This window comes from Rhinolophus sinicus, chromosome 3, assembly GCF_057876585.1.
Source record: "Rhinolophus sinicus isolate RSI-liver-muscle chromosome 3, RSI-T2T, whole genome shotgun sequence".
Taxonomy (NCBI): domain Eukaryota; kingdom Metazoa; phylum Chordata; class Mammalia; order Chiroptera; family Rhinolophidae; genus Rhinolophus; species Rhinolophus sinicus.
In genome coordinates, this window is record NC_142503.1 from 111,763,254 (window position 1) to 111,907,432 (window position 144,179).

At 34.0% G+C, this 144,179-nt stretch overlaps 2 pseudogenes; both read right to left on the reverse strand.

Moving 5' to 3' along the window:
- Nucleotides 1-18,513: 18,513 nt before the first annotated feature.
- LOC109458478 (rho GTPase-activating protein 17-like) lies at nucleotides 18,514-113,205 on the reverse strand (annotated as a pseudogene).
- A 19,341-nt stretch (nucleotides 113,206-132,546) lies between these two features.
- On the reverse strand, nucleotides 132,547-133,918 carry LOC109458481 (elongation factor 1-alpha 1 pseudogene; annotated as a pseudogene).
- Nucleotides 133,919-144,179: the final 10,261 nt, after the last annotated feature.

Consider the following 144,179-nt stretch of genomic DNA (forward strand, 5'->3'; position numbering starts at 1 on the left):
GCAGAAACTCAAGGACCCACAGTTACTTTTGCCTCTTAGGTTAGGACTGAAAATTATGTTTAAGACTAAACAATATGTCTTTTCTTTGTTAATTACCACTTTGGATATCATGAAAGCAGGCTCTTCTGCTTTCAATAACACAATTGAACTCAGATGAAAAATATATTTAAGTAAAATCTCAAATCCTATTCTTACTTTGCATAAGTCAAGAATTGCCTGAGCTACCTAATTTTCTAGATTTTATGCATACTTATGTACATATATACATGTGTAATTTTTTTTGCTAAGGAAATAGACTTGACTGTGTCAAGTAGAGCAATTACTCTAAAATAATCAAGGCTTATACTAATAATTTACAACCTTAAAATATTAATTAGTCTAGAGCTCTTTGGGGTTAGTTACTAGTTTCAGATAGACTTGAAACAGTACAAATGTATAATACCATTTCATCACTAGACACTTGCTTTGCTTAGAAATCTGAAAACATGGAATTTTAGATAATGAAAATTCCAGATGATAACTGGAACATTTTAGTATTCTTCTTGAAACTATATCAAAACAATTCTACAGCTGTACAGAGTGATAAAAGTAGTCAACCATGTTTAGAAGACATTCTGGAATGAAATTTCTGTGTTATACAAGAAAACACATTTAAAGCCCTGGTGCTCAGGTGTACCATCAAATTAAAGCAGAAGAAAATTATTAAACAATTATGATAATGTGAAATTAGCTCAACGATCTGCTTTCACCAAATATTATCCAATGTGAACATTTTATGACTAAGTAGACTTCCAAGTCTTCAGGATAATTACTAACTCATTAAATCCTTAGATGTGATGTAGTGTGTGTGTGTGTGTGTGTGTGTGTGTGTGTGTGTGTGTAAATTAAAATGAAGAGATGGTGTTTGAGTTCAGGTGTTGTGGAGTGCAATCAAGAGATATGCACAGAAAGAGGTGAGCAGAAGAACAAAGAATGAGAAGGTAAACAGAGAAGTTGTGGTTTGAGGTAAATTTACATAAATATTTCCAAACTGAGAGACCCCAGTTGAAGTCAGGATGCTTACTTTAACTCCCCATCTATTCATCATTCTATATATTTCTCTCTCTCTCTCTGTATTTGTTTGTGTTATAAGTGACAGAAATTGTGTTTGAATCAGTCCAAAGGAGTAATAGAAAAGAAGAATAAAGAACATTTTTGAAAGAATTAAAATGTACAGTATAGGATCCTATTCCCTGTTTTTATCAGCGAAAAAAATGTTAGTGACAATAAAGCAACAGAGATACTTAAAAATCGTGCATTAAGATAGAAAGTCTCAGTTTGGATAAAACATATGTTAACTCAAGTACAAAATCCAGCTGCTGTATATGCTCTTTACAAGAATAATTACAGGCAAACTCCCAGACAAACCTCCCCAGTTAGACAACTTTGGATAAAATAATGCAGAATTGGTATTAATTTCTATTTCTCAGAAACTAATGGAAGGGCAGATAATCAACAAAATGTAGAAGAATTGAACATTATTAAAAAGTCACATTTTATAAAGCACTTGTGAAAAATTAACTCACTATATACATCAGACAGAAAGATCCAAGGGGTCTGATCGAATATCTAAAACAAAGGAAGCATCGCTCTTAATCTTATTTTATAAAGAAAATAAATAATATTGATTTATAAGCCATTGTTAATTGGATTTTCTGATATTTCATTCAAACTATTTCTGAAATAAATGCACCAAATTCCGGATAAGACATATTCTTTTGTCACAGCACTCTAAGTCTTATAGCAATTCCTGTAGATATTTAATGTCTTTTTAAATATGTTAAATTACAGTAAGGCTGTTAATTTTTGCCTCTGTTTATAAAGATTTTGAGTAATTTCCCCTAAACACATTTTTTCCCATTGGTTTCTTTATTTATTGGAGATTGAAAAAAATAAATAGGCATGTGAGTGGAATTATACCGACAACATGTATATTATATGAAAAGGGAGGAAACTGAAAGGATAAAGAGGAGAGTTTTAACCTTTTAGGTTCCAGTTTTAGGGAACTGCTTTTTATTTAAAAGACATACTAAAATCTGTCAAAATGTTAGTGTTATTAAAACTATGACCATTCATGATATATTAACCTTTGAATCTTTTCTTGTTAGTAATTGAATAATTTTATGAAAATTTAAAAATAATTATTTAATGACTTCTGACATTATAATTGGAAAACATGAGAATTCCATCTGTTATGCTAAACCTATGGAATTTGTATATTCAAATCATTTGTGGAATTTCAGAGTCTCTAACCATGGGAGATAATTATCTAAACTGGAATATGGCATAATGATGTATCTTTTTTTTTCAAGCTCCTATCTCAGAAAAAAGAATGCTTCCCTCTACTTGCGTCATCTTTGAAATCAAATACTGCATTTGTAAGCATTCATCAAGAGTGGGGAAGTGGTGGTGTTAGGTGAGAAAGGAGTATTGTATAAAAATTAGTGAACATACCTACATAAGTAACAATATTTATTTATCAAACATTGTGCTAATTTTGCTTGCAATCTGTACTTGTAACTCTCTGGATAATTTAAGTTCATTAACTGAATGAACTTGGCCATCAGGTGAGTGCACTTCAGTGCATGGTGCATCTTCTAAAGAATAATGAGATGTCTTTCTTTGTTGAGGACTGTGTGACTTGATAATGTGAAGTTATTGACAGCTTCTTTAGGCTATGCATTATTTATTGAAACTTAGAAAATTATTTAATATGCTTGTCCTTTTTTCAACAGATTACATTTTGCCCTGGGGCTACAGAAAGCATAACACTTTTATTAGCTTACAAGATACGACTATGCTTAACTCCGGTATAAATGGCTTTATTTTATATAGTAAAATGCATTTTTTATATTATATAATATTGTGTGAATTATTTTGTTATTTATTGGTTTAATTTTTAAAATATATGGTAGCTCACTTTATAGTTTCACTTTTCTTTCTTTTAAATTTTGAAACATTGAAAAAAAATGAATAGAATACGAAACCCAGATCGCTTGAATGGAACTTCTTTGTTCGGTTCTTCGTCGGTGGTTCTCTTCATTGTCTTTTTAGTTGTAGAACAGCTCCACTACATTTTTTTGGTATTTCAGAACATGGCTGTTTGGAAGAGTACAGGATAAAGTGTTGTAGAATTAATTTCAGATTGTTTCCTCTGCATTGTTTTTAAAGTTAATCTTTTAGAGTCTTTTATTTATTTTATTTAAACTTTTAAAAAAATTTACATGAAAGAGACTTTGATATAGACCCAAATTTAAGAGGATATGCCCAGATATTTTTTCAAACACTGCTTTATTAAGATACAATTCACATCAAATATAATTTCACCTATCTGAAGTATATGATTCAGCAGTTTTTTTTGTTGTTGTTGTTGTTGTTTTTGTATATCCACAGAGTTATGCATCAACACCAGCTAATTTCAGAATATTTTCATCACCTCAATAAGCACCAGATTCATTGGTAATCATTCACATTCTTCCTATTCTTTTCTTCTGGCACCCACTAATCTATATTCTCTTTCTTTGAATTTTCATAATTGGGACATTTCATTTAAATTGAATCATACAATAATCATACAATACGTGGACTTTTGTGACTGGCTTCTTTCAAGTAACATAGTCTTCTAGATTTACCCATGATATATCAAGTATCAGTACTTCATTAGTCTTATTACCATAGTAGTTCCTTATATATTTCCACATTTTATTTAGCTATTTTGTTTAGTTGATGAGCAATTGGTTTACATTTTTCAACTCTTAAGAATAATGATTCTATAGACAATTATGTACAAGGTTTTTTTTTGGTTTTTTTTGTGAACGTATGCTTTCAATTTCCTTGAATATATATCTAAGAGTGGAATTCCTAGGTCATAAAGTAACTGTTTATTTAACATTTTGAAGTACTATGGAGCTGTTTTCCAAAATGACTGCATTATTTTATAACTTCACAACTAATTTCTCCACATCCTTGCTAATATTTGTTATTACTTATCTTTTAGTTTGTGTGAAGTAATATCTCATTGTGGTTTTGATTTGCATTGTCCAAATGACTAATGATGTTGAGCATTGTTCCATATGTTTATTGCTATTTACATATGTTCTTTGGATAAATGTTTATTTTAATTATTTCCACATTTTCATTTCTTTTTGTGCTCTTATTGTTGAATTGTAAGAGTTCTTTATGTATTTTGGAAACTATACCCCAGCAGATTTATCATTTGCAAAAAAATTATTTCATTTATATTTGTTTTTCAGTATGTGTTTAATTTTTTATTTAAATTTATTGAGGTGACATTGGATAATAATATTATATAAGTTTCAAATATACAATTCTTTAATACATCATCTGTGTATTGAATTGTCCGCTAACCACCTAAAGTCTAGTCTCCTTTCCATCACCATATATTTGACCCCTTTTGCCCTCTTCAACCTCCCCGATGCCCCGTTTCCCTCTAGTAACCACCATACTGTTGTCTGTGTCTATGAGTTCGCTTGTTTATTTATTGCTTTCTGTTTTGTATCCCACATATTAGTGAAATTGTATGATTTTTACCCTTTTCCATCTAACTTATTTCACTTAGCACGACACTCTCAAGATCCATCTGTGTTGTCGCAAATGGCAATATTTCATCATTTTTTATGGCTGAGTAATATTTCATTGTATATATGAAAATGTGAAATGTGGTGATGTATGTGGTGGAAAATGTGTATGTGGTGTTTCCCTGAAAATAAGACCTACCCTGAAAATAAGTCTCAGTTAAGATCGTCAGCCAGACGGTCACATTTGGTACTTCATGACGATGTTCCAGAAGAAGATGACATGACTGTATTTGAATTAATGTAGATTGTTGTACATGAAAAAGTAAGACATCCCCTGAAAGTATGCCCTACTTCATCTTTTGGAGCAAAAATTAATATAAGTCCCAGTCTTATTGTCAGAGAAATACAGTATAAGATCCAGTCTTATTTTTGGGGGAACAGTATATATATATGTATATGTATGTGCGTGTATATATATATATATGTATGTGTGTGTGTATTAATTGTATATATATATATACACACACACTACATTAATTGTATATATATATACACACACACACATACATATATATATACACATACATATATATATACATACACACATATATATGTGTGTGTATATATATATATATATATATATATATATATATATATATGTGTGTGTGTGTGTATATACATAATCATATGTTGAAGGACACTTAGGTTGATTCCGTGTGTTGACTTGTGAATAATGCTACAGTGAATGCAGTGGTACATACATCTTTATGAACAAGTGTTTTCAAATTTTTAGGGTGGATACCATGAAGAGGTATTGCTGAGTTATAATGTAGCTCTATTCTTAATTTTTTGAGGAAACTCTATACTGTTTTCTATAGAGGCCACACCAATTTACATTCCTCCCAACAGTGTATGAGAGTTCCTTTTACTCCATATCCTCTCCAACAATTGTTATTTCTCTAGATGAGGGCAGCAGGGGGAGAATAAAGAGGGTAAAAGGGGTCAAATATATGGTGATGGAAGAAGATTAGACTTTGGGTGGAGAGCACACAATAACTGCATATCATACATATGATGTATTATAGAATTTTACACCTGAAACTTATATAATATCATTAACCAATGTTACCCTGTTAAATGTAATTAAAAATAATGAAGTCGTTATAATGGAATTGCTTTCATAAATTTATTTTCAGATGGCTCATTGCTAGTCTATAGAAATACAATGGATTTTTGTCTAAGGACTTGTATTCTGCAACTTTGTTTAACTCTTTTTTAGTTTTCATGCTTTTTTGTGTGTGTGTGGATTCCTTAGAATTTTCTACATATAAGATTATGTCATTTGTAAATAGATATAATTTTCTTTTTTTCTTTTTACTCTTATTTTCTTTTATTTCACTTCCTTGCCTGATTGCCCAACCTAGAACCTTCAGGACATTGTTGAATAATAGTGGGGAGAGTGGACATCATTGTCTTGTCCTGACTTTAAGAGGAAAGCACTAGTAAATATAAGGTTAAGTAGGGATTTTTCCTAACTGCCTTTCATCATTTTGAGTGTTTTTACCATGACAGGGTTTTTTGATTTTTGTCAAATGCTTTTTTCTGTGTCTTTTGAGTTGACCATATGTTTTTCCATTTCTTCTCTACATGACATATTACAGTGATTGATTTTTGTATATTAAACCAACCCAGCATTCCTGAGATATACTTGGTTATAGGGTATTATCATACCATTAGGTTATGATGTATTATCCTTTATATATGTTGCTCAATTCAATTTGCTAGTCTTTTATTGAATGTTTAGATCTAATTTGTAAAGGACATTTGCTTGTAGTTTTCATTAATATCTGTCTGGATTTGATATTCCAATAATACTAATTTCACAGAATGAGTTGGGAAGAAGTTCTCCTAGTTTTGAATTGGTTTGTGAAAAATAAGTGCTAATTCTTTAAACATTTATTAAAACTCATTAGTAAAACCATCTGAGCCTGGATTTTTCTTTATGAAACATTTTTGATTACTAATTTATTTTGATGTATTTAACAATGATTTTATTATTTTCATGGAGAAGCTAATTTTGGAAGTCTTTATTGTGCCATCCTGGAACTGTATCTTTTTTTAATTTAATTTTAAAAGCAAAGTGTCTCACAAGAAATCTTCACTTTTAATAAACATTGGTAGTGTCAATCTGCATCCCCTTCAAGATTTTAGGTTCTTAGTAGTTTAGATTAAGCTTTAATCTAAGTTTTCGTAAACATTGAAGATATGTATGAATATTGCATAATAATATTTAGAAATAGTGGTGAAGTGCAAATTGAACACATCAATAGCTATTTGTTTGAAAGGTAGAAAGTATTTAATTAATCTATAAATATTGTGTTCTAATATATTTAAGTAGATATCATGGTGTTGAATAACTGCCTCATTTTTGTTAAATTTCTTGAGAGATAGTATTTTTGGTTTTCATTTAGACTTTTTTGTGAACAGAATATTTAAAGAAAAGAAATATATGATGTGGTCTCTCTAACAGATTCCAGAATAAAATTTAGCTCTACCTATGATGATTCTTATAAATATGTGGGGATATGCCCCTACTTGTCTGCCTATCCTGGGTCCTGAATTTTGATGTCAGGTTATAGTCATGTAGTTCTAATGTGGATAATGTAAAGTAAGAAATATTAATAGGTAATAATATCCTTGTTTTTCGGGGACATTTGAAAATTGATATGAAACTATTTTACTACAATATGAAGTCAGGATACTATATATGCAACTGGATGACTAATGGATTTACGTGTCATTTATACATGATAATCTGACAGAATAATATTTTCAGAGTGAAATGAATCTCAAAATGCACCTCCAGGAATTTTTTGAGGGAGAATTGGAGCAAGTTTACAAAACTGATGAAGTTGAAATTAACCAGATAGAATTCTATCTAAAGTAAAAATAGAAAGTACAAGTTACAATTTATGTATAAAATATATAGACATAGGATAAAATATGGAACAACTACTTATATTGTTATTTTCACAATTTATTTAGGATAAATCTATATTGTTTAAAAAGTTATATCACATTTGTACTTTAATTAAGTATACACTGTTTATATCATCCCCGATTTTTAACACCAAGTACCCATGTGTCTAACCTACAGCTTTCCAATAAATAGTTTATTTTACATTTTACATATCTGGATTTTGCACTTCTTCTTTCCAGGTTTCTTTCCTTTAAGTTTTAAACCATAAAGGAAAATCTGAACAAGTCATGAGTGACTCAGCCCCTCTCTTCCCAACAAAGTGGCTCAGGTAAAATAATCATGTACATCTGACCTTTAAATATACTACTGCAGTGATTGCCAAAAGGGCAGTTCGATGCTTTACTGCTCTGCTGCACTTTTACATGTAATACTCAGGAGTTGACATTTATAAAACTGCTGGTGAACTCTGGAGACATCCTGATAGCTGAGGTGTTATATAAATCTCTTTATCATTATAATAAATATGTGTGTTAGAGAATAGCACTGAGATCTTTTGAAAGAAAAGGGATGTTTTATCATTTAGTTGGATATCTGAAGGATAAATATAATTTCATAAAGTTATTTGCTGTGAATATGCAAATTCATATTCATCTTACTCAAAGTAACCATTTAAGTAAAAATGTCAAAAGCAAATGTAAAATATTTTATATAATCCCCATCTGTTATTGCTTTTTATTTGTTACTTTCCCCATATAATATCCCTGATACAATGTTTATTTGGCAATAATTTTCCTCATAGACAGTTAATGGGAGATATTTCATGTGCAGCAAAAACAAAACAAAAATCTTACTAAAATAATTTTGTGGGCTTCGTTGAGGCAAATTATTGCGAATTTGTTTCTATATTTTAATAAATTCAAATAAGAAAATGAGTGCATATTTAAAAAAATATAATGATGCTTTTAGCTATGATATCTAACTTTAGAACATTTTCAGTCATCAAATATATGTGCCATACATAGGTTTAACCATCCTGGTGAATTTCCTCAAGACTACAATTACACAGAATTTAATTTTGGGATAGGCATTTATTTCTATGCTAATGTGTTCTTCAAAAATTGAAATATAGTGTCCAATCATTTGCATTAAAAACATCACTACATTTGTCATGTTTAAACTTTGATACCCATATTTAATGGGAACCACATTTTCAGTTGATTCTTCCTGAATTCAACTACTTATATAATATTTATGTGTATAATTACATTTATTATTTTAATTTAAATATACTTTTAAAAAAACATGCAAGATCAAATTTCACTAAATTTAAAAATCAGTGAAATTTACTGATAATACCATAGAAAATTTTTGTTGCACATTATGGTGTTGTACAGCAAATTGACTAATGATACATTTCTGGATCGACACCCACATAAACACACTCACCAATAAATATATTTTTAAATTAATTCATATTGTATTGTAGACCTAAAGATAAGAGCTAAAGCTATAAAAATTTCTAGAAAAACTGTGGGAAATTTTGCATGACATTCATTTACTTAAAGCATGATTCATAAAAGTATACAATTGATAAGTTGGACTTCACTGAAATTAAAAATTTTAAGAAAATGCAAATTGAAACACAGAAAGGGAGAAAATATTTGTAAATGACCTATTTTATAAAGAACTTGTATACAGATTATATAAAGAATACTCAAAATGCAATAGAAAGTAAACAACTAACCCAATTGAAAAATTGATCAGATACTTTACCAGAGAAGAAATATACCTGGCAAGTAATCATATTAAAAGATACTCAACATCATTACTCGTTAATGAAATGCAAACTAAAATGCACTTATTAGAATGTCTTTAAAAATACAGGGAGTACTAATACTCGTAAAAGATACGGCACAATTAGAACTCTCATATTGCTGGGGGAATGCAAAATATTACATCCTTCTAGTAACAGTTCAGCAATTACTGATAGAATTAAACATACATTCATCAAATGACCCAATAACCACACTTCCAGAAATTTGACCAAGTAATATGAAAACCTATGTTTGCACAAACCTGTACATGAATGTGTATGGAGACTTTCTTTATTCACAATTACTTCAAACTGGAATCAGCCACATGTTCCTCAACTGTGAAATAAATTATGAAATATCCAAATCCCAATAATAGAACACTATCCTTCCACAATAAGGAACGAGCTATGGCTACAAGTGACAATACAGATGAATCTCAAATACATTTTGCTAAGTGAAGGAATCCAAACTCAAAAAGTCACAGGATTTCATTTATGTGTCTTTCATTCAAAGGCAAACTTTAGGAACAGATAACAGGTCAATGATTACCAGAGCCTGGAGGAAAGTGGAGGGGTTGACTACAAAAAGACCTAAGAAAATTTGGGGAATGATGTACTTTTCATATCCTGATTTTTAGCAGTAGCTATAAGACTGTATACATTTGTAAAGATTCACAGAACAAGGCAATTAATTGTGTGAATTATACAGTATGTTAATTATGGCTTAAATTTTAAAATGGAAAAAATCTATATTCAGCACTTCATACAAAGCTTGGATGTTATAATTGCTCAATCAATATAACCTAGTAATATAATTGTAATTGATTGCACAAAGATATATAAAAATGAATAAAGATGTAAAGATTCAAAAATAGAGAAACAATTTCAATGCAAGTTACTTTGTTGTCCTTCACATTTTCTCAAAAACCTCTTTTATGGACCCAGTCTCTAAAATTGAAAAAGATTATTTTTCCTCTGTGCATTTTAATTCACCATTTGAATAAAACAACATTATACCTTGCCCTAGGCATGTAATCTGTCATTAGCATAAAACTGATTTAAAATATATCAACATAGAATATGAACAGTAGTATTCAATGAATTGTTCATACAGCTTTTTTGAGTTTATTAGAAACAGGTTTCCTTTGCCTTTTCAAATTTCTTGTAATACAATCTTCATTGTTAAATCAAAATACCCCTAGAAGAATTAACCTGTGAGATAAATCTAAAAGTAATTTAATATTCCTTAAAACATCTTCTTAAGCAGTATTCAGTATCTTTTAATCTTTAAATGGAAGCTGAAGTAATTATTAAAGTAGTAAGTTTTTTCAAAGTATGACACAACTACTAAAAGTGATATTAACTGTCTTTAATCAGTTTCCAAAAATTTTAATAAAATGTACAAAAACCCAAGACAACTGTTCAATAGTAATAAAGTTACATAAATTTGCTATGTAGGAATTACGGTTTCAGAATGTGCATTCTATAACAATAATAGAGGACTTTTATTGTAACGTTAAAACTGAAAGTAAATATTAAATTCATTTTGAATAGGAAGGTACTTTGGTGTTATTTTTATAGTATTTTATGGTACTTCATGCTCTGCCCTTTGACTCATCTACCTGTTTAAATTTAAAATGGGTTTTTCTTTTGTAACATTAATTAGGTCTTATTTTATTTATTCATGTTGAAATCTGTTTTTCAATTGGTGTATTTAGAATATTCCTATTTGAAGATACTATAGTTGGAATAATATCTATTATATTTATGTCTGTGTTCTATGAATTGCATTTTTTGTTGTTTCTCCCTCTCCCTCTTTCTGCCTCCCCTTGTTTTAACTATTTAATATGATCCCATTTCTCTCCTCCCTTAGCATATCACTTATATCTCTTTTTGAAAATATTTAATGGTAGCACTAGAGTTTATATTGTATATTTCAAAACAATCTAAGTTTCTTTGAATGAGCCTCTACTGTTACATGTACCCTTACTGTGCTGCTACACATGTAGTGCCAAGTACCTTAGAGTATTTCCATCCTTCCCTCCCTCCCTCCCTTTTCTGTCATTGCTTTCACTCTGTTTACTTATCCACATGCCATAATCACCCAACACTTGTATACTATTATTATTTTAGAAAGGGTCATCTTTTAAAACATTTACAAATAAGATTTTTTCCCCTCTTTATTTATTCCTTTTCTGGTGCTCTTCCTTTATGTAGATCCAGTGTCAGAAATTTTCCTTCTCCTTGAAGAACTTCTTTTAACATATCTTGCAGGGCAGGTCTGCTAGTGATGAATTCTCTCAGTTTTTACTCATAAGAGTCTTTATTTCTCTTTCGCTTCTGAAGGATAATTTCCTGGAGATGAAGTTCTAGTTTGTTTCCTTTTTTTATGCAACACATTACGTACTTAACACTCGTTGCTTGGATAGTTTGTGCAAGAATTCCACTGTAATTTTCATCCTTTTCCTCTACAAGTAAGGTGTCATCATGTCTTCCCCTGGCCATCTCTTTGTATGTGTTTTTCTGCAGTTTGAGTATAATGTGTCTAGATATGAATTTTTTGGTATTTATCGTAAAAATTGATTTACTCTTATCTCCCTGGGTGGGTGGCTTGGCCATTATTTCTTTTAACATTTTCTGCTCTTCGCCATTATTTCTTTTTAACATTTTTCTGCTCCATTTTCTACTTCTTGTATTCTACTTAGATGTTGTTACATCTTTTGATATTGTTAAGCAGTTCTTGGATGTTCTTTTTTCTTTTGTTGTTATTTAAATCATTCTTTTCTCTCTCTCTCTCTCTCTCTCTCTCTCTCTCTCTCTCTCTTTTCATTTTGGTCTGTAAAGTTTTGATTGATCTTTCTTATTCTTCACAGATGCTTTTTGGCCATGTTGAGTCTACCAATGAGTTCATTAAAGTCATTCTTCATTTCTATTACTATTTGATTTCTAGCATTGCCTTTAAAAATATTATTTCATTGTGTGAACATTGCCTAATTTTTTTTATAGCTTTCCATCTTTCTCTTTACATTGCCCACCCATTCTTGCATGGTCTTCTCTCTTCAGTAGAGCCCTTACCATATTAATTATAGTTATTTTTAAATCCTTTTGTCACAATCCCAGTATCTATTTCATATCTAAATGTGGTTCTGATGCTTGCTTTGTCTTTTCAGACTGTATTTTTTGTTGCCTTTAGCACGCTTTTAAATGTTTTATTGAAAGCTGGACAATTTGTACTGTTGCAGTAGGCTAGGTGATGCCTCTGCCTCCCGCAGGCCCAGAGAAGGCGCCTCAACCAGTGAGTTCTTGGCAGCTCACAGGAAAAAATTCTAGCACCAGCTGAAATGCAAGTAAAGCAAGGACAAGTTTACTCAAGCATAGAAAAGACAAGAGGCAGGCTATTCCATAGACAGAGCAGCACTGCTCCTGCTGGGGTTTGAACCTTTATCATATGTCCTTTTAATTAGGGGCTGTACATTCTAATTTGTAGGAAGAATATTCAGGGTTTCTTGGGAAAGGGTGGAAAATTCACAGAAGGGATCCATCAGGCATTTTGTGTCCTTTTAAGGTCATTCTGTTTCTGATAATGGTGGTTTGGGGTGTGCCATTTAGCATGTTACTCTATTATAATGAGCATATAATGAGTTTTTGGGTCACTCTCAGGTGAAGTCTGCTGCCTTGTTGGATTTAACTGGTTTAAACCAGCTCACAAACTTCTAACTGTCCATCCCACCTTGTGGTCTGGTGCTACGTTTCAGTCTCAGTTTCTTGTTCCACAGCCAGCCCTGCCTTTCATCTACCTCAGTACCAAATAATAGAACCAAGGAACATAAATGTTTAGTAAGAACTTATGCTAATTTGGCTAGTGCTTGAATTGTGTTATTTAATGGTTAATATGTCTAATGTTTATTTTAGCTTTATGTACAAGAGGCTTTAACTTATTCCTCTAGCATATTTTGTTTTTGTTTCCTTTGGTGGCTTTGAGGCTTTCCTATACGCTGCTCTTGGGAGAGAGTCTTTGTCTTATAACTCTTTAGATATAATCTACTATAATTAAACTGGAGCCCTGTTGGAGTGGTAGTAAGGTGTTAAGAGGAACATTTCTGTAAAGTTTAAATTTAATATTCATCTTTTAACGGCCCTGCGTCTCAGATGGCTGTCACAGTGCTTCTAGTTCTTCTCTAATGCTTTCATTTTTTTTTCTCCTCATGCTCTACTCCTTTCTCTAACTGCAGAATTACCAATCTGTTTCTTTAAAGTTCTGTCCCCTGATGAAAAAAAAACTTTTTATTTTTTTCTTCCCTCCAGGAAGACTGGAGAGGCTGAAACAAGGAGAAATTCTCTTCCCCTAGATGGAATATAGTTTCAGAATTGCACTCTGGTGAAGTTCTTTCCCTTGGCATATAGGCCTTTGTTATTGTTAAGTCTCTGCTTGTTTCAGAGTGGTTACTTTTTCCCTTTGTCTTCTAATGCCATTAGAGATCTTTCTCAAATTCTCGCTTTGAGAATCTGATGGGATTCTCAAAGGAAAATTCACAAAAGACTGGAGTCCCCTTATAATAGAGTAGCACCCCTTAAGACTGAAACCTGTAGTTTCTCATTCTCACATTGTACCCTTTTCTGAAAAATCTCTGGAACTCTTAAGTCAGCCTCTTAGCAGTACCAGATGAGTTCTAATAAATATTAGAAATATTTCTCTATGAAAGTACTCATCATGGTATAGACAAATTGGTCATGTATCACCAGCAACAACTTAATTCTGGCACACTGTAAATGTGATACAGCCAGAAGCAAATCCTCCAGGAATGTTTGAGCAATGTGAAGTGGATTTTACCTGATTTGCATCCTCTGTGGGCTGTAACTATGTTTTAGCTATTACATATCTATTTTTAGAATGAATTGAAAATTCATTTTGCCAAAAACTTGCAGCCCTAATAGTCACTAGAATACTGTTTGATTTTATGTTCCAACTTGGGGCATTCCAATGTTTATATCATGTGATCAAAGCACACTCTTTCTGGAAAGAATTATAAAAGAACTCTGATAGCTGATACCCTTTACTCAAAAATCACACTGTCTTAACCACCCATAATTTTCTGTAAAGGTTGAAAGACACTACTGGCATCCTTAAATTAAAATGAGTAAAACTTTCAGAAAACCTTGAATTCCTTTGGCCAAAGTCACTCCGATTAACCCACAGGGCCATAGAGTTCGCTCATTCATAGACATTTGATTATTTTCCATGAATTGATAACTAAAATGTCTATGCATTTAGAGATTTTAAAATATTTTATGCTAGCCTGGGCCCTGCTACATGCCCATGAGGTAAAAATACTGCAAAGGACTCCTGTACTGTATCCTAACCCATCACTAATAAGTTGAGATTGCCTTCCCTCCTCATGATCTTGAACAAGGGCAATCCATTTATTAGAAGAAACATCACAGAAAAAACTACTCTTGAACCTTCTTGGAAGCAGTTTTACCAGGTCATTAACAACAATACCAGCAAGTTTCAGGGAGTCAATCCTTGGGTTTAAATTTCACAACTGAAGAAGTAATTCAGAATTACACATAATTGGAAGGATACCTCAATAGGGGACCTCAAAGTGAGGATTCTTAGATGTCATAAAGAAACAGCTCATCTTCCCAAGTACACAGGTGGTCCAAGACCTTCAGGATAAGCAGATGATGTCATATAGAGCAATGTTTCCACTCAAAACATCAAACCTGGACCCATGTCTAAGTTCTGTTTTGTTTCTTATTTTCTTGCTTATGATCATTCTTCTTATTTTTTTATAGACCCCTGGTTTTTGTGGGGTTTTTTTATTTGTTTGTTTTGTATTTAAAATGATCCTTTTTCCTCTTTCTTTTACCTTTACTGTGTTTTAAAAATCAAAACACAAAATGTGACACAACTTTTAGAATAGCCCAAACATAGTTACTACCCTCAATTTCACCTACTACTGCATATGCCATCCATCATCAGAAACCCCACTATAAGCATTTCTGGCCAATTCTCTCATTAAATTCCTTAGGGAATTACAACTGAATAGTATTTCCACTTGTAACTATATGGACACATGACCATAAATAAATTTGATTTTGCTAGTGTTACTCCCTTTTAGAAAAAGAAAAAAAAAATCGTTACAAATCTATTTATAGGCAATTCTAAATTTGAATTCAATAATCTTCACAGGGAAATAAGCCAAATAATTGCCACCTGAAGAGATTGATAGAGATCCAAATATGTAACCAAGCTAATGTAAGGCTTTGATTCTGACTTTGTATTTTGAACAACTTTTTTTTTTTTTTTTTTCCATGCACCTCTAAGTGCCCCTAGCAGATACTACTTTATTTGCAACCAGGGTTCCTGAACTTGTTTGCCTCCGAAAAATACCTCATGAAATTTAAGAATACATTTAAAGAGTTGTCTGTACACGGAGACCCTAATTCTATAAATAACCAAGTCTGGAAATTCTAACCCAGGCACAATGTCCAAAACAAGGCCACTCTTGATTATTCACACATTGTATTCTTCAAAATCACTGATTTTTTTTTTTTTTTTTTTTTTTTTTTAGTATGAACCAGTGTCCCCTCTGGTGCTAATCATGCAAACAGAAAAGATTGAAACACACATCTAGTATTTCTAACAGAAGTTGTCAAATCTATCACCTCTGTCCTAGGTGGCATATAGGTCAGTCTCAACTCGTTGACATGACTAGTGACATAGACATTTACACTGCTCCCAATTTCTTGTTGGCTAGTAGACATGGTGATGTCTGTGCCATTGCTGATACTTCTTGCTATATTTGCATGAATGAAGCAAGCAAAGCAGAACAGGCTATATATTGTCTTAAGGAAGAAGCTACTTGGATGTTTATGTGCGATCCTCATGGCCTGTGAAATTTGACCTGGGTTGGGAAGTTTGTGTTCCTGATTCCAAAGCATCTTGCATGGACTATTTACTATTGTTTTTGTTGTAGTAGTAATTATGCTGTTCCATTACACTCTAGCCAGAATCTTAAATGCTTCTGGGCAGCTGCTCTCTTGTCATGTTTATACATGACATGATTACCCTGATGACACAACAACAAAAAGGCTAAGAAGAGCTTGTCATATAGTTGCATAAGGACACCGCAGACAATTATCAAGCAGTGAAGATCTAGGTCTAGCCTTTTTTCAATTGGTCAACTTCTCACAAGTGACAGCATGATAAAAAAAAAAAAAAAAAAAAGAAACAAAACACACACACCTGAGAAACTGAATACACAAATGAACAATGGCCAGATCAGATATGATAATTAGAATTCTGACCCACAACCTCTGAAGGAAATGGCCCAGGAAGATAAACCACAATTTGTGCAGAAATTGACCCAGAAAAGTCTATAATTGCTGATTTGGCTGTTTTCCCTTGCTTCCAACTAATGACCAACAAATGAAGACCAAGTCAACACCAGTAGTTATGGTTTGAGGAGATTTGGGGAGAAATAGCCCATACTTGATACAAAATTGTTTTGCAGCAAGAGTGAAGGACAGGAAACTCCTTTCTAATGTATAAGAATAAAAGTCCAGGAGCTAGAAGTCGGGGATTTACAATGAATGTATTTCATTAAATAAATGTTTAACACATTCCTTCTTATTCATTTCAAATTGCTACTGGTACAACCTGCATTAACAGCCATGACTAAAGTTCCCTATAAACATCGCAGTAAAAATACTCTTTCCAGTCTAGATATTTTGTTTTGTTTTTGCTTTGACATGCTTTCTTTCCCATTTAAAGAAAATCACCTTTTTCAAGGCACAGGTCATTCAGTTTATGTGCTAGCTTCCACTTTCTCCTCCAGCTGGGCAAAAGGCAAAGTCTTGCACTGTAAGATGTTCTTTTTCCCACTTTTAATGAAAGCTTTTCACTGTTTGTTCTCTAAAGATAAATGGTTGACTGCCCTTTTGCCACTCATCCGGATGGAAGAGGTCAAGGGCTAGGAGGTGGCTTTCTCCATGAGGCTGTACTCTCTGGATCATTGTCCATTAACAGCAAAATACAGCCAGACAATCTGTGCTTGCTGCATATGAGTGCATTTCTGAAAGATGCTGCCAAGTGGGTCGGAAAACCTAGAATTGGTGTCACTATATATTATAACTTCAGTTCTTACATAATATGGCAAGTCATATATCCATTACTATCTTGAAAGCTGTCAGTGCAGTGTTGCTGAGATTGTCATCCCTGGCTGAAAAAGCACCAGGAAGATGAGGGGGTGGGGCATATTTGGTCAGTTTCTTGGCTTGGGTTCTGGTCTTAGTCCTCATAAAGTTCCACTATATAACTGCACAGTCTCCAGGTTATTCACATCTTGGGTCCAAGAAGCTAGCAGTCTGAGATTATCCTCTTTGGGTGGAGTATGGGGGCATTGGACTCTGGGGAGAAATGTGAGAAGTCCATGCTCACTGGGCAATGCCATGGGCTTGGGAGGCCCCTGGCTACCCAATTTGATATGTATTAGAGGCTAGCCTAGGTTGGGGCTGTGTCAGTGGGAGGGTGTGAATTCATATAGGAAAAAGGCTGCTGGAGTACCTCCAGGGTGCAGAGAGCTGGGAGGCAGTGGAGGGCAGGTCTAGAGCCTGTCCTGTGTGATGAGTGCAAGGAAGACCTCTGACAGATGTCTTTAGTGAGAGACTGGGTGAATGCTAAGATATTCTTGGACAACTCTGGTCCCCAAATGGCCAAGGGGAGGTTTTCCTGGTTTCAGGAGTACTGGAGCAGGATTTTTAAGAGTTCAGAGCAAAGTATGAATGCTAAGACCAAAGGAATTGTGAACCATGCCAACAGAAATCTAATAGGATCTAGCAGCTGCCTGAGCCTCGTTTTGACCAATAGTTATCTGACTCCAGTTTCTTCCTGGTCATATCAGCTACAGATACAAGTCTTTGGGTTTTGAAGGACTCGAAGGTTTACTGTAGCCTGGGCCCAGCACCTGCTCCATTGTGTCCACAATGTTTGGGATACTCTTATCCTCTGTCTTCCTTTCAGCCCTCGAGCACTGGGAGGGTGCTCTGGGAGGGTGCACTGAAACCAAGGTGATGTGATTGGGAGGTGGGAGTGGCAGCTGAAAATCTGAGGATATGTGGTTTTTTTTTAGAGTGCTACCCTATAAAACCATCAGCTTCACATTTAAAGTCTCCTTCTTAACCAAATCTCCTTCCATGACCACAGTATTGGCAGGCCACTTCTCCAGGGCCCTGAGTTAGAGCCATTTCCAGGGTGGGATGAGTGATTGGGATTTGGGTGGGGAGAGGTACAAATGCCACTGATACATCAAATTCACCTTTTTAAGGAAGAACCATTTGGCATGTTGGATGATCCATTCAATTACTAACCACATGAATGGATGTAGCTACAGTCATTTCAGCAAGCATTCATTCATTTTTGACCCATAAGGTGTTAGAAACTGAAATGATTGCAGTGTTTCTGGGAGCATTTTATTAATGCTGCTGGTATGAGCAAACTCCACAATAACGATTAAATACGCGTACATAAAATTAACAGACTTTTGTGGTGGTAACTTCTGACATATTTTCCATAAATCTTGAATATATTTTGTCTTAATCCTGCACACTTGCAACTTGTGTCCATTATTCACACAGATAAAAAGTCATCAAAATTTCAGGCAATTCCTTTAATTAGGACTTTAAAGTAACTGCTGTTACACAGGGGTCTGAATAAAACTTAGGCAGGTGAGAAGCAGGACGGTCTAAATCAGCTCTCAGTTTTTTGAAACTGGAGTCCCCAGCCCTGGCTAAAAAAAAAACATTCTTCTCCATGTTGGTCTCCAGGAACAGCACATCATAGGCTTCAACTGGAATGACCTCAAGGATTCTTTCAAAGGGGTCCCAAAGCTGATTCCCACCCACTTATCTTAATCAACTCACATTTCAGGGAGGGTCCTTCCTAAGGCAGCTAATGCTTTTCTTTGGTAATCTGCTTGGGCTTCTAGTAATGATCTGAAGAATGTGTTACACTGCCCTTCTTTGGCCGTATAGTTTCACATGACTGCTGCAAATTGATCTTTGTGCTGGTCTACTGTATTTCCAGCTTCACCCATTTCTTTCTTTATGGTATCTATTTTTGATTAAAGCCCCTGAAAGACGACTCCTGAAGCTCTGTGAGCTTAGTTCACAGTCCAAAACCATTAAATGAGTTCTTTCTTCTGTTTCTGGATGTTTGGCATCTCCACATGCATCCAGCATCTTCCCCAAGAGAAAGTCTTAGAGCTGAGCTGATGCTTCTTGCATATTCTGAGTGAGAAATGTCAAAGCTCTTACCCTGTGCTTCTTCTGGCATCGATGCCACGCTGCCCCTGGAAGCACATCATCAGGCTCTTGTGGGAATGGTGGCACATTGACTGCACTATGTTCATGAAGCTTGAGGGGTAACAGATCTTCTCAGAGGTTGTCTGTTTTCTCAGCTCTGCCCACGGTTGGTTGGCCAGCTGCTCGTGTGTGGTTGAACTTCTTTACTGCAGGAGAGCCAGCCTAACCGTAGGGGATCAGATCCGACAGGGCAGCAACAGCAGCAGCAGAAGTGGCTCCCTAGGCTGGCTAGTGGCCATGTCATTTGTCACTTCTAGGAGCACAACCCTACTTCCGTTTTTGTGTTTCCATTTCTGCCATCTGACTTCAATTTGCACTCTGGTAGTATCTCCAAGTTGAGTTTGGCTAAACTATCATACCATTTGCATGGATTCATGGAAGCATGATGCTTCTATCAGGTGAAATATAGAAGTATGAAAACATATGGAATGTATGTGATATCACTTTATTTTGAAATTGCATAATTCAAATATAAACATTTAATACCCATACAGTTTGAATCTTTGTAGGAGAAAATCTTCTTTCTAGGATGTATTGTTTTTTCTTTCAAGAAATAATTATAGAATTACTTTATTGCCATTTCTGAAAGAACATTTTAATTTTAACTTGGTTATTGCTGAAGTGTAACCTTGAAAGTGACTTATCTCTTTAACAATGGTGAAATATATGCTACCAAAATAAAAATTTGCTTTCTCCTCTGTTAAAGTCCTTTCTGAAAACATTCCATTCATACTCTTTACATACACTAAAAATTAAACATCAATATTAAAATGGAAGTTAAGAGATTTTGTTTCTGAGATATAACTAACTTCTATGCACTCTACCTGATATCCAGTTTTCAGTTAATACTGACTTTAGTAACTACTCTATTGTCGCCACCAATTCCATTATTTTGTGCATGAAACAAAGAGAACTTATGAGCATTAGTTTCAGTCTTCATATTATATGGAGCTGGAATGGTCAAGTACGTAGTAGAGTAGTAAAAAGGCTTTAGACAACCTGAATTTGTAAAGACAGCAATGCTGTGGATGTACATTTGAGAAAATATTTAGAGTTTGTTTATATTTTGCAAGTTCAGCATTGCTAAGTAATCAAGTTTACAGGAAGAACTTATCAGTCAGAATCCTTCAGGAATGACAAATGGACAGTTAAATTGTCAAAGTCTGCATTTCAAAAAGAAAAATTATTAATTCACACACAAAAGAACAGAGGCATTCTGGAAAATATTTTCTAGGCAGCATTTTTACTGGTTCTCTCACCAATCATGCTAATTGTTAATTCACATACCACATACCAATAACATAGATTTTTATTGAAAAATAACTCAATAACTGCATTATTTGTCACTTCTTACCTACATAACTGACATAGTTTCATAAAGTATTTTCTTTCAATTAAGTATCTTTTCTGAACACTTGTTAGCATTAATTTTCAAACAGTAAAGTCAGCTCAAAATTTTGTCTCTTTTTTTTTTTTTTTTTCAAATCATAAGCATTGGTGAATTTTATCACAGATAGGATGAACAACTACTTCCTTACATCCATTCCTCAGGGGGAAAAATATATATATATTACAGTTGTGTAAATAATGATTTGTTTTTGTTAAAAGTATAAATCGATTGGTATTCTCTGAAGAAAAGATAGTCATCCTTGATAAAAAGGAGTTATTGCTTGAGGAAAAAGTGTACATACTGATTTTGAATTTGATCTATAGTAGGAGATGCATGAGGAAAATTTCAAAGGAATAAGGAGATATTCAAGTATGCTTAATTTTTATAAAACCAAACAGAATCATAGAGTTGAATTTCATCACAAAGGACCCTATAGAATTTTTTATCCCAACTCCGCTTTGGTGTAGTGTGAACACCTTACCTAGACATTCCAAACATACTGCTATAATTATTGTAATGTAAGAACATTGTAACGTAAGTTCATCTTACATTATTAGCATTTTCTCTGTTAGCTATCACCTAGGTTTCTGAATGCTTTCCAAGGGTTTCTAAAAAAAAAAAAAAAAAAAAAATGTTGTTTGTGTTTTATTTTGTCTAGTCATTAAACTACATAATTGTTTGGCTTTTAACTGATAGCTTTAACTAAAAATGAACCTCTTCCACTAAAAGTGCAGAACTTCAGTTCATGCACATGTATACAAACTCTAGTCAACTTATTTTACTTGTGTTTCCTTGTTCTCCCAATTTAAATCATTTCAATTTGAAATATTGTGTGTGATAAATTACCTATTTAGAATGAAACAGGGGAAAAATGAACAACTAGAATAAAAAACACTAGATTGAGAGGACTGGCAGTTTACATAACTGTAGAGAAAAAGTACAGGAGCTTCTTAAGCAGTTTTCATTGTCAACTCAAATTTTATATTGTTGTTTTAAAATTTCCGTTATTTTTACCATGAGACATCTTGTATGGAAGGTAGCTTGGATCTTGCTGCGACTTTCCGCGAGGGTACTATATTTTATTTTTAAGTAGTTATTTATTCCTTCTATTGGGTTCAGTAGTTCTCCTTTATCAATCTACCATGGGCAGTAAACACAACTGTGTAACCAGTGTTTAATAATTATTATTTGCCATCATCACCATCTTCATGATAATCATGATTATGATCTTCATCATCTGAAACATCACTACTAGAGCAATTAAAAAATTGAAACGTTGCTCTATGCCAGTGGATGAATTGAAGATTTGCATATATTCTTCTTCCATTTATTTGTCACAATTCTAAGTACTATATTTTACTTAAGAAAACGTGACGGAACAGTTATGCAAAGAATGTAAGTAGCATCTGATTAAAAACATGATATCAAAAATACAAACCCTGGTTGTGGAGATGCTAAAAGGCAGTTTTGTGGCAGTGTGTCTGTTTTCTATAGTGGATGTACAGACATTCTCTTAAGAAAAGAGTCAATGTTCTATGGTAGCTATTCTTTGTTTTACCATCTGTATTATTTTTATGTACTCACCCTCAGATTCCTACTTCATCCTACATGCCCTTGTTTGCCCAAAATATTTGAATATTTCTGCCTTTAGAAAGGTAATCCTCAAAATAATATAGTTATAAATGGGTTTGAAGCAAAGTGGAAGAAAACATTCTCATTCTATAAAAGCAATTTATGTAAATTTTACAGTTAACAACATAGTGTTTATGCTCTTGTTGGTAAAAACATGAAAGCTTTTCTCATATGTTTGAGAATAAGGTAAGGACTTTTACTTTCATCCTTTCTGATTTAGCATTAAGTTTGAGATCCTAGCAAGTTCAACAGTGGAAAGAAAGAAAATAAAATGTATACAGTTTACAAAAGAAGAAATAAAACAGTTTTACTCACAGTGAAGATAATATTCTATACATGAAAGCCTAAGAGATATAAAAAAATACCACTGGAATTTATTTGGTAACTTCACTTGTTATAATATCACTATCTAAAATTCACTGTAAATCTGTATATTATAAACAAACAACTATAAAATGAAAATATTATTTACAAAAATACTGAAAAATATGAAACGTGTATGGACATATGCAACAAAATGTGTATAAGATCTCTATAGTAATACATACAAAACTGTGATGGAAGCCAAAGATGACGGACAAATTGAGATTTATATAATGTGTATGAATTCAATGATTCAATTTTGTTACAATATCAATTATCCCAGAAATTATTAAACATAAATCCTAATAAATTTCCAGAATAATTGTTTTTATAAGTTGACAAAATGATTCTAAAATTCACGTAGAAATTCAGAGAACCTAAAATACCCAAATACTTTTGAAGAAATATTTTAAACATTTTGAGAAAGCACACTAATTCATAATCCAGACTTATTGTGGTATTGACATGGTGATTGATTAGCAGATCAATTGAACCAAATAAAGTGTCCAGAAATAGACACACATTTATATAACCAAAGGTTTTTTTTTAAAATCATCAAATCCACTTAATGGAGAAAGGATGCGTTTTTAACAAATTGTTCTGATGCAGTGGGATATTCGTATGTAAAAGCAATGAACCACTATCTCATACTACACACAATTTGGGACTGATCTTTGACATTTACCTGAAAGCTGGAAGTATATATATTCTACAAGAACGCACCGTAAAATATCTTTACAAACTTGGCAGAGTTAAGATATCATAGAAAGGACCCAGGAAACATTAACAATAAATATTAACAATTATAAAAAAAAGTTATGCAACAAACACAGGTATAAAATGAGCAGGCAAGCCACAGCATGTGAAAAAAATAAACGTTATACCTATGTGTTTGGCCAAAGACTTGGTTCCAGAATATGTGAAAACTTCCCGTAAATCAATAGTGAGATGACAAAATAAGCAAAATGCTTTAATGAAGACTTCAAAGAGGAACTTATATATTTTACCAATGAATGAATATATAAAGAAGCAATCAGCATTATTAGTTATTAGGAGAATGCAAATTTAAATATAGCACTGGTGGGCAAGGAGTCCAAAACCCATGTGTGATTTTTTTTTAGGCCCAACTATAGGCAACTAGACAGGCTTTACCTGGCAGGCGTCTCAGGAGTAAACTACCCTCCCCACAGCTGAATTGATGCAGATAGCGAGTGCATTGCAGTCTCTGAAGGGAGTTTTCTCCCAGGACTCAGACCTCTCTGGTCATGCTCTTACATATATCTGCATTTCTAAACCAGGCTTACATTTCACAGATTATATAAATGCATAGGATCATCAAAAGGATTGCGCCTTGATTCAGATAACCTATTAGTCTTAATACAACTAAAAAAAATAAATTGTATTAATATTTTCAGTAAATATTCATTTATTCAACAGGTAATTATTAGCTACATCTCATTGTCCTGCACTATATAATGCAGGGCCATAGGGATGACAAAGTCTTCATGGAACTTACGGATCCTGAAGAAGACAGCTATAAAACAGGTTTGTCAAATACGCTGAGTTGTATGACAGAAAAGAGCAAATAGATTCATTTGCAAGAACACATTTTAAGAAAAACATAAATACTTCCTAAACAATTCTCTATTTTTGAATGAATAATTGAGAGTTCACAGAATAACAACAAAAAAGTATTTATGCTCTCTAGTGCTATGTCATATTGTAATAATCTGTATTCTCTTTTTAAGTTAATAGATGCCAAAGGCAATCCATCAATAGCCATTATAATCATTATAACAATTATAGAAAATGTTTAAAGATCACTAATTATATAGCTTACATTGTTTAAGTAATTTATATGGATGACCTCTACCCTTTCTCTATGGGATGGGTACTACTGCTATCCCCACTGCAGCAATTCTAGTTTCTATGTATAAGTTAACATAGTTTACAAGCTTAAAAAAAGTAAGTGTTGGCTCTTAATAATATAAAAATAATATAATTATTGAAGTTGTGCATTTTTAATCAATTTAGACTTTAGGAGGACATAAAGAGATTTTGAGAAATGATTACTTATTTGACCAATTTTTTAAGGAATTTCAGTAATATTGCATGTAATTAGATTATGAAATAATCAAGGGAGAAACTTCAGCATGATGAATGTTGTGATTCTTTATCGTAATTTTTATTTTCTTAAAGAGAAAAACATGACTCAGGAACCAAATTTTTAGAAGAATGCCCTTTTCTACATCAGTTATCAAGATGAGGTACTTTCTCTAAGCACAACTATGACATCTTTTAACTTCGTTATTCATTCCACAGTAGAATGATATAACTAGTTGTTAAATCTGCAAAAACAAATCACTGGACTTAATCTACAAAGCTGCTTCTTCATCTTTTCAATTTCTTATCTTGGGAAACCTGCCCTAATTGGTGCTGCCTGTAACTGGATGGCTGAGTCAGCTTGTTTCTGGAGTTCAGTATTCGAACTCCTACTGCATCTAACCAAAGATTTAGTATAAATAACACTAAATATGTTGATCTCCTTCTACCATTCCTTTGCATTGTTTCTAATTTTTTTCAGATCTGGTGTAGAAGAGATGCTATGTTCAAGTGTATAGTATCCTATTTAGTGTAGGGGTAGCTATTTCCTGCTTCTGTCCATAATACCACTCATGGTTCATATTCTTTTGCTTCTTTGTTTCAGGTCAAATAGCATCCTTCAGTATTTCTTATAGTGCAGTGTGGGGACAGAGCTGGGAGTGCAGTTTCCAGGCTCTCAGCCTCACATAGAAAGGTGCTGGCTCAGGTAGTAAATGGCCATCAACTGTGATTGGATGGCCAACAGCTGTGGCTAGTTGGCCATCAGCTGTAACCAATGAGCCACTGGCCACTAATATAACTGCTGTGGCTATGCTAACAGAAAATGAGGGCTAGCAAGAAGATGGTGGATGAGCTAGGAAGCGCATATTGCAGTTAACAAGTGGGGTTGGTTGGCACAGAGAAATGGACGGCATTTTGAGGATAGTGTGGCTCCTGCTTCCTGTGTCTCCAACCCACCCGCCAGCGAGAATATAGTGGTATGTCTCCCCTACCTATGGCTCCATGGGTGTTCCTTTTTGGCCTCACCATGTCCTGCGTTCTTATGTGGGGAGTGGGACCAGAGACCGCACATGACATCCCGCATGACATGCAGGTCATGTGTTAGAAAATTGCCTCAGCTTCTGTATATCTGGAAAGGTCTTTATTACTCCTTCATATCGAAAGGATATCTTTGCTGGATATATTATTTTTTAACATTTTTTATTAGTTTCAGATGCACAAAACAATGCAATAGTTAGACATTTATCATTTATATATCCTCACACAGTGACAAACCCCTTCCCCCATCCACTACCCCTCTGACATCACACACAGCCATTACCTAGCTCATAATTTTTCTTTCAATAGTTTGAATATTTTATTCCACTCCTGTATGGCTTGTAGAGTTTCTGCTGAAAAATCTGATGATAATCTAATGGACTTTCCTATGAGGGTTACCATCTTATTTTCCCTGGCTGCCTTGAGGATTCTTTCTCTGTTCTTCATTTTTGACAGCTTCAATACAATGTGCCTTGGAAAAGGCCTGTTGGGATTGAGGTAATTAGGTGTTCTATTTGCTTCTTGGATTTGACAATTCAGTTTTTTCCTCAAGTTTGGGAAGTTCTCATCGACTAATTTGTATATATTCTCTGTTTGAATATACACTCTGTTCTGTTCTCCCTTTCTTCTCCTTCTGGTATGCCCATTATTCTTATGTTGCTCTTTCTAATGGAGCCAGAAAGTTCTTGTAGAGTTCTTTTACTTCTTTTAAGTCTCAAGTCTCTCTCTTCTTCCATCTGTGTCATTTCCAGATTTGTATCTTCGATGTTAGTGATTCTTGCAGAATCATACACTTGAAACCTGTGTAACTTTATTAACCATTGTCACCCCAATAAACTTTAATTTAAAAAAAAAGAGATGCTATCCTTTAAATCTCATTGAAGAACTCAATATACACATTATTTTCACACAATTATCTCCTTTTGAAATCCATTTACTAAATAAAGTTTGAATTACTTATGATAATTGTACCTCTGAAGCACTTTAAGCTAATAAATTATCAAGATTACTTTAGTATATAGACCAGTGTGCATTGCTACTATGGTCTTAGTAGAGTGGCATATACTTTACATCTAATAATGATGGTATTAGTTAATTTTATGATATGAGAAAATGAAGGGTAAAATAAATATAAAATTTAAAATTTTAACTGACATCTTCATGTTCAAATGGATGATAAGTTAACAGCTAAGTCCTCAAATCTAAACAATTGAACTCAGGCATGAACACAAAAAGAGATGGGTAAATCCCAATAATTTACAAATTATAATCACTTTTTTATGTTTATTTTTTAAATTTTATATATATTTTACACTTTATTTTTACATTCAATATTATTTTATATTAATTTCAGGTGTGCAACTTAATAGTTAGACATTTATGTAATTTAAGAAGTGATCTCGCTGACTCGTTTGGTACCGACCCATGTGACATTATACATAGTTATTACTGTATTACTGACTATATTCTCTATGCTTTACATCCTCATGACTATTTTGCAACTAACGATTTGTACTTCTTAATCCCTCACCTTCTTCACCCCATCCCCCAAGCCTCTCTTATCTATTACTCCCATATATTTAGTATCCGTCTCACACCACACTTAGTTATTACAATATTATTTACTATTTTCCTTATGCTATACCCCACATTCCCATGACAACTGTATAATAACCAATTTATACTTCTTAATCCCTTCCCCTTTTCCAATTACCTCCAGTACCCCTATCATCTGGTAACCATCAAATATTCTTGGTATCTAGAAGTTTGTTTCTGTTTTGTTTGTATTATTTTGTTCTTTAGATTCCAAATATAAGCAAAATCCCATTGCATCTGTCTTTCACTGTCTGATATACACCACTCAGCACAACACCCTCCAGATCCATCCATTCCATAACGGATGGCAAAAACCCATTCCCATTCATGGCTAAGCAATAACCCATACTCTTTACCCATTCATCCATCCCAGTCTGCCTCCACATCTTGGCCATTGTAAACAATGCTGCAATGAACATATGAATGCACATGTCCCCTTAAAGTAGCGTTTTGGGTTTCCTCAGATAAATACCCTGAAGTGGGATTATTGGATCCTTCTTTGTCTCTTGTTATAGCTTTTATTTTAAAATCTATTCTGTCTAATATAAGTATTGCTACCTAAGATTTCTTTCTTTTTCTTTCTCTTTCTTTCTTTCTTTCTTTCTTTCTTTCTTTCTTTCTTTCTTTCTTTCTTTCTTTCTTTTTTTTTTTCTTTCTTTCTTTCTTTCTGTATTTATTTTCATGAAATATCTTTTTCCTATCACTGTACTTTCAGTCTGTGTGTGCCTTTTGATCTGAAGTAAGTCTCTTATAGGCAGCACATCTAAGGGTCTTATTTTCTTATCCATTTAGCCAACTTATATCTTTATTGCAGCATTTGATTCATTTATATTTAAAATAATTGTTGACAGATATGTAGTTATTACTATTTTATTATTCATATTTTTTATTTTATTTTTTTTTTCCATCTTAAAGAAGAAGTCCCTCTAAGATTCCTTGTAATACTGGTTTGGTGGTGAACTCTTTTAGCTTTTTCTTGTCTGGGAAGCTTTTTCTCTGTCCTTCAATTCTAAATGATAGCTTTGGTGGGTAGAGTAATATTGGTTGTAGGCCCTTGCTTTCAGCACTTTGAATATTTCCTGCCAATCACTTCTGGCATGTAAAGTTTCTGTTGAGCAATTAGCTGACAATCTTATGGGAGCTCCCTTGTAGGAAACTAACTGCTTTTCTCTTGCTGCTTTTAAGATTCTCTCTTTGTATTTAACCTTTGGCATTTTAATCATGATATGTCTTGGTGTGGGTCTCTTTGGTTTCATCTTGTTTGGGGCTCTTAGCACTTCCTGGGCTTGTATGTCTATTTCCTTCACCAGGTTAGGGAATTTTGCCATCATTATTTCTTTAAAAAGGCTTTCAATTCCTTTCTCTTTTTTTCCTTCTGGTATCCCTATGATGCAAATATTAGTACACTTGATGTTGTCGTAGAGGCCCCTTAAACTACCCTTACTTTTTTTTGGATTCTTTTTTCCTTTTGCTGTTCTGATTGGGTGTTTTCTACTACCGTATCTTTTAAATTGCTGATTTGATCTTTGGCTTCATCTACTCTACTGTTTATTCTCTCTAATGTAGTCTTCCTTTCCATTATTGCAGATTTTATTTCTGACTGGGTCTTTTTTATGTTTTCTGTCTCCTTTTTTGTGTTTTCTATCTCTTTATTGAAGTTCTCCCTAAGATCACTGAGCATCCTTGCGACCAATGTTCGGAACCCTGCATCTGATAGATTGCTTGTCTTCATTTTGTTTAGTTCTTTTTCTGGAGCTTTGTTCTTTTTATTTTATTTATTTATTTATTTATTTATTTATTTATTTATTTATTTATTATTTGGGACATGTTTCTTTGTCTCTCCATTTTGGTTGCCTCCTTGTGTTTGTTTCTCTGTATTAGATAGGGCTGCTATGCCTCCTGGTCTTAGTAGAGTGGCCTTATGTAGTAGGTGTCCTGTAAAACCCAGTGGTGCAGTTTTCCTGGTGTCCAGAGCCACATGCTCCAGGTGTGTCCTTTGTATGGGTTTTATATGCCCTCCTGTTGTAGTTGAACCTTGGTTTCTGTTTTCATGTAAATGGGAGGGATTGACCCTTGGGCTGATTGCTTGTGTAGAGTGGCAGTGATTACAGTGAAGATGTGGTTCAAGGGCTGATCCTACAGAATAAGGTTTGTAATAGTGGGTCTCTGGTTACTGCCCAGTCTGCCCTTTGGGTGTGTCATCCTTGGAGACAGATGGATGATGCTCCAGATTTGTCTGAAGCTGGCCACTAGGCATGCCACGTTTGACTGTAACATGTGCCCTGCCTGGGGCCACCTGGTATATGCCACAAAGCAATCCATAGATGGTCACCATCTACACAGGGCTTGGAAATCCCTGGAAGAGGCCAATCCATGAACCCAGGCTAGTTGTTGCTAGTGCCTGGCTTAGGACTGCTCAACCAGAGGTATGGGACATGCCGAAGGGTGATGCTGCTTGTTTGGGTTTTGTGACCCTTTAAGAGATTTTAGGAAAGTTTGCCACATGAGGTAAAACAGGTGGTTTGTACAGAAAATCACTGGAAGTGGCTTGCGTGTGCCCAAAAGTTGTGTGGGTCGTGGTCTCAGAGAATTTCTAGGTCAGGGCAGATGAAAGGTGATAGACAGTTTAATGGAGACTCAGATATGGTGTCTGCACATGTCTACACACAGGGGTGGGAGAGAGCTCAACAAAGAAACAATGGCTTTCACCAGTTTCTCCCTCCAGGAGAAAATGCCCCTGCAGCCCTCACCCTGAAGCTAGACAATACAGTTCCTGCCCATATGTCACTGGCACCTTTCAAGCTGCTGCCCCAGTGCTGAAGCTCAGAGTAAGTGAGTCTGTCAGTGAGTAAATCTATGCCTGGTCCCTTTAAGAGGAGAACCTGGGACTCTGGCTGCCCTCATCTCACTCAGCCACAATCTCCACTGTATTTCACAGCCAGAAGTTATGGGGACTTCTCTTCCTGGCACTGGAACCCTGGGCTGGGGGGCTTGGGTAGGGCTGGGACACTTTGCTCCTCGGGGGGACCGCCGTAGCCAAGATATTCCTCCTGATTTTTAATGGTCATACTCAGGTGTGGGACCAGCCTGCTGCACATCTCCACCCCTCCCATCAGTCTCAAGGTGGCTTCTTTTGTATGACCCTAGTTATAGTGCTTTGTTTCAGCTAGACTTCAGGTGATTCTCAATAATCGTTGTTCTGTAGTTTTGTTGGTATTGATGTGATCCTGAGAAGAGGTGAGCACAGGGTTCATCTACTCTGCCATCTTGACTGCAAAATCTCTCACAATAACAATTTGAGCTTTATGAGTTGGCTAAGAAAATAAATTATTCACTGACTAACTTCCATGGAAAACCCTTATGCATTAGATCCGGATGGAAGTTTTATTTTTTTTCCCCTCCTAAAGTGGATGAAAAAGCAGCTTGTATAAGAAATTCAATTAGCACTACTACTTTGTGATGCTAGTACACATATCATTTATGAAATCTTTGAGAATATTTTCATCTTAAGGTAGATCAAATTATCTCTCCATCAGAAGATATCAATTCAGATTTATTAGAAATTTCTTGTGTTGAATCAAATTAAGGATTTGTTGATATAAGCAAATAATTTATATATTAATTTACTTTGTATGACACATTGTTGCTTTTAGCAGTAGAGGATGGTTATTTGAGGAAACAACTTGCTCTGCAGGGTGTAGTTGGAGCAAGCCAATGAATGGCTCCAATCAAGTCACCCACATTCTGGTAGGATATCTGTGATTATGGCATTAAGGAGGCCATTACCCAAAATGTACTGCTAATTATAATTTCTATTCTAAATGCAAGAGAATTTAAATGACTTTTGACTGGTAAAGTCTTATAGCAGTGTTGAATCTCTATAATTTAACCACATCAAGGTATCCTTTTATTCTCATTAAGAGAGTATCACAAGAGAGATGACTATACTATATACATATGCACACACACAAGCACAAATATATCAGACATTGGGATTCAGACATGTTTCTTGCTATATCTGGGAGATGTGGGACTCAGACCCTTTGAGGTATGAAGACTGAGGTGACACATCGTTCTGAGAGAAGGATCCCGGCAAAACAGGTTTAACTCAATGTGAACCCTTACTCATTATTGGAAGCTATAATTTGACATAGAGCATATTGTCTGTCACACTAGTCATTTCCAGGGTCAGGACCTTAGGTGTCCATTTAGGTCTTAAGGCAAGAGAGTACTACACGTAATCCATAAAGAACTGGGGCACATGTTGATGTACTTTGGTAATCCTCTAATAAAGTACAAAGCTGAAGGTAAAAGGGTGTTCATACCATCCCCTCACACTGGCCTTTAGTGGACTGTCACCAACAGCCCAAGTGGGAAGTGTGCTGTACAACAGAGCAGGAGAGTGATTGTGCAGAGAAAAGTGTGAAGGAGACTAGGTGGCCCTGTGAAGCGAGGCAGTCTGCCAGCACTAAGGTGCATAGTGAAGAAGTGACACTAGCTTTATTTTATGCTCTACAGAGCTGTAACCACGCTCAATAGAAAAGTTGTAATAATAGGCACTTATGTCAAAGTCCACTCAAATGGGGCACATACACAAACACTTGTAGTGCACCCTCTACAAAGTCCCACACATGCTCTGAGTGGACTTCCTAGAAAGCCACGATCCTGCACTCTGCAGGTAGAGGTTCAAGCCAGTGGAAATTTCCCACTGTTTCTTTCTAGTGAGGAATGCAGAAGAAACTTTGAGATAAGCATATAAACACAACATAGTTTATTAACATTTAATGCCATGTTTCCCCGAATATAAGACCTAACTGGACAATCAGCTCTAATGTGTCTTTTGGAGCTAAAATTAAAATAAGACCAGGTCTATAATATAATATAATATAATATAATATAATATAATATAATATAATATAATATAATATAATAATACCAGGTCTTATATTAATTTTTGCTCCAAAAGACGCATTAGAGCTGATTGTCCGGCTAGGTCTTATTTTCGGGGAAACACAGTGGAAATGAAGACAAATACACCAGAAAATATGCCAAGCTTATTTTTATTTCTCATAACTGGTACAATAATATCTGTACATATGGCTTAATGTATGTAAGTTAATTATTTTTGAGGGGTCAGTAAAATCATGTTCCTGTCCTTATTTATCTTCTTAGTTCTCCTTCATTTTAGATATGTCTCCCTTTCTAGTTACATGAAGCTACCTGCAGTGATATGAACACACATGCAACACAACTTATAACAGTACATACAGACTTTCAAATGAGGCAAACCTCTGTTTGAATGCAAATTGTGTCATTAAGTTATTATATTATCATAATATACACTCCTTTCTTAGCCAGCTCACATCCAGTGACTGATTTCTGAGAGTATAATAATTGTTACCAGTTATCACTGTCAAAATTTCCCTTACTTAATTAAATGTTCTATGTATCTCTTTAAAAATAATTAATTCACATAATGTCTGTGAGAATTAAATGAAATAATATACATAGAGTGCTTTTAACAATGACTAGCATATATCAAGTGCTTGGTAAGTGTTAGTCTTACCACTTATAATTAGCTGTGAAATAGTTTTCTGGTTTATTTTGCAATTAGTCAACACAAATCCACATATATATTTGAAACCTAGTTCACATTTTGGAACTCATCTTGCCGTTTAGAGGTTTATTATATGAATGGCTCAGCATTAAACTTTTCCTTATTCAGTTCCAAATTTTGTCTTCTCTCTTACTGTCAATGAGTGAGGTGTATCTTTGTTTGTTTGTTTGTTTGTTTAATGGTTTGTTTGTTTTCCCTGTGCCTCACCCCATGGTTGAGGGTTGGGGTTTCTGCTTTACTTCACATGATTGCTGTGATGATAGTATTAATCACCTCTCCATTGACAAGGCTTGCGTATTAACTTTCGTGAAATCTTGCTGCAATCCAAATAAATTTACTAATGTCATTTTCAAGTCCATTTCACAGAAAAGCAAATTAATACCCAGAAAGTTTATATAAGTTGTTTGAGGTCACCAGACTGCATGTAGCAATACGGGATTGTTAGCAGTGGCTCTCTGGCTTCAGTGCCCTTACTCTTAACCGCTATGCTGCTCCTCATAAAACACTTAGCGTAGTCTCTAGCACTTAAGGCACTCGAAATGAATGCAGTTACCCATTTCCCCATTCCATATTTAGTGGTCAAGTTTCTCTGACACTCTCCATAGTCTTTCTAGGGTTGCTAATATACATTTGATCCTCTTATTGCTTGATTACCTAACCTGATTGGCCTTCCAGTCTTCACCTTATGCCAGACCCCTCCCCTTTGTTTTGAACTTCAGATTACCATTTCTTCTCAAATTATTATTTCCTAATCATCTGTCTAGCCATTAGGGATTTGCCTCCAGTTTGTTTGTATGAGTATATACCAAAAAACTAGTTATGTTTTTCCACGCCATTCACAAGGCTGGTTTTGGTGTTATTGGAAAAGTTTTTTCTTGACCTATCCAAAGCTTTTATTTTATCTGTATTTAGGATAAACAACCTCTCTTGCCTTTATAGAACCTAGCTACTGAAATTGTTGTTGGCAGACAGCCTTCAGCTGCTACTGTACCTTTAGTGACAGCCTCAGTTCCACTTTCCAGGCCAATAACTGATCAGTGCAGGAGTATGATGGCCTGACATTTTAGCCTAATTTGTGACCATTGTGAAAAGCCATTACAGATCTAGAGCTCCTGGTGAAGTTGCTTGAGGATGCTGTTGGGTTTGTATCATAGATGATGTTACCCTCTGCCCAATTTATCTCTCTTCCACAGCTGTCTATCCCATGGGTACTCCTTAATAAACCTCCTGCATGCCAAGTTTCATGTTAGAGGCTGCTTAATGGAGGAACCCATTTTATAACACAACTAATTCATTGTCTGTGTCTTTCCTGGGACTTTGAACTCTTCCTCTTTATAGGTTGCTTCTATCAGTATTTACACACAGTCAAATCAACTCTATATTCCAATGATAACAATGATAAAAAATATTTCTCAATTTTGTACCATAATAAACTCTCTCCTAATTTCAGCCAGACATAGCAGAATGCTTGAATGGTTGTTCACATTATCTATCTGCGTTATTTATTTTGTTCTCACCGTCTTCTTACTGAACTGCCATATGTTTGCAAATATTCCACTAAAATTGCTCTTGTCAAGATACAAAATACTGCCTTGCTTCTAAATCCTATACATCCTTTCCCATTCACACTACATTTGAATTAGCCTTTTAAGTGAAAATTTACTCCTTTAGTAACAATCTTATTTTTCAGTTTTACGAATACTACTCATTCTGATTTTCATCCTAATTCTTGAGCTATTGCTTTTGTCTTTTTATGAGCTCCCCTTTAATAATTTTGATCATCAGTTACAATTATGGGGGATGGATCCTCACACCACCAAGCAATTCTTTGACACCAGCTGGGTATCCTACAATTCAACTCAATTCTGACACTATGTACCTTGAGACAGCATCAGATCCCACTTGTTAAGGACTAAGTCCCACAGGACCGCCTCCCCTCCCCAATGCAGATACCAATCTCAAGTTCAAGTCATCATTGTCACCTGTGTTTCTGACCACCTGTCTTTGGAAGGGAGGTCACCATAACTTCCTTCTCAGGTACCATTAATTTGCTAGAGCAGCTCACAGAACTTAGAGAAACATTTTACTTACTAGATTACTGGTTTATTAATAAAAGTATATAGCTCAGCAACAGCCAGATGGAAGAGATGCATAGGGTAAGGGGAAAGGGCTAGGAGCTTCCATGCCCTCTTAGGCTTGCCTCTCTCCCTACATCTCCACATGTTCACACACCGGAATTTTTCTGAATCTTTTCCTACTGGATTTTTATGAAGGTTTCATTACATAGGCATGATTGATTAAATCATTGGCCATTGATGACTGAACTCAATCTCCAGCTCTTCTCCATCCCTAGAAGGTCTAGTCTTATCACAAAGTTGGCTCCCCTAGCAACCATCCCCATACTTAAGTTATGTGTCTTTCCAAAGGTCACGTCAATAACATAACAAAAAGACATATTTCATTTTTGCTTTCCTCACTTAGGAAATCCTAAGGGTTTTAGGAGCTCTGTGCCAGAAACTGGATGAAGATTGAATATATATTTCTGATTATGAATCACAATATCACACCCTTACTCTTCCCATTGTTAAATGTTGCTGCTCCTTCTTGTTTTGTCCTTGCTTTAACTCTCATTCTTCATATAATTTATGCATCATCCACTCATGTAACTTCAAAAACCTTACAGTGTGAATATTATGTTTCACAGGAAATAATACTTGCTGAAGTGAAAGCATAATAAACACACTTAAACCTCATGAGGAATAAAACAAATAGAGAAAGTTTGGGGGAATTGTTTTTCAAAGATATAATGGCATAACATATTCTAGAAATGACAAAAGAAAACAGTCTTCAGATATAAAACTTACACGTAGATAAATTATTTTGAAAATCCTAAATTACAAAAAGAAAATAAATCTTAAAAACTTAAAAGATACAAAAAGAAATTGAAACTACCTAGAAAAAAATGAGACTTACACTCACAGTATACTTCACATCAGTCACATACATGCAAAGAGTCAGTGGTGTAATATATTCAAATTGCCAAGGGATCAGCAGTAAACAACTGTCACCTAAACTTTGCCTGAAGAAAGAGAGATAAATAAAGAGTGTCATATAAGTACTTGAGTTTAGCTGTACCAGACCCTAGTCAATGGATTTCTGGAAGAATGGTCTTTAGCACATTATGCCTAGCCTAGAATCCAGAAATGAAATATGAAGAACAATAACATTCAAATATGAAGAACAATAACATTCAAATAACACAAATATGAAGATGTGGTATTTGTCTATGTGTTAACAATGAAAGCAAACTTTCCTTTAATATTGAAAAGTATGTTTTAGGAATTCCAATAACTATTGGATTTATATTTTTGTAACTAATATACCTGGTAAGTAAAAATAAACTTGTTAAAATATTGGCAAAACAAATATATTTGTACACTTAAAAATTGTAGACTGTGCTTGCCTACCTATAAATCTATAATTATCTGCATATAAGATTTAATGACCTAACATGGATTGTTAACTCATTTTGAGCCCCTATTATACTTCACTTAAATTCAACCTGTATGAAAGGACTGTTCAGAGTTTTCCAAAATTAGGAAACTGATTAAAATATGTTTTTAAAATTCTACACAGCAGAATTAAAGCAACTCTAAATGACTAATCTTAAAACCCAATTTAAATTCTCAATCTACACAGAAATAACATAAAAATGTATAGATATGTTTTTTACTTTGTTCCATATTGTCACACTTGTACTGGAGGGTAGAATTATTTTCATTCTTTTTTTTTTCCTGCTAAAAACATTGTGCAACAATCTTACAGATTTCATGGTGGTGAGGACTGTTTTCCCAACATTACTAATTGGTCTGAGGGCATCAGATAAATATAGAGCAGTAACAAATTGTAGAAAATTGACGTGGAATATAGATGGGAGGGAAGTGGAGAAGAAGATATAAATATGAATTAATTTGAGATTTCGTTGACTCACATAGTCCTGTTTTTGCCATTAAAATATATTATTAAATTTCAGCTAAACACTGTATTTAAAATATCCTAAAACATAGTGACACAAAAGATGTAAAAGCAAAGGGATGGAAAGGAGTAGGGAGAGGCTACCAGACTATTATAATGTTTAGAGAGAGAAGAATTCATCATGAAAAGAGGTATGTTGCCACCTAGCCAAGAAAGTTGAAGGATTTTAGTTGATATTTTAATGTGTTCCACTTCTAGGAAGATACGCCTGATTTTTTTTTTTTTCAGTAAATGTCTGATACTGTGCAGAATTTTCTCAACTTTTCTCTATTTCTTTCCCATCTACCTCATCCCATTTTTAAAATTATCACTAGTGTTTATGACTCTCACATTCAGTTCTGAAATCATCCAGGTCTCCAATTTGACAGTTACTTGATTCTAGATATTTGTCTTTTTAATTTATGTTAAAAAATTTTATTAAAATATATAGCTAACATACAACATTATATGAGTTTCAGGTATATACCATAGTTGTTCAACATTTATATACTTAAAGAAGTGATCACCATGATAAGTCCAGCAACCATCTGACACCGTACCACACTATCACAATATTATTGACTATATTCCCCATGCTGTACATTACATCCCCATGACTTATTTATTTCATACCTGGAAATTTGAATCTCTTATTCTCCTTCACAATTCCCCCCCCCTTTAAATTTTTCAATTGCAATTAACATTCAATATTACCTTATATTAATTTCAGGTAGTGGTTAGACATTTGTATAATTTAAGAAGTTATTCCCCTGACTAGTGTAGTACTCACCTAACACTATACATATCTATTACCATATTATTAACTATATTCCCTATGCTTTACTTTGCTAGATATTATGTCTTTACTAGCGGTGTTTACTGGTTATATTTATAAAAATCAGTCTTATCCATGGTATTATGTATTAATAGTATAATGGAACCAATAGAAAAATTAATGAATTAATGTAATTGACCCAGGTCTAATAAGAGGAAATGTTCAAAGAACAAGAAACCAATAGTTATATTAGCTACCAGTGTTTCTTTCTTCTGATATTTGCTGTTTTATGTTGTTACTTTGTGCAGTATTTCCTTAAATAATAGCTATTTTTTTAATATGAAGTGTGTAAGTGGCAAACTTTATATGTTCCTTTATATCCAAAATTAACATTTGAATGTTCACACAAATGTTCTTGTATAAAAACATGTGTACATTATTCTCCCTTAATCCTTATCCTTATAACTAACTGCCTATGTTATTTATTAAACCTATATTAATAAAATATTGTTAATATTAATAAAACATAGGTTTAATAAATAACATAAATAATAAATTAATATTAATGAAACTGTATTATTTAGTAAACCAATTTCATTTTGTAATTTAACCACATATATTTAATGTTAAAAAATCTTGTTTTTTCAGTTTGCTTATATCTCCTTTTTACCTTCAAATCAAACAATCTGCCTTTTATCTTGATCCTTTTCCCTAATGGCATAATATACTCAAAATTAATGTGAGGTTTGGTTGTTAGTTTTTATTTATAAATAAATAATTTGATGTATTCCTGCCAGTAACTACTGTGGGTTTCTGGCTATTATGTAATTATATTATTCTGATGTGAATGAGAATATTGTGACTCTTTGTCCATTTGTGTAGATCCATATTTTCATCTCATCATTTCCTTCTGCAGAATAATATCTTTTAACATTTCTTGTAGTGTGAGTCTATTAGTTATTAATCATTTTACTGTTTATATATTTGAAACAATCTTTTTTCTTTTTTGCTTTTGAAAACAATTTGTTTCTGTTTATAGTATATAGGTGTCAGTGTTTCTATTGTTTTAAAGATTTTGCTCCACTGTCTCTCATTTGCATTATTTCCAATGAGAAAACTGCTGTCACACTTATTTTAATCTTCTGTTTACAATATGCCCCCCAATCACTCAGCTATTGTTATGACACTGTCACTTGCTTTTATCAATATTATTCAATGTCTTGTTTCTTGTGCCTGAAATGTATTAATCTTATTGTACCCATCAGTTTATAAGTTTTATCACTTAGAAAGTTTCCAGTCAAAATTTCTACAAATATTATTTTAGTTCCTCCACCCCATCATGTTTGGGGATTCCTATTACACATATATTAGGTTGCTTCAAGTTTTCTGTCAGTGAATTGAAACTCTATTAATTCTTTCAGTCTTTTTCTTCTTGTGTTTTATGTTAGGGTCTCTATTTGTGTCCTAGCTACCATTAATACCATCTGGTGTGTTTTTAACACATACATTGTAGTTTTCATCTTACAACCTCAATTCGCTTCATATTTATATCTTCTATGCGCCAATTTTTTTTCAATATAAGAAATACCATCATATTAGCTGCTTTAAATCTCATTTGCTATCCTAACATCTATGATAATTCTTGGAGCATTTTGGTTAATTGTTTTTCTACTCATTATGGATAATATTCTCCTGCTTCTTTGCTAATCTGGTCATTTTATTTATTTATTTATTTATTTATTTATTTATTTATTTATTTATATCTACCACATGCTTTTTATTTATATATTTTTAAAATTTTTATTAAAAATATAGCTAACATACAATATTATGTTTCAGGGGTACACCATAGTTATTCAACATTTATATACCTAAAGAAGTGATCACCATAAGTCCAGCAACCATCTGACACTGAACCGTGCTATTACAATATTATTGACTATATTCCCCATGCTGTACATTACATCCCCATGACTTATTTGTTTTATACCTGGAAATTTGGACCTCTTATTCCCCTTCACCTGTTCCCCCCCTTTAAAATTTTTCAATTATAGTTGACATTCAATATTATTTTATACTGTCAGGTGTATAGCATAGTGAGTAGACATTTATATAATTTAAGAAGAGATCCCTCTGACTTGTCTAGTTTCCACCTTGCCCTATCCATAGTTATTACCATGTCGTTGACTATATCCCCTATGCTTTATTTTACATCCCTGTGACTATTTTGTAACTCCCAATTTGTACTTCTTAATCCATTTACCTTTTTCACCCTGCCCCCCGACCCCTTCCCATCTATCACTCCAACAAATCTTACACCATATTTAGTTGTTAAAATATTATTGGCAATATTTCTTATGCTGTGCCTACATCCCTATAACTTCTCTGTAACAACCAAATTGTACTTCATAATTCTTTACTCTTTTTTCACCCACTCCTCCAACCGCCCTCCCATCTGGCAACCATCAAAATGTTCTCTGTATCTAGGAGCTTGTTTCTCTGTTGTTGTTTTGTTGTTGTTGTTGTTGTTAATTTTATTCTTAGATTCCACATATAAATTAAATCACATTGCATCTGTCTTTGTCCATTTGACACTCCACTTTGCACAGTACCCTCCAGGTCCATTCATGATGCTGCAGATGGCAAGAACACATTCCCGTCCATGGCCAAGCAATATCCCATTGCACATATGTACCACTTCTTTAGCCATTGATGGACACCCAGGCTGCCTCCACATCTTGGCCACTGTAAACAATGCTGCAATGAACACATGTCCCTTTGAAGTGGCGTTTTGGGTCTTTGGATAAATACACAGAAGTGGGATTATTGGGTCCTTCTTTTTTTTTTTTTTTTTTGTAATAGCGTTTGTTTTAAAGTGTATTTTGTCTGGTAATAGTACTGCTACCTCAGCTTTTTTTTTCCATTTCTATTTTCATGAAATATCTTTTTCCATCCCTTTACTTTCTGTCTGTATATGTTTTTCAATCTGAAGTGAGTCTCTTGTAGGCATTATATATAAGAATTTTGTTTTCTTATCCATTCAGCCACTGTATGTCTTTTGATTTGAGCACTTAATCCATTTACACTGAAGTAATTATTGATAGATATATATGAGGATTGACAATTAAGTTCACGAACTCACCCTAGAAAAAGTGCTACATACCTCATTGCTGAATATCACTAAAGTTACCTTCAAAGTACTCCCCTTGGGATGCTATGCACTGATGTGAGCACCTAGTCCACCCTGCAAAGCAATTTTGGAACTCTTTTTCTGGAATGGCCATCAGAGCCATCATCGTATTACTCCTGATGTCCTGAATGTTATCAAAATGCCTTCTTTTCAATATTTCCTTTATCTTTGGGTAAATAAATAAGTCATTGGGGGTTAGGTCAGGTGATAGGGAAGGTGTTCCAATACAGTTATTTGTTTACTAGCTAAAAACTCCCTCACAGACAGTGCCTTGTGAGCTAGTGCATTGTCATGATGCAAGAACCATGAATTGTTGGTGAAAAGTTCAGGTTATCTAACTTTTTCATGCTGCCTTTTCAGTACTTCCAAATAGTAAACTTGGTTAACTCTTTGTCCAGTTGATACAAATTCATCATGAATAGTCCTCCTGATATCAAAAAAAGGTTAGCAACATCACTGCAACACGTTTGTGAAATTATATGTCAGACCTGGTAGCTATTGTCATTTTATTATTCATAATTTTTATTTTAATTTTTTAATTTTTTTTTTTTTTTTGGTCTTAAAAACGTCCCTCTAAGATTCCTTGTAATAATGGTTTGGTGGTAATGTACTCCTTTAGCTTTTTCTTGTCTGGGAAGCTCTTTATCTGTCCTTTGATTTTATTTATTATCATTATTTTTAAAAGATTTTATTGGGGAAGGGGAACAGGACTTCATTGGGGAACAGTGTGTACTTCCAGGACTTTTCCAAGTCAAGTTGTTGTTCTTTCGATTTTAGTTGTGGAGGGCACAGCTCAGCTCCAGGTCCAGTTGCCATTGTTAGTTGCAGGGGGCACAGCCCACCATCCCTTGCAAGAATCGAGGAGTCAAACCAGCAACATTGTGGTTGAGAGCCCGCGCTCCAACCAACTGTGCCATCTGGCCATCTGGCCACCCAAGAGCTGAGTGGCAGCTCATTGACTTCATTCTAGTTGCGGAGGGTGCAGCTCCCTGGCCTATGTGGGAATCGAACCAGCAGCCCCGTTGCCCAGAGCTCGTGCTCTAACCAACTGAGCCACCCATCTGCCCTTGTCCTTTTGTTTAAATGATAGCCTTGCTGGGTAGACTAGCCTTAGTTGTAGGTCCTTGCTTTTCATAACTTTGAATATTTTGTGACAATCACTTATGGCCTATTAAGTGTTTTTAGGGAAATCATCTAACAATCTTATGGAAGCTCCAAGAATGTTGGTTCTGAGGCCTCTTGAGAGGGGCTCTGGTGCAGGCTAGGGTTATCCACTGCCTGTGACTGTTTGGGGACCTCCTGGTAGGAGCTACAAAGTGATCCATGTTTGTTTACTGTCTGTGCTAAACCCGGAGGCTCGTGGGAGAGGCCACACTATGAACTAAGGACATCTACCACCAATACCAGGCCTGGGGTAGTTCCACAAAAAGCCAGGACACCCTGAGGCCTGCTGCCACCTGCCAGCTCCCTTAAGGTTCGGCTGTTGTTAGAGCCTCATTAAGTACGCAAGTTGGGTGAGGCAGGGTCTCAAGGAGTCACTAGAGTGGGAAGAGTTGTGGTCACCAATTTCATGTTAATTCTGGTTTGGTGTCAGTGTTGAGCCTGGAGCTACTCAGCAAAAGTCTCAGAGCACACTGAACCATTAGCTGCCCACCAAGGGCATGCCCAACTCTGATCGTTTTTCAAGAAAGAGTACAATGCAGGTGGGGCTGACTCTTTGCAGAGAGAGTGCCTCCAGTGTTGGGGGAGTTGGGTGGGGTGGGATCCCAGTAAGTCAGCAGGTTGGAGTCCTAGAGCTTACCTGACCAATTAGATTCAGATTCAGCCAACGTGGGGGAGGGCTCAACACATTAAAAATGGCAGCCACCTGCTGACTGCATGGAAGAAGGACTTCACATACAGATAATACTGACTGTCCTCTGCTCCTCCCCCTGAAGCCACACACACTCACTGTGCCCCACACCTATGTCTCTGATGCCACCCCAGTCACTATCCTCTGCTGGTGAGTGCCTATGAAGAAGTGAGTCTGTGTGTGAGGTGTTTAAAAGGATGTCTGGGTTTCTCATAGCCTTTCATCCCACCTGGAATATAGGAATCCCCACTGTTTTTCACAGCAAGATGATGTTGGAGCTATTCTTTCCTGTACCAGTACTCCAGGCTGGGGCACCTGGTGTGGGAGGTTTGGGTTCCTTGCAACTCTTGGTGGAAACTCTATGGCCAAGATATCCCTCCTGATTGTCAACCTTCACATGGAGGTTTGGGACCCATTCTGTGTCTTTGCCCTTCCTATCAATCTTGACGTGTCTTCTTTATATTTTTAGTCACAGGACTTCTGTTTGGCTAGACTACAGATGGTTCTCCAGGTTGATTGTCTATAATTTAGTTGTAATTTTAGTGTGTTCATGGAAGGACACAGGCAGAGTGTTTATCTACTCTCCCATATTGGATCACTCTCAGTAATCTGGTGATTTTATTATATATTACAGACAATGTTTCTTTTACCTTCTTGAATGCTGGATATTTTTGTAATCCTATAAATACTTTTGAGCTTTGTTCTCTGATACATTAGATATACTTGGAAGGAGTTAGATCCTTTTAAGATTTGTCAGGTAAAATAAAATTTGTGTTTAGTCTAAATCTTATTCTTCACAAATAAGTAAAACTCCTCTGAGTATTCTACCAAGTGTTCATTTGTAAGGTTTTCCAGTCAAGTCTACTGGGAATAGGCATTATTCTCAGCCTTTGTGAGTACTAGCTACTGTTACTTTTAATCCTTTCTGATAGTTCTTTCCCCAGTGTTGATTTTCCCAAGCCCATGTGCTGTTGAGTACTTGAGGGAGACCCTCTGCAGATCTCCAGAATTTTCTCTCTGGGAGGCTCTCTCCTTTCTGATACATTGTCCCACAAATTCTAGCTACCTTAATCTCCTGAAATTGCAACTCTATCTTCTTAATTGAGGAAGTCTGCTTCCTTAGTCTAGATCACCCCCACCCCCTGCATTGCCATTTGGAAACTCAAGGTAGTATGGCCAGGTAATCATAAAGCTCACCATGCCACTGCCTCTTAGGGATCGGTGTCCTTTGTTTCAATGTCTTGAAAATTGTTGTTTTACATATTCTGTCTGGATATTCAGTTATTTCTGGTAAGAGGTTTAATCTTTCCCATTTATTTCATATTGACTGACAATGGGCGTCCAGGATAACATATAAGAATGCCCTCTATTGGTTTCTTCCTACTCTGATTTACTAGGTGGTATTGTTTGAAGAATTTCCATTGAAATCGTGTACGTTGTTTGTCTTATTGAGAAAGTTGGTCTATGGTCAGAAAATGTCCATAAACCAATACTTTGTATAAATTGTACCTATATAATTGTATTTATTTCCTTGTAGACAAAATGAACTCATCAAATTTTAATGAATTTGGAAATGAATAATATCTGAGCTTTTTAAATGAATCACTTTCAAAGACTATAGTCCAAGATTTAAAACAATTTCTGCTCCAAATCATGTTCTCTATGTCTGTTTTAAACTTAAAATTATGAATCAGACTTACTGTAATAAAAAAGATTAATCTATGTCTGATGCTGATTAATCTAGAAACTAAAAATTGAAAGAATATCTTAGGACTCAAAAGTCAGTATAAATCAGTATAATATGTACTCCAGATTTCTTTGATCTGAATCTCTTTCATAAGTCTCTGTGTATCCCAATATGCCTGTGGTATTGTCCTTCATGTCCAGGCATGGAGTTTTTCATGAAGAAGTACAACAGTTGTTTTAAGCACTATGTTCATTTTTAGACTTACTTTTGACACAATATTGTTTAGGTGCATGAGTTTTCCATTAAAAAAGCTACCTTGCTAAATATGTCATATTTATTGGTTTCCTAGCATTCTTTTTCAAAACAAGTAATGATATATTACATATCTATGCACCTGTTGCAAAATATTTTGTTATTATATTTTGATATACACTAGATTGTATATGTTACTTCCTATTACATGCTATTATTATATATTATAACACAGATGTTTTATGCAATATAACATATAGTAAGTCATATTGAGTAGGGAAGACACTCGTAGAAATCATCTAAACAACATTTATGTTCCTTCTCTGGACCCTAGAAGGCAATTTTTGTTATTTGGTGGTTTCCCTGTATATCATTTATCTCCAATCCCTGACTTTGGTACCTCAGTTACATGTGCTTACATATACGGTAAAAATGTATTAAACAGATAATCACATGATAATATCTAAGGTATTTATTTCACAAATGTTAATATGTAGGGACATACTTATGATAAAATATTCTCTTTTGAAGAAATATTAACCAAGTTAGGAAAAATAAAGTGCCTTTATTTTTTTTCTATATTAATCCCCAGACTTCCATAAAACAGTATTATATTGAGATTACAAGAAATGATGACATGACAGGCCTAGACTGGTATCTCATAGAAAACTAGTCTTTTGAACCATTACGGTTTGTTAAATGGCCTTTTGTAGAAATATTTGTTACCTATATGATTGCTTTGGTTTTAGGAAAATAAACCTATTAAAAACTTTGAGGCAGCCAAAATGAGATACCACTTAAACATTCATTAGTTGGTCACTATAAAACAGCAACAACAAATAACAAAGGTTGACCAGAATGTGGATAAACTAGAAAACATGCTTTTTGCTTATGAGAATGTAAAATAGTACAGCCATTTTGGAAAGCAATATGGTAATTACTAAAAAAAATAAACATAGAATTCCCATATGATTCAGCAATTCCACTTCTTGGTATAAATCCAAAAGAACTGAAAGTTGAGAGTCAAACAGATATTTGTATACCGATGTTCATAGCAGCATTGTTCACAATAGCCAAAAGGTGGAAACAACCCAAGTTCTTATCAATGAATAAATGGATAAATTCAATATAGTTTATCCATACAATGGGATATTATTCAGCCTTAAAAATGAATGAAATTTTCCTTCTTTCTATAACATTGAAGATCTTAAAGACATTATGCCAAGGGAAATAAGCCAGTCACAAAAGGGCAAATATTGTATGATTGCACTTACATAAGGTACCTAAAATAATCAAATTAATAGCTATAGAAGTAGAGCTGTGGTTATAAGGGGCTGAGGGAAGGGAGGAATGTGTAATTATTTAACAGGTACAGAATTTCAGTTAGAATGATGAAAGCGTTTTAGAGATAGTGATGATTATTGCACAACAATGTGAAGTTACTTAATGCCATTAATTGTATACTTAAATGTAGTTATGTTGTAAATTTTATATTATGTATATTTTACAGAAAAACAAACAAAATAACAAATCACAACTTTACAGGATTGTCCAGATTTTTTTTTGTCACAGTTGTTATAATTAGTTATCACTTGGAAACTCAAGGAGTTATAGCAGTAATATTACCTTTAAAGTATAAATTTGAACTTTATTAGATGCAACTATTTGATGAAAGCATAAGGACCTTTAGCTGAGCATTGAAATGAGGTCTGCATTACTGAATGTCAAAAAAGATTGACATAATGTATCATTTTTCATATGAAATAAAAAAGAAAACATTTTTTTCTGGCCTTTAGCATGATTCTTGCAACTAGACTTCCATTGCCAAAATACCTTTGGCAAGTGCTTTCCAAAAGTAAGTACCTTTGGTACCTTTGACAAGTGCACCAAATTTATATGTATAATTCTCTTCTAAAAATGATAGTACTAATTATGATATACAAGGTTATCATATTAGGCTATTTATATTTTTAGCCTGTTATGCAACATCTATTGAGAAAACTTTTAGCCACACTGAAGTATACAGGGCCAGATATCACATCACTGCTTTTCTTTTAAAACTTTTTGCAGTTGTATGTTTTTATAGCAGCTGATTTACAAACATTGCCAGGATTAGACAATTATAGTACATCATTGCTGAGGCACAGAAGAGCCAACTACTACATTTTGGTAGGAAAATATATGAACCTTTTATGCCACTTTATGTGGGGAATAAAGAGAATTAGTTCAGCTTATGTGTAGAATTCTATAAAAGCGGGAGTTAATATTGGGATGATGTAGGAAGATGGTACAAAATGCTTGCAAGGGGATGTGTCAAATGTTGGAAATGTCCTTTGGATATACTTTATACATGGAATCAATTTCCTAGGAGACTTAGGCATTTAAATTATATTTAGGCATATTGAGTTGATAAATAATTATTTATAGATTCTTGGAAACTCAAGAATTTTAGGGATTTTAGGGTTTAGGGATTTTTGTAGGAATTCTAGATTGAAAATTATATTAAGTAGTTATTTCGTGGAAAAAAAATAGATGAAAAGGGTACAGAGACAGTAATGAGTTGGCTTCTAGGACACAGGTTCCTTTGCGATGAATTGACTTCCAGTTTTTACAACTTGAATTATCATTCAAAAATCTTAATCTGGTCAATTTGTTTCTGTAGTAGAGATCTTATATAGATCTCTGCTGCCTGTAGAAGATGTCTACATTTCTTAGAATGGCACATCAAGTTCTTTTATGATTTGTACCCATGAAAATTTAGTCCCCCTCTTTCTTATTTTGTTCCCCCTCTCCCCTTCCCCATGCCATTGTATATATGGTATGAAACTTATTACCCTATATATCAGAATTTTTTCAAAAACTCTACAGCATTTCATATATTACTTCTTTACCCAGGATGTGGTAGACATTTCTGCTTTATAAGGAATGAGAGGGTACCATTTCTGGTCAATTACTACTATCTTAGGCATTTTGCAGACAAATCAGCTCTTTCCAGGTGTCTGGTTTGGAAGAGATCATAAGAAAAGCATAAATATCATAAATAAATACACTTGGAAATTTCTATCAATTTAGGGACAAACTAGGGGGAGGTCACTATAACAACATATTTTAGTATCATATTTATGACAAAAACCTCTTAGTACATATAAATATATAATTGGCATCTAACTTTATTTTTAAAATATAGATTAGTGAAATCATTTATTCTTTCTGTTTTACAGATATCACCCTACCAGCCATAAATTAAGAACAATAAGCTCTTTAATGCTGATGATATAGTTATGCTGGTTCCACATTTCAGTAGTACTTCTTTAAATAAAATATCCAAAACAGATTACAATGAAAACACTGAAAATAACAAATTTACTGAAGAAGAAAACAAATAGCTGGCTCCTTGGAAAAAATTAAAACAGAGAAATTTGATTCAGTTAGAAGTTTGAAAATTGTCATAAATTATCACTAGAAAATTGTCATAAATTATCACTAGATAATTTAATCCCACTAGAAACAAGCCCCACTAGAAATAAGATCATTTTTGCTGAAAAGACTTTCTCAGTCGGCTTCAAAACAAATCTTGACACAAACATCAATTTTATCTTGTTCATATCTGAAGGCATAAGAAAGTACTCAGTAATATAATCTTTCTTTAAAGCAACATATATGTTTTGGTAATTGAGGGTTTAAAAGTAGCATTAAGTAGCATTGAGGACACTTGGGATAGAGAAATTCCCAGGTTTTCTACATAAATATACATTGAAAAAGTAACTGCTCAGAGAGTGATTTGTTATATGATCTATGATACTTCCTTGAAACTATAAGCTTTAGATATACTAGAGTTTCAAATAAGTAATAAATTAGCCTCATATATTTATTTTTATCATCCTTTGCTTATCTCATCAAATTTAAGTTACTTTTTCTAAATTCAGCAGAGTAAGAATTTAAAGTCATAATCTTGGTTATTTTGAATTGAAAACAGAATTATGTTCCACTATAGGACTGAAAAACTATTTTTAAAAATACTGGAATAATTTAAGTCTGCATTAGAAACTAACCTCAGTACAAAAATAATGTAAATTGAGCATTTAATCAAAGTATGTTTTTATATAGTTATAATGTAATGCATTTTTTTCATAGTATGTTAGACAATTTTATTTTAAATGATGGTATTTTAAGTTATGTGCTTATGGAATGGAAAAAGAAAGACTGTTTTTTAAAAATTATTTTTGTTATTTACAAAATGATAATTTTTTTCTGAATTGCTGTTAGCATTGATCTCAAGACCAAGTATGTGCCTATACTTTTCTCTGGAATCTCTGTTCCATTGTCTATTTTTATACTCGTGTGTCAAATTCATACTTTTTATTATTATACTCTTTTACTATCTAGAAGTGTTTGTTTTGTTGCTTTGACTATCCCCAGACATTTGCATTTCTACACAAATCTTAAAATTAGCCTGTCACTTTCAATAGAAAAATCTGCTAAGATTTTTTATTGGGTAGAATGTCAATTTGGAGAGAATTGGCATCTTTCCATTATGTATTCAGTCTTCCAAACCACGATCATTATATAATCCTCCACTTACTTTCATTTCTCCCAGTAATGATTTGCAGTTTTTGGTGTTGAGGTCTTGTAAGTCATTTAATAGATTTATTGTTGGTTACTTGAATATTTAACTTTATCAAATATACATGCACATAAGAGCATGCATCATAGATGTAGAGCTCTGAATTTTGACCTCTGAACATACCTCCAGGCATTTGTAACTCACCTTCATAAAAAGAGTCAGAATAGTACCAATAAACTGGAGTGAAAGCTGTGGCAAAAGGTGGTGGCAGCAGACAGAAGAATGAGTAAGCCTGAGGGGAATGACGCTGACCTCTACCCAGGACAGGCAGAGAAGCTTCATGGGAAGGAGACAGCTTTGTAAAACTCTTTAAGTCAAAAGCTGGAGCTGAGAAGAGCCAAGGTGGTGCCTCTCTCGATGCTCGCTCTTCTGTGTTCTGTCAACTTCACTACTAGGACCCCTGTACCAACAGGAGCTTTCAAACCTGCAGTGCTCACAGGTGTGTCCTCAGCAGAACTCACAAGACTACAACATAAATACTACTCTAACATCTAACAGCACAGATATTTTTTTCTATAAAGATGAAACTATACGTGATGTAGTATTTTAATCTAGCTTTTGCTCTAAATTATGGATGTAAGTCACTCACATTTTCCAGTAATTATAAATATTTTATTCACACTGTTGTATTGATTTCATTGTTTAAAATTATTACCCAAATGTTATCTCATTACAAGTCCCTATATTTACCACTGTTTCCTCAAATAGGAAATCAGGATCTCAAAATATTATATCAAAATGTTCATAATTGGATTACTACATACACATTAAGTATAATTATAGATAATGAATCATCATATAAGCAATTAGGTACAGTGAGCAGTGGAAAAGTTAGAGAATCAAGAGCTATACACCATATATCTTTCAAAAAATCATGAAGTTATAGAATCATGAGATACCTTTACCTCTACTGACAGCTGGTCAGATTTTAGTATAGCAGTTTCTTAGATTCATGTAGTCTATTGAACTTATTAAGTAATAGCTGCCTTTAGAAATTAAGCTGCTGTTAAATAATGCATCAATATCCAAATTATACACTTTAATTATAATGATATAAATGTACCAAATTTTAGATTTCAGAATATATGACAATAACTCTTAAATGCACAAAATAATCAAAACCCAAAACTTTTTTCTCCCATTTAAGAGTTATGTGTAGTTTTCTATAATCTTTCCAATGGAGATGAGCTAGAATAGAACAATGCAGAGTTATTTTGTTTTGTAGAACATTAGAATGTTTTTGAATTTACAGATGTTGCATGATATTGAAAATGTGAATAATGTGTCAGCCAGACCATGAGTAGAGTGCTTACGTATTTCCAAATAAAATTAAGAGATTTACCATGTTGCAAAATTTAAAAAAAAATAGGTTGGGAAACTATCTGGATTATTTTTCCATCACTAGGCTATTTGTACAACTGTAAATGAATACATTAGGGGCAAATGAGATTGTGACTGTTTGAAACACCTTTCTCTCACACACACATTTTCATGGATATTAAATTTGTATGCCTCTTATATAAGAGAGATACAAAGAGAGACAGACACAGAGATTCATCCAGAATTTCCAATTATTTCCGACCCATTTTAGATAAGGAAGGATCATATGAAAAAAACAAAAGGGATAAGAAACGGTCTGCCCCTGTTTGTAATACTTTATTAAAGAGTTCTATGTTTCTGAGAACACAATGCATGATTTTACCCCCTAAACAAGAGACTGGATCTTCAGGTAGAATTTAACTATTCCAAATGTCTACACTTTATATGTTACTAGTAAGATTTCCAACATCAAGTGGTGATTTGGTTTCCTAACAGGAGAGCCAAGATATTTAAATTTGCATTTATGATGATTTAAACAACACTAATTCTGCTTTGATTTTATAGCTGTTTTAGTTTCAGATTCATTGGCAACCGGACATTTATTCCTGGAGCTGGCTTTATTTCAAGTCACTTTCCTGGTAGTTTACTTGTCTCTCTCTCCCTTGAGACATTTCCTTAATGGAGATTTGAGAAGTCGATAAGAAGACTGCAAAGGGTATTGAATTTAATAGTGAGTCACCTGATGGGGTTTGATCACTATGACCTTCTCACCCCGATATTCTTCTCTCAAAAGGAGACAATCTATGGTGCTAATATTCTCTCTAGGGACACTCAGGCATTTATCTGATTCCCTTTTTCTCACCTACACTGTATTGCTCTTATCTATGTTCAGGATTGCGTAAAGTGATTTTCCCTTCAGAAATACTAAGCTGTTCAACTACTCATCGCTTTACTTGCTAAATAAACAGATGGCTTAGAATCTTCTAGTCTTTATATGACCATGTTCTTTGACTCTGTGTTAAAAATTACATATTGGGATATTTGCAGAATATTTAAAAATTACATTGCTAATTTCACTGGCATGTTGTCAATAGTACTTACTCACTTACACATAGAGTTTAGTTTGGTTAAGTATTAAAGTATTCAAGTATTAAAATTCCTCATTTATTTATTGCAACCTGAGAATACTTTTCAGAGATGTTTCATTCAGCAAATTGTTAGATATTCAGCAGATTTTAAGGGGGGAGAAAATGGAGGATTTTTCTTACTTTTGAAACCCAGAAGCTATTGAACAATTTTTAGTAATTGCAGAGAATGGCATAACCAATTCTCTGAAGAATCACAAAGGAATGAACAGAGAACTTTATCTGAAAGTTGAAGTAGCACTTATGGAAAAATTTTGAGAAAATGTCACTTGTGAAAACATGCCAATAAGTTTTATTTTCACGGCATTTATATTAGTGGGAATTTCCATGAATGAAGTCTTTGATCTGACTTCTTTCACTTAACACGTTTTTGAGGTTCATCCATGTTGCTGCATATGTCAGTTATTCATTCACTTTTATTTCTTATATCATTCACATTTAAAGTGATTATTAATATAGTTAAACAAATATTTAACTTATTTGTAACTGTCATCTATATTTTGCGCTTGTTCTTTGTTTCTTCTGTTTTTAAATGTTCCCATTTTTTCTGACTTCAGGGTTTTAAATGAGCATTTTATATTAGTCAATTTTCTCTAGTCTATTAGTATATCAATTATATTTCTTTTAAAAATATTAGTTACAGTAGAGTTTGCAATATTTATTTATAACTTACCTAAGTCCACTTACAAATAACAGTATAAGCTTCAGCGACAAGACACATACTTTTTATGGGAAAGTTTCCAATTCCTTCCTCCTTCCCACTGTAACATTGCTGTCATTCAATTCACTTTTCTGCATATTATCAACATTCTAACATTGTTAGCATTATTTTAGACAAACAGTTACCTAGTAAGAACTAGGAAGAAGAAAAACAAAATGTTTTATTTACTTTCATTTATTCCTTTTCTGACACTCTTTTTATGTAGATCTAAGGTTTTGATCATTATAATATTCATTGACTGAAAAATTTTTAACGTTTCTTGGAAGCCAGATCTTCTGTCAACAAACTCCTTAGGTTTTGTTTGTCCTACAACCGCCTTTATTTCTCCTTCACTTCTGAAATATAATTTCACTGGATAAGGAATTCTAGGTTGGTGGGTTTTTCTTTTTCTTTGAATACTTTAAATATTTCATTCTACTCTCGTTTGCATGGTTTGTGAATAGGAATGTGATGTAATTCCTATCCTGGTTCTTCCCAGCTAAAGTGTCATTTTTTTTACTTGGACGTCTTTTGAGATTTTCTTTTTGTTTTCCTGCATTCTGAATAGATATGCCAAAATGTAGATTTTTCTTTCTTTCTTTTCTTTTTTGGTAGTCATTTTGATTAATGTTTGCTGTAGTTCTAGGTGTCAGAGGCTTCAGTTTTCTCTAGTGTTCTTGACCCCTCCTCTGCCATTTTCTTTATATTTTCCTAAGAACTTAAATAGAGTTTCTTTTTTGCCAATCTTTCTCTGTTATTGTATTCTACCCCTGCTGAAGTGGATGATGGAAGGGTGTGTGGGAGGGAAAATGTTCTATAATTGGAAGATTATATCTTAATCTTTTAGTGGGCCTGTGATCCTGAGCTGTGACTCTCAAAAGTGTCTCTTAGCCACCGACCATCTCACCCCCCCACACACACACACACACACACACACGTAAGACAGAAAGGCCAAAGGGTGCTGGAGTGAGATAATGGCTCTTTCCCTGATAAATCTCTATTAAAGTAGTTTCCCTTGGAGTGTTGGCCTTTGTTGTGGAGAATGCTCTGGGAATATTTTGCTTTTCCTCTTCCTCTAAACCAATGTGAGGACAATTATCTTCCTTCCTTCCTTCCTTCCTTCCTTCCTTCCTTCCTTCCTTCCTTCCTTCCTTCCTTCCTTCCTTCCTTTCTCTCCGCCTCCCCCCTTTCTTTCTTTCTAAACATGAGAACCTGGTGGGATTCCTGAAGGTACAATCCAGAAACATTTTGACAAGGATCCCAGGAGTTTTTCATTCTCACACACTGAGTCTCGAGCAACTACTGTATTTCCCAGAAAATAAGACCTAGACTGGCCATCAGTTCTAATGCATCTTTTCGAGCAAAAATTAATATAAGACCTAGTCTTATTTTAATATAATATAAGACCAGGTATAATATAATAATATAATATAATATAATATAATATAATATAATATAATATAATATAATATAATATAATAATATAATATAATAATATAATATAATATAAACTGGTCTCATATAATACATTACAATATAAGACCGGGTCTTACATTAATTTTTGCTCGAAAAGATGCATTAGAGCGGATGGTCCAGCTAAGTCTTATTTTCGGGGAAACATGGTAGTTGAAGTGACCATGTGTTTCTGCCAGTTTATGACTCCAGAAGTTTCTGTTCCAGGTAAGCTGATATAAATTATTCACTGTATTTATCAGTTTCTATAGAGTCCAGGTAGTAGTTTGTCTGCTGACCTCAGTTCTCTGATAGGTATAATAAAGTCACTGCTTTGCAGTTTGTTCAGCTATTTTCTTGGAGTGATGGAAAGACAACTCAAAGAATTTTACATGTTGGAGCTAAAACCAGAAATCCACAATCACATTTTAATGCCAAGAAACTATTTTACAAGTTATAAAGAAAAAAGCAGAGAAAAGAATAAAAATATATAATAAAATGTTTTCAGCACATTATCTCTATTCCTGACCATTTGAAACATACTCTTTGAATGTTAATTCCCATATTTCTAAATTTATGATGGTGATGCTAGGATATTTAAAATTCATATCAAATAAAGCAAATGAAAATGCCCTTATAAATATTAATGTCAGTTAAGAACTAATATTTTTGCTGATTTTTTTCCTATTAACTATTAACTTGAATGCAAATAATACAAAAAACATACTCGTAGTATTGTTATATACTATTTGAATAACATTTAGTATGCCTCTAACAGTTTTCCTTTCCGACATACCTCAAGATATTACACATACTCATATGCTATACATTATGTAACTTTTATGTGGATTATATGTGGCAATTCATAAAGCTAAATGATAATCTTTCTTTTTATTTATTAAATTTATTGGGGTGACATTGTTTAGTAAAATTTCACAGGTCTCAAGTCCACATACATTCCTATAATACATCATCTATATATATTGTGTTGTGTGCTCACCACCCAGAGTCAGTTCTCCTTCCATTACCATATATTTGATCCCTTTTTCCCTCCCTCTTCTACCATCCCCTTTCCCCCTTCCCCTCTGGTAACCACTAAACTATTGTCTGTGGCTATGAGTTGTTCTTTTTTTTTTTTTTTGAGGATTTTTCTTTAAAAATTGTAGGATGAAGAAAATTTATGATTAAGTTATAGTGTCATTTTTTTTCTATTAAATAATCAGAAAAGAAAAACCTTTCATGTGCTTGTAGCCTATTTTGATAAATACAAGGAACCAAATAATGAATAAGCTTTTCTCCTTGCCCTCATTCTTATCTATTGATAGTGATCTCTGTTACAGGGACCGTATTAGAGAATCGTGACTAACTCATCATTCACACAGATTACCTCACTCCAGGGAGAACCCTATATGCCTCTTCTCATGAAATTTCTGGCCTAAAAACAGGTATTAATCAGTTTCCTTTCATTCTATATTTCTATCAATCTACCTAACACCTGTCTTTTTTTTTTTAATGTGTTTTCCTCCTGTCAACTATTATGTACTGATTTGAAGTATATGCTCTAGGACATACAAATAGTAATTGAAGCTGATTCTAATGTCAAAGAGCTTACAGTTTCGGTTGAGAGATTAAATGTGTAAGTAATAAAGAAACCTGCTAAAACCAAGGAGCAGTTCGTTTCCATAATTTTGTGAACACCATATAATCTGACATAAAATAAATGAAAATAAGTTAATATGGGACCCTCGAGATGGGAGAACTTAATCTGAGTAGTACAGTAAAAGATGGTTTTGAGAAGGTGAGGTTAAGAGAAACAGAGGGGTTAGATACATTTTTTATTTTAACACAAATTTTGAATTTTCAGTTTTTTTCATTGTATGGAATTATTTAATCTTTCTTAACCACATTTATAAGAAAAACGCACTTCTCCTGTGGGTCTCTTCTGTACTCTCACACTATTACAATACTCACAACACTTCTGACATCATACCTGTGTGGTGTTTTCCCACACCAAGCAATTTCTTGTGACACCAGCTGGGTGTCTTACAGTTTAACTTAATTCTGACACTATTCACCTGGAGTCAGCATCAGATCTCACAGGTTAAGAGGTCAGTCCTGCAAACTGGCCCTGTATTTCAGATGCCAATTATAGTTAGTAGGTCCACAGATTCTCCACAACTTCTGTCCAACGAGGCTACCAATTTGGGGTTACTATGATTTTCTCCTCATGGATTTGATTATTTACTAAAACATCTGACAGACTCCATGAAAACACTTACCTTTACCAGTTTAATATATAACACAAGATATGATAAAGCATATAAATGGACAGCTTGATGAAAAGATACATACAGGGAGGTCTGGGAGGATACTGAGTATAGGAGGTTCTGTCCCTGGGGACTTAGGGTATGTCACCCTCCCAGTACATGGATGTATTCAGCAACCTGGAAGCTCTCCAATTCTTTGGGAATTTTTAGAGGCTTCATCACATAGGTGTGATTGATCATTAGCTGTTTTCAACCCCTCTCCCCACTCTGGAGGACTGGAATTGGGACCAGAAATTCCAAGCTTCTTATTATGGCTTGGTCTTTCTGGTGACCAGTTCCATTTAGGAGCCTTCCAAGAGTCACCTCATTAGAACAAAAAAACCCAGCTATTGTCCAGGAAATTCCAAGGAATTTAAGAACTCTGTGTCAGGAAACATGGTCAAACATGAAATGTTAGAACAAAAGATGCTCTTAGTGTTCCACATAGGAAATTACAAGGGTTTTAGGAGCTCTGTGCCGGGAACCATGGACAGAGACATACATACATATATATATATATATATATATATATATATATATATATACACACACACACTCACACACACACACACATATATACATATATATGTATATATATACACACATATATACACATATATACATACATATATACGTATATATGTAAACGTATATATGTATGTATATATGTATATATATGTGTATATATGTATATATGTATATGTGTATACATGTATATGTATATATATGTATGTATGTATATATATTCTATTATTCTATAACATCCAATGCCAATTTAATATAAAAATAAAAGTCATTTGTGGATGAAATCATTAATAAACATTCTATCATAATATTAGCTTAATCTCACGTAGAAGGGGCACAGGAGAAAGAATATGTATGTGATACAGTAAAAAAAAATACAGTTCTAACAAAATTCATGCTGCTATGTAAATATCTAAAATGTGGTGTTCTCATTTATCTATGTTTGCCATTTCTATTTCACATGTATTTGAGAGAATCAGAAGAGATAATACATTTTGAACTTAGGAACATGTTGGCTATTTTTGAATTTATTATTTTAGTTTCCCCAGGTACTACATTGTACTAGCAATGATTCTGAAAAACTTTCATTCAGAGTAGAAAAATACATTGAAAATAAGGCATCTTGATGTCATTCCTCATATCCTTTTGTCATCTATAATGACTAAGCTCTGAAAGATATGGGATTACTCTTCTATAAAAAAATCAATAGTAACAGTCTTCCTTTTGGAATTGAGAGGACTCTAAGGATACGTGGAGCATAAAAGCTTGTCAATTTATTTTATTTTATTTTTTTAAGAATGATATATGTTGAATGAAATGTCACTGTGTTGGACATGACCATTCTATAAGTACTACAATTTCCTTCAACTTTTATTTTTTTAGAAAGCAATTGAAGTTACTTTTCTCTGTGATCAATCCTTCTTTTAGAGTGAGGATTAAAATATTAGTCCATTGTTCACCTTCGTGAAAGCAGTTGTCATGCACTTTTATCGCAAGTGAATAAAAGGAAATGAAATAGAGCTTCATACTCTGTAGACAATCATCAACCAGTACATTCTGTGAGCAATTCTACTTTTCTTTAGAAAAATCTATCGGAAATAATGTTACATTGCTTTATTTTATCATAATATTGGCATTATAATTTGTATTTACCTTAGTTTATATAATGAATTCTAAATCAATATATTTCTAAATTACAATACAAAAGGTAATATCGTAATACTTGAAGAATATTCAAATTAATCAGTCCAGCATTATAATGCATAAAGCTAAGTAAGTATAAGTTAATGTATAAAAATATGTTCTATATTTGCCATTTGAAAAATATTTACTCAATGAAATATAAAGACATATAGTCCTGAATCAGGATACGTAGAACTAGAAGTCCATAAGAGGGCACTAAAAGGAAGGCAAACTGTATACATTTTTCTCATAGGATACAAATAACAGGCCCTTTATATGCATAAAACCCAATACTGTAAGTTACTTAACACTCCAAACTCCTTACTTGTGTTAATTTATTTTAAAATTACTTCATAATGTTACTATCTAATTAACTCTTCACTTCTATTTTATATATTCCTGCTATTTTAGAAATAGCATATATTGAATTATTAACTAGTCAGCACATTAATGTATTTGATGTTTTTAATATTATGTATTATAGATGATCACTTTTGTATAGGCCATGAATAAACATAATTCAATATTTTAATGCTTCATATGTCCTTTTTGAAAAACTGCTATCTATTTATGTGATCTTTTACTTTTTATATATAATGTAATTATTTTATACAAAAATTACAATAACACTAATTAATAATGCTATAGACTGAAATTTTAAGTTTGAGAAAACATAACTGACTCAATGATTCCTGAAAACACTAGGAGAAATACAAGTGTAAATAATTTTTAGAAATTATGCAATTCTAAAATAAGTGGAACTTAAAACATTACTATTTTGGGGCTACTATTACGATTATTCATTCAAGAACTGTTTATGGAGTTGATATTATACAGTTTACTTCCTTTTAATAACAACCATTCTAAGCATATGTATGCAATTTTTTAAATCCGTTGATGTCTTTAGGATTTAATTTATTATCAAATTATAAAAATAAGTTCCATGATCAGGTGAGCAGGTGCATCCTTGTGTCAAAGAGGAGGAGTTAGCAAGTCACCACCTTTGTTTTGTTTACAGTGAGTGTAACTGGGTTAGATTTTTTATTTTACAATCCAAATAGCGTTTTTATTTTGAGATATAATAATATGCCTAAAAGAAACAGTTCAGAAGTTTCACTTTAAGTTGCTTAGTGTTTAGACAATATTTTTTAATATATAAGTGTTACTCTTGGTTTCCTCTCAGGCATGTTATTAATTGTATATTTATAGTTGCAAGGACATAGGTTTCGGGAACACCTGAGTTAGAGTCTAGATTCAAATATGAATTCACTCAATTATCTTCAACTAGGCATTTGACTACTCTGAATCTTATCTAGGTAACAACTGGATAACTGGAAGTAAAAACAGATGTCTTTTCATGTAAAATATAAATATGTAGTTGTGACTACAGGTATTGGTGGTATTTTAATATCTGATACTAATATTTTCTATGATTAATTAATTTCAATATTTTCTTAAGCTTACTTGCAGATACCTATTCAATATCTTTAATAAAACTACTAATTATTATAAATAACATAATTAAATAAAAATTACCTTTATTTTATGTACAGAATTAAGAGAAAATAAATTCTAGGCTAAGAACTCTTACATAGAACTGTAAACTGAATTATTTGTCTCATCTTTTACTGTTGTGAAACATAATGTAAAATTTACATTCTATTGAAGAAAAACAAAAGATTAGTTGTATTTTAAGTTACTTTAAAAAGAAACAGTAAATGTGAATTAAAACATCTCTTTCCGAATAGAGAAAACCAATTAAATTTGTGTGTTTGTTGTATCACTATTTGTGAACCATAAATTACTTAAAAGCACTAAACTACATTCTCTACTTTTCTTTTTTCATTCCTGCAAATCTGCCTCAATGATGTAACTTGTGGAATTTCAATAAATGTTCAAAATCAGAGGTGATTCTCAGGATAATAATTTGCTTTTCTCCACTGATTTTATCAAAGATATAGGTGTCAGTTAAAAGAAACTCTCTCTGGATGCTGTTTTTATTTTATGGCCTCTAGGATATGATGCAAAATATATTAAATATTTCTATCTACCATCTTCTGATACAAAATACTTAAAAATGTTAGATAAATTTATTTAAACATATAACTCAGCTGGCAAGAAAGTTAGGACAATGCTCAGAATACAAAAAAAAAAAAGGAAAGAAAAGAGAGAGAGAGCAAGATAAATTATATATATATATATATATATATATATATATATATATATATATATATTTTTTTTTTTTTTTTTTTTTTTTCCCCCCCAGAAAGGACAGCCAACACCACTGTATCAGGAGTCTTCCCTGAAGTCATGTGTTACTCCAGAGTGCAGAACTTTGCTTTTATACGGTCAGGAGCAGAAAGCAGGGGACAACATCTCTCCCTTCCATCTTTCTGCATTGCTAACTTATTATGATTTATTGTGGAAACAAACCTTTGTCCATATATTTGAAATGCCACATGTATTATGTACACATTTTATAAGTACTTGAATCTGTTTCAAGACTACTTTCAATCCCTCTGATCTGCCCATCAATCATGCTGACTGTACTAGATTAATTAATATATAACTTAATATACATCATGCTGTCTAATACAATACATATGCCTTTGTAAGTTAGTTTGATTTTTTCATACACTTTTCAATATTTCACAAAATGCTATTGAGAGTCTGACTGAATCATATTAATATATTTTAAGTTCAATGAACTATTTTCAACATAGAGGCTTATTATCCAATAAAAATAACATTTTTATCTTTTGTTTATGTATTTTAAATCTTTCAACAGAAGAGATTTGAGTCTTTTCTATTAATGGCATGTGCTCTTCATATATCTTAAATCAATCTAGTTGTAATTAAATGTCAATAATGTACACAATATTATTATGTGTTATTCTCTCCTCCATTATAAAACAATCTCATCTCTATCCTATAAGTCAATCTGTAAACGATGATTGATCTCAAGTACCGATATGGCAGTTTCCTCTGAACAATTCATTCTTTATATTTAATTAGTTTAATAAGATATCAGGATTCTCCAATTTTTAAAGAAATTATTCTTGGCAGAATGTAATGAAACCATGGTTTTCTCATTAATAACATGAAGAAGAGATGGTGGCAGGCTGACATCTCTGAGGATTCCTCAGTCTTATTGATTGAATGACAGTTAAGAGAATGTTCCCATTGTCAAGGCACTGAATTGTCTAGATACAAGTTTTCCCAGCTTTGTTCTTCCCCTAATTAAGCTTTATTGTGAGGATCATTATTATTTTGTTTATCTCAAAAGTTTTTAAGAGTAAAATATACAAGTTTAACAAGAGAAAAGGAAGGGACATAGCAGAATTAGCTATAGAATGCAGGTAATGTTCACTACTGAATCTATATGATTTAAACAAAGAGGAGTATTTTTTCTAGCACCAAAAGGCCATAATGTTAGTGAACACTTAGTACAATTTGCTTTGAATTAGTGGATACTGTTTACATGTGTATATGTGTTGGTGAAGTGATCAATGTCTAATGAGAAATTTCTTCTACAGTGCTTTCATTGACAGCTGCCTACATAATCTAACGGCATTTCTATTTTTTAACTTCCCTGTATGCACTCATTTTATTCAAAGACATCAGCCCATCTCATTCTATTTGATGCATGTGTTGATCTTTTCCCAGCCACGGATGTCATTGTGATATTGTGCTTACAAAGTGTTTCAATAAGTCCTTGAGACACTTATATTGCTTACCAAGAGCATAATTGTCCTCTTTGTGTTCACTTGACAATTGCCTTGGCAGCGATGTTCCAATGATTCATTTTACATAACCAACTCTACAATGCTAAACTGCAAATTTCCTAAGAACAGAAATATTTTAACAGTCATAATTTCATTCATTCATTCATTGATACAATCACGTATTATTATTCATTGTGAATTTGTGTTTTGGGGATATAGGCAAATACAACAGATTGACCTTTAGAAAGTCAAGGAAACAGCTCAGAAAAGTTAAAGTACATTATAACAATGCAGTATACTATTAGTGAAAAGTCTTGTAATTGTAACTGAGAGGAAAAAGAAGTCGCTTTAAATTAAAATGTTGAATAAGGGAAATAGGATTTAGCACTGACTTTGAAAGAGGTTTTTGTCAGCTTGCATTATTCCTGGCTCCATTAGAGCTGTTTATAATGAGCCACAAGTCAAAGAGAGGAAGGATTTTAATGTATTCACAATAGCCACTCTGAGCACCAGTGTGGTTTGGCGATGTCCCTTTACCTGATTAAACTACTAGACACCTCCAAGGTGCAGAAGACTGCATGGATGTAGTTTAGGGGCCATTTTAGTAAAGTTGGCATGAGATAACTGATTTTGAATTTGGAAAGAATCAATACAGGGCAGTAGTTAAGACTTTCTAACTGAAATTTCTAAAATATGAAAACATATCATCTCAACTAGTGTAAACTGGACAAAGGGTGAGTCTTGATTTTTTACCTGATTATACCCTGGAATTACCTTGTTTCAGTTCTCTTCCATATATTTACTTCAAAGCCACTATCTTATTGAAATGGTTGCAGATTCATAACTGTGCTTAGTATCAAGAAACACAGTTTTTTGTGATAAAGCTTTCTGTTAAGAGAAAGGGAATATTTCCTACTAATTACAAGCAAACTAATCATCATATCTTATTTTTACATATTGATTTGAATGCTAATTTTTGAACTAGTTCTTGGCAAGGATTACATTTTGACTAATCAGGAATCCTTCTGAGTCAATGAGAGTGGTCAGCTTCCCTGAAGCACATTAATTCCCATGGATGAAGAATGGAGGTTGGAAAAAAATCATAGTTCTTCTGGAGAATATTAAGTGAGGAATGGATGTTTGATGAGTGCCAAACATTTTTATTATTTTGTAGAAATTGTGAAATTATTTAGACTACAATAAAAGTTTTATAGTATTTTAAAATATTTATTATTCAAGCTTATTTTCTTAGTTAATTCTGATCATTTCTATATTTCTTAAAATATATCCATTTTTATATATTTAATTTTTTATTATATTGTTATTAGTAGCATTTAAATCTTTATATCTTATTTTTTCCCCTATCTTTCAACTGTCAGTGGATGGTAAAGATCCAAAACTACAATTTTTTATTCATCTGTCACTTTTTGCAATTTTATTAATTATTGCTAACAATGAAAATTTTAGTGTTATATATATATATATATATATATATATATATATATATTTTGATGGTTAAATATGTTTCTCTATTGTTACTTTTATACAGTATATATTCTCCTACATTTATCTAGAAGTCAATTTTGTCAGAAACGAAATTGCTGCCCTAATTTATTTGATTTATCTTTGATTTGTAAAAATTTATTCTTTTATTTGAATATTTTTATGTAGTTTTATATGATTGAGTCTTTGTAAACAACATGTTATGATATTTGGTTGTTCTACACAACAGAAGGTCAGTTTTTACAATAGTGATTTTGTTTTTTTAATTTTTTGTCATTTAATTTAATTTATTATTATTAATTTCCAGTTTATAAAACAACATAATGATTAGACATTTACACACCTCACAAAGTGATAATCTCAACTAATCTACTATCCATATGATACCGTACATAACTAATACAATATTGATTATATTCTCTATGCTGTGCTTTACATCCCATGACTATATATATATTTCTTTAATTATAATTGACATTCAATATTATTTTATATTAGTTTCAGGTGTACAAGCACATGCTTAGGCATTTATATTATTTAATAAGTTATCCCCCTGATTAAGTCTAGTACCTATCTGACACCATACATAGTTTTACATTATTGTCTAAATTTCCAATTATGTATATCACATCCCCATGAGTATTTTGTGACTACCAGTTTGTACTTCATAATCCCTTCACCTTCCTTACCCTTTCCCCCAATCTTCTCCCATCTCTCAACCGTCAGTTTGTGCTCTGTATATATGAGTCTATTTCTGCTTTGTTTGTTCATTTATTGTTCTTTAGATTCCACATATAAGTGAGATCATATGATATTTGTCTTTCTCAATCTGACTTATTTCACTTAGCATAATATCCTGTAGGTCCATCCATGTTGTCACAAATGGTAAGATTTCATTCTTTTTTATGGCAGAGTAATACTCCATTGTATAAATGTACCACAGTTTCTTTATCCAGTTGTGTATTGATGGGCATTTTCTTGTTTCCATAACTTGGCTATTGTGAATAGTGCTGCAGTAAACATAGGGGTGTTTGGGTAAATATTCAGAAGTGGAATTGCTAGGTCTTAAGTTAGTTCTGTTTTTAATTTTTTGAGGAAGCTCTGTACTGATTTCCATAGTGGCTACACCAATTTGCAATCTCACCAACAGTGTACAAGGATTCCCTTTTCTCCACCTCCTCGCCAACACTTGTTTTGATTTATTGATGAAATGCATTCTTAATTCTCACAGGAGTATCTAATTGTGGTTTTTATTTGCATTTCCCTGACGATTAGTGATGTTGAACATCTTTTCATATGTGTATAGGCCATCTGTATGTCCTCTTTGGAGAAATGGCTATTCAGGTCCTCTGCACATTTTTAAATTGGATTGTTTGTTTTTTTGGTGTTGAGCTGTATGAGTTTTTTAAATAAATTTTGGCTATTAACCCCTTATGAGATGTATCATGGGCAAATATCTTCTCCCCTCAATAGCATGTCTTTTCATTTTGTTGGTGGTTTCCTTTGCTGTGAAAAAATTTTTAGTTTGATGTAGTCCCATTCGTGTATTATTTCTTTTGTTTTTCTTGCCTGGGGAGATAAATTAGTAAAAATATTACTAAAGGTAAAATCTGCGAGTTTACTTCATATATTTTCTTCTAGGAGAAATCATGTGAATCATATGGTAAGTATACTAGGTTGATCCAATCTCTACTGATTTTCCTTCAGAATGACTGTAAATTTTACTTATATATAATTTATAACAATTTATTTTAAGTTATTTGTAGTAAATGATCAATGGTTTGGGGACAAATTGGCAGTGATATTTGCAGAACATTAACTTATTGAAGAGAAATGGATAACTTGGAAGCAGAGATACAACTTTAAAGACAAAGTGGAAGTTACCTCAAGGTGATGTCAGTGAGAATACAAAAGCAAGGATCTTTAAGTCATTTGCTTAAAATTAAAAATAATGTAGAATGGGGACTGATTTTGACATTAGACATAGAATAATTCAAATAATGTTAAGCAAGATAAATGCTATTGACGTTTAAAGAACAGAAAAGGGGATGGGAAATAAACTTTCATGGACCACACTGAGTATTTTTCATTTGTTGTCCATCAGTAGACTCAGGTTAAATGATGGTCACAAAATAATGAGCACAAACTGCTGCTTGATTTCATTGCTGATAATAATTAATACTTTCTGTGCTGGGTTTGAGTTCATAACCAAGAGTTGTTTTCATATATTTATGGTCATAGGAGCTTCTCCATATCTGTATACACTGACAAAGAAATTAACCACAAGTTCTACTTGCTCCTCAGTGACTGACTATACTTACTCTAGAAGGAAGTTTGGTATTTATAGAGATTAATATTTCATAGACTGTTGACCAAATCTACAGCTGAGAGTATTGGGGGAAAAAATACAAGATTTGATAATAGATTAAAATTCAAGTGTATGCCTCTTTCCTACTTCTGCATAGCCTTAGAAGAACTAGTCAATATCTCTTAACCTCAGTAGGGAGAAACATATGTGAGATTCATTCTATCTTTATTTTACTAGTTTATATCTTTATTATTTCAACAAAAACATATCGAGTGTTATACCTATTCTAAACAGAACAAAAAATACTAATGTGTATTTATGAAATATCCTGCTCTGAAGAGACTTAAAAGGAGTAAATAGATAAGTTAACCATAGTCTATAATCTACTATATTTGGGGGGTGCCAAAAAATGTATGCAAGTAGACACTTTGGTCAGCTTTGCTCAAGCAGTAGTTTGCCGTAATCAGAAGTGTCTGGATGCTGATGGTAACCACTTTGAGCACCTCTTGTAATTGCAGAATTGAAGCGTGACTTGTCTTCATCTTTTGCTATAGGTATATATTGAGTATTACAATGTTAATAGTTATTCCTTTCTTAAAATGTGTATACATTTTTTGGCACCCTCTGTATACTCTATTGTAATTGTATTAGAAGGTTAAAATAAAACAGAAAAAACTATCAAATCATATCAGAAGACCTAATGCTTTATTTGATATATAAATTAGAGTAGTGTTGGAAAGTACACATAGAAATTGCCTCTAAGCAAAGCAGACAGTTCATTCTAAGCTAGAGACATGAAAGACCACAGACAATTTATCAAATTGAGCTTTTATGCTAAATAATCATCCTCCCTATCATTGAAATTTACAACAACAAAAATTTATTTATGGTGGACAGGATAACCTTGTGGCAGAGGAAAAAGACATATGGCAGCCTCAAGAGCTAGATCTTATAGGGATTTTGCTCAAAAGTGACATGTACCACATCTTCACATTTATCAATGTTCAAGGCTACCACAGGCCAAGTCTGACTTCTTTGGGGCAAGGAACTATAATTCTGTTAGAGAGCTGGGCTTAGCAGACAAGGACACCATAGAATTTGAATAATGACAGAGACCTCCACAGAGTATTTTGATAATTGCATATAAAATTTGTTAGGCTTGGAACACAATATATCTTTGAAAAGTCGTAGATATATTTGGTAGTGGTGCTGAGGCAAATTATTGTATCTACAGAAAAATAAATTTACTACTTTTTTATCATGAAAAAATTAGTTAATGTGGAAAGTCAAAATTTAATCAGAGGAGAAATTATAGAAAGCTCTATATATTATACATCTGGGATAGGAAAATATTTTTTATTATTTCTTTTATTTTCAGTTACAGTTGACAAACAGTATTATATTAGGTATACAACACAGTGATTTTAAATACATACATATATATATATATATATATATATATATATATATATATATATATATGTATATGTAGTGATCACCCTAATAAATCCAGTACCTTAGTGATCACCCTAATAAATCCAGTACCCATCTGTTACCATTCATAGTTAATCCAATCTACTGACGATATTCCCCATGCTATACTCTACATGCCCATGACTCTTTTGTAACTACCAATTTGTACTTCTTAATCCTCTCCCTCTTCAACCTTCCTCTCAAAACTCTCCCCCCACCCGCAATCAAGCAACCATTAAAATGCTCTTTTCATCCATAGCTTGTTTCTGTTTTTTTTTGTTAATTTATCCTGATCTCTAGGTTCCACATATAAGTGGAATCATGTGACATTTGTCTTTCTCTGTCTGACTTACTCCACTAAGCACAATAACCCTTAAACCATCCATGTTGAACCCAAAAAGACTCACACCAACACACATCATAATTAAAATGTTAAACATTAAAGAGAAAGAGAGATTCTTATAAGCAGCAAGACAAAAGCAGATTCTAACCTATAAGGCAGTTCTCATAAGGCTGTTAGTTGATTTCTCAACAAAAAACTTTGCAGACCAGAATGGATTGGCACAAAATATTCAGTGATGGACAGCAAAGACCTTCAATCAAGATTACTGTACCCAGCAAAGCTATCATTTAGAATTGAAGACAGCTAAAGAGCTTCCCAGACAGGGAAAAGGTAAAGGAATTTATCACCACCAAATCAGTATTACAAGAAATGTTAAAGGGACTACTTGAAGAAGAAAAAGAAGAAGGAGAAGGAGGAGGAGGAGGAGGAGGAGGAGGAGGAAGAAAGATAAAAAATCTGAATAATAAAATGGCAATAACGACATATCTATCAACAATTACTTTAAATGTAAATGGATTAGATGTTCCAGTGAAAAGACATAGGGTGGTCAAATGGAGAGCAAAACAAGACACTCACATATGCTGCCTACAAGACACTCCCTTCAGATTGAAATACACACAGAGACTGAAAGTAAAGGGATGGAAAAAGATATTTCATGAAAATGGGAATGAAAACAACAAAAAAGAGCTGGGGTAGTAATACTTAGACAGAGTAGACTTTAAAACAAAGGCTATAGCAAGAGACATAGAAGGAGCCAGTAATTCCACTTCTGGGTATTTATCTGAAGACGCCCAAAAACGCTACTTCGAAGGGATGTGTGCATCCATATGTTCATTGCATCATTATTTACAATAGCCAAGATATAGTGGCAATCTATGTGTCCATCAGTGGATGAATGGATAAAGAAGAGGTGATACATATATACAATGAAATATTACTCAGCCATAATAAAGGAATGAAATTTTGCCATCTGCAACAACATGGGGTAGGAAAATATTTTTAACCAAAACGTATCATTAAAAAAAAAGTTGGTGATTTTGCGAGTATTAATATTAAAAGTATCATATTTATTTTAAAACACCATACTGAGAATAAATGGGAAAGCAACTAGAGATTATTTGCAAGCCAAATAAATTATTATATGCATTTATTTGCTAAATATATTTTGCATATAAATTTCAACTGATGAAAAGACAAAGAAGCTAGGAGAATAATTGCCAAAAGTCATGAAGAAGAATTTCACAGGAAAAAAGATCACATGTGGCCTATGAACCCACAAAAACAATGTACAAACTTGTAAATAGTTGTGGAAGCACATTAAAGTTCTGCATTTTATACCCAATACCCTTATAAAAAGTAAAGGGTCTGACAATATCAAATCTTCGCAAAAATAATGCAGAATCTGCAGTCAAGAGCATATTGTGGTATTGCCATTTCTAAATCATCTTAACAATACCTTTTAAATAAACGAGGTATTCTGTTTGATCCAGCAATTTCACTTCTCCCTATGCATCCTAAGATAATTCATTACATATGTGTGAGGAGAAGTGTAGAAGAATGTTTCCTGTAGCATGGTCTTTTGATAACAATATAAACTATTGGTACAATGCATTAAATTATGTGGTAAAATAGAAAAATAAGTTATGGTATTACTGAAATTACATAGCAGTGAAAAGGAATATATTAGAAAAATATGAGTCATAATGTATAAATCATGAAAACATATCGTGTTTCCCCAAAAATGAGACCTAGCTGTACAATCAGCTCTAATGCGTCTTTTGGAGCAAATATTAATATAAGACCCATTCTCATATTATATAAGACCCGGTCTTATATTATAGTAAAATAAGACCGAGTCTTGTATTAATTTTTGCTCCAAAAAGCGCATTAGAGCTGATTGTCCGGTTAGGTCTTATTTTGGGGGAAGCACGATATTAAAAAAATAAATTGCAAAATATAATATTATTTACTTAAATGATCTTTTAAAGATACTTACATAACTGGTAATAATATAAAACTATGCAAGGAATGGCAAATGCCATATTCAGGAGAAGGTTTACTTATCGTTGGGAGATGTGGGAGGAAGTACGAGTAAGAGGGTATTCAAGTTTATCTGTATTTTGTATTGATTATATTTAAAATATTATCAAAGTAATATAAAATGAATGACCAAATGCTTAGTTTTCAGAGCCAATTGAAAGTAGATGTGGATATTGTGGACGTAGATGATTGCATTCAAATCCTAGTTCTGCCATTTGCTAGCTGTGTGACCTTAAATAAGCTACTTAATTTCTCAGTATCTCTTCATTTATAAATGGGAATGGTAATATTTATACCTCATAAGTTTATTATGAAGAATACCTGAGTTAATATTTATAAAGTGTTTAAAATGTAACAACCCTAGGTTGGTGTTTGAAAATTAATAAAATTAATAAAATTAATAAAATATGTAGTAAAATTAATAAAATATGTAGTGTGTATTTGGTTGCTTACTAAATTCTTATAAAATAATTTAGGTAATTGTCATCATGTCAGTTTTAAAGCAGTTATATGGCCAAGAACAATTTAATGAACAAAAGAAAAAGAAAATATCTATTTATTTCAAGAATCTTGACTAGAGAAAAATAGTGGCAAGTCTATAGTCACGTGGCCATGAGAGGGCTTTTTCTTTATTTAATTAAAGTTTATTGGAGTGAAAATTGTTAGTAAAGTTACATAGGTTTCAGGTGTACAATTCTTTAATACATCATCTGTATATCCCATTGTGTGTTCATCACCCAGAGTCAGTTCTCCTTCCATCACCATATATTTGATCCCCTTTACCCTCATCTACCACCCTTCTCCCTCCTTACTCTCTGGTAACCACTAAACTATTGCCTGTGGCTGTGAGTTTTTTATTCTTTATTTACTTGTCTTGTTCGTTTGTTGCTTTCTGTTTTATATCCCACATATCACTGAAATCTTATGGTTCTATACTTTTTCTGTCTGGCGTATTTCGCTTAGCATAATAATCTCAAGAGAGGATTTTGCTTCCAAAATGAGTCAGAAGACCTGAGTGAAAGGCTGGGTAGACGATTCTTGGAGAAGAAGTTCCCTAAAATCTGTGAGCTGATTTAATCCTGAGCCTAATTAAAACCTTATTTTTGGAGAGGACTAGGGGTCTTCTCAGGTAAGAACCAAGGGAAAAGATATAGACAAAATAAAAAATAATATTAATTCTGGAAAAGAAGTTGACACAATGCCTAACTGAGGGCTTCTGTTTCTTGGGAGGATGTGTGATTAACTTCTGACAACTACAAAAATTTGAGGGGAGATGTAGTAGTAACAAATTAAGTTTGATAATTAGTGGCATCTCAAAATCATTGTTTTTTTAAATTTTCCATCAGAATCATGGAACATAGTATTAAGGAGTAGATAGTAAAAAACAACTGATAAAAATGTCTCCATTATTTTTTTTTTATTGAGAAACAGTTTGGAGTAGTGATTAGAACAGTGGCTCTGATATCAGAACTCCAGGGTTCCAGTTAAGACTCTGTTTTTTTTCCAAGGTATTTAATGTTTCTGTTTTTTTACAGTATCAGTAAAATGGCCACAAAAATATAACTTACATCACAAAGTTATTGTGAGAAGTAAATGTGTTAAAGTACCCAGAAGTAACTGAAACATAGACAATATATGCATATTACAAATGTTATCTATCCTAATACTTCTATTATTATTATTACTATTGAGAGCTGTGATCAAATTCTTTATGCCTCAAGATTATTCCTTCTTATGAACTAATATTGGTTTTAGTCTAGATTTAATAAAACATGCACAGAATTTTAAAATCAACTATTTCAACATAAAAATCGCATATGGATAAATCATACTGACTTCAGGATAGCAGTTTCCTTTGAGAATGGAGCAGAATGAATAAGATAGAGGAAGTTCAAATGTATCTGTTTCACTTTATATTTCTAATTTATTTTATAAGTCTGAAAATACTACACCTAAGAATTGTTTTAATTGTTAATCATAGTCACCCTTCTCAGCATTCACTGTTCAGCGAGCACTGTGCTAAGAACTTTGCATGTGTTCATTCGTTGTTTTTTGTATTCTACACATTGTTTATATATGATGTCTGACAATTATGTTTGCAAACTCATCCTAGAAAAAGTGCTACATACCTCATTGCTGAATGTCACTAGAGTCACATTTGAAGTACTCCCCTTGGAAAGCTATGCACCGATGCCAGCACCTAGTCCACCTTGCAAAGCAATTTTGGAACTCTTTTTCTGGAATGGCCATCAGAGCTGTCATCGTATTACCTTTGATGTCTTGAATGTCGTCAAAATGTCTTCCTTTCAATATTTCCTTTACCTTCGGGTAAAGAAAGAAGTCATTGGGGGCCAGATCAGGTGAGTAGGGAGGGTGTCCTAACACAGTTACTTGTTTACTGGCTAAAAACTCCCTCACAGACAGTGCTGTGTGAGCTGGTGCATTCTCGTGATGCAAGAGCCATGAGTTGTGAGCGAAAAGTTCAGGTCATCTAACTTTTCCACGCAGCCTTTTCAGCACTTCCAAATAGTAAACTTGGTTAACTGTTTGTTCAATTGGTACAAATTCATAATGAATAATCTCTCTGATATCAAAAAAAGATTAGCAACATCACTGCAACAAGTTCACAAATTTAATTGCCAGACCTCATATATATTCTTCTTTTTCTACTCTATATTTAATGAGAACACATCTTTAAAAAGCAAAGGATGAAAGAAAATAAGAGAAAAGTTAGGATGTTCTTTTCAGGAATATTTTTTGAACAAGAGCTGCAAGACTGCATATTGTGACTCTGAACTGTGAACAAACTACTTGGCAACTTTTCGGGTCATGAGAGCACGTTGTGGCAGCGAGCCCAGCCTGTTGCTTGATCCTGAGACTGTAATCATAGCCAAGGAATGGAGCTGAGAATGGATTAAGTCACCCTACTTTATCGGAGAGTATTTGTTTTACAGTTTTACACTGAAGATGTGAATCGATTCTTTAGAAAGTGCAGTTCACCAAATCTTAGGGAAAGACCAATCTGAATTAGAAAAAAATGATTTTCTTTGACCAACATTATAATGATAAGTTTTGTTGAATGATACATAATTTTATTATTAATACTATTAGTACTGATGCAACTTGCAACTAGTACAGCTACTGATGTTTCTGCTAACACATTTTTTACAAATAGATCAAAATAAATGTTTAGCAAAACAGAGCTTTGTTAGATTTGCATTACGATACACTTAATTTTAATGCTATGTATCATTTTTTACAATCATTTTAATTTCCTTAGAATGACCTTCACACATTTTTATTAACTAGGAAAATAACAATAACTGAAATCTATTGAGTCCACACAATGTATTGGCACATTATATACTTTTCTAAAGTCACAGAGCTGGTATATATTCAGGATTTGAACCCAGTTCTTTTGATTTCAAGAGCTATTAAATTCCTCCAACTGTCAGTTAATTTTCTAACATCTAAGAGATATAACATGTGCTTGGAACATGAATTGATATCTCATTATTGGATTGAGCATCTCTTATCTGTGCTAATGCTCAATCTTCCCTCTTCTCTCTTCCTCTTTTTAACCTTTTAAACAGCAATGACTTTTGCACCAACCTAATACTGTAAACTCTACTAGTGCTTTATACATTTCAACACTATTCATCACAAGTTTTCATGACCCACTTCCAACCTTTCACATATAAGAAAATGCAGGATTTCCTAGCAAATTATTATTACATAAAAGAAAAATATTAATTCCAGAATGGTCTATTTAAAAATGAGTGGTTTTTCTCACTGTTTTTCATTGGCAGACACTTTTCACTTTACAGAAAAGCACAAATTAATGGAACTAGAATACATGATATTTGATTCCAAGAAGACTGTATAATTTTTCCTAACTGTTGCATCTCATATATGATACACAGTGTCACTTTCTGTAAGGATTCCGTACGGAAAGGTGCTTGGTAATTTTGCCAGATAATTTCAGATATCGTTTTGTCATTTGTTTCTCAAAACAACCCTGAGAGGAATACGTGGCTTGTACGATTCTTACAGTTTTGAGATTTTGTGAAGAACCTCAGACATATGCTCAGGTTGCCGAAAGTCACAGAACTGGTATATATTCAGGATTTGAACCCAGTTCTTTTGATTTCAAGAGCAATTAAATTCCCCCAACTGTCAGTTAATCTTCTAACATCAAAGAGATATAACATGTGCTTGGAACATGAATTGATATCTCTTTATTGGATCAAGCATCTTTTATCTGTGCTAATGCTCAATCTTCCCTCTTCCGCTTAGATATCAAAAGTCTAGTTATTTATATTAATTTATGTAATTCTTATTTGTTTTGAAGTGTTAAAATTTTATATTTTTCTAAAAAAAAAGGTGTCATTCAGATATAGAGTGGGCAGCCTTTGTTAAAATCTGATGCATGCTTGACAGAAAACCTAGCCTGAACACAATCTTTCAAAAGAAATACTATCTTGAAAGCCATACTTTAATTAGGAAGAAATCTCAAAGATTAGGGGTAAAGGTTCATAGGGGAGCTAATATTACATGGAACATCCCTTTTCAATAGAAAATGATAGTTGTAGGTTTGCTTGTTTTTTGTCCTAAGTCTCCTTCAAAACCATTATGCATTACTTTTTCCTTTTAATTTCTACCTATCACCCATCTTAGGCTCTGATGCCTTTATGTAGTTATTTATTTATTTATTTATTTATCTATTCATTCATTCATTTACTTATTAGTAACAGATGTACAAAACAATGTAACAGTTAGACATTTATACCCCTCTCAAAGTGATAACTCTCCTCCCCAATCTTCCGTGTTTCCCTGAAATAAGACCTAGCTCAACAATCAGCTCTGATGCGTCTTTTGGAGCAAAAATTAATATAAGACCCAGTATTATATTATATTATATTATATTATATTATATTATATTATATTATATTATATTATTAGACCTGGTCTTATAGTATAATAAAATAAGACCAGGTCTTATATTAATTTTTGCTTCAAAAGACGCATTAGAGCTTATTGTCCAGCTAGGTCTTATTTCCGGGGAAACACGGAACTACCGCGCTGACATCTTACATAGCTGTTACAATTCCATTGACTCTATTCACTATGCTGTACTCCACATCCATGACTATATAGATATATTAAATTATAGTTGACATTCAATCTTATTCAGCTTCAGATGTACAGTGCAGTGGTCAGGCATCTACACAGTCCATGAAGTAGTCTCCAGAATAAGACACGTGCCCATCTGACACCCTACAAAATCTTTACAACATTATTGATTATATTCCCCAAACTCTCTTTCATATTCCCACGGCAATATTGTGGCTACTAATTTGTCCTTTCTAATCCCCTCACCTTCTCTTCCATCCCCACCCTCTGATGCCTTCTTTAGCAAGCTGAGTTGAGGCTGTTTCCATTGAGAACCAGACATTCACTCCATACACAGAACAAAAAGTCTTTTTCTTATCAAGCAAGAGTATTTTGAAGAAGAAAAAAAAAAAAGACATTCAATAAAGGCACATTTTTTTTTTAACAAAGATATTCTCTTCCCACTCGGAAGATAACATTTCATCTACAGCAATAAAATATATAATTGTAAAAATTGTCCCATTATCAGAGTGCAGATCATTTTTAATAGTAAGCACTTTTAATTTTAATGATATACATTAACATTTAAATGAAAAAGCTATCATACTTAACTTGAAGTTTAGCTTTTCTTAAATTGGCTTCCTACCATTATTTTATTCATTGGACCAATATATTTAATTGTGAAGTTATAAGTTATGCTAAGATTGAAATTTCTTAAATTATAATATACTACATTTTTATTATAGAGTAAAATAATTTGGATGGTATAAAACATTAAGTTCATGTTTATCTATATATCTGTATTTTATAAAAGTTTATTTTGATATCCATCATAGAAAGAAGTTATAGAGCATAACTTCTTGATTTAAGAAAGTTATATTTAGTTAATGTCTTGATTTAATAAAATTATATTTAGTTATTACTAAAAAGATTTACAGATTTTAAAAATCACAGTATATCCAGCTAAAGAATATTTTGAATTCTGTTAAAATAAGTAAGGTGGTTTTTTTTTTTAAATCATTATATGGCTAATTTTCTACACTGAATTATCAGAAACATTTTAAAGGTAGTGAATTACTTGGATATTATTTATTTTATTTTCAATGAATATTCAAAATATATAGAAACTTGAATGACTCAATTACGATACAAAACTGTTTTAGTACAATGTCAATATCAATATGATTTCCTTTTCACCCATTACTAGCTCCTATTAAGCCTGCTACTGACCCCCCAGCAGCTGGAGACATAAACAAAGTCTTGAGATGTGAAGGAATTCAGGTGGAAAGTAGAGTACAGAGATAGCTCTCCTTGAGGGTACAGTCACATTGGAAACTAGTCATAGAGAATGTGGATTCAAAACGTGTAAGCACTAACTACTCTGCCAACCCACTGAGTGCTGCTTGAGTGTGTCTACCATTCTAGGTCACCAAAGTTAAGAAATACATGAGTAGATGGACTGACTTTTTTTTTTTTTTTTATGTTGTTGAGGCACAGAGTCACTAAGAATTAGGGAAGTACTTCCTAAATGCTTCAAAAAAACAAACAAAAAAAGAAAGTGGAATGGTTATGATCTTTCCATGTTCTTCAAAAATTATGTATGAGCAATATCTTGAAACATGCAAAGCTGCAAATAATTTTATTAAACAAACAAACAAAACCATAAAACTTCCAATACCTTTAATTGGGTGCTCTCAGGACAGGGCAGCTTAGTGGATGGGGAAAGGGAGGACATTTCTTCCTGAGTCCCACTGGACAATTGGTCAGTCCTCATCCAACAGCAACTAGACCTTGCTGAAGTCAAAGCAGTAGGATTCCGTGATCGGGAAGACCACTGGTCTCTTGGTACTTCACAAGCCTCTCAATCTCCTGAAGGGTAGGTGCTACCAGAGATGAGGATGATAGAGAAGTCCCCAAAAATTCACTTTCCATACATCCATTCTCAGGAGTTATTTCTTCCTGTCAAGTGGTAAAAATGATTGGCAAACCAAAACACAAGCGGAGCCATCAAAGGCTTACTCATACTATTTAAAAATGAACTTGGATTGCCCTGCCAGGTAAATAAATGCATCTAGGTGTTTCTCGTTGAGAAGAAAGGGAATGTGGAATGAGTAGGAAAAGTTACAAGTAGTAGGAGGTATAAATACCTCATAAATGATTACAGAAATGAGGTCTGTAGCAAATATGCATAGTTTTCTTTGTTTTGTTATGTACATATTGGTGTTCAGTCCTCTATCTCTAATATTTTATACAGAGTATTAGTGATGGCTGCAAATAGATGCATATATTTAATTTTATATAAATTATATGTAATTTACTTTCAGGTATTTATTTGGTCATTAATAGATTACACAGTATCTACATCATCCAGAAGTGGATACAAGTTATAGGGATGGCTAGGTGATATACTGATGATTAGAACTATGTGCCTTTCCTCTTTGGAGAAAAGATGAGTGTGTCTTCATTTGTAAAAAGGATAATTACACGTAATTAGGCAGAAGTATGATGCTATATAACTGGCTTAGGAGGATGGATAAGAATAAAAACCGGTGCAAGAGATAGATAGTAAGAGAGTCTTGACATTTTAACATTATTCTTGTTCCTTTCTAGGCTCTCCCCAGTATCACAGGGCCTGGAAGTCTAGACACTAAATTTTCAAGGCAGTTTTGCAAGCATGCTTACAGTTTGAGACTTACCAACAAGAGATATATGTATAATGTGGAATGTAGGGCGTAAGGAGAAACCATTATAGTTCCCGCAGTAGTAATCAAGCAAATGGGCTTTGACACATGGCAGAAGGTTTTGCCAGCGGCCTCTGCCTTGTCTTCCTGGGAGTTACACATTTTTGTGCTATAGGCAGCAGGGATTATCAGGGGCAACTCCTAAAATTCCACACCTTCTAATTTTCTTAGCAATAGCAGGTGTGTTTCTAACTTTTATTTTTCCAGCTCTTGCAACAGTTTTCTAAGCATCTAATTCACTATATGAAATCTCTTTCTTCTTAATGTCCCTAGACTGTTTTCTGTTTTCCTAAAGAAAACTTAGTAATACTAGAAAGGCAGTATTGTGTTTGAGGAAAGCTCTCTTCCTATCCTGCTCCCCTTATGGTTCCCCACCTCAATCAGAATTTGTTTACTGAACACTGAAACTGCAGACATTTTTACCTTGTCTTGTAGAACCTTCTAGCCAAGATTCCCATTATCTACATTGCTCAGAACTTAGCATTATCCTGTGGGAAAACAGACCATACATTTCAGGCACTTGCAGTTTCCAGTTTTTTGCAAGAACCATCAAAAGCTCCATTGATCTTTCTTTACCTGAGGACTAATATGCTCCACCCAGAATCATCAAATGCCCTAAGGGAAAATGTTTGCTGGTGATTCTCTGTTCACCTAAGAATGTTTCTGCTTCTGTGGACTTTGTCTTTATCTACGTCCCATTCCTTCCACATTTCTCAAGACGCCTTGAAAGCTCTGCTTGTGTTTTGAAATGTGGCTGGCTGTTTTATTCAATCCCATCACAGGAGCATTGGCTACCAATTGACTCCACTGTCTTACAAAGTGGTAAATTTTCTATTACCAGGAATGCTAAACTGCAAATTGGATAAATACATCTAACACATTTTATTGACTGGATTATCATTTTGATTATAGAGATTTAATCTACTTTAAGCATGGTATGCATTTTCTAAGTAATTTTCCAATATGTGGCTCTATGATCATATTTCTAATGTAATAACTATATTGCTAAAACAGTCCCTAGAAGTACTGCATATCATATGTGTATGTTTGTGTATGTACATACAATAGAGTTGGATTAATTTAATTTTGCCAATGTTATTTTCTCTTCTTATGAATTAATTATATTATACAAATCCTTTAAGAAAATTAAAGATGTGTTCACATGGCTATTACATGTTTGGGAATTTAAAGAGAGTAAATGTTGATTGTAGAAAATAGTGGTCTTAAATTTGATTTTGCATCAGAATCACCTAGAGGGATTGTTAAAACAGCCTGCTGAGCCCCACCTAAAATTTCAGTAGATCTGGAGTGAGGTCTGAAACTTTGTACTTCTAACAAGTTCTCACCACTAATGCCATTTCTGCGGACCACACTTTGAGAATCACTGGTATAAAGCAATGAAACAAGCACATGATTTAACTACCTTTATTTTGTGTTACTATATAAACCTGAAATGCAAAATGTGTAAGTGGGGGCAGAATGGCCCTCATAGCTTGTAGTTCTGCTCCATAATTTGCACTTACAAATGACTTGTCAAGTTGATTATATAATCAGCTATTTAAGTATTGACAAGACTTTTTTTTTTTTTTTTGCTTTCCTGCTGTTCTCAGCTATGCCAGCTTGGAATTGTAAGCAAATTATTTTGTCAGTCTACATATAACGCACATTACTTTCTCTTTCTGTACCTCAATGTATCTTCCTCCAATAATTTCCTGTAGCACTTGCTGCTTTCCTCTGAGGGGAATAGCGGAGCTCAGGTCATCCATCAAACGGGTGCTCCATGTCAGCAGCTTCTGAAGTGATAAAAGGTGATTCTTATATGACATAACCATCAGAATGCTACAAAGAAGAAGTCACAGTTGTCAACTTGGGTCATAAACCATAGGAAATCTCAATGAGCCTTCTAGTACCTGCCAAGACTAGTATTAAAGAGACAAGAGGATGGAAAGATAGCATAGCTACAAATGACAGGTAAATATGTCTTTCAATATTAAAATGCGTACAGTGCAGCATCTGCATTATGGTCACTATTATGTCACCATTTTCCTGATTTCTAGAAGTAGAATTCATATCAGGCATAACATTCTAAGAGATAATTCACATGTGGAAAATGCAGCTACTCATTCAAGCATAAAGGATTTAATTTAGATAAAAATAATAGAGATGTGATTGTTTTGGGTTCGTTGCTCAGGTACATATATTAATTCCTATAAAAAAGCCTTTGTTTTGAATTTGCCAAATCAATATATTTGATACATTTTATTAGTCAAGTAGGTTTTGTGTAATGTTAATTTAGTGATTTAAAAAGAACAAGATATATATTTTTTAATTTTCTTCCTTTATTTTTACATTTTTCTATTTAAAAAACAAACAAACTTGGCATAATTTCCAAATAGTTAAAGAAAGAAAAAAAAAATCTTGGGTTTTAAATGTTCGATTTCATGGAGGACAAGCTTGCTCATGTTTTGGAAATATGGGAAACGTGTTCTAAACCAAGTGGATATATATTATAAATAATAAAAAAAGAAAGAAAAAAATTAACAGAAAAATCTCCCAATGTCAAAAAACAGTGTGGAACAAGATAAAAGTTGTTAAAATTGAAAAGCTTAAAACACTAAAATTTGAAGTGCAATTTTAATGTAACCCTATATTCCTTCTGAGATTTCCCCAATGCTCAAATGCAGACTGATCCTGTCTGTCTCTTAACCTTCCTCTCATATTTTTTAATTTTTTTGCCATGTTTGCTATACAGGCTGTAAGATTATCTGAATGTTTTCAGGGTTTCCAATACTTTTTGTTGTTGGTCGTGATCATAGTTTCAATCTCCAAAGGCTCTTTCATATTCCCTATATTCTTTTTACAGCATCAGTTTTGTTATTTTAAGGATGTAATTCATTATATTTGTCAAGGGTTTTTATTTGTATTATTTTTGTCATTATTTCTTACAAGGTTTATTATCACCTACGTTCTTTATTTTTGAAATTATCTTCCTTTGATTTTTCTTTTGTTTTTTAATTACAGTTTATTGGGGTGACAATTGTTAGTAAAGTTACATAGATTCCAGGTGTACAATTCTGTAATACATCATCTATATATCACATTGTGTGTTCACCACCCAGAATCACTTCTCTTTCCATCACCATATATTGGATCCCCTTTATCCTCATCTACCACCCACCTCCCCCTTACCCTCTAACCCTTTGATTTTTTTTTCTTACAGCTATCTAATTATTATCATTAATATTTATATTTAAGAAAAGAAAAAGAAAGAAGAAACGGTAGCTGGGTGGGTTCCTGTGCTGTCTGATCAGTTGGATTATTTCTAGATCATTTTTTCTAATGGTGCATTAACAGGAATAAATTCATTTTAGTGGCTTGACACAAGACATTATTTTTTGTTTGTGTTGAATTTCTGTCTGTGGTTTGGATCTATGTTGTGCTTTAAATTGCCCTCACTTTGGGACTTATATTGGCACAGCAGTCACTATTTGGATTTTTTACTGGTCATCATAGCAGAAAGAAACAGCACTAGAGGCTCTTTTGTCAACAGTTAAATGCTCCCACCTTGGAAGTGGTGCTCATTGATTAGAACTAGTTAGAGGGGCCACATTTAACCACAAGAAGGCCACAAATTGCAGTTTTATCATTAGGCCCTGGAAAGCCAGACAATAAAGCTAAAGATTTATAATAGTCATTAATCGCTGCTATAGCTCACAAATTTACCAGGAGCTCAATGCATTATAGAATGGGATATGTTGATTCCTAGACTTCAATTTGATAGTTTAGCTGAGAGGCTTCTGTAAGGAAGTGGATTTTCCAAGTGCCATACTGAGAAGGATTTTTTTCTAGGAAATAAAACCCACACTAGAATGTCAGCTTTCTCCACATTCTTCAATTAATTGCATTAAAGAAGAATGAGTTGCAATTTTTCCTTGATGTAAATGCTTACAGCCTCAATTCTGCATAATGAATGAGGGGAACAAAGGGATTGGAGGTGGACTCTGTTTTCAATTCTAATTTTTACCCTTGCACAGTTTTATACTTAATGAATATGAGCCAAGAGCACTTTAGGGTGTCAGTGTGTCAATTGTAATACAACTTCTGTTGCACACCCTCATAGCTTACCTTAAACAGTAGCTTTCTATGAATTTCAGCCAGTAAATGTGCTCCATCTAATTTATCATTTGAAGAAATTTGCTGTTATAGATTGATTTTTACCTATTTTTACATTTTGGTTTTAATCCAGTTTCAGGAGTGAGAGTCATATGTGTTCAGTAGCTCTGTCCAAAAGGAGAAGCTAAGGTGTATCTTGTATTTTTTGTTATTTAATTTAAAAAAAATATATATTTTATTTTTGAATAGAGTTAGATTTATTGAAAACTTGTGAATACATATAGAGTCCCACATACCTATACCCAGTATCCCTTATTATTAAGATTTTATATTAGTGTTGTATATTTGACACAACTAATAAACCAATGTTAATGCATTATTCTTACTAATTAAAGTCCATATTTTAACTGGATTTCCTCAGTTTTTAACTTAATGTTGTTTTTTCTATGCTAGGATCCCATCCAAGATACCTGTCACATTTAATTCTTATGTCTCCCAGCGCTCCTATTGGCAGTGACATTTTCGCAGACATTCCTTCTTTTTTATGATATTGACAGCTTTGAGGAATGCTACTTGAATATTCTGTAGGCTATCCCTCTCAATTTTTTTTTCCTGTTTTTCTCATGATTAGAGTGGGATTTTTGAGAGGGAGATCACAGAAGTACAGTATCATTTTCACTTCATCATATCCAGGGTTTATATTAACATGTAATAACTGTTGAAGTTAACCTTGATCACCTGACTAAGTACAGGTCAAGTTGCAACACAGTAAAGTTATTTTTTCCCCTTTTCTATACTGTAGTCTTTGGAAGAAAGTCACTATGCACAAGTCACATTTAAGGAGTGGAGAATTAAGCATCACCATTATGAGGGTGGAGTATCTACATAAATTAGTTATAATTCTTTTGCAAAATATAATTATCTTTCCCCTCAACATTTATTCATTCAATCATTTATTTATATAATTATGGACTTAGAGGTACCAATTTACATTTTAGTTTATAATCCAATATATCCCATTCTATCATACTTTTTCTTTGATTGACTGTTCAAGCTTTGATAATAGGAAGTTCTTTAAGTTGGATCCTGTGTCCTTTTTATATATCTCATCATTGTGTGTGTGTGTTCTGGTTTTAACCATGTTCTCATTTTCTGGTATTATAATTGCCCCAGGCTCATCTTGTATATTTTTTAGTCCATTCTGAGAATTAGCTGTGTTTTCAAGCAGACTTGGCTTCTTTAATTGAAGAAAGATATTAGAAACCAAGATCTGGAAAATACATGTGCTTATTATGACTTCAGGACATTGGTTCTATGCCCTCTCAACTGTAATGAAAAAGAAAAATAAGACCTGACACAATAAACTGCATAGAAGAAAACATAGGTACTAAACTTATGGACCTTGGGTTCAAAGAGCATTTTATGAATTTGACTCCAAAGGCAATGGAAGTCAAAGCTAAAATAAATGAATGGGACTATATGAAACTTAAAAGCTTCTGCACAGCAAAAGAAACCATCGACAAAATAAAGAGGCAACCAACTGAATGGGAGAAGATTTTTGAAAACAGTGCCTCCGATAAGAGGCTAACATCCAGAATATACAAGGAATGCATGCAACTCAACAACAAAAAACAAACAACCCAATTGAAAAATGGGCAGAGGACCTGAAGAGACATTTCTCCAAAGAGGACATACAAATGGCAAATAGACATATGAAAAAATGCTCAACATCACTAATCATCAGAGAAATGCAAATAAAAACCACAATGAGATATCACTTCTCCCCAGCCAAAATGGCTATCATCAACAAGACAAATAGTAACAAGTGTTGGAGAGGCTGTGGAGAAAAAGGAACCCTGATACACTGTTGGTGGGAATGCAGACTGGTGCAGCTGTTATGGAAGGCAGTGTGGAGGTTCCTCAAAAAATTACGAATAGAATTGCCATATGACCCAGCAATCCCTCTCCTGGGTATCTACCCAAAGAATCTGAAAACATTTAGAGATAAAGACACGTGTGCTCCAATGTTCATTGCAGCTTTGTTTACGGTGGCCAAGACATGGAAACAACCAAATTGTCCTTCGATAGATGAATGGATAAAGAAGTTGTGGTATATATACAGAATGGAATACTATTCGGCAGTAAGAAAAGATGATATAGGAACATTTGTGACAATATGGATGGATCTTGAGAGTGTAATGCTGAGCGAAATAAGACAGAAAAAGCAGAGAACCATGTGATTTCACTGATATGTGGTATATAAACCAAAAACAACAAAAGAACAAGACAAACAAATGAGAAACAAAAACTCATAAACACAGACAACAGTTTAATGGTTACCAGAGGGTAAAGGGTGTGGGGTGTGGGAGATGAGGGTAAGGGGGATCAAATACATGGTGATGGAAGGAGAACTGACTCTGGGTGGTGAACACACAATGGGATTTATAGATGATGTAATACATAATTGTACACCTGAAATCTATGTAATTTTACTAACATTTGTCACCCCAATAAATTTTAAAAATAAATTTAAAAAAAAGAAAAATAAAAATATGTGTGTAAACAAACCCATGAATATATTTATTATCTATCTATCATCTATCTACAGAGAATGTGTGTATGTATCTCCACTTGTATTGATAGTACATTAAACATGGATTCACAATGATGACTTGAACTCTCATCTTTTAGCACATGCATCATTTATGGTTTATCCCTTTCTTGGTCCGTATCCTCAGACTCCAACAATGACAAAACTGGCCACAGTCACCTGATTCTTTTACTTAATTGTCCAGTTCCAATATACATGAATAATGTTTTCAGAATTCTTAACCCATGCACACGGGAAGAATTTTGTCAACTGTAATACAGTGCTTATGTTCAGTTCATTTTTTCTTTAGTCTTCATTTCCAAAGTTACTTAGATCGGCATCTTCTTCCCTCATGTCAATGAAGATGTTTCATACATTTACAACATGGTTACACTCATTTGTGAAGTCTACAATCCACTTTGTGATACCTCAGGTTTGTTTTTCAAGTCTGAATTCTACCCTGTGATATCTCCACCTCCTAAATATATATGAGGTCTGAAAATTAAGTCTGTGAACTTGTTGCAATGATATTGCTAACTTTTTTTGATATTAGAGGGATTATTCATTATGAATTTGTACCAACTGAACAGTTAACCAAGTTTACTACTTGAAAGTGCTGGAAAGGCTGCATGAGAAAGTTAGACGACCTGAACTTTTCACCAACAAGTCATTGCTCTTGCATCACAACAATGCACCAGCTCACACAGCACTCTCTGTGAGGAAGTTTTTAGCCAGTAAACAAATACCTGTATTTAAGCACCCTCCCTAATCACCTGATGGCCCCCAATGACTTCATTTACCCAAAGATAAAAGAAATATTGAAAGGAAGACATTTTGATGACATTCAGGATATCAAGGGTAATGTGTTGACAGCTCTGATGGTCATTCCAGAAAAAGAGTTCCAAAATTGCTTTGAAGGGTAGACTAGGCATTGTTGTCAGTGCATAGCTTCCCAAGGGTGACCATAATGATATTCAGCAATGAGGTATGTAACACTTTTTGTAGGATGAGTTCTCGAACTTAATTGTATATGTAAAAGAGGTAAAAATTATTAATACGAAATATGTGAATGCATTTCTCCCTTTTTACAGTTTTGTTGTTGTTGATAACATTCTGTTTGGTCAAAGTTTCTAACTATCTAGACAATGAAGTGTGCCCTTCCAAGAGTGGGGCAGTGATGGTGAGAAGTTAGAACTCTTATAATAGGAATAAAGAAAGATATAAAATTTGGATTCTTAATTTAGTAGCAATACAATAGTCTGGGAAACCTGCTTTTTTGTTGTTGTTGTTGTTGTTGTTTTTAGTAAAAGAAAAATAAATTTATCCTTTATTATGTATTAACATATCAAGGGTGAAATCTAGATGACCAGATTATAAACTATTTCACACTATAGAATGAAATTCAAAGACTCGTGTTAAATTAAGAATTTTGCTGACCACTTGGTGGTGGAAGGAAGACTATCAAGAAAAAAAGAGTCTGGGGTAGAAGAGAAAAGCATTAAGTTTAAGATCCTGTTCTGCTGATGAATCTGGGGAGGTATTTGATATGTTGATAGGTTGATAGGTGGAGGGAAATGCCAGGAAAAGCTCTTACTGCCCTACTTTCCCTTTGGGACCCTGGGAGAAAACCTCTCAATGGAGAGGCCTTGCACTGACATGGGGAGGTCTCAGCAAGAAAAGAGGGTAAAACAGAGTGAATGTGCAGAGAACGGGATTATTTAATAGCCCCAAACTTCATTAAGCTTGCAGGTAGTGCATCAGCACACATGCTTTCTTTCATCTGTTTGATGATTACAGAGGTTAGCCTAATTAAAAGCCTGTCGGTAAGACTGAAATGTCTTAAGTTACCACCACCAACCCTAGCAGGAGGTGAAGTGACCCCACAGCTGTGGATGTAGCATAGAAATCCTGGGCCAGGGACTGTAGAGAGAATACAAAGAGACTTCGAGGCCTTGGGGGAAAGGAGATCTAAGATGCTGCATAAGCTTTCATGAAAGGTTACTGGGCCCTAAGCAAGCCAAGAGAATGACCAGATCAGGAGTTAAAGCAGCCAAGAACTTTAGCAGCAGTGACATGGCTCTCATCCAGGAAAGGACATGTCTTGCCTCAGCTTTTACTCAAACCAGACACTCCATAAAAGCTACAGTAAGGAACCAGTGGACAAAACAATAATCTGTGGATACCTCTCTCCTCTGCTGTCACAAAATAATGGAATGCCACTGATTCTCTCCATGTACAAAGAGCAGTGGAAGGAGAAAAACCATAAACAACACATTAGTGTCAGAGAAACTTATAAAGGAGAAAAAAATCAGAGGATCAAAATATATCAAAATAATTTGCTTTCCTTTTTTATCCAATCTAAATCAAGGAAATTTATCTCTGGATATGTCAGTTTTCTTTGTAAAAACCATTCAGATGGAGAAATAGTATTAGCAGTTTTCCTATTATGTTACTGATTTTGTTTTATTTTAAACCAGGATATTTTGTTTTCTTTACCATTATTGAAATTTATAGGGAAGAATGTTAATATCAACTTCAAACTTTATTTTACATACTTTGAGAAAGTTTTAAACATAAAAAAGGCAAAAATGTTACATTTTTCCATACATTTGATTCTAATTATACATTCTAAAAATGTGTGTCATCAAGTACCTGTGTACATATTGGCAATGCCAAGTTGTCATATACTATGTATATACATACATATGTATATATGGACTTTAATTTAACTTTAAGTAGATTAAATTTGCTTTAACTTTTATAGTCATATGTATATATGACTATAAAAGTTAAAGCAATTTCATTGGTAAAATTATAGGAAAATATAATAATGACCAATTGTATTAATTGTCAGTCATCATCTTTTCTTAGAGAAGGTGTTTATTTTCAAATGGGTCTGATACAGCTTGTACAAGAAAAAAATAATAATCACAAAAAGGTTGTAAGGATAAAAAGGAATACAGAAAATGGGTGCTTCTTATAAGGATATTATACAATTTAGCTCCCAGTTTTAGGATGATGTGTTTGAATGTCACATTGGCATTCTTGTACTCTACTAATTACAGAAGACAACTGTTCTTGTTTGATGGGTAATATGTTATTCTTATTAAATGGACACCTGGGTTTTTTTTCCATTCTTCCAATATATATGTAAAGGATAACCCTAATTTATTTTGAGATTTTCCTCCATTTTAACCAGTCAGCTTCTACTTCAATCCTACTCTTTTTCTCTATCGAGGTGTAATTGAACATGTTAGTTCCACGTGTACAATATAATGATTTGATATTTGTACATATTACAAAATTATCCAGCTTAGTCTAGTTAACATCCATACATATTTAATCCATTAAAAATGAGATCATTTAAAATTTCTCTAATCTTGAAGAAAAGGATGTTCACCTAAAAATGTACAACACTCAGGAAGCTGTTCACCAATTCTTTGTGGGTGGATTTAGCATGAAATGATTCCATTCGACATCTTTAAGTAAGTAGACGTTGAAGGTTACACACAAGCTTCAATGAAATTGCATGCTTCCAGGTCTGCTTGTGCTACTACATATATTGAACTTAGGTTTTCATTGATATAATCATTCTTAAAAACGTATTACTGTAGAAAATATAGCCAGGCATATTTAATTTTATTACAGTTCTGACTAGATAGCTTTGAGTTTTATTTAATAGTAAGGTGAAATTATTCGCCACAATGAGCTCCGTCATGTCCCAATTTCAACTGGTTGTTGTGGTTTGTTGTTGTTTGACTTTCTTGTCTGCCCTCTTACTCCTTTGTCCTTTCCCTCAACTACTTTGCTTTATGCTTCCCAATACACTAGGAACAAAATATCCACATTCTCCCTCTTGGAATAGGAAGTTTTATTGTGGTATAGCCCCACTGTTGTAAAAGCAGGTAATTTTTTAATTAGTTTCTCAGATCCATTGATGAAGAGAAATTTTGTCTCAGAACAGATTATACCCATAGTATCACCCATACCTGATTTATATGATTTAAGGTAGTGTAGCAAATGAGATTCAGGATTTTTGAACTGATACTATTTATATAAGATTTTGGACTTAAGAGTTAATGCTGTAATTTTTTGAGAATTTTTGGAACTTTTGGAGGGGGTGAATGCATTTCGCAAATGAGATGACATACAGTGATGGGAAGAGAACTGGCTATGGATGGTGAACATACAATGTGATGTATAGGTGATTTATTATAGAATTGTACAATTGAAACCTATGTAATTTTACTAACGAATGTCACCTCAATAAATTTAATAAAAATTAAAAAATAGCATATTTAATATATGGTACAGGAGGAGAAGGCATATCTCCAAGTCTTAACCCTTTGTTCCTGAGAATCTGACCTCATTAGAAAAAAGGTCCTTTGCAGATATATTAAGTTAAAGATCTGGAGATGAGCTTATCCTGGATTTAGGGTGGATCCTACATCCAATTATGAGTGCTTTCATAAAAAAACACACAAGAAAAAGACATAGAGATACCCTTTAGGTATGTGAAGATAGAGGCAGAAATTGGGGTGATGTATCACATTCCAGTTGATCACAGTAAGTCTAATTAACATCTATATATAGTTTGGCAAACCAAATCATGGCAAGATTTACCTGCAACCACCAGAAGTTAGCAGAGTGGAATGACACCGATCTCAGAGTTTCCAGAAGGAACCAAATCTGTTCATAGCTTTAGAATTCTGGCCTCCAGTACTGTGAGCGAATACGTTTTTGATGTTTTAGGTTCCAACTTTGTGCAAATTGTTATATCAACCATAGGGAACTTATATACAAGTCTAACCATATGACCTGTAATCATACTCCTAAATATTTACTCAACTGGTTTTAAAACTTATAACCACATAAAACACGCATGAAAATGTATATAGTAGCTTTATTCATAATTCATAATTACCAAAACTGGAATCAACCTTCAACAGGTGAATGTATACAAAAACTGTGGCACATCTGTTGAAAGGAATTGATTAAAAACCCCACACACACATGCGCGCGCACACACACACACACACACGCGCGCGCAAAGATGAACTTAAACAGATGCACAATGGTAAGTGAATAAAGCCAGTCTTAAAAGGCTACATGCTGTATGTTTCCAATTATTTGGCAATCTGTAAAAGGCAAAAAAAAAAAAAAAAAAAAAAAAAGGTTAATATTTGCCAAGAATTTTGGTGGGAGTGTTATTGGAGGGAAAATGAATACAAGAAGCACAGGACATTTTTAGAACAGCAAAACGATTCTGTATGATACTATCATGGTGAAAAAAAGGTATCAAGCATTTGTCAAGAATCCACAGAACTTTACAGGTCTAATGTATGCAAATTTAAAAAAAATATGTAGGATATTGGGGACACCACGATAGAATGAGGAATGTGATAAAAGGATCAAAATGAATTTTTCATTGCTTTTTGCTGTCGAATAATTCACATAGGCTTTCTTCACTACTTTTTATTCTTTTTGTTTTTTTTTTTCCTCTAATTGGCTAATCTCAAATTATCTTTGTTTGTTGGTTCGTTTTTCTGCATGATAAGGTCTGTCCTTGAAGTTCTCTATTAAATTTTACAGTTCTGTCACTGTATTCTTCAGCTCCAGATTGTCTTTTTTTAAATATTTTTTTTAATTTTACAATTACAGTTGATATACAATATTATATTAGTTTTATGTGTACAACATAGTGATTAAACACTTATATAACTTACAAAGTGATGACCCCAATAAATTTAGTACCCATCTGACACAGTGCATAATTATTAAATATTACTGATTATACTCCCTATACTAGCTATACTTTCATCTCCATGACTATTTTGTAATTACCAATCTGTACTTCTTAATCTCTGCCCCCTTTTCATCCATCCCTCCAATCCCCCTCCTATCTGGCAACCATCAAATGTTCTCTGTATCTATGAATTTATTTCTGTTTTGTTTGTATGTTTATTTTGTTTTTTTAGATTACACATATAAGTGAAATCATATGGTATTTGTCTTTCTCTGTCTGACTTATTTCACTCAGCACATTACCCTCTAGATCCATCTATAATATTGCAGATGGCAAAATGTCATTATTTTTTATGGCTGAGTTATGTTCCATTGTGTATATGTATCACTTTTTCTTTATCCATTCATCTATTGATGGATACTTAGGTTTTGTCCATATCTTGGCTATTGTAAATAATGCTGCAGTGAACATATGGATTCATGTGTCTTTTGGAATCAGTGTTTTGGGTTTCTTTAAATAAATACCCAGAAGTGGAATTACTGGGTCCTTCTTTGATCCTATTGTAGCCTGTTTTACAGTCTATTTTGTCTGGTGTAAGTATTGCTATGCCAGTTTTTTTTATTTATTTATTGTTTCCATTTTTATGAAATATCTTTTTCCATTCCTTTACTTTCAGTCTCTGTGTATTTTTATCTGAATTGAGTCTCTTGTACGCAGCATATGTAAGGGTCTGCTTATTCATTCAGCCAACTTATGTATGTCTTTTTTTATATTAGTTTCAGTTGTATAAAACAACATAATGATTCGATATTTACAGTCCTCACAAAGTGAAAACCCCATCAAGTCTACCTGTTTGACATTGTACCTAGTTATTACAATACTATTGACCATATTCCCTATGCTGTACTTTACATTCTGTGACTATACACACACACACAGGCACACACACATATAATTATAGTTGATATTCAATATTATTTTATATTATATTCAGGTGTATAGTGCCTGGTGATAAGGTATTTATGTATCATATTTTGATGTGTATAATGCACACTTTTTTGCCCAAATTTGTGAGGCAAAAATAAGGAGGTGCATTATACATTGGTAGTACGAATTCCATATCCATATAAAGTTTTTAATTCTTTTATTTATGCTTATGAGTTAAAAGCATAATTCTAGAAATCAGTAATGATATCTGCATATAAAATAACACCCTGGATTATGATAATCGGTTTTGTTGAACTTACCACAAACTTGCAACAACAAAGAGTTTTTGGCCTTCTATGATGAATGAATATCATAAATTTGTTACCAATACATAAAACTTCTTGTACCTTGTATCTGTTCTTGTGTTTTGTAATTATTTGTTACATTAAATTTCTTGCACCATATGTTAAAAAGTATATGCTGAAATTCCTTTATTTTTTTAAAGATACAGAATTTGATTTTAATATTTAGCTTTAGTAAATCCTGAATACAAAATTGTGCAAAAATTTAAATAATGCAGAAATATATATGAAGTAGAAAGTGAAAGTCCACTATAATCCACTCTTTCCATGCCCTCAAATAATCATTATTAAGAGCTTACTGTATATTTTCTTGATTTTTCATGCACTGACATACATGAAAGTGTATGTATCTGTCATGCAGGGTGTCATGCGGGGTCTCAGCTCCTGCTCCCCACATAAGAACCCCAGGATATGGTGAGGCCAAAAAGGAACACCCACGGAGCCATAGACAGGGGAGTCATACCACTATATTCTCGCTGGCGGCTGGGTTGGAGACACAGGAATCAGAAGCCACACTATCTGCAACCTGCCGTCCACTTCTCTGCAATCCGCAACCCGCATTCCACCCTTGCAAGCTCAGCCACCATCTTCTTGCTAGCCCCCCCATCTGCTGCTAGCATAGCCACGGCAGTTATATTAGTGGCCAATGGCTCACTGGTTACAGCTGACGGCCAACTAGCCACAGCTGATAGCCATCCAATCACAGTTGATGGCCATTTACTACCCGAGTGAGCACCTTTCCACATGAGGGCAAGAGCCTGGAAACTGCACTCCTAGCTCTGTCCCCACAGTATCTCTTTTATCAAAAATGGTATTGGATTATACATACTCTTCTGCAAACTTATTCACTTAACAGTTGATCTTTCCATGTCAGTGTGCATGGTTTTCTCTTAGTTCCTCAAACATACCAAACTTTGATGACCTTGGGGCCTTCCACACAACCCTGGAATATTCTTTCCCATACTTGGTAAATCTAGTTCCTTGTTTCCTTTAATTTTCTGCATGAATGTCATTTCTTTGGATGAATTTTTCCTGATCAATTTATGGAGTCCTCCCCACTGTTATTCTCTATTCACTACACCATATTTATTTCCGTTGGACCAGGTACTACAGTTTCTAATTATGTGTTTGTTCACTTGTTGAAATTCCTTTATAATACAAAACGCAAGTACCTAATTGTAAACAAATAAAAATGTTGGTGTGCATTATAAACGGGGGCACGTTATACACTGCAAAATATAGTATTCTATGAAGTGATCCCACTGATAAGGGCGGTACCTGTCTGACACCCTACATAGTCTTTGCAACATTATTGATTATATGCCCCTACTGTATTTCACTTCCCAGTGACTATTTTGTGACTACCAATTTGTACTTCCTAATCCCTTTACCTCTCTCACCCATCCCCCAGAACCCCTCCCATCTACACTCTATGTCTTTTGATTGGAGCATTTAAAGTAATTGTTCATAGATATATAGTTATTGCCATTTTATTATTCAGATTTTTGATGTATATTTTCATCTTCTTTTTCTTAAAGAAGTCCTTTTACATTTCTTGTGATACTGATTTGGTGGTAATGAACTCCTTTACATTTTCTTGTCTGGGAAGCTCTTTTGCTGTCCTTTAATTCTAAATGATAGTTTTACTGGGTATAATAATCTTGGTCATAGGTCCTTGTTTTCCATCACTTGAATATTTTGTGCCAATCACTTCTGTACTGCAAACTTTCTGTTGAGAAATTAGCTGACAATCTTATGGGGTTCCCTTGTAGGTAACTAACTGCTTTTCTCTTGCTGTTTTTAAGATGCTCTCTTTGTTTTTAAAATTTGGCATTTTAATTATGATGTGTCTTAATGTTGGCCTCTTTGGGTTCATCTTGTTTAGGACTCAGTGCTTCCTGGGCTTGGGTGTCTATTTCCTTCACCAGGTTAGGGAAGTTTTCAGTCATAATTTCTTCAAATAGGCTTTTAACACGTTGTTCTCTCTCTTCTCCTTTTGGTAGACCTATGATATAAATATTTCTATGCTTGATGTTGTCTCAAATGTCCCTTAAACTATCTTCACTTTTTTGGATTTTTTTTTCTGTTTTGTTGGGTATTTTCTGCTACTTTATCTTTTAAATTGCTGATTTGATCCTCTGCTGCATCTGATCTGTTGATTTCCTTTAATATATTCTTCATTTCAGTTATTATATTCTTCATTACTAACTGGTTCTTTTTTATGTTTTCTGTCTCCATTTTTATGTTTCCTATTTCTTTGCTGGAGTTCTTCCTGAGATCATTGAGTATAGTAATAACCAGTGTTTGGAACACTTTAGCTGGTAGTTTGCTTGTCTGCATTTTGTTTAGTTCTTTATTTGGAGTTCTGTTTTGTTCTTCCATTTGGCATAGGTTTCTTTGTCTCCCTTGTTTTGGATACCTCCTGTGTTTGTATGTATTAAGTAGAGCTGCTATGTCTGCTGATTGGTAGAGTGGCCTAATGTTGTAAGTGTCTTAAGGAGCCCAATGGCACAGTCTCCCCAGTCACCTGAGCCCTGTTTGGTAGGTGTGTCCCTTGTATGTGTTGTGTGTGCCCTCTTGTTGCAGTTGAGCCTTGATTGCTGTGGGCACATCAATAGGAGGGATTGACCCTCAGGACAGTGAGAACTGTCCATGACTTAAGTGGAGTAGTTATTGTGCAGAGACTCACCATATGGAACAGGATTCACTTTTGTGGGACTCTGGTGCCTGCACAGTCTGCCCTTTGTGTGTGCCATTTGTGGAGGTGGTTGAGTGATGCTCTGGTGTAGTCTGAAGCTGGCCACTGGGTTTGTTGTTTCTGGGGCCTGGTGGGAAGGGCTTTGCTGCAAGGTCACCTGCTGCTTGTGCCCTGCCTGGGCCCATTTAGTATGACCTACAAAGTGATCTGCAGATGGTTGCCACTTGTGCTGGGATTACAGGTATCTGGGAGAGGCTAAGCTGCGAACCAAGTCTGGCAGTCACTAGTGCCATGTTCGGGCTGCTTAGCAAGTCATATGGGGCATGCCAAGGCCAGATGCTTGTTTTTTGAGGTTTGTGAACCTTTGAGAGATTGTTGTAAAGTCCACAGCATGAGCCAAGGCAGACCATTTGTACGGAAAAGTCACAAGAAGCACTTGGGTGTTACTGCAAGTTGGATGCAGTGAGGTCTCAGGGAATTACCAGGGTGAGGTGAACAGTGTTAGCCACATTGATGGAGACTCAGGAATGGTACTCGCCTGTGTATCCAGGCTGGGTGTAGGGAGGTCTCAACCAAGGAACAATGGATTTTGCTAGCACTTCTGTCTGGGAGAAAGTTGCTTCTCCAGCCCTTACCCTGCAGCCAGACAATTCAGCTCCTCCCCATATGTCCCTAGCACCTTTCAAGCTGCTGCCCTAGTACTGGAGTGCGGAGCGAGTGAGTCTGTCACAAAGTAAGTCTGTATGCAGGCCCTTTAAGAGGAGACATGTGCCCCAGCTACAATCTCTGCTGGTTTTCACAGTCAGAATTTATGGGGATTTCTTCACCAGCACTGGAACCCTGGAGTAGAAAGCCTGGTGTGGGGCTGGGACCCCTTGCTGGTCAGGGCCCCTCTGAAGTCAAGATATCCCTTCCAAATTTTAACCCCCATACATGGATGTGGGACCAGCTTGTTCCGCATCTCCACCCCTCCTACCAGTCCGACATGGCCTTTTCTGTATGTCCTTAATGATAGAACTTCTGTTTAACTAGACTTCAGGCAATTCTCAATGATGGTTGTTCTGTAGATTAGTTGTAATTTTGATGTGGTCATGAGAGGAGGCAAGCACAGCAAGATATGTATTCTGCCATCTTTACTGGAAGCTAATATGTGTTTCTTTGCTTTTTTGTGGTTTCTATTTATTAAACTTCTCATTTTGTTCATGTATTGTTTTCCTGATTCCATTTAGTTGTCTGTGTTCTCTTGCATTTCATTCAGTTCTTTAAGATGATTATTTGGAATTTTTGTCAGACACATTGTAGATCTCCAGATATTTGGGTTCAGTTAGTGGAATTTTATTTGTTTCCTTTCATGGTATCATATTTTCCTGGCTCTCTATAAGCCACATAGCCTGTGTGGTGCCTGTCCATTTGAAATAGTGAACACTTCTTTCAGTCCTTACAAGCTGCTTTTAGCAGATGAAGACCTTCTTCTATCTGTTCCCCAGGTTGGTGGAACTACCTCTAGAATTGCAGTCTTGCTGAGTTAGAGTTGGTTACGAGGCTATTGCTGAGTCTGCAGTTGGATCTGCAGTTGGCAGGCTTGTTTCCAGGGTCTTGGTTGAGTGTGGATCCTGTCTGGTCCCTGGGTGAATGGGACTCCCTCCAATACTTTGTTCTGGAGGGTGGCATTGGGACAAGTGTTCACTTCAGGGTCCACATTTGGGTCTTCAGACAGCAGTTCTATTACCTGTTGTGTAATAGTTGTGACTTCCACCAGGTCCTGGGGAAGGCTGCTGCCTGGTCACTGGATGGGTCCCTGGATGGACCATGGCTGACAGGGGCTGGAAACAACCTTAGGATTGTTTCAGGTTCCACAGCCAAAATTGTGGTATGAGTTGTTGAGTGACTTAGTATATCAATATATTAACTTCCAAATAATTGTGTGAATGAACAAAATTTAAGACAATTTTGGGTTGCCATATCTGATGTATAAAGTTCACCTACAAAGCATATAGTAATATATTAAAATCTTCTAGGTAAAATAAACATTTTTACATAGCTCATTTTAAAAATATTTACAAACTAGAATAATTTTAAACATGAAAACAAGGTGAAGGAGCTCAGAAAGCATGTCCTTTCAAAAGAATTCATAAGATAATACATTTAATGAAGAAAGATGAGGACACTCAACTATTAAAAGAAATGATGTGCAGAGGTAGTAGACGTAGTATTCTTCTAGAAAGATGTAGTATTCTTCTAGAATTCTTCTAGAATTCTTCTAGAAAGAATTATTAAGACTAAATTTTGGAGTTATCTAGATGCTGACTTTAGTTCAATTTAAATGATGAACCTAACTTTTTGGACACTGGACTTGTACTATAATATCCTCTTGATTGCCAGAGATTTTTCTAACAGTGGATAGATAGCCCTCTTCCAATTATGGGACAATAAGTATCTCTAAACTCAGTCATGAATTAGAATAGAAATCTATTCAAATTTGTGTTACGATGCTTTCTAAATGAAATATTCTACCATTTTATAGTTTTCCTTGATAAATATCTTAGTGTTTCGTACATCAAGGGTTGTATCATTCACATCATTATTTTCTAGATGTAATGCCCAGAGATTAGTTTAGACCATACAGAAGATATTCCTGAGTTCTTCAGAAACAACATGACCTAAAAATAATTTTCTTCAAATAAACTTGCCAATCTTGAATACGATAGAAGGATCATTTATATCATCATAGATAGAATGTGCTTTGTTCTTCTGAAAAATGTGCAATATTGTGTATCAGTTAAGTTACAAATTTTATTGTTGTTTGCTTTATTTCCTTTTCTGTAAAAATAAACTGGAAACTAAAAAGTACTTAAGTAAAAATTACTTACAAAAAATCATGCCTTATGGAATACATCAGCAGTATTTCAACTCGTTAGAATTAAAATAAACTTAAAATTTATATTTACTTTCTAATCATGACAAATACTGAAACTTCAATAGCATTGTAAGTGGTAACCTTTCCCTTTTAATTTCTAAAAGTAATGCAGATGTAAAGTTGTCTAACACTTTATCATTTTATATCAATTGCGTTGTAATAAATACCAATTATCCCGAACCCTCAGTCCCAAATTCTAGTTTTCAACATTGTTTTTCTGACATAAAATTGGTACTGAGACAAAATGCAAAAGTAATTAGATTGCTTTTTCATATTGCTAATATATCATGTAATTGAATGATGGTTCAGAATATTTAAGACATCTTTGAGTTTGGAACCTATTATAGTATTATTTATTTACTGATAGCATTTTTTTCTCCTCTGTCTCCCCTTATAATTCTAACTAGCTTTATGGGATGAAATTGCCCTTCAATAATGACTGATATTTTTTCCATTGTTAAAAGTTTAGTATTCTCATTCTCTACCTTCTTAACTATGTGAAAACATTATAACATATGAACATTTGCTTTCTAAATATTCTGTGAACTGATCAATTTAAGTGAGGTGGCATTTCATCCCATTATTTAGTATAAATGTAACTAGTAAAGCAATTCATTAGCCCCTGTGATCATTTGTATTTAAAGTATATCATGCATATTGATCCCTCATGCATTTCTTTTTCTTGTTAAACTATAATCAAATAGATGATACTCACATTCATTTTGAGAGCTTAGATGAGTCTATTTTTCATTTCTATTGATGCCCATTTCTGGATTTCTTGTTGAACAATACAAATACATATACTGAATATACACTAAAACTTTAAGAAACTTGCATACCTTTTCTAATCATTTTAGGAATACAATTACATTAAATTACAACTACATGACAGCTTAACCAAAAATGATATACTACGCAAGAATGTAAATATTATGTAGTACTTTAAAATTTATGATTTGATTTTCATAATATTTTCATCTCTGATTAAATTCTATTGTTTTTCAGTGTAATTTACATTTTCTTTTCAAAGTTCTACTTACCTTATGTGTCAGGAGGCCAATGGCTTGATTCAATGAGCTGTTTTTCTATGATTATTGCATGAACATGAGGTCTGCATTTTTCTCTTAGTCCAGTCCATTGATACTAACTTAATCCAAGATATTTGTTAAGAGAAAATTTGAATGTACTTAATAATTAATTTAATATTGCTTATATTCTTTAATCCTCTATAAAAACTATTACAGCCACATATTAAAAGGGTGCCCCACAAATGTATACACATTTTAAGAAAGGAAAAAAATGTATTAATTGTAATACTCAATGTAAATTGATAACACAAGATGAATAGAAGTCACATTTGACTTCTGCAATTACAAGAAGTGCTCAAAGTGGTTGCAATCAGCGTCTGGACACTTCAAGCTGCGACTACTGCTTGAGTAAAGATAACATCTCTTAAAATGTGTATGCATTTTTTGGCACCCCTGGTATTATGACTTCTACTTTATGTGCATTTATCGACAATACTCGCATAAACTGAAAGTTTGAAATGTGTACCAAATTCCAAATGAGATGTATATATAATAACTCATCTACTCACAAATATATCTCATTTAAAGTTATATTAAACATACATAGACCAATTATTTTCCATGCCTCTAAGTGGCTAGAGGCATAAATGTATCCATTATACTTGAGCATTAATTGTTAATTTTATGTACTTTTATATAACCGGGCACATAACCCAAAACCTCTTGGAGCTAAGTATTTAAGGTCAGAAAAGGATGGATTAGGAGTAATTTCCTGCCATTAATTTTCATTCTTACACTTGCAAGATGGAATATTGTAGATTCTAAAATATTAGATACCTCTAGTATTATATATAGAAAGGATATGAATTAAGTAACTTAGAGGAATGTAACTTAGCCCCCTCAAAAAAATAATAACTAAGCCTATTTTGATATGGAATGTGAGAAGCTATGAAGTAGAAAAAGGGATGTCAATAGTATCTTAATCTTTCTTAGAGAAAACAATATATTTATCTCTGCAGACCAGGAAGAATCTCTGTCCTTTCCATATTGGGAGGGGCAGAGTTTATTTTATTTCTATTATTATTATCTTTCTATGTAAAAGCACATAATCAAAACTAATGCATAATTGAATGCAGCTCTTCCCCCTCACAGCTAAGAATCAGGTGGATGAAATGAGTAAGACTTTGAAGTAAAACATGTAAACTCCTTGTAAAACTTGCAGTATTTTAATGTTCTATTCAGAATTTCTAACCCTCTTATAGCAGATTCCATGCCTATTTAAAACTTGTCAGCACTGTAGATATTCTGATGAAATTACAATAAATGTCAGTGAAGAAGAATTTTAATAAGTCAAATAGTTTCTGAGTTAAGCATATTTTCATATCCGCCAGAATTTCACCACCTGCTCAAACTGTACATTCTTCTGTCTCAGAAAAAAGAATATTCATATTTTTCTAAGGGTGACAATTAAGCTAGTTCAGTATTGGAGTTGTTTAAAGCATCAGTTAGCATTTACCTAAGATTATCAAACCTTAACTTAGCCAAAATAGACAAGATGGCATAAAGGAGTGACTCAGGTGCTCTGGGAATATGCTGACCGTATTAATAATGGATCATGGTTGTCTCTGAATTTGATATTAGATAACTTTTCTTAATAACTCCTTATTTAATTTCTTCATGAATCTAAACAAGGGGAACATTTGTGTTAATGGGAGAAGACAGATAATTTAAAGTATATAGTCTTATGTACATATGTAAATATGTACTTGTCTAAATTCATTAGCCCTTAGAATAAATATTTTAAAGAGGAAAAAAGTCATCGATTACCAGAAAGTATTTGTAATATTTAGTAGATTAGATATAGAGAGTTGGTACTTTCTTATTTCCTTTTTGCCACTAATGTTTAAAATTAATGCTTTTTTAATTTATTTATTACCTACTGCTGCATAACAAATTACTCCAGAGTTTAGCAGTTTAAACAACATTTACTATATCACCATTTCTGACTTATTTGGAAGTGACTTAGCTGGTGGTACTAGTTCAGGGTATCTTAGGAGGTTACAGTCTAGATATCAGCTGGGCCTGCACTCAACTGACGGCTTGACTAGCCTAGAGAATCCACTTCCAATACGATTTTCATATATGGTTGTTAAGAGGAAGCCCCTATTCCTCGGTGGCTCTGGGCACATGGTCACAATTCCACATCACGTGGGCCTCTCCATAAGGCTGCTTGAGTGTCCTCCTGATATCCCCAGAGTAATTCCTTAGAGCATAGGTGGCCATTAGAGACTTTGACTACATGGTCTTAGCACACATGGACATTTTTGCAATGCTCTTTTGATTACACCGATCTATCCTTTTTGACGTAGGAGAAGATTATAGAGGAATATAAGTACTAGGAGATGAGGTTAATTAAGATCCATATTGGAGACGCTGGTATTTAGCTTTAACTCTTCCACTGCGTTAATTGATTTCAAGGTGGTTTTTTTTTTTTTTTCAAAATGTGTCAAAAATACACAAAAAAACAAAAAGTTGATATTTTGACTATTTTATGCATTTAATAATAACAATTTCAGCTGCTTTGTGTATAAATGACATGACTTTATGTATGAAAATGTCAAGATTATTCATTCATATATATCTGACTGTTGTGGCAAAAGGGTTAAACTATAATCAAGGAAGGCTGTAAATGAAATTATTGCTATTTTATATACATGCACATTTTAAGAAAGTTTCCCCAGTAGAAGTTGCTGAGATTGGTTTTTAAAAACTTTCAAAATATCCTTTTAAAAGTTATTTCTTATTTTTCTTAATTAAAAATGTTCATTGAAGGCAAGAGAGTTATTTCAGAAGTTTGACTCATTTTCTCCTTTATGGGGAATGTTTTTATCCACTATTTCACATATGCCACACTCTTCTGGTATTTGAATAATTTTCATCTTTCTGGGCCTCATTCATGCTTTGTCTAAAATTGACTACAAAATCATTGAAAACTCTACCCTTCTCTAACAATTCTAATCATCAGTGCAAATGCATTAGGTATTTTTTCATCATTAGCAAATGACTTATATGTGTAAAGTGCTTTTTCCTAAGAAGAATACAGTTTTCTTGAATGGACAACACCTTATATTCTTTTCTTTCAATTCCTCAATATATCACTCAGGATAAGCCTGAGCACAAAATCATATTTATGCGTTGAATTATATATACAAAGGTATATATTGAGGTACATATGTATTGAGGTCAGAAACCCATCAGTGATGCTCTGTATCAGAAGGACTCCAACTTATTTGCTCCTTGATGGAAAGAGAGAGTCTTCAGATGAGTGATAACTGCTGCCAGAGCTCTTTAGCCTACATTATTCCATTGTCTACCATTAATTCATGATGACTTTCCTGAAAAAAAAAAATCCTCTTGATCACAATAACTTAGAAAAATAAAATTCTTGAAAATATTTTACATATTCTGCTTATATAATACATAAAACTACTCAGCAGTCAGTTTTATTATCTTGCTTAAAGATTTCTTTTAAATTTGAGCTGCTATTTTCAAGAAACCTTCATCCTGGAGATTGTGTCATAACTCAATTAGAACTGACAGGTCATTTCAAATTCCACTTTTACTTTAACAAATTACTGTACCAAATTTCCTTCAGGCTGTACTTTGATTGTTAATTAGCACACATATCATGTAGCTAAAGGAAGATAGGCATTTTATGGCAAGGGTTTTTCTCCTAATTAAGTGCAACGGCTTATTCATTTCCAGTGACTTTGAGGTTAACTTTTAAAAATCATGTTTAACACCTTCTTTATTTTTCTTAGTTGTAGGACACAGACTTCTGTGGTTTCATCTGTAACCAGTGGTGAGTATTATTACCACTTTATATTCTAGTAATGGTTCTGATTTAGAAAGACAGCTTCCCTCCGTTTAGTTATTGTTTATTCTTTGTTAAACTGAGCAAACTTGGTTGCCAAGTATGTAAAAGTGTACAATGCTGTGTAATCAATAGATTTTTTGAATTATGAAAAACATCAGAACCCTCCGAGCCATGTGTTGGAAAAGATAGGTTACAAGCATTGAATACATACTGTAGGAACTTAGGGAGCTTCCATTAATTTATCAGTAATGGATGTATTCTACACCAGTTTGAGCTCCAAAGTATGTTTACAGACGGTTTTCAGTCTCACTTTTCCTGTCATATTCTCCTCTCCTACCTGGCTTTCCCCTTCCTATGACAACTCAAAAAGACACCTAAATTCTGACTGCTGTTTTAAAAATGAGTCATGATTGCTCATACATTTAATCTTGTGATGTGTCACCTGACTTGGAGACAGCTGACCAAACAGCTCAAGAAATCCTTCTCTGGTGGCACTGCCACTTCTGTCATCTCTAGCACACACTGTTTCTCATTCAGGCAATGAGGCTGCAGCAGTCTCTTCAAGACACAAACAACTACTGTAAATAACCACCAGGTCTATAGTCTTTCAAGGTGCGAGGGAAAGAAAATCATTGTTCCCACCAGCCATGTAGTGGAATAATCATGTTTCCTATAAAACCTGGCCTGACATTTCAACCTAGTTGCTATTTAAGCTTAAAAACTCCCAGAGGAAGTTTGTTCTATGTTAGACTCCAGTGTCAACCATATCACAGATGGAAATTCATGTTCACAAGTGTTACTGTGTTTCTGCAGGATCTAGTCCACAAGTTTCATTTGTTGTTATATCATGATTTCACATCAGGGGACTCATTGCTCTACTGACCAGTGTGGTTCACTTTCACATGGTTAAAGAAATACAGGTTTCAGGAGAAAGGTAATGAGCGCTTTGTTCTTGCTCTTTTAGAAAGCATTGTGGCGCTTTATAAATAATGGTCTCCACTACTCCTCAGCAATCATAAGTATCTGATGTATTTTTCATGCAGAGAAAACTAAGTCCCTCCTCAGCATACAAACTGATACATATCTGAAAACATGCATATGGATGTGTCCTTGCATCAGTGCCTCAGTGTGTGTGTGTGTGTGTGTGTGTGTGTGTGTGTGTGTAGTATTTTTTTTTTTTTAACTGCATTCTTCAATAAAAATTCTAGGTACAAACTGGAAACAAATTAAAATACAACTGCCAACAGGGATAACTTGAAAAAGCAGATAAAAGTAAGAGTTTTCATCTCTCTATTGTGTATTGATCGCACTCTAGATACAACACTATTTATAGGCAAAAATAAAAATAAGAATAACAAAGAAACAACTTGTATAACTGTATGTTTTAAGAGACCAAAGTAATGTCTTATGAATTCTCCTAGAAATTGACATATGATCACTTTCTTTATAAGATGGTAAAATGTTAAACCAAGTGCTCATGAGAACAAATTGTCCTATAGTTTACCTCTACTGCTATCAGTTTGTCCTCCCATGCCTTTGTTATGCATTTATTGACAACAGAAACCTGTTAACTTTTGGTATCATGGATTTCAGATCATTTTACTTCAGGGGTTGCTCACTGATGCTATTTTCAATTTGCAGTCTAGTGGTGGGCTTAATGAACGACTTAAAATACAGCAGTTTTCCATCAATAAGTTTATCTGCCTTATAACAAAGTCTAAAAAACATGTTGTTGGCTTCTAGGTATCGTAAGCAAAACACAACTGGTTTATTTCAACATTTCAAACAATGTTTATAAAATAACACAAATTGCATCTCTCAGTAGTCAGACTGCCACACATCTATGTTTATGATCAACCAATTACATTTAAACTAATACATTCAATAATTAGTATCTTGATAGTGATAACATTTGATTAGTGCTAGGAACTACTTAGAAATTTAATGTTTAATGGGATGCTATAATTATAATATAAAATTGAAAACCAATGAAACACAATGATAAGATAAATTACAAGAGTGGTATTATAAATTATTTGCCTATTACACCCAGTGGACAGACTATGTGAACAAACTGATGAGTATATAATCTTATTATATAAGACAGACTTTAAACAGAAAGGTCACCTCATAGCTTTTCTAGGTAATTCTGTCATTTTAATGGTTCAAATAAATCATCATTTATAAATCTTTTCAGTATTTAATTTCCTGAACATTCTGAATATAAAAAAGCATAAAGCTAATGAAATAGCCTCTGTGTGGATTTATTTGTATACATGGAGAGTGTCTACTCTCTTATCCTTAGACAAGGACTTCCATCTAAGAAGTGATATCACCTGACAGGAATGAAGAAGCAATAAATCACAATTCAATTTGCAATTGTTCTAGTCCCTTTGACAATGGCCAATGAAATCTCCAAGGATTAATTTCAGTTTAGTACCAAAATGTAATCTAATATTGGTACTATTTATTTTCATAACTTTTATGCTGTTGTCTTGTTTTTTCAATAATTTATTTAAATGAGGTATGAAATAGATATTATAAAATGCATAGATAAGCCAGTGAGTTTTGAAAAATGCATATAGCCATGTAACATACATCCTTAGCAAGGAGTAGAATTTTGATTGTTTGTTTATGGCCCTTGCAGTCGATTCTCTGTACTGTGAACTCCCAGGTATGATTTCTATCATCATAGATTTGTATTGTCTGCTCTCAACTTCATAATAATGGAGTTAGATAGTCTGTATGCTACTACTTTTCAGTTAGATAGTACTGTATGCTTTCTTGTATGCTACTACTATTTCTTACAAAAATAGCTTTCAGCAATATCTCTGCATCCATATTGTTGCATCAATCAATACTTTGTTCCTTTTTATTGCTGAGTAGTAATCTATGTTAATAATGTGCCAGAGGTTATCCATTCTTCTGTTGATGGACACCTATTTTTGGTTACTTATAGGTTTTGCCTATTAGAAAAACAGCTGCTATGAAAATTCTATTTAAATATATATATATTTTTTTTGTGGTACAGTTTTTATTTCTCTTGGATAAATAACTAGAAATGAAATTCATGGGAAAAATTTTAAGGCCCGAGTGTGAAATATATAATACTATTGTTTTTCGTACTGTTTAAGTGAATTGACAGGTAAACTTGAGGGCGTAAAAGTAATTTATGATTGAATATAAAAACCTATCATTCTTCCGAAAGTGGACTTGGCTCTATGCTGGATTTAACCCAATATCTTTTCACTTTGTGACTGTACAAGAAATAGCCTTGTATCTTAAATATAAATAAACAAATAACAAACGATGCTCAGAGCTGAAGAACAGTGATGAAGAATAAAATGTAAACAGCTAATGCAGAGGAGAAGACATGGGAATGTATGTCAGAAGCCTAATTGTTAAAATATGATTCTAAATTCAAAGTCCAAGGACTTTATTAATTGGACTAGCTTCTTGCAGTGCAAAGTAAATACATATAAAACTAAATCTCCAAATCATTATTATAGAACATTTATTTAATCATTTTTGAAAACTGCAAGTATTAAAATAGTTAAATTTTAATGAGTTTTTGGAAAATGTGGTTGTCTGCATTTTTGATTGTTTACTTATTTGCATTTAATATGAAGTTTTATTCTTGAACTGTGAGGTAAATATGGTGGATTGTCTTTCTCAAGTTCCATTCCTCTTTCCTTTCTTAGAGAAGTTGGAAACCTACAACTTTACTTCTCATATTCCCTTGCAGCTTTGGTTCTGGATTTAAAAAAAAAAAAAAAATAAAAAAAATAATCCACAACTTAGGAACATGTGCATAAGGTTTGGAAGATAAAAACTAAGCAGAGGCCAATATACTGGTTATTTTTGTCCTTTTTGGTGGCAAACAGTGTTGGAGCCATTTCAAGACTTTTGGTAGCCATCATTCAGGTCTCTTCATCCAGTTTGCACTGTGTGAAGAGAGCTGTGGCATCAGTAGTGGCAGCTTCTTGCTTCTGAATTTTCATTTCTTTAATTTCATTTTCAGGGGTATATTCTTGAAGTCTGGCTCTAATTCTCAGAAGGAGTAGGAAAGTGCTGTGGTATCTGGGAGTTATTCCTCATTGGTATCCATTATGATTTGTGACAGTATCTATTTAAAACTACGTCTGTAGAGTTGTTTCTGTTTCCTGTAGTTGATTTGGCTGATGCCAGAAATGGATGTAAAAACAGATGCTCAAGGATGGAAATCTGTATTTTGTTTTGTTTTGTTTTGTTTACCTGACCTGCTTGGATATGCATTTACCTGGCAGCTACATTTGGAGGATGACAGTTGTATAGTCCATGGAAAGCAGTGGCAAAAAGTACGAAGGAAGACATGGCTGCTGTGAATAGAGTAATGGCTACAATAGAGTATCATGGTGAAGAGAAGGAAATGTAAGAACTCGGAGATGGGCCAGTTACTTCTGACAATATTCAAAAGCTTAAAGAAAGATAGTTACAAGCTCTGTCCTTTTAATTCACAGATCCAGGTACAATTTTTATATACTTAGTAGCGCTAGGACCAATAAAAGCAAAAATCAGGTGCGGAGTTTTATCCTATTATTGAATCAATACATTTGCTGTTCTCTTACGTGAAGGCTGGAGCATTGATTGGAAAGGAGTGGAGCTTCAGGATTGGAATGGGTCATTTAAGTGGATTTATCTGGATATTACTTCTGTGTATTCCTAACCTGTGAGCCTCTCCTGATTGCTGTTCATGCTTTGGGGGAAACATTTTAATCACTCACCTGAGACTATTGCCTTGGAATAAAATACCAACTCCCATTACAACAACACTCCTACTACCTCACAGCCTCTAGGCAGATAAGTAGATTCTGATAGCAGTTCACCCAGGGGACAAATAAAAGTAAGATCAAGTTAAATACACTAGATGACAAATACTACATTATTTTCACCATTCATAATGGCAAAACAACCTGAGCAATTTATTTGGAAATGTATTCTAAGTGAAGGATAAGGAAGAAAATAATAGATTAGATCAGGACAACTTAATCAATATGGCTTGCAATATACTACTCAGAACAGCCAAGAGTAGTTCAGTTTGTTTAGTTGTTTGACTAAAACCCAGTCTTTGATGTAAACGACACTAAATTAATATGAAACACCAGACATTTAATGGTAAAATGTACAGGTGTAACTGGTTACCGACTCTAAAACCATGCTTGTCTTTGTGGAAATATAACGCCACTGTGTACTACCAGAGCTAGGGCTTATAGTCAGATGTTAAGCGTTTTGGCATGAGTCATTTTCAGAGCAGATTCAGTAGTTGATTATGAAACCTACTCCCTACTCCTGCTACATTGCTTCTCACCCTCATCCTATCACCATGGTCTCATGAGGGGTTTTCTATGATCAGTTAACTGAGGAAAACAACATTTTAGTTTGCGTAACAGGGGTTCTGCATGATAAGCAGACACCAGCTAAAAGTGGAGCACTGCAGAATTAAAACTCTGGTTTGTGAGAACAAGTGACTGAATTTCAGTGAGTAAGAGAGAAGCAATGGGCTGATGAGCATGGATTGTATTATATTGCTTTTGCTCAGTGTCCCAGCTACCAGTAGCATCTAGAATACTAGAATGGCCTTCCAAAAAATGTAGAGGCCATGTAGCAAAGGAATGGAGATAGGCATGGCATTTTTTCACATCTAGTAACCCACTCATAAACCATTTTATTCCTTTTCATAAAACAATGGACATTGACAGTTTAAGTTTTCTTTTTCATTTGTTTTGTTTTATAACAGCTTTATTGAGATATAATGATAAACAAAGAATTGCACATATTTAGTGTATATAATTTGATGAGTTTGGACATAGACAAACACCTATAATCCCATCATCACAATCAAAGCAATAGACATATCTAACATTGCCCAGTTTCCTTGTGTCTATTTTTGTGTGTGTGTGGTAAAATCACTTAACATGAGGTCTACCCTCTTAAGAAATTTTGAAATGCAAAATACCATTTTTTAAAAACTATATGCACTATATGTTGTATAAGCAGATCTCTACAACTTACTCATCTAGTGTAACTAAAGCTTTGTACCCACTGAACAGCTATTCCCCATTTTCCCCACCGTTCCAACTCATGACAACTACCATTGTATTCTCTTCTATGAGTTTGACTATTTTAACTATTTTGACTTCATTTAAGTGGAAGAATGCATTTTTCCTTCTGTGACTGGCTAATTTTGCTTGGCATAATATCCTCCAAGTTAATCCATATTGCTATAAATAGCACAATTTCCTTCTTTCTTAAGGTTCAGTAAGTATATAACACTTTTTCTTTATTCATCTGTTGATGAGCACTTGAGTTGTTTCCATATCTTGGCTACTATGAATAATACCACAATGAACATGAGAGAGCAGTTGTCTCTTCCAGATCCTGGTTTGATATACACCCAGAAGTGGGATTGCTGGATTAAAACAGGTATAGGAAAACGTACTGAACATCATTAATTATCAGAAAAATGCAAGTCAAAATGACAATGAGATATCATCTCACACCTGTTAAGATGGCTATTTTATATATATATATATATATATATATATATATATATATATATATATATATATATACACACACATATACATACATATATATACATATACCCCAAATGTTGAGGATGTGGAGTAATTGGAAATCTTGAACACTGCTGGTGGGAATGTAAAATAGTACAGCAGTTATAGAAAACAGTATGAGGTCCCTCAAAATATTCAAAATAGAGAGTTTAGCAGTCTTAGTTTCTAGATGCTGTGAACTGAATTGTGTCTCCCCAAAATTCACATGTTGAAGCCCAGATCCCCAATGTTATTTGGGTATTGAGCTTTTAGGAGGAGATTAGACTTTGGAGAAGTTTATGAGTCTGGGGCCCTCATGATGGGGTTAATGCGCTTATAAGAAGAGATACCAGACTTGCTTTCTGTCTTACTCTGTCATGTGAATACACAGCAAGATGATGACTATCTACAAGTGAAGAAGGGAGCCCTCATTGGAAACCAACCATGTTGGCACCCCTGATTGTATACTTCCTGCCTCCAGGACTGTGAGAAAATAAATTGCTGATGTTTAAGCCACCTGATCAATGACATTTTGTTATGGCAGCCAAGGAGCCTTAAGACACTATCCATATTGTCTTTCTTGCTTGATGTATGTATAAATCAAGCCAAAAGGCTATATATCTATATCTATATCTATATCTATATCTATATCTATATCTATATCTATATCTATATCTATCTATCTCTATTTCTATCTCTCTATATATATTACATATCTTTTCACCTCTTATTTTATATGTACTGGTGATAGTAAATGTGAACATCTATTACACTTTCTAGGTTACAGTGTATCAAGGTTTTACTAGATTGTGACAGTTATTGAGGACAAATGAGTACTACTAAAACCTATTGCTGAAATTCTCTGACCTCTTTCGGTGAGAATCCGTTTTGGTAACAGCAAAGCCTTCTTCATTCTCATTTTCTGATCCTTTGCCCATAACTACGAGGTTGGGGCACACAATTATTTCAGTCGCCTCAGAAGTAGTATGTGTCTTATGAGTCCATTTTCTGTTGCTTAGAGGGACATATTTGAAATTCCAACCTAAACCTCTTCCTTCTGACCTTGGAAAGATGTTATATGCTTAGGGAATAAAGACATGTTTCCTGCTTAAAATTTTTGATTTTCTGCTTTGAACCATGACTGAAAAGTTAAATGTGCTCATTTTGAAGAATTTGACACAAAAAAATACATGTACAAAGAAAGAAATTGAAATCACTCAAAATTTTACTATCAATGGATATCAAGAGATGAATAATCATTATTGAGAATATTTTGTATAAATGTCCACATCACTTTAAGTGTACTTTTAATATTTTCAACAAAAATTAGAGTCTAGGTTAAATGCTGGTAAGTACCACATCAGTACTTCAAAAAGACTGATATACTCTCTGCTTTTAGGACAAGAATTCTGTAAGAAATATGTCAGTTAAAGTTTTTTAAACTAAAATGTGATTGCAAAAGTTTAGAACACGAAAATTACTTTTACGTTTTTTCTACTTTTCCCTTTTTATTCTCTCCTTACTGGTCAAAAACTTTGCCTTTTTTTTCTTGATACCCTTCTTTTGCTTCTTTCATGAATACAGTTATCTTCCTTTTCTAATCTCTCCTGTCTTATGAGACACTTTAAATCTTCATTTCCATTTTTTATTCTTTTTTCCTGAGCTGACACAGCTTATCTCTTTTATCACATTTTTCAGTCTCTATGGAGCCATAAGAAACTAAGCCAACTATAAATCTTCAATACACAAAGTAAAAAAGAAAATATGACACTTTTTGTGTCCTAGGTAAGTCAATGTCAGGATTAGAATTTCTGCAGAACATTCCTAAAATAATTATAGCAAAACTCCAGGCATTTTCATATTTTCATGTATTAATACTAAAGAAATTCTAGATAGAGAGTAACAAAAGCAAGAAATTCTGACTTTCTTCTGTATCCTCAGAACTTTTTATTAATATAAGTACTGAAAACATGCAACCACATTAATAAACCTATTAAATAAACAAATAGTGTTCTATTTATTTTCAAAATTTTAAAACTATAAAATATATACCACTTCACCCATGCCGCAAATTTTTGTACAATATTGATTGAGAGTGTGATAGTGATGAGATAGCTATAAATTGAACGTATTTATTTAAAAACATCAGAACTTCTACTAAAAAAAATTTCATTTGGACCTGACAGTATGTATACCAAGGAAATAATTACAATCAGAATATATTAAACGTTTGCATTTTAAGTGCAGTTTAGCACTTAACAAATTCCTTGCATTCTAAATATAAGTAGCAACATTTTCAGAATAATTCAGTTATTGACTTAGTTACTTTCTTTAGTAACTCTGTAACAATTTATCTTTTAAATTTTAGTTCTTCTTAATATTTATTTTATTATATACATAAAATTTGACTACTTTGTCATCACATTTAGAAAACAGATTTGTTTGATGTTAAATATATCAGTGGCACACCAATTTATTTATTTAAAATTCAGTCATAACTTTGAACCTGAAATTGATATTTTATTATTTTGCTTTTGTGGAATCATTTAGATGTCTTTTTAAGGAATACCATTAAATAGTTTTTATTTACATTAATTCGAATCATGCACTTTATTCCAAGATTTATATTTGAAGGTAGGCCATTCAAAATACCTTGGGTATGAAATCATATCTTATAAAACATGAGCCATCTTTTTTCTATACCACTTAGCTATTTTAGGGTTTCACCACGTATATATTTATGCAGTTATTATTTGTTAGTAATTGTGCTAATTTGTGAAATGACAAAATTAGAAAATTGTGGTCTCTGAGTTAAAAGATATCATAATCCAAACCTCGATAACAAACATTCAATATAGTACAGCAAATATTATCTAATATATTTCTATATTTCTTGTTGAAAGTTTATTTCCAAATGGAAAGGCAATGAAAATGTCACATATTCTCCATATTCCTTAAAAGAAAAAAAGTGTCCTCAATGTGTGAGTTGGTGTAAACCCATAAAGAAGCACCACTAAAATGTTATATATGAAGGGAGAGGGGAGTAGGGGACTATCTTTTTATGATTCTTAAGATGGTTAGTATACTAGATTGCTAGTGCTACCATAACAAAATACTACACAGTGGGAGGCTTAAACAATAGACATTTATTTTCTGACAGTTGTGGAAGCTGGAAGTCCAAGATCAATTTGTTTACAGATTTGGTTTCTCCTGAAACCTCTCTCCTTCGCTTGCTGATGGCTGCCTCCTACCTGTGTCATTTTTATTGTGCACTCACACCCCTGGTGTCTCTTCCTCTTCTTATAAGGATGTCAGGCCTGTTGGATTAGAGCCAACCTTTATGATCTCTTAATTACCTCCCTAAAGGCCCTGTCTCCTCCAGTCACATCAGAGATTGGGGCTTTGCTGGGAAAGGCAGATCATGAGCATGCACGCAGCCACATAAGAAGGGGCCTTGGACCTAGAGTATTTCCTTAGAGCTAAAAAGCCCACACAACCTGTTTCGGGCTTATCACCTGTGTGGGAATATCTTTCTCTATTTCAGACTCAGTGTGTGCTCCTTTATTCTGCTTTGTTCTGGCTCACCTCCAGCATTTAGTATTTTTAACTCCATGGGAGACATAAGAGGGTCCTTCGGCTGCAGCATAAGAGGGATGTTAGTAGGCCAATTGCTCTTTGTCACCTGCTGGGGAAATCTGCTAGTCTTGGGGACCCAACACACTATTGGAATTGATTTTACCCCATCCCCTCTTTATGTGAGTATAACATAGTTCCACCCAATGTTTGACTGTGTTGTGTTTTCCTTGGCAACTCCGATGCCAAGATGCAGTGGACAAGTGTTTGGACTTCTATTTCTGGTGGCTGGCATTGTGATAATCATTGCTGTCCTCCAAGTAGTTGGAGTCCACCTCTGACGTTGACAATGGGTGCATGTTGTTTCTGCCCAACAGGTGTCAACATTTGAATTTTGGAAAAGACACAATTCAGTCCATAATGTGTCTTAAATAAGTTGGAAGTAATTTATTAAGTAAGCAGATATGTTGTGCTTACTAGGTGTCAGGCACTATTGTGTGTTAAACAAATATTAACATTGAATCCTCAGAATAGCTTTAGAGGGTGGGGACTATTATCATCTCCATTTTATATACAAGGAAACCAAAGCACAAAAAGTTTCAGTAATTTGTCCAAGGTCACACAACATAACCAGAGTGCAGAACTAGGTTGTCTGGCTCCCGAGTCTTTGTTCTCAACTGTTATGTGAGGCTGCTTATCTAATTCAAGGATATGAGCGCTAATTGTCTTAAACATTGGGAAGATGAAACAGACACCCTGACCCCAGGAAAAGGCCGTAGGTAGCTCTGAGCAGCAGCAGTAAGACCATGAAGTAACGTGGGGAAAATGTGGAACCCAGTGGCTCATGGAGCAATCAAAGCTGACTTAGGAAAGAATTATATAGGAATAATCTTTGGAATTGATTTCCCCACCTCCTAATCAAGAATGAAAATTTGGATCTGTTCCTAGAAAGGCCCAGTTACTTGGAAGCTTGGCAGGCTGTCCTCTGCCAGCATCCACAGCCTCGGGCTGGCGTCCTGCACTTGGTGTGCTGACCATGTAGCCGTAATACGTATGAACCCTGTAATATATGCCTATCAGTGAAAGACGAGCTACCAGGTATCTACTGATAACTTCTTCAACATTAAGTTGTTGGGATTTTTGTTTTGTTTTGTTTTGTATACTGTTTACCTTTTGAGAGGTAGAACCGTTCCAAATGCTCTTTTTGTGTTTCTGACAGTTTTGCTGATTGGGGCAGAACATTTAAGCTGTGGTTTGGTGGATTTTAGATTTTTTTAAAAGGTGACTGTCTGCACTATCTTCCAAACCTTGGGTTTCACCATCTAATTCTTTTGGCGTTCAAACAATTAAAAGCTTTTTATCTTGGTTTACACAAGTTTTCTTTCTCTTCCTTTTGTAATGATGAAGATATTATATCTGGTTTGCAGTCCAAATGTAGAAAAAGTGAACTGACCCACAAACTTTGATCTGCCCCCACTCTTTTTTTAGAATCCCACCATTCCCTCTCTGGGCAGTAGAAGGTATTTAAGAGGAAGTGAATATCCTTAATCTCACTCTTTCGAGCCATGAAGGTCAACAGTCTTATGGCATCCCAGAATAATTTTAGGTCTTCCAAGAACAAAAGTATAAGAGGACATGGCTGGCTGGGTGAGATCTGTAGGGGACAAAGGGCAGGATTCCTTTCCCATTCCCTCCATCCACCCCCTAACCAGTCACAGCTCCTCCTATAGCACCCCTCTTCTGAAAGTCTACAGTTAAGGAATTATATATAGGCTCTCAGGTCTCCTAGCCAAAGTACAGCGCTATCTGAAAACTCCACTGAGACCAGTACATGAAGGCCCGTGGTTCTTGCTTGTATTAATGAGCCACTGAGTCTTGTGCCCCAGTGCAAGCTCCTTCCCTGTGCCCTGCAGTAGGGGGCTAGGGAACAGGCCTGGGAAGCCAGCAGTTCCAGGAGCAAAGACTTAAGCAGTGCTCCAACTCTCCTTACCTAGCTCAGGGGTTACTGGTCTGTGGCAGGTGCCACGAGTCGCTCCTGTGGCTGTTCTCAGTGGCTCTTCCTAAATTCCCACCACAGGCAGCATTTCCTCCCTTCTCCCTCTTCCTACTTCACTTGTTTCCCTTTCCTGTGCTTTAGGCCTCAAGCAAGTCTGCCAGGGTCTGCCCTGGGGAGGTGGACAAATGACCCAGGACCTTTCTCAGTAGCTAATCCCCCACCCCTCAATTGTCTTTTTACCAGTTCAAGTTGGGAGAGAGAAGAAACTTCAGCACTCCCCAGAACTGGAGCTACTCAAATGTTAGGGCTGGAAGGGAGTGTATTTAAATAACTCTTAGATCTCTGGTCTTAGACCAGTGATTCTTCTTAATTCTAGGGACTTCACTTCTTTCGTGCAGACTTTTGGGGAAAGGGGGTCCTCTCTGACCACAGGAATCAAAGGGAAAACACATTCAAACAACTGCCCCCAAATTGACTAGCCATCTGCAGAGGTCAGTGACATGGCCCTAGCCTGCCTCTGAGATATGCCACTTATGAGCAATGTCTCAAAAGGAAGAGGAGACTCAGCTGTCCCCAGCAGATTGTACTCACCTTCTTCGGGGCTGGAATCGTTCAGGGGAGCCCTTTCCCTTTGCTCAGAGTCACATTGTCAGGCAGTAGGAACCAACAACATTTCAGGGAAGGCCTGCTGCTGCTCTGCACACCCAAGTGTCAGAGCAGCACATTGTAATCAAAGTATGAATTAAGTTTAGATTCAAATTTGGGGGGAGCAGGCTAAATGACCACCCCGCCATATGTGTGTGTGATTTCTCCATTTCCCACTGCAATTGACATTTTTTTAAATAGGAATTTTCAGCACCTGTGCATGTCTAACATGTGCTCAGAACAGTTAGAGTCCCTCTTATTGTTTTAACATACAAGCATGTTAAGATGAATCTCCAATGCAAGGAAAATAAAACTCAAAAAGCTTTGTGTACATATTGAAAAAAAAAAGAATTATGGCCTCTGCTTTCCATCATCTCCCACCACTGTTTAATGAACTGCGTCATTATGAGTTTCCAAAATACCTGATACACTTTACATAAAAAGAAGGTAGACATCTATGTTTATGGTTCATGATTCATTTAGATGTAAATGTTTATGAGTTATATTTTCAACTAAAATTTAAAGATAAATCTGTAAAACTAGTTTTGACTTGAATAAGTGACTTCTAGAGACTATAACTGTGCCACTGTAATTTGGTCCATTATAAAACACTCAATAGCATTACCTATATGTTATGCATTTCTCTATTCGTGTTAAAAAATAAAATACTCATTACAAATGAATCTCAATATTTAGAGGTGAATGGGTTAAAATGTTTTGTTCTCATGGCAAAAGTCACCTTAATTACACTAACATAAATAAAAGTAAAAATGAAATTATTTAAAGAGTTTGTGGTATTATCAGAGCCCAATGGACAGACATTTTAGGCTGTGAAAAAATGTTTTTGTACACATAGATATTTATATTCTTCTATGTAATGTTCCTTGACTAAAATATAACATATAAATGTTCTATATACAATATACATCTAGTTATAACAATCTCTATCAAAAACCACTTTGGTATTATTTTTCTTTGTACTGACAAAAATAACATTAAAAGTATTGTACCATTGTGTTCAATGGCCTTTGTTCTGTTTTAAAATTTGTCCATAATTACCTGAAAATAATTTAAACACACTAAGTCAATACCAGTTATTGATCAAATTATATGTTCAAGTTGCTTTGACATTTACCTGAGTTTTTAAAATTGAAAATGTTAGATGCAAAAGTGCCACATCCTTAAAGGGCACTGTGTTTAAGAGCTGTTAACTTTGTTGAAACTCTTAGGACATATTGAAATTACTTAATATATTTTAGGTTTAGTTTATTTTGGTGTGTAATGAAAACCAAAGTACCTATATTTCGTGGGATACTGTTGGGACTAAATTTAAAAAAAAAAATAGTAGGATGATTTTTACAATGTCTGGCACAGGGTCATTCGGCTATATCTTTGAAATGAAGGCTGTATCCTGTAACCTAGCAATTTTGCCTACAGGTAGACTTTTCAAAGTCAACATATTGCATAAAGGATGTAATTGTGTTATTTGCAATAATGAATACTGGGAACAGCTGAAATATACCTCAATATATGTTAAATAAATGTTCTATTGTTTATAGATAAAGATAACAGAAAGGCTTTCTAGTCCTGTGGCTTTAATTTATGGTTCAAGTACAGTGACATTGTGGTACAATCATAAAACAGAATACTGTGCATCGTCCGTGAGGAAGAAAGCTCTACACATGCTGATATAAGAATATCTCTACCACGTTAGCAAAAATAGTGGCATGCAGGGCCTTGGCCACCATGATATGTCGTTTCCCAAGTTGTACTGCACAACTTCAGGGAACTCCAGGTAAGGTGAATTGCTTATTCCCCATGGAGTTCTGATCTGTGTAAATAAACAAACTTTTTATTAACATATTGCATTACTCTCCTATTGTTGCTGTAACAAATTACCAAAAAATATCTAAAAAATGGCTTACAACCACACAACTATATTATTACCTCATAATTCAGGAGGTGAGAATTCCAAATGGGTCTCACTGGACTAAACTCAAGGTGTCAGCAGTGCTGTATTTTTCTGGAGGCTCTAGGAGAGATTCAGTCCCCTTGCCTTTTTTCAGCTTTAAGAATCCACCTGTGTTTTTTGGCTCGAAGTCTTCTTCCTCCATATTCAAAACCAGCAAAAGTAGATCAAGTTCTTCTCATGCTGCCATTCCTCTGCATCTCTCTCTCTCTTTTGCCTTCCTTTTCCACTTGCAAGGTCTCCTGCGATTATATTGAGACCACCCAAATAAGCAAGAATAATCTCATCATCTCAGGTCAACTGATTAGCACCCTTAATTGCATCTGCAACCCAATTCCTCTTTTCATGTAAATTAACAAGATCACAGGTTCTGGAAATTAAAGCATGGATGTCTTTGAGGGGGGGCATTATTTTGTCTACTAAGGTCTTGTTAGTACTAAATTAAGTCAGATGGTATCATTAGTTAATGCTTTAGGAGGGGATTTTTTTTATAACTTTATTTTTCTACTTTCCGTAGTTTGAACATTTTTATCATGTACGTGCATTTTTTATAAAAGTAAATTTAAAATGTATTTTTTTTTGCATTTGCTAATTTCAAATGCCTAATTATGCATAAGAAAATTTGTTTTTTTAATGTATATTAGCTCCCCATTTCCAACTAGGACATGAGTGACAATAGGTAGTAGCTGATTATAGTTTTCTTATGGACTTTTCCTGAGTGGGTGAGCACTATGTTTAGATATCCAGCAACCAGTAACAAATCTGATGAGGTATTGGAATAGAAATGCATCAAAATGTAATTTTCACATTTAGACTTTTAAGTCAGGAAAATTTCATGTTGTGCATGATACTAGATTAATATCTTTAATATGTTATCTTTAATATGGAAGTTGAGTTATTCTTCATTTTTAAAAAAATGTGGATTTTTTTGGTTTGTTTTTAGATAGCAAAGCTTTGCATAGTGATTTGTAATGTCACCTCTATAATATAATAATTATCCTGACCACCATGCATCAATTTCTGGGTTTTCTGTTCTGATCATAAATATTGCTTTTACCCCTGGATAAATATACAATGGTTTGTTTGCTATGCTTTGCCACTTGTGTTGCTTTAGCAATTCTCCCTCCTTATTCTTCTGTATAAAACACTGCCTTTGTCGTTCTTGAAGTTTTATACTTTCGTATGAGTTTAATTTTATACAAATTACATTAAAACTGTGTGTTTTGTTTATTATTATATTATTTAAAAAGGTATATGTGGAGAAGAGGGTAAGGGAGGTTGGAAGGAGATTTGACTTTGGGAGGTGAACACACAATGCAATATGTAGATGATGCATTATAGAGTTGTAAATTTGAAGCCTATATAACTTTATTAATCAATGTCACCCCAATAAATGTAAGAAAGAAAAAAAGAAAGGAAGGAAGGAAGGAAAGAAGGAGAGAGACAGAAAGAAAGAAAGAAAGAAAGAGAGAGAGAGAGAGAGAGAGAGAGAGAGAGAGAGAGAGAGAGAGAGAAAGAAAGAAAGAAAGAAAGAAAGAAAGAAAGAAAGAAAGAAAGAAAGAAAGAGCCACAAAATTGTTCCATGGTTTGCACAGATGAGGAGAAAGAACAATATGATAAATTTGTCTTAAACTATACAGATGTAATCTATAAGCTTCTGTTAAATAAAAATTGCCTGGAATATAAATTGCTCTTATCATAATTGTCTCAGGTTGGAGACAATTGTCTCAGGTTGGAGGCAAAATATAATTGAATAATTACCTAGATGCAATTGTCTTCAGGAAGAAATTGCCAACTGAAGTTAAGATGAAAGCAAAAACTTTACGAAAAATTACATCATGTTAGAGTTTTCAATAACTATAGAAAATGTGCTATATAAAAAGGAAACCAATTTTTGTATATTTCAAAGAAATATAAGTATTATTCCATGCCTCTGAAGTTGATAGCTTCAGAGAGAGCAGGTGTCTTCGAAGCAAAACTGACTGTCAGGTATGTTAAAGCAATGATTACGTTTTCCTAGTGCTAATCATAGTTCTCAATATATACATTTGAAATGAAGAAATAATTTCATTAATTAGTATCCCAACAAGAAAGTGAAAAAACAAAACAAAACATAAATAAGTCAATGTAACTTCCCAGGTAGCTCTACTAAGTAATCAGTCTTTAACAAATATACACTGAATATAGAAATAAAGAGATCACTCCGATCATTGTTTCAAAAATAACAGAGTAATGTGAATGCATTTAAGAAGTTTATAACCAAGAATATCATGCCCATTAAAAAGACTTATAAAAATAAAGATTATTCTTACAATGACAAATCTGTGAAAAAAGTAAGGGATTGTGAGAGCAGAGACCAAAGTTAGACACACCACAATGTCAATGATAATGAACTTAACATTACAAACTATAGGGAAACATGATTGAGTAAACCAGGGTAATAATAAAACATTACCAAACTGAATTAGCACAACATTTTCAAATAAAATTCACATTATGGTGTGATCAATATAGAATAGATTCCAAAAAGGCCAAAATAGATCTGTTCATATAGTACTTAAGGTGTAAGGAGAGTTATAGGACGATGGGTTTTCACGTGCTATTTTCAGTAAAATTCAGATGCCAAAGAACAAAAGAAAACTCGTGTTTTTAAAACATGGATAGTAGAACACAAATTTCAGTTTACCTATGGAAATTGTATATAAAGTAAAGCCACAGAAAAAGTAGCCATGCAGTTGCTGGTGAAAGGTAGCAGAAAAACAGAAGTTTTCTAATGTGGTTAGAGTTAACATAATTTTAATTTCACCTGAGGTGTCAAGTAATGAATTATGTCTCAGGGAATATTTTCAGAAAAACAAATCTTCAAAAAAGAAGTAACTTGAAAGATGTGATGAACTATAAAAAGTTCACAAAAAGAGGAAAACAACATGAGTCTTACCAACAGAGAATATTCCAAGAAAAGAAGATTTTGTTCCCTCTTAAAGCAAATATTCTCAGAAGGATTTATACTTTGACTGTCAGAACTCAAACAGTGAAGTCAGCAATTATGCATCTACCTATGAGCAGAGGTCATTGCAAAGAAATAGAAGCAAAATTATCTTTACATTTCTGAGGGGCATATTTAACATATTTGGCTTATATCTGTAAGAAAATATATTGGAAATCTAAATGTGCAGGTAAAATATACATATATATATATATATATATATATATATATATATATACATTAAATATACATTAAAATAAAACAATTCAACAGAGAATTAAAAGATTAATAATCTAAAAGCAAGCACAAGGAGTTTTTGCTTTCATATTAAAGATATGTGTTACACTAAAAAACTTAGAAAAATAATGCTTAATTTATTTCAGAATAAGGGTATGTTAACTCAGAGGATTCTATTTTCCTCCTTTATCATAGGCATTTAATCTCATAACATATTTTACATGGCTAGAATGTTCAGGTCATATGATAGTATCAGGTAATGCAGATGGCACAAATTTTTGTTTAATTTTAAAGCTCATTCTTTAAAGTTTGCATTTTCTTTTAAGTTATATAAGCTCTACTGACTCTAAGTGGCTCAAAGCAACATTGGAAATTATTGAAATTAATTGAATCAAATAAATTGTTTTTAGCAAGTAACTGAATTTTTAGTTTCCACATCTTTACATTTTTAATATCTTCACAAGAGGTATATGTTAAAGTGTAAATGATTTTTTAAAAATTTTACTTAACACTAGGAGGTATGTTTCCATCTTTGCTTAAATATAAATAAAAGATGTATCCAAGTGTTCACAAATATAGACATGGTTCTACATTGCAAACTATACTATTCCTCTTAACAGCAGTCAGCAGAAAACTGTAAAAACTTGACATCTGTTTGACGGTCTCTGTCTCTGAGCCATTTGCCAGAATTTTACACAATGAGAATCTCACAAGATAGATCAAAGGAATTATGAAGAAATAAGGAAGGGCTCTAGAATTTGGGAGCAACAATTTCTTGGTTATGTTAAACTCAACCTTGTCATGTTTATTTAAGTGTTATACATTTCCAAGTGGGAGGATAATCTTAGGCAAAGTTAATTTGGCTAGTATGAGAATAGGTTGTTTCTATTCTGTTATTTGTGCATATTTTTGGTTCGTTATACTCAATAAAATATGATGTACTAAATTTAAAATGAAACACAATGGCTGAATGCTGCGTAGGAAACAATTATGCTGACACAGGTGTGATATAAAAATACTATGAATGTTTAAAGAAAGTCATTACAGTAAAAGACACATTGCCATTAATCCCCCTCAAAATACTCATCCCCACTTTCAACACATTTATCCCATCATTCTTGCCACTTTCTGAAGCAGTTCTGGAAGTCCTCTTTCGTGAGTATCTTTAGTTGCGTTGTCATGGCTGCCTCCATGTCCTGAATGGATTTAAAACATTTACCTTTCATGATCATTTTGACTTTGGGGAACAGCCAGAAGTCTCATGATGCCAAATCCAGTAAATAAGGTGGATGATGACACACCATAATGTTTTTATTTGACAGAAATTACCATATACCAGAAGTGATGTGTAACACAGAGTTTTGTCATAATGGAGGATGATTCACAGCACACTTCTCTCAACCGGGGCTCACACCTGACTGAGTGCACTGAGCAAGTTGAAACTTGTCACACACTGTTACTAAGGGTTGATGAGCCTCTTTCCATATTGAAGATCCCTGCCTTTCCATTGGATGACACTCAGAAGCAGTATTCACTGTATTGTTTGAGCACACCTCATATAAATAACTCAAAGATGCCTCAAATAAAGGATGTTTTTAAGGAACTTTGAGAGTGTAAAATATTTTTGTTTAAAGTTTATTTGTTTATTTTTTTTTAGTAAGAGAAGAGCCAAGGTCCTTTTATTGTTTAGCATTCTTACAGCAAGTATATATTTTGACTCATTATGGGTCCTGAATAAAAAATAATGTCATATTGGTCAAAATGACCTAGACAGAAGTATAGTTTTAATTCATTAAACAGATCTCTCCAACTGCTATACAATAGTTGTGCTAAACATACTTAGATCATCTCTTTCCCTCTGATTCTTAACAGTAAATGAAACAAGGTGAGAAACTTCCTTTGACGCACCTTCTCAAGGATCAACAATGAACATTAGAAAAATGTGTACAACTTAGAAAGACAGAGATAATGGAGTTTGAGCAATACGGACAGTGACTGCAAGTGTATACGCCAAATCTCAGAATAAGATTTGCTGCACTGGAATGAAATCTGCTCTGTTAATCTGATATTCTGGGTCCCACTTACCTTATTCCTACAGCTCTCCTGGGATTGGAGAGATGGAGCCATATGCACACATGGTCCAGAGGAAGACTTAAACCTAAGTACCATAAATAAGCCTTTCATTCCGAAGGTGTACACAGTGTAAATCTTCTATCCACACAGCAGAATGGTGTAAATGTTGCCATGGAAGGGGATCAGGACCTTTACTTCTTTTCCAAGTGCTTTGTGTTAAATGGTGTTAACCTATTTATCTCACTGGAGGATTGCAAAGCTCTGCCTATAAATTAATGAAGGTAACAAAAATAAATCATTCCAAACAGCTAAGGATTTCCATGCCTCAGTTTTATTTGTTAACTGGGAATGAATTCATGACATTAAAGTTCATTTCAGGTTGTGCTTGAGAGTGCATCTCTGAGATTTAATGGCACTCTCTAAATATTTTCTAAGCTTTGCTGTAGTCTCCTCTTATAAAGGTAACACCTTAAATGCCCCCTAGAGGGGTTTAATAGAAACTGTCTCACAGCTCTTAATAACAATTCCATAACAACTCAATCTTTAATAAACATCGGTTGAGTTTTCACCATAAGAAAAAGGCGTTTTGTTTTTTGGGAATTCAGAGGTAACTATGGTATTTTGGTTCCATTATATAAATGCCGTTTCAATTTCCACAAGGTTACATATCTACTGATAGTACTGAGATTTGAATATAGGTATTTCTGATTTCAGAAAGCCATGTGCTTATATACTTTCACTTCCCAGCATAATCCCCAATTAAAGAAGCTTAACATCATGTGGGATGTGGGAGCAATTGTATAATAATGAAGAAATAGATGTAAAACCAAATAAATAAAATGAAAAAATCACAATGAGATAAACGATGCACAAAATATAAGTTCTCTGGCTTACTGGGAAGATTTAAGGTCATACTCTAATAGAAATTTCTCAAAAGCTCTTTACATAGTTTACAATTTGGTTTTATTTGTCAGTCAAACAATTAGTTCCTTCTTATAGGAGATCATGTTCCTGATTTACAATTGATGAAGTCAGACAGGATCAGGGGAAAATCCTGCTGGTTAACTATTAGAGGTCAGAGCTTCATAATTGCTGTGAAAAATGGGTAGGAAGGCAAGGTAGTATCCCCCAGGGTGCTACTGTGACAAATAAAATAAAATTATGCCTGTTAAAGTGCAATGGAATTTGAACACATTGTGCCAATTTACAGATTTTCACACTCTTTATTTTTTTTTATTAAATTTATTGGGGTGACAATTGTTAGTAAAATTACATAGATTTCAGGTGTACAATTCTGTATTACATCATCTATAAATCCCATTGTGTGTTCATCACCCAGAGTCAGTTCTCCTTCCATCACCATATATTCGATCCCCCTTACCCTCATCTCCCACCCCCCACCCCCCGCCCCCCTTTAACACATCTTATAGCTCTATACAAAGTCTGCTAATACATTAGGACTTGCATCATCATATTTTAAGGAATTATAAAGCTACAATTTGGAAAAGAGTTTGATTTTGAGACCATAATAGACAAAGAGTAAAAACATAGACTGAACACTTCAGAAAAAGACTGACAAATGGAAGGATACTTGATTCTTGACAACTGTGGCATTGCAGAACACTGAGGGAGTTCATTCTTTTCAGTAAAGGGTGCCGGGTCCAGTAGATGTCCAAATGGACAAAGTGTAACATTATCCTACCTCACCCCTTAAAAAACCAACTCTAGGGTGACTGCCAATTCAAATGAGAAAATAAAATATGGAAAATTCTCTTGACTATGGGTTATGGAAGAATTTTTAAATCAGCACTAAATAAAAAAAGCCTGAGAATGCCTTAATCAGTAAGAAAAAAGCTGTGAATTTGTGAATTTGGGCTACATGAAAATTAAAGTGTTTTGTTAAAACAAACAAACAAAAATCTTTAGCAGTGTGAAAAAGCAATTCAGAATGGTGATAATAGTAACAAAACAATAATTGGCAAAGTTTTTGTATCCAGAATATATTGATAGCAAGAATTCTGCTAACCTTCAGCAACATGAAGCTCCCTAAGGAATTTCAGACCTGCTGGCTCTTACGCAACTCGTATCAGACTTGTTTGAAACCAGATTTCCAAACATCTGTGATATGAAAATGGAACATGTCCAATCAATCACAAAGAATTGACAGTCCACCTTGTGAACAAAGACTTTTAGAATCTTGCCTCATTTGGGATATGTGCTCTTTTTGCTCTAGCCCTTTCAATGTTTTTGCTTGGACAAGTCCCCGAACCTGCACATGAATAGCACAGAAGCCCTTGACAGACAATGATAAGTTCGACTTAATTTTAGGATCTTATTGGAGCATCATTTCTTACATATTAACAATATAAGGAACTCTTAAAATAAATCAGAAAAGAAGTCAACTCAAAATGGCCAAAAAAGCATTTGCAATTGACTAGTAAAAAATGAAAGTATTAAAACAAGATAGGGAGGCAAATTTTCACCTCTACCCTCTTAGAATTTTTTTTTTTTTTTTTTTTTTTTTTTGCCTGGGCCTGATTATTAAATTGACATAAAACAGATCAGCGGGAGCTAATGCATAAAATTTACTTAATGCAAGTTTTATGTGACACAGGAACCCCATAAGGAATGAAGACCCAAAGTAGTGGCAAAATCCAAATGCTATTATAGCAGATTTAATAAAGAAGGGCAATAGTGAAAAAAGTCACTAAACTCTGTGAGAAGTATAAAGGAAAATATGAATTATATTAACAAGGACTGTTTGTACAGAATTCTCTCCATTTCCAGCTGGTGATAAGAATGTCACCTTTCTTCTGGTATAGAGAGGACATCTTCCACATGGGAATTTCATCTCTTGCTTTGAAGACAAAGAAGGAAGGTCAGAGTGTTCTTCAGGCATCTGCTGCTTTTCAAGTGCCTTTAACTCAAAATAGTCAATATGCCAGCATATTTTGGGATAGCATGTTCTGAACTCCCTCAACAGCAAAGGGAGGTAACTACACATGTGCTGGAATATACCTAACAAAAAAGAATTGAACTTAATGAGGTTTGGCAAGGATATGGAACAATGGTAGTCCTCGTGTATTCCTGTGGGGCAAGGAACATGAAACTTGTACTTTGCAAGACTGATGACATTTATTAGGGTTGAATATATGCCTTCTCTATTACCAAACAAACCCCTTATAGAGATGTAACCAACAGAAGTGAGTATATACTTACACCAAAGAGAAGGGCAGTGTATTCATAGCAATATAATCTGTAGTAGCTGATATTGAAAGAAATTTGACAGGAAAATGGACAAATAGATTGGGACGTATTCTTAATAAAACTAACATTGTATAGAAATGTAAATAAATGATGTATGTGGATGAAGAATAGTATCACTAATATGTTAATAACAACAACAACAAATCCAGACCAAAAAATACTGGTTTCATTTATATAAAGTTAAAAACAAAATAAAAACCATACAAATATTTGGGGATAGAGGTGAGAATAATGGTAATCGTTGGTGAGCTGTAATGCCTAGGAATGTTGAGGGAGACTTCTGCGGTGATAGTAATGTTATATTTCTTATTTTCGGTAGTGATTGTTCAGGAGTCTTGACTTTCTAAAAATTCATCAACATATAAGTTTGTGATATGTACATCTTTCTGTCTGCATGCAATATTCAATTTAAAAAGTCTTAAAAGAAAAAGAAAGAAGGAAAATTGTAGGAAGAAGGTGGCTAGATTTTTACCTGCCCTTGCCTTCACACCTCCTTGTCTAGAATAATACACCAATAAAGAAGACACTGGTTCTGCCTGGAGGACGTCTTTAAAATGTAAATTCTGAAGTCTAGATGTAATGAACTTCTAATCAGCTGTGTTGAAGACTGATGATTGTTGAACTCCCAGATGAAGCCTGATTGACAGGAGTGTGTAGACTCACTTAATAACAGAAATAATAGCTAACATTTGTTGAGTGCCAGGCATAGTTCTAACAGATTTACATATATTTTCTCATTTAAAATGAGCAACGATGCACCCATTGCTAATTGGCAGTGAGCCTTTGTAGAACACCCACATTTTTCAAGTTTTAAAATGTCAACATGTTTGCAATCGCAGGGTGAATGTTACCTGGTCTTTACAAAATGTAGGAAATTGCTCCTTGTAGCTGGAGCGATCAGGGAGTGGAAGCTCCTCTCCGTTCACACACCTCACTGCCTCACTCCAGATATTTCATCAATTGAGTAGATTGTAATTGTTTGCCAAGTGTTTGGCTCCTGATTTACAAATACAGAAATGAAGGACTCTCAACTGGTTTCTATTTTCCTGTTACCCAAAATAGAAAAACTTTCTGAATGATAAATATACTATCATAAAAACGTAATCTGTATATTTGAAGCTGACAGAGTGATCAACACTGAAGTTGTACAAGGCCAAGTGGAATGTTTCATACACTAAGTTTATAAGAAAATTGATGGTAAATGTGAGTGACAGTGTAAGAGACTTGGAAGACAAATTAAGGTGGCCAGTGTTAAAGAAATAAAATCCTTGCACTTGTTAAAATGGTAAAGAACTATTGAGGGCTATTGACACAGGTGTCAAGACTCACCTTAAAGGAGAGAAATCAGATTCAACTCTGACTACAGCAAGGACAAGTGGGGATTTATAGCCAAAACAGAATGGGGGTGGGGAGATTAGGGGATGGAAAATTACCAAGTGACATCAAGGGTAGGGAGAGTCTTGTCAAATATGCTTAAATGGATTCTTGCTGAAGACAGGCCAGAATGATCAGTTATCAAGGATGGGAAGATTCTCACTAAACGGACTTAACAGGATTCTTGCTACAACAGGCAATGCAAGACTAGCAAGGAAGGGATCTAAAGTAAGGTCTAGACTCTAGACCAAGCTCAGACGATTCAAAGGTAAAGAGTCTTTGTCACCTACAATATGAAAAAATGGACCATTTCAAAATGCTAGAAAAAAATATCTCGGAAAAGAAACCAAAGTTAGTAAATGAAAACAAATAATATCACAAAGATGAAGAGAAACTTGTTTTTTCAAAATAAATATTTTAATTTGATTAAAATGATATTTCACTTTATAAGAATTATTTTAAAGTTTTATATTGGATATGTTTTGTTGTTACTATTATTTTAACAGTTAATTTATGCATATACATAAGAAATAAAAACTTTTCACCCTACATTTTCATAATTTCCAGAAGCAAACTTGTTGACTATTCTTCGTTATCTTTCCAGAAATATTTTTCCAGTTTTTGAGATATAATGACATATAACATTGTGTAAGTTTAAGAAACACATGTTGGTTTATACACTTATATACTGCAAAATCTTACTGCCATAAACCTCCACCACGTCACATAATTACCGTTTCTTTTTTGTGGTGAGAACATTTAATCAATCTTAGCAACTTTCAAGTATATAATACAGCATAATTAACTATAATAACCACTCTGTACATTAGTACCCCAGAATTTACTCATATTCTAACTGGAAGTTTGTACTCTTTGACAATATATCCCCATTTCCCCCATGCCCAAACCCCTGGTGACTATAATTCTATTCTCTATTTCTACAAAATTGAGTGTTTTAGATTTCACATATAAGTGATACAATACAGTATTTGTCATTCTCTGTCTGACTTATTTCACTTAACATAATGCCCTCAATATCCATCCATGTTGTCACAAATGGCAGGATTTCAATCTTTCTCATGGCTGAATAATATTCTTGTGTGTGTGTGTGTGTGCGTGTGTGTGTGTGTGTGTGTGTGTGTGTGTGTCACATCTTCTGTAGCCAGTCATCCATTGACAGACACTTAGATTGTTTCCTTATCTTGGCTACTGTAAATAAGGCTGTTATAAACATGGAAGTGCAGGCATTTTTAATTTTTTGAGGAACCTCCACACTGGTGGGAATTTATATTCCCACCAACAGTGCACAAGGGTTCCCTTTTTTCCACATCCTCGCCAACATTTGTCATCTCTTGTCTTTGATAATAGCCATTCTAAAAGTTGTGTGGTAATATTTCATTGTGTTTTTTATTTTCATCTCCTTAATGGTTAGTGACTTGGGCATACTTTTATGTAGTTATTGACTATTTGTAAATATTTTCTAAGAAAAAATCTATTTGATTCTGCCCATTTTTTAATTGGATTGCTCAGTTTTTTATTAATGAGTTATATGAGTTCTTTATATATTTTGGATATTAACTGGTGTGATTTTCTACAAAAAACAATAACATAGTGGAAAGGCATCTTATGGAATGGGAGAAAATATCTGTAAATCATCTATCTGATAAGGAGTTAATATCCAAAATAGATAAGAATCTCCTGCAACTCAGTATCAAAAAACACACAAATAAACCGATTAAAAAATGGGCAAATGACTTAAATAGGCATTGCACCAAAGAAGACATACAAATGACTACCAGGTATATGAAAGAGTGCTCAACATCACCAATCATCAGAGAAATGCAAATGAAAACCAAAATCATAAAGAGATACCAAAATCACAAAGAGATAGTGGAAATACTATCTCTAATAGTATTTCTATTATAAAAAAAAAAAAGATAACAAATATTAACAAGAACATAGAGATACTGGAACACTTACTCATTGATGGTGGATATTACATTGGTTTACCCATTGTGAAATACATTGTGGAGGTTCTTCAAAAAAATTGAATAAATAGAACTAGCATGTGATCCAGCAACCCTGTGTTTGTGTATTTATCCAGAAGAATGAAATCATGAAGAGATATCTGCATGCTCATGTTCATTGCAGTATTATTCATAATAACCAAGATATAGAAACAACCCAACTGCCCATTGACAAATAAACAGATAAAGAAAATGTGGTATATACATACAATGAAATATTCAGACTCTAAAAAGGACATGTATCATTTTTGACATTGATCAACCTAAAGAACTTTTTATTTAGTGATACAAGCCAGTCACAGTAAGACAAATACTGCATGATTCCACTTCTTTGAGGTATCTAAAATAGTCAAACTCATAGAGGCAGGGAATAGAACGGTGGTTCCGAAGGATAGAGGAAGTGGGGAGATAGGAGATTGTTGTTCAATGGGTATAAAATGTGTAAAATGAATAAATTCTAGAAATTTATTCTGCTGTACAACACAGTACCTGTAGTTATAATATGGTGCTGTGTATGTTAAAATATGTAAAGAGGATAGATTTTGTATTGTGTTCTTATCACAATGAGACAAACAAAAACAAACACACACATACACACAAAAGAAATAGGGAAAATTTTGGCAGTTATGGATATGATTACTACTTTGATTTTGGTGATAGTATATAGATGTATGCACATGTACAAACTCATCAAAATGTATAGAATAAATATGTATATTTGTTTATATATCAATGATACCTCAATAAAGCTTACGATATATTTTTTGGTGAAAAATCCCTCAATTTCAAGGATAAAGAAAAATAATACAAGCTTACAGAGAGAAAGCATAGTTTACTTATGGGGCAAAGACAATTATAGTATGATGTTGGGTCTCCCATGTGCAACAGGAAGCCAGCAGAAGTACAGCTCTGCAGAGAAAAAACTACCATTAAGAACCCTTTGTCCAACCACATAACAGTTGTGCTGTCTTCTTTTAGAGCAAAACCAAACAAAAACCCACAACAACAACCAAAACAAAACTTTTTTGTTTGTTTGTTTTACTATTTTGTAAAAGTCACTAGAGGATAACTATGAATGATAACTGAAGGAGAAAAATAACTTACAGCAATGTATCTGATCAAATGGCAATTTAATCAGAACAAGGAATTCAGAAAAGTATAGAAAAAAAAAGAAATGGATCTGCTGCCATGTTTATCCAAAGTTGAAATAGGTTATGATGTGCCTTGAAATTTATGTGAAATTTTTGTATAAGAATCATTAAAATAAAAGTGATATTATTATAACAACAATGATTTTGATACTCTCGACTAACTCATGAAAAGTCAGGACTTGGTGGGAGATTGTTTTCAGTATAAGCATTCTAAATTTTTTTCTGATGATGATGTACGCACATAAAATTTTGTTTAAGAATATGTTTAATTTTGTGTGAATCATAATTTTATATATTAATAGAAAAAACTTAAGTATGTGAGGGGATAAATTTTAACTAAATTTATCGTGCTGATCATTTCACAATATACTTAAATCAATACGTTGTGCATCTTAAACTGGTATGTTTTATGTCAATTATACCTCAATAAAATTTGAAAAATAAAGAAGGTTACAAAACATAAAAAAAAAAAAAAATTATGTTTGATAGGGATCAGACAGTAACCACCAGTGAAATAAAACTTACAGTAGAATATCAAAATAAATAAGAGAGCATTGTGATGACAAGAACACACTAGGGACATTTTAACTAAGCAGGCTAAAATAAACAAAGACTAGCAGTAAGAAAACAACTAAGCAAAATAGTTTGGGATAATGGTTTTCTGCTATTGAGTTTTAATTGAAATTTTATTTTTCCTTATTGGCAAACTGCTACAGTAAATTGTTCTCTTGTGTGTTGACCTACACAATTTTGTGATTCTCATAAGGAACTGAAGTTGACGATGTAAGACATCATGGGCTATACATATCCGATTACCTGAGGTTCAATAATTTTTCAGTGGTGTTTAGTTTGGGGAAAAACTGCTTATAAGCAGTGATATTAAGTATGTATTTTTAAACAGTCCTAAAGGTTTGTTTTGTTTCTGATAATGCAAGGTCCAGAGTCAGACTGCTAATGATGAAACTCTGATTGAGTCACTTAGTAGTGGTGTGATACTGGCTATGTGTCAGTCAATGTGTACTTCAGTTTATTCATCTGTATAATGGGGATGATGTTTGTATGTTTCTCAGTGAGTGGATAAGGTAAAATTGACTCTAAAGCACTTGAATAATGCCTGCCACATTGTTAGCGCTGAGGTAACAGTTCCCTGCATTTGCCCCAGAGTTCCACATCAAGCCTGGACCCTGGTCTCTCGCTGCTTTTTCCAAAGCTGTAAAAAGCTCCTCTGCTGGAACACAGGTGCACTTCAAAAGTGTGGGAGAATTGACAACTCCAGAAGGAACCATTAGCAATGGAGCATACGGGTGGTAGATAAATTCTCCAAGCTACTTGTTCTCTCATAAAACAAGTCTAATGTACATTCTACACAGTTAACCAGATGGTCTGCAGCAAGGATAGCCTATCTTTTCCACAGTGATGACCAGCTTAACAAACTCTTTATTTTACTTTTATACTTTCTCTGTCTTACTTGCACCACTCTCTTCTTTCTGCTTCTTGGAGTCACCTTCCAAGTAAACTTGCTGCTCCCAAATCCTTGATTTAGATAAATTTTACATTTCCTTCCATCACTGTATTCTAGGAAATAGTGTTCACAATTGATTACACTGAGATACACTATTCTTTAAAACTTTCAGTTAGGTAACAAAGCTGACAAACAAAACAACAATACACATAAAATTATTAATTTATAGTACACAATGTAACTCAGAATCTAGACTTTCATTGTTATCTTAATATTTAATATTAATCAAGCCCAGAGAGGTCATGGGACTGGTCCAAATTACATATATAGTTCAGACGTAAGTGGCTTGTGTCATTAAAATTAGCAACACATATTGACACTGAACTTAAGCAAAAGGAACAGAGGGGAGAATCTGTAGACATTATCTCAAAACAACAAATATGCAGACATAATTCCATAAAGAAAACTAAGACTTCATGTCATCAGGGCTATTTTTGTTTTTAAACTTTGAGAGAAAATCACCCCTTGGCCACAAAATCCCCTACTTCCTAAAAATCCAACTTTAAAAAATTTTAGATTTGAAAACCATGAAAAAGACATCCTTTCTCAATGCTATGGAATTAATAATTGCAATTATACGATAACCCTAATTATAATAACTAGAGTTAGTCAGAAGATACTCACATGTTTGCAATCTGCTGGCTAAGATTCCCAGTACATGAGAAAAATTATCTGCTGATTCAAAATTGATGCAATGTTTCACTGCCCTTAAAATCTGTGCTCTGCCTTGCCTATTCATTCCTTCCTTCTTCCTAATGCTTTTGATAAGTTGCTTTGTGGCAGTAGCACAATTTGCTACATTGTACAAAGTATTTCATATTCTTGTAATCTGATTAGATATTTTTTTCTCATTAAACTTTGTTTTAATGGGTCTCACAATTCTGTGACAGATTTTTGGTCCAGTTGTTTCCATTAAAAAGTACTGATTTTTAAAACTAATAACTTCACAACTGCCACACACAAAAAAATAGTCCACAAAACATTCTCCTTTCCTTCTGAAGGTTTTATGGTACATTGTAATCATTTACCAGTCTTTTATTATTAAACTTAAATGGCTAATTGACACAAACAGTTCTGAGACCTTTCTTCCACCACTGGTTAAGACCAAGGTGGCAGGTATTGGGGATAATATTCATTTAGTCTCCTCAGCTTTCTGGGCAGACTTGGTGACTTTGCAAGCTCCAGCTGCTTTCTTGTCCACTGCTTTGATGACACCCACAGCAACTGTCTGTCTCATGTCACGAACAGCAAAACAGCCCAGAGGAGGGTCGCAGAAAAGCTCTCAACACACATCGGCTTGCCGGAACCATGTCAATGATGACAGCATCACCAGATTTCAAAAACCTGGGGCCATCTTCCAGCTTTTTCCCTGCACGAAGATTAATCTTCTCCTTCAGCTCAGCAAATTTGGAAGCAATGTGAGCTGTGTGACAATCGAGCACAGGTGCTTATCCTGAACTGTTTTGTCCTGGATGGTTTAGGAGAACCACCTGAGCAGTGAAGCCAGCTGCCTCCATTGGTGAGTCATGTTTGCTGTCACCAGACACATTGCCACGGCAAACATCTCTGACACACACATTCTTGACATTGAAGCCCACATTGTCCCCAGGAAGGGCTTCACTCAAAGCTTCATGGTGCATTGCCACAGGCTTTACTTCAGTTGTAACATTGACTGGAGCAAAGGTGACCACCATGTCGGGTTTGAGAACACGTCTCCACTCTGCCTACAGGGACAATACCAATACCACCAATTCTGTAGACATCTAGAGAGACAGACACAAACTCTTGTCAGTTGGACGAGTTGGTGGCAGAAGAAATCCAGAGCTTCAAGCAGCGTGGTTTCACAGGCATGCCACCTTTACAGGTGACTTTCCATCCCTTGAACCAAGACATGTTAGCACTTTGCTGCAGCATGTTGTCACCATCCCAACCAGAAACTGGCACAAATGCTACTGTGTCAGGGTTGTAGCCAATTTTATTAATGTAGGTGCTGACTTCCTTAATGATATTCTTGTGTCTCTGGCTGTAGGGTGGCTCAGCAGAATCCATTTTGTTAACACCCACAGTTAATTGTGTCACACCCAGTGTGAAAGCCAGAAGGGCATGCTCATGGGTCTGCCAGTTCTCGGAGAGACCTGCTTCACATTCACCAACCCCAGCAGCAACAATCAGGACAGCTCAGTCAGCCTGGGATGTGCCTGTATCATGTTTTTGATAAAGTCTCTGTGTCTTGGGGCACCAGTGACGGTCACATAATCCTTGATGGTCTCGGATTTCCACGGGGAGATATCAATGGTGATGCCACGCTCACATTCAGCTTTCAGTTTATTCAAGGCCCAGGCATACTGGGAGGAGCCCTTTCCCATCTCAGCAGCCTCCTTCTCAGATTTTTTGATGGTTCTTTTGTTGATCTCATCACATTACTAGATCAGATGACCGACCACATTGCTGGAATTTACGTGTCCAATGACAACGATATTGATGTGAGTCTTTTCCTTTCCCATTTTGGGTTAGATTTAGTGGTGGTTTTCACTACACCTGTGTTCTGGCAGCAAACCCATTGCAAAGAAAGATTGGTTAGATATATTTTTAATTATTTTGAGGAAGCAGGTGGTAAAAGAAGGAGATACACCTTAAGTTACAAGGTCAGAATTATATCCCAAGCCTTTCTGATTTCAGGGAACATGTTATTCTAAACATGAAATTCTGCTATTTCCTAGGAAATAGCCATTCCAAAGTAGAAGCAATTTCGTTAGATGTGGTGTTTTTTTAACCATTCACTTTACACTGAGCTAAATGGAGATAAAAATCAACATTCATTCATTCATTTATTCGTTTATTTATTTACTTAAATTTTACTTTTTTCAACAGTAATTTTTGATTCACAACAATATTGAGTAAATGGCACAGAGATTTTTCATACAACCATGACCCACACATGTACTGACTCTCTCACTATAAACATTTCCCATCAGAGTGATACACCACCCAAAGTCCACAGGTTACAGTACGGTTTCCTTTTGTATTGTGCATTCTATGCATTTGGAAAAATTTATTATGACATGTATTTAGTGTTATAATAATATACAGAATAGTTTCACAGCCCTAAAATCTGTGCTCTACCTATTGATCCCTCTATTCTTCCTAACCCCTGGAGACCACTGATATTATCGTCTTTATAGCCCTTTCCAGAATGTCATGTATTATAATTGGAATCATATAGCATGGGACACTTTCAGGTTGGATTTTCTTTCACTTAGTGATAAGCATTTAAGATTCCTCCATGGATCTATCGAAGGACATTTTGGTTGTTTCCATGTCTTGGTCACCGTAAACAAAGCTGCAATGAACATTGGAGCACACGTGTCTTTATCTCTAAATTCAGCGGTAAGAATAGATGATATAGGAACATTTGTGACAACATGGATGGATCTTGAGAGTGTAATGCTGAGTGAAATAAGTCAGACAGGAAAAGCAGAGAACCATGTGATTTCACTGATATGTGGTATATAAACCAAAAGCAACAAAAGAACAAGACAAACAAATGAGAAACAGAAACTCATAGACACAGACAATGGTTTGGTGGTTGCCAGAGGGTAAGGGGGGTGGGGGGTGGGGGGTGGGAGATGAGGGTAAGGGGGATCGAATATATGGTGATGGAAGGAGAACTGACTCTGGGTGATGAACACACAATGGGATTTATAGATGATGTAATACAGAATTGTACACCTGAAATCTATGTAATTTTACTAACAATTGTTACCTCAATAAATTTAATTAAAAAAAAAAAAAAAAAAGATTCCTCCATGGACTTTCTTGGCTTGATAACTCATTTCTTTTTAGTGCTGAATAATATTCCATTGTCTGGATGTACTGCAGTTTATTTATCCATTGACCTACTGAAGGACATCTTGGTTGCTTCCAAGCTTCAGAGATTATAAATAAGACTGCTGTTAACATCCGTGTGCAGGCTAGTGTGTGTGGTCTTAAACTCTTTTGGAAAAGACCAAGGAATGAAACTGATGGATGGTATGATGAGTATAGTTTTGTTAGAAGCTGCCAAACTGTTTTTCAAAGGGGCTGTACCATTTTACATTCTCTCCCTAATGACTGTTTTTGTCTCTCCACATTCTCATAAGCATTTGGTGTTGTCAGTGTTCCAAATTTTGGCCATTCTAATAAATGTGTATCGGCATCTCATGGTTTTAATTAACAATTCCCTAATGACACATAATGGTGAGCATTTTTTCATATACTTATTTAGTCAACCGTAAGTCGTCTTTTGGGAGGTATCTGTAAAGATATTTTGCACACATTTCAATCAAGTTGTTTGTTTTCTTACTGTTGAGTTTTAAGAATTCTTTGTATGTTTGGGTAACTGTCTTTAATCAGATATGTCTTTTGCAAATACTTCTGCCAGTCTGTGGCTTGTTTTTTCATTATCTTTATAGTAAGTTTCACAGGTCGGAAATTTTTAAGATAAATTCCAGATTTTAAATTCATTCTTTCATACACTGTGCCTTTTGATGTTGTATCTAAAACATGCCAAACCCAAAGTCATCTAGATTTTCTATGTTATCTAAGAGTTTTGTAGTTTTGCATTTTACATGTAAGTCAATGATATACTTTCAGTTAATTTTTCTGAAGGATATAAGGTCTATGTCTAGATTAATTTTATTTTATACATGAATGTCCAGTTGTTCCAGAACAATTTGTTAAAAAGATTATGTTTTCTTCATTGTATTCCCTTTTTTCCTTTGTCAAAGATGAGTTGACTATATTTGTGTGGGTCTATTCCTGAGCTATTATGTTTCATCGCTCTATGTGTCTATCCTTTTGACAAACCACACAGTGTCTTAACTATTGTAGCTTTATAGATCTTTAAGTTGATAATGTCACTCCAACTTTATTCTTCTAATACTGTGTTGCCTGTTTTGGGACTGTTGCTTCTCTGTATAAATTTTTGATGTAGGATTACACACACACACACATACACACACGGCTTCTTTCAGGATTTTTTCTCTATCTTTGATATTCTACAGTTTGAAAATAATATGTGCAGGCGTAGTTTTTTTTTGCATTTATAATGTTAGTATTCTTGAGCTTCTTGATCATTTCTTATCAGCAAAGTTTTCTTATGTAATTTATAATAATGTTACCTTGAGCTTTGCATTTTTAAATCATAATCTATGATTTTTGTATCTATATTTAATTCATGATTTTTTATATGAATTTTGTTTATAGTGATGATTTTTATATTTCTGTCTTATGATTTTAAAATAAAGTCATTTGAGACACTGAATATAATTTAGACCAAAAACACAGGGAAATCTCAATGTCACATAGTTCTAATTTGTTTTTATCTTTCTTTTTTGAGATTGCATTTCTCTGAAATATCTTGGTAATTGTTCATGTCATGTTCAATTTCCTTTTTGAGCTTAAAGATAAACAGTGATTTACTAGGGGTATGTGTTTCAGGCCTAAGAAAACGAATATACTGAAACATGATGACACAAAAGATGAATTCTCCTCTGCCAGCACTTCTGTCCAGTCTCTAATCTTGCTTTATAATTAATTAGCTGTCAGATCTGCTAAACTTCCATGAAGAGACTACACAGATGTCACAGCAAATTGTTCCTGAAATTAAGATCTGAACTGGGAATGTTTTTCATCCTGACCTTACAATTCTCTTTATTGATTTTCCTATCATTTTCACCTATTTAGAACAGAAAGAAATGGAAATTGTGCTTTATTTGTTTCCAAGAAGGAATTGTCATGCAATAATTAAAAAAATGATTTAATGTTTATCTCTAAAATTGTGTGTGTATTATATATATATGTATATGTATATATACATATATACACATATACATATAATATACATACACACCTTTAAGTAACTCAGCACTGAAATGTTGAAGTTACAACACGCATGTAAGATGATAAATTATACACTTTAGATATTTAATATTTAAAATGAATTTGTAAAATGAAGGCACTGACATTTTAATTGTAATAAATGATTGAAACAATATTTTTGAGCTTTCTCTCACTCTAAATTACCTTAATATATTTTACATTTTTTTGTGTGTGTTTGTTAAAAATTTATTGATTTTATTTATAAAGAAGTCAATTTAGGGCCAGCCCAGTGGCTCAGGTGGTTTGAGTGCAGAGCTCCTAACTGCAAGGTCGCAGGTTCCATTCCCACATGGGCCAGTGAGCTGCGCCCTCTACAGCTAAGATTGTGAACAACAGCTCTCCCTGGAGCAGGGCTGCCCTGAGCAGCGGGCGGTCGTCTTGAGCTGCTGTGAGCTGGTGACCTGGGCCAGGGAGCTGTGTCCTACACAACTAGACTAAGAAACAAGGCTTGAACCAGAGTGGGGGAGGCGGAAGAAGGGGAAGAAAAAAGTCAATTTAAATATTAACATTTCTTATGAAAGTTCCAATGCACACTTTGGAGTCATTTGGAAAATAAAATGTCCTCATTGCATTGCAATATAATTAGATAAATAAGAATGTATTAACTTTATGATAATTTAATATTAAATGGAGAATATTTAATATATTTGATCATATATTCACGTCTAAAAATATGTGCCATATTTTTGGCATCTTGTAATTACAAATTATAATTTTCCTAATGAACACTTTATAATTAGAATGTTCTGATGGCATTAAAAGTTCCATGTACATATTTCAATTGAATATAATTCCATTGTATTAAGTAGATAGGTGTGATATTATTAAGATAAAAATGGCCTAATAACTGAGTATTTAATATTTATAGGGATAATCCAATGCAAAGCACAGTGTTAACTAATGAGGTTTTACATAAATATCTGTACACTAAAAAATATTTATTTAAAATGGTTTCCCAAAATACAGTTGCTAGGCATCCATCTTGGTTAATGTAGAATTCTTTATTACCAGAAGTGCATAAAATTACCTGAAGAAGTGGATAAAGCTGAGTTCTGGCTCCTTCACAACCCTCTGAGTTGGGCCTTCCGGTTCTGGAACCGCGCCGCCTCTCATCTGGGGACAGGACGTCCAGGTCCACGTATATTGCGAGCATCTGTGGCGGCTCCGGGTAGCAAATGTGGATAGTAGAGCCAGTCCTGCTTGACCAGAATCAGGTGTAGACCCGCCAGGCACGTGCTCAGGCTCGCTCAGCGGCTGTCAGTTTTGCACGAGGCAGCCCACAGGGCAGCGCCATCAGCACATGCTGTCATAGCAGACCAAGCAGGCTTTCCTCGGTTGCCATTCTTCCTGAGAGCATCTTGGCACGTGGAGACCAGGCTCAGTCACTGGCCTCGGTGTGTGACCTGCTGCTGCTGCGACCCTCACTGAACTCCAGAGGGTCTTGGAGGACCAGCGGCCTGAACTCAGCTTGCCAGGCGGGACTCCTGGAGCCTCTCTTGCAGTATTGAGCCCAGAGACTCAGAACGGAACCTGGCTTGATTCCACATCTTTTATCGACTTTCTCCCGCCATCATTCAGTGCTCTACTTCCATACTTGTGTTTCCTTCACCTACATAATAGAACACTCACTCAAAACCGGGTGAGAGCATACTTCTAGTATACTAGGTATCTTAAGACAACGGTAGTCTTTCTTTATCGTATCAATGATTAGGCAATCTGATGGACATCATTTAGTATATTTACTATTCTGCTATTCAAATGCTAATCTAGTGATTACATTGATAACACTTTATTAAAAGTTTAACATTGGTTGACATTTCAGTTTTTAATCTTGACTTTAATTTCAGTTCATGTATCATAGTAATGATATCTATAAATTAGATATCTTTAGTAGGTGCTTATAGAGTAAAAACGAGATGTAAAGTTTTGTTCTTGTTAATAACTTAATAATAAATTTAATAAGTTCTCCAGTATATACAGATATATAAGAAACCAGTACCACTAAATTTCAAACGGTTACTCTATTCATTAGCATTGTGATTGTTCTGCAACAGTTAAATTTATGCTTTACATTTAGATAATCTTTTAATACACTTTTAATGATCACACAATCCTCTAAGTAAAGCAGTTGCTTTTTTGTACCTGTTACTTTAACCCAAGTATTTTGTTAGCTATTTATGTGCACATTAACTAATGTCACTTCAATAGGTGTTTACACTGGACCAAAAGTGAAAAGTCTATTAAATTCATATGATTATATAAATACCATTTTTTCATTCTAAAGGGAATATTAAACATTGCTGTCTTTTATTTTATCATTTAATGGATTTTTATTAATGTGTATCTTTATAGGGTTTTAAAAATAAGGTATGAAATCGCATCACTGAAATTCCTCTTTAGCATCATTTTTTTTTTTTGCAAATATTGTGAAACTACTGTAAATTATCAGATTTCATAAAATGGCTATATAAATCCAATATACTGTGCACATATGGTATACAGAGCCTACTAATATAACACAAAATAAAAAATAAAAAAAAGTTTGTTCGAATTAATAATTTAAACAACAAATTCTCTAGAAAATTTAATGAAAAAGTTGTATTTATAATGGACAATATAAAGTACACTGATTCTAAAATGACTTACAGTGCATAAACCTATTTTCACTTTTATTAAATAGTAGAAATGAATAAATGTAATCATGTATACATTTTGTTCGGGAATTTTGTGTTGTCTAATTAGGTTACAGTTAGTAAACAAATCTTTTTTTCTTCCCCTTGAAAATATTTGATTCACAGGAAAGCGTTCTATAAGCAAAGATTTGATTAAGGTACATAGATAAAATAATTCTTTCTGGAACAGAGATAAAAATGAAAACCACTGCTGTGTTCATCAACACACTGTATTCACTTTGGTTTCAGTGATTGTGCACCATCGAGATACCGAACTCTCCAATGGATTTACCATTAAAGTCAAGTGAGGGGGAAAATGAAACAGTAAGAGTGACTATCATTGTTTGATTATATATCCCAGTCATGAAACATTTAGCTCTGTAATATAATATTTTGTCTTTCCTATACATACTGAGAATAAAATATTTATGGATTTTTCTCTACTTCTTTCATAATCTGAAAATCCCTTAAAATCAATTGTTAATTTCATTCATTTGTTGCTTTTAAATAAACTTTTTACATGTTTTACTGTTCCAAAAACTCAATTAAACTTAATTATCCTAAAATTAAATTTATTATTTCATAAAAAATAATACTATTATCCAGCACAAGTAATTTATGAATTCACTGTTAGGTGATGCCAAATGCACTTAAAGTTCTAAATTAAAATTTCAGGTTGGAGATATGACTTCCAAGTTTACCAGCTAAGTTTAGAAAAAGGAAGATGTATTTAGGGTTGCGATAATTTCTCAAATATATTTGAATCCTCTGTTAAAGATAACATTTAATTTCTTTTTTTTTTTAATTAAAGTTTATTGGGGTGACAATTGTTAGTAAAGTTACATAGATTTGGGGTGTACAATTCTGTATCACATTATCTATAAATCCCATTGTGTGTTCACTACCCAGAGTCAGTTCTTCTTCCATCACCATATATTTGATCCCCTTTACCCTCATATACCACCCCTTCCCCCTTACCCTCTGGTAACCACTGAACTATTGTTTGTGTCTATGAGTTTTTGTTTCTCATTTGTTTGTCTTGATCTTTTGTTGTTTTTGGTTTATATACCACATATCAGTGAAATCATATGGTTCTCTGCTTTTTCTGTCTGACTTATTTCGCTTAGCATCATACTCTCAAGATCCATCCATGTTGTCACAAATTTTCCTATATCATCTTTTCTTACCGCCAAGTAGTATTCCATTCTGTATATATACCACAACTTCTTTATCCATTCATCTATCGAAGGACATTTTGGTTGTTTCCATATCTTCAGCACCGTAAATAAAGCTGCAATGAACATTGGAGCACACATATCTTTATGTATAAATGTTTTCAGATATTTTGGGTAGATACCCAGGAGAGGGATTGCTGGGTCATATGGTATTCTATTCTTAATTTTTTGAGGAACCTCCACACTGCCTTCTCTAGTGGATGCACCAGTCTCCATTCCCACCAACAGTGTATGAGGGTTCCTTTTTCTCCACATCCTCTCCAAAACTTGTTATTATTTGTCTTATTGATGATAGCCATTCTGACTGGGGTGAGGTGATATCTCATTGTGGTTTTTATTTGCATTTCTCTGATGATTAGTGATGCTGAACATTTTTTCATATGTCTATTTGCCATTTGTATGTCCTCTTTGGAGAAATGTCTCTTCAGTTCGTCTGCCCATTTTTCAATTGGCTTGTTTTTTTGTTGTTGAGTTTCATGAGTTCCTTGTGTATTTTGGATATTAGCCCCTTATCGGAGGCACTCTTTGCAAAATTCTTCTCCCATACAGTTGGTTCCTCTTTATTTTGTTGATGGTTTCTTTTGCTGTGCAGAAGCTTTTAAGTTTCATATAGTCCATTTCATTTATTGTAGCTTTAATTCCATTGCCTTTGGAGTCAAATTCATAAAATGCTCTTTGAACCCAAGGTCCATAAGTTTAGTACCTATGTTTTCTTCTACGCAGTTTATTGTTTCAGATCTTATGCTTAAGTCTTTGATCAATTTTGAATTAATTTTGGTACATGGTGACAGATAGCAGTCCAGTTTTATTATTTTGCATGTGGCTTTCCAATTCTCCCAGCACCATTTATTGAAGAGGCTGCCTTTTCTCCATTGTATGCTTCTTGCTTCTTCATCAAAAATTATCTGTCCATATATATGTAGTTTTATTTCAGAGTTCTCAATTCTATTCCATTGGTCTATGTGTCTGTTTTTCTGCCAATACCATGCTGTTTTGATTATTGTTGCCGTGTAGTATAAGCTAAAGTCAGGGAGTGTGATACCTCCAGCATTGTTCTTTTTTCTTAAGATTGCTTTGGCTATTCGGGGTCTTTTGTGGTTCCAAACAAATCTGATGATTTTTTTGTTCTATTTCATCAAAAAATGCCATTGGGATTTTAATGGGGATTGAATTAAATCTATATATTGCTTTAGTTAATATGGCCAACTTAAGTATGTTGATTCTTCCAATCCATGAGCATGAAATATCTTTCCATTTCTCTGTGTCTTCTTCAATTTCTTTTAAAAATGTCTTCTAGTTTTCAGCATATAGGTCTTTCACATCCGTGGTTAAGTTTATTCCTAGGTATTTTATTCTTTTTGTCAATTTCCACCCTTTCACTTTGAATCTATGCTTGTCCTTGTAGCTGACGTGTATATGGAGACAGCATATGGTTGGGTTTACTTTTTTGATCCAATCTGCTACTCTGTGCCTTTTTATTGGTGAGTTCAGTCCATTTACATTTAGGGTGATTATTGATATGTGAGGATTTCCTATCATTCTATCTTTAGTTTTCTGGTAAGACTGTGTCTCCATTGTTTCTTTGCCTTTTTGTTGTCCATTATTTATGTGTAGTGGTATTCTATGATGTTTCCCTCTGTTTCTTCTTTTATTACAGTATATATTTCAGTTCTGGATTTTTATTTATTTATTTATTTATTTTTTTTGAGTGGTTACCGTTAATTTTATATAAAAGAAATTTGATATTTAGAGTATTCCATTTTCTTCAGCTTGCCTACTTCCTCCTTTCCCATATTCCAGTTCAGGCCTTTACTCTCCTGCTTTTTATGTTTTGGTTGCCACAAATTGTCCCTGTTGATGGTGGTCAAATAGCCTCCTTTAGTATTTCTTGTAGTGCAGGTCATGTATTAGAAAATTGCCTCAGCTTCTGTATGTCTGGAAAGGTCTTTATTCCTCCTTCATATCTAAAAGACATCTTTGCTGGATATAAAAGACATCTTTGCTTGGCTCATAATTTCTCTCATTCAATAATTTGAATATTTGGTTCCATTCCCTCCTGGCTTGTAGAGTTTCTGCTTAGAAATCTGATGATTATCTAATGTGTTTTCCTATGTAGGTTACCGTCTTCTTTTCCCTGGTTACCTTGAGGATTCTTTCTTTGGCATTCATTTTAGACAGCTTCAATACAGTGTGCCTTGGAGAAGGCCTGTTCGAGTTGAGGTAATTAGGTGTTCTATTTGCTTCTTGGACTCAAGGATCCAGTTTTTTCCACAAGTTTGGGAAGTTCTCGTTCACTATTTGATTGAATATACTGTTTTTTCCCTTCTGTCTTTCTTCTCTGTCTGGTATGCCCATTATCCTTATATTGCTCTTTCTGATGGAGTCAGAAAGTTCTTGTAGAGTGCTTTCATTTTGTTTAAGTCTCAAGTCTCTTTCTTCTTCCATCTGTGTCATTTCCAGGTTTCTATCTTCGATGTCACTGATTCTTTCTTCCATCTGGTCAATTCTACTTCCTAAGCTGGCTATTTCATTTTTAATTTCTTCTATTGAGGTCTTAATCTCCAGAAATTCTATTTGGTTCTTTTCTACAATTTCAATCTCTTTCATAAAATGTCCATGTTGGTCTTTGATTGTGTTTCTGAGTTCATTAAACTGCCTTTCTGTGTTTTCTTGCATCGCGTTCAGTTTTTTCAGAACTGCAATCTTGAATTCTCTGTCATTTAAGTCACATATTTCCATATCTTTAAGTTCCTTTTCTGGAGATTTTTCACTTACTTTCTGAGCTGTTTTGTTGCCTTGGTTATTCATGGAAATTAATGACTTATTATTTCTCTTCCTAGACAGGTTTCTTCAACAGGTTGATAGGAAGAGGTCTTTCTTTTGTTTTCCAGTATGTGTTTGTAGAATGTTTTATTTTCTCTCTGACCGCAGCATTTTTT